This window comes from Dermacentor andersoni, chromosome 9 (genome assembly GCF_023375885.2).
Source record: "Dermacentor andersoni chromosome 9, qqDerAnde1_hic_scaffold, whole genome shotgun sequence".
Lineage (NCBI taxonomy): Eukaryota > Metazoa > Arthropoda > Arachnida > Ixodida > Ixodidae > Dermacentor > Dermacentor andersoni.
This window is the reverse complement of record NC_092822.1, coordinates 61,874,963-62,019,141: the sequence shown is the minus strand read 5'-3', so window position 1 is coordinate 62,019,141 and position 144,179 is coordinate 61,874,963. Positions and strand designations below refer to the sequence as shown.

The 144,179-nt window shown below is 43.0% G+C and overlaps 4 protein-coding genes, 2 long non-coding RNA genes and 1 pseudogene across 9 annotated transcripts; 3 read left to right on the top strand and 4 right to left on the bottom strand.

Moving 5' to 3' along the window:
• Positions 1-13,831: 13,831 nt before the first annotated feature.
• Positions 13,832-21,459, bottom strand: LOC126528564 (uncharacterized). The gene is made up of 2 exons (XM_055069388.2): positions 18,623-21,459; positions 13,832-14,694 (listed from the first exon to the last, which is right to left on the bottom strand). Exons 1-2 carry the CDS (start codon positions 18,832-18,834, stop codon positions 14,409-14,411), a joined length of 498 nt encoding a protein of 165 aa, XP_054925363.2. The 5' UTR covers positions 18,835-21,459; the 3' UTR covers positions 13,832-14,408.
• Positions 21,460-22,695: 1,236 nt separating this feature from the next.
• Positions 22,696-30,877, bottom strand: LOC140213094 (uncharacterized). The gene is made up of 2 exons (XR_011890007.1): positions 30,294-30,877; positions 22,696-26,907 (listed from the first exon to the last, which is right to left on the bottom strand). It is a non-coding gene; the product is annotated as an uncharacterized lncRNA (long non-coding RNA).
• Positions 30,878-32,504: 1,627 nt separating this feature from the next.
• LOC129384048 (uncharacterized) lies at positions 32,505-63,706 on the bottom strand. 4 transcript variants are annotated; one of them, XR_008611806.2, is made up of 4 exons: positions 45,816-62,343; positions 36,043-36,095; positions 35,291-35,451; positions 32,505-33,384 (listed from the first exon to the last, which is right to left on the bottom strand). XR_008611806.2 is itself a non-coding variant. In XM_055069134.2 (3 exons), the coding sequence occupies exons 1-3, from the start codon at positions 45,999-46,001 to the stop codon at positions 33,213-33,215; spliced, it is 411 nt and encodes a 136-aa protein (XP_054925109.2). In that variant the 5' UTR covers positions 46,002-62,318; the 3' UTR covers positions 32,505-33,212. The 4 variants fall into 4 exon arrangements, 1 of the variants encoding a protein (XP_054925109.2); XR_011889996.1 differs by lacking the exon at positions 35,291-35,451 and having other exon boundaries at positions 35,966-36,095; positions 45,816-62,342; XM_055069134.2 differs by lacking the exon at positions 35,291-35,451 and having other exon boundaries at positions 45,816-62,318.
• A 937-nt stretch (positions 63,707-64,643) lies between these two features.
• On the bottom strand, positions 64,644-69,777 carry LOC129384050 (uncharacterized). The gene is made up of 2 exons (XR_008611813.1): positions 69,476-69,777; positions 64,644-65,461 (listed from the first exon to the last, which is right to left on the bottom strand). It is a non-coding gene; the product is annotated as an uncharacterized lncRNA (long non-coding RNA).
• Positions 69,778-72,978: 3,201 nt separating this feature from the next.
• On the top strand, positions 72,979-102,798 carry LOC126528109 (uncharacterized; the record flags this gene model as incomplete). The annotated part of the gene is made up of 4 exons (XM_055069387.2): positions 72,979-73,066; positions 87,211-87,423; positions 90,735-91,143; positions 102,680-102,798. Coding segments are annotated over 4 exons (738 nt in total), but the record flags the coding sequence as incomplete, so codon positions are not given.
• Positions 102,799-108,725: 5,927 nt separating this feature from the next.
• On the top strand, positions 108,726-143,932 carry LOC129384176 (uncharacterized). The gene is made up of 5 exons (XM_072284541.1): positions 108,726-112,262; positions 121,890-122,298; positions 130,795-130,918; positions 134,594-134,603; positions 134,684-143,932. The coding sequence occupies exons 1-5, from the start codon at positions 112,241-112,243 to the stop codon at positions 135,112-135,114; spliced, it is 996 nt and encodes a 331-aa protein (XP_072140642.1). The 5' UTR covers positions 108,726-112,240; the 3' UTR covers positions 135,115-143,932.
• LOC140213091 (uncharacterized) lies at positions 124,803-134,677 on the top strand (annotated as a pseudogene).
• Positions 143,933-144,179: the final 247 nt, after the last annotated feature.

Sequence of the window (144,179 nt, the reverse complement as noted above, 5' to 3'; positions counted from 1 at the left end):
ACTTTGTAGCAATTTGGAGCAGAAAAAAATCCATTTTGAACCAGTTTGGAGGAGGCTCATCTTAATTTTTGGATTATCGAATATCGCAGCGCACTTCAAAAGCATGACGAAACACAGAATAAACCAACACGAAGCATGTAGTAGAAACGCGCTTTGTAGCTATGTCGTACTAGAATGTGGAAGCGTGAGTCCAGCGGCGGCATGGCTCAGGCTTTCCTGTAAAGCCCAAAACATCGGTGGCACTACGCTCGAACGATATATTCCTGCGCCAATGCTCATGATGACAGCGGAAAATGTTATCAAATTATGCGGTCCAATCGACGCGGTAACATAATTTGTGGGTCACGATATGTCGCTACAGACCCAGAGAGCCGCAGTCAACCCTGGGCTGCTATAACGTAAAACTAATCCAATCTGTTTTTATTGCGATAGTGAATATATGGACACTCCAGGCGCATTTTTGTCGTCGGCGTCGCCGTGATGTCCGTGTAAAGCCCAGGTTGATAACATCGTCGCCGTATGATATATGTCCGAGTGAAAGTGTGTGAGGGTGAGCCGACGATGGCGGCTCAATGTCGCGCGTGCAAGGGAGGAAGCGCGCCGTCTTCCGTCGCGTGCTGGGCACAGGGGGGAGAGGGGGGAGGGGACGGCGTTCTACTCCGGCGGCTGCTGTGTATGGCGAGTGCGCCCTATCTTGAAAGCGATCTGCGATGGGGACAGAGTGCGAGCACTGGTAGCTTCCTGTGCGCTGTGTTTTCGCCGCTTAGTTCGCGTTGGAGCGAGAGGCAGCACGAAGGTCAATTCGCTCGCCGCTGCTTCTGCGCTTCCTCACTCGCTCCAGCGTTTTGACAGCGAATTTCCGCAGTCATCAAGCGAGATGTGTTCATGTTTGCTTGTGCGCATGTGGCACCACGCTTGTTAATTTAGTAAGCGAATGTTTACAAGCCGGCCGATAAAACTAGCTACTGTACTATCCTTAGTTCGTATAGCTGTCTACCAAGTTGTTATCGCATTCGATGCTTCGGGCGAAACTGCGACTTATTCCAGATCCGCCATCCATGATAGGTCGAAATGGCTAAGGCCTCGCCCATACGGGCATAAAAACAGATTGGAATAGTTTTACGTTATACCGGCCCTGGGGACACAGACGCCCGCCCGCTGAACCCGCTGATGCGCGCGCCTCCGTAATTCGCTCGCAGCGCCCTCAGCCTACTTTTCGTTGCTTTGCGCCTCCGCCGCTCGGGCCACCTATAAATGCAGCTGCCCTACCCGTTCCGACAGCAGCGACAACAGCCGGGAGCGCGCGTGCTGGAAGCGCCGGAAGGTTTAGTAGCTCGAAAATTACGAGAAACTGTGCGGAAGGTGTCGTCGCGCGGAGTCATGAACGGCTCCAATCTCTTTTTCGGAGAACGAATCCGCTCCGTTCGCGGCCACTAGCGGAGCACGCACGCCGAAGCCGTCCTGGCGCAGCGCGGCGCAATTCGGGTCAATTTTCTGCGCTTGGCGCAGTTTGGCGCAGGAGTCCTACCCCTGCACTATAAAGGGGAAAAAAATAAGTTGAGGTGTATTAGTATACGAGTAATTCACCCTTCTACAATACTCAAAATAAAACAGCCCACCTTAAACTGCGAGAGGACGCTTGGTAAACGAGAAGACTCAAAAACCGCCGTGGTGGCGTAGTGGCTTTGGCGTTGCGCTGCAAAACTCGAGGGCGCGGGATCATATCTCGGCTGCGGCGGCCGCATTTCGATAGGGGTGAAATGCGAAAACGCCCACGTACCGTGCATTGGGTGCATGTTAATGAACCTTATGTGGTCAAAATTGATCCTGAGTCCCCCCCCCCCCTCCCCTCTAAGGCGTGCCTCATTATATAGTCGCTTCTGGCGCGTAAAACCCCAAAAATTTTTTTTAAACGAAAGACAGGTGGTGTCGTTGGTTCGCGTAACAGCTCGCTATGACGTCGTAGATTTTGACGGCACCTACTCCAGCCCAGTTAAATGTTTTTTTGCCGGTAAAGGTAGACAGTGTGTTCTAAAGGAGTCAAATACTAAACTTATCAAGTCCCAGGACTCTTGCTGAGTCACGACAGCCCAAACACGAAGAAAAAAAAATTTTTGAAATCTGTGATGTGTCGATGCTGGAGTTTTGGCGCGAAATAATAATAAATATTGCTCATTATTTTCTGTAGTAATAGCCCTATTACCGCGAAATTAATGAATATAGTGTTTTGAAAGAATGTTTTAATAATCTAAACTGATATAATTTTTCTCCTTATTGTTACTTTAAATGCAACTGCCATAGCAACTTCCTTAAAGCTGGCTTCTCCATTATATGCTACATCGTTGGGTGAAGCCCACTTTTGCCACTGCCTTTGAGAATCCTTGTACCTTCCAAAATAGCTGCGATGTGGTGCACTGTCGTTTCGAGGGCATGTATAGCTGTCGGAGGCTAACGTCTGTGAGAATATTCCAGCGCACCATGCACAACCTTTCCAACTCCATGTGTTGCAGAATACAAATAATTGATCGGGAGTTTGACCGCAAGAAGGGGTAGAGAGGAGAGGGCGTTCTGGATAAGTGGCATGCTACTGACCAGAAATCCCAAGTCAACAAAAATCCCCTGCCCCCTCCCTGGTATTTCTAATTCGTCATTGGCCCTTTGTGATAAGTCAGAATGGCTCTGGCCGGCCCGCATGTAAGGCTAGGCTTGAGCCACTCGTGAGCTATCGCAGAGGGCTAATGTTAAATTTAGAATAAAGCCAGATTGGAAGTTTTACATTATTCCAGCCATGTATTCAAAATTTTATCCAGAGTATATGCTGCATGTTCTCAGCTATTCTTGAACGAGCCATACCACTAATCTGTCTTTGTTTTCAAAATGCTATCTGTTTGACCAAATTCATCCTGCCACACTGCTTTTGCCAGTCACGCCTTAGAAGTTCTGGCCCTTCTTTTTATCTTCTTTTGTGTACGGTGAGTAACAATGGCAGGGCAATGTTATGTTTCCCCGAAGGGTAAAAACAATTTTTACTCATGTTTAGTGCACAACCACTGTAAATCTTTTAATTATGCACTAAAATATCACCCTTCACATGCTTCTTTCTAAATTAAAAGCCAAATAGTGATATTTATTCAAATGTAAAAAAAAAGGTTTCTATGACATTATCCAGTATACAGGAGGCTAAAAATATCGTACTGACGTTAACCCAGACTTTGAAGCATTGTAACATAAACTTTATTTAGAATGTACAGGCACTTGCCTTCTTTTGGCCACATACCAAAGGATGCATAGATATCCAGCACCTAGGTCCTTTATCAGCTGCTACCTGGATGCTTGGATGCTACTAATCAAATGCAGTGCATTAGTACACATTCACACTTGTAGTTTGATAGCAAGGGCACACCAACTAGTAATCTACAACTACAGATTCAGCAAAATGCATTAATTGACTGTACAATGGATGGTATAAAAACATAACTGGAAAAGCTTATTTCTAGTGCCACTACAAAGCTGTACAATAGAGGCTGGAATGAAGACTATGATGCTTGCTGCAAACACAGTAAAAGAAGTGCAGCTCTTACCTAACAATAAAGAACAAAACAGTCTGTAAAATAATGCACAGGAAAGTATCTTCTCAAAGAGTAAAATAAAGACAGTGAATCTAGGTACACCATGCAGGACCATAGTAATGACAAATAACGAGTACCAGTGATGCACAAAATGGAAACAAATTCAGTTCAAAGAATCAAGTCCTCAATTTACGTGATATGAAATGAGAAAAGGTGCTAGACATGCTCAGATAGCACACAACCTTTCCTTACATCCAAAAATGCTCAATCTCTGTGCAGACTGCATCACTTCCTCTAATACCACAATATTCAAGAAAACAAATGCAAAAGCACGCATTGTTAATATGCCAGCACAATCATGTAACCCTAACCATAATGATACGGACACTGAGGAGTAGCATACAAGGCTAGACTATCACATTCCTCTATGACAATTCTCTCTGTTCTGAAAAAAAAAAAAGAAAACAGTGGCTCTTTAGTGCACAAACAACCCCAAATATGTTTAGTTCTAGGTGATGGCAGCGGTAACAAAAACTGACTATTATGATCCCACCCAAAGAGAATGTAAAACAGTACTATGCATAGCACTTGATCCCATACTAAGCCCATGGCCACTGGATGAAAACAAGCAGTGGATGTGCCAAGATACTCTTGGTAAAAATCGTAGATTTAATCTTCCAGAATTACAGCCCAGCAATACGGCTTAAATCGGTACTTTCTTTTAGTGTCCCTGTAAGCACACCAAAATTTACTGTTGGTGTCAAAAGCTTGAAAAGGCCCCGCAACTCTTTTTGAATCCAAGATGCGCACTCGCTTAGTTGATAAACAATGCTGTCATTGATATCCAAGCTGCTTGATGCAGGTTGGCTCCAACATTCACTTAAAGGGCTGCTTCCCTTTTGTTAACTTTTCAAAGACCACGGTACTTTATTTTACAGCAAAGTTGTGAAGAGGAGTTCTGCAATGATTTTAGTACGACAGTGGTTGCAGCATCAAATATCAATCGTATAACCGGCAACAACACAACCTGCATCAGAGCCATGATTTTGCATTGAAATCCAATTAACAAGAGCTACAGAATAAAATTCACCTTGCGCATACCTCACTCGAACAGACAATTTCTCTGGGAATTTTATCTTAACCAGTAATTTGCAATTTTCATTGCACCGTACCCACATTGCAGGTCGGCTAGGAAGGGTACCAACCGGCAAACATTTTGCAGGTATTGTGTCTGTCGCCTTTTGGCTAAGGTCAATTTGAATAAACTTTTCTAATCAGCATCTGTTACCTATAATTACCATACTGTTTCTTTTATAGCGAAGCTGTGGAGGGGACTCCACAACAGATCTTGTGAGGCGGTGGTTAGAGCTGACGGCAGCGTGCAGTGTTGTGGTCATTGTCAAACGTCAAACAAAGAACAGCCAGCAGCACAGACCTACCAGTCCCCCAAAACACATAGCCCAATGCTAGAATTGCTACAGCCAGCATGGCATACAGGAACATGTGTTGCATATAACGGAGAATACAGAAGTACTAAGCTCAGATAAGCATTTGCAAAGTCCTGGGTGGATTTTGGGCAGTGGCGAAAGAGGCCTCTGTAGCTTGCAAATGATGCGAAAACTTTCTTATGCAGCTTCGCTGTCTGATGTACATGTACAAGTTGCTTGGATTGGCACATGTCTGCAAAGAATTCTTTTATACTTACTCTTAGTAAAGCATGATGAGTGATTTCTCTAGACATAACAACCCATCAGTGCCTTCAGTAAAAGCAAAAAAAGAAAAAGCACACACACACACGCACACACACACATATATATACAGAAGGTTGCCATTCTGACTTCCAGGTTTTGTGCCAAAGTTGCAGAAACACCAAATTCTTTGCAGATTATATAATCTATATATAAAATAGTGAAAAAATATACTATAATAATGATGATGACTTATTGGCACCTCATTGAAACAGGGCGGTGACAAATAGTCCCTAGCCTGCTTGAGTTAATTGGGCCTGCTATACATGCGTTTCATTCTAGTATTCTTCCATGCAGCTCCTTAACTTTTGTATCTTCTTCAAAACTTCTGCATCTACCTTGTACCGCTATCTATGCCTGTAATCAATCCGGTCGTAACAATCTCTTGCCTGCTTTTTTCCGCCAAAAAACTGGCAGATGGTGTCATCTGGTGCCAGAGAATGATACCAATGGCCTAATAGTATTGCCTCCAAAGTGGGCGGAAGCCGCAAAGGGCCGCACTACACAATCTGGTGGTTGTGCTGATGCGAAAACCTTGTGTTGTAATGAGCAGAGCATGGCAGGTGTTGTTTTGTATGGCCGCAGCTTTAGAAATAAAAGGAATATTGAAATGGAAGGGTAGGGCCCAGAGGGCATGGCAGCTGCACCATATCACTGCAAAATAACTTCAATAATGCAAGGCGAATCCAAAAAGATTTTGTTGGATATGATGGCTGAAAAAATTCGCTTTAACACTAGGCACATTCCAGAGCTTTCACAAAAGGTGTTGATGGGCCCCCACAAGTGGCTTGTGGTCTGCAAAGAATTTGGTGTTTCTGCAACTTTGGCACAAAACCTGAAGTCAGAATTGCAAACTCCTGTAGTGTGTAAAATGTGTAATCCGTAAATTTTAATATGTGCCCTAAAGTAATTAGGTTAAAAGTTAACTAGTGAAACTTTGTTAGTTAGTCACATATATACTTTGATTTCTTGTGCTAGTAATGTCTGCCTCTTTGAGTAATCCAACTGAAGTACATTGGTATGTTACAGGTGATTTCTAAAAGGTGTTTTCAAAAAACCCTAAAATAATATACCTGGTATAGCATTGCACTGCTTGACTGGCTTCAGGCACAAGCTGCACGGCAATCCTGCATTTAGTGGAACCCTGCAACTATTTTATGATGGTAGTAAATAGTGATATCATGTTCGCTATCAACCACCCTGATGTCTGCTGTCCTTATCAATATTGAATATCCACTGCTTTAGCTAATGCCATGCACACACTGGTGCTAGTCAATGAAAATAAATTTTAAGATCATGACTATTAATAGTGTATATTTAAACACTCACATTTCAGCATTTTTCATACATATGCTACTTTAGGTCGGTTGGTACTCGGTTGAGTAGTGACATGATTGGCTAAACATTCCCACTTGTTCCACTACCAATGTATAAGATCAGCAAGATGGTCAAAGTGTAGGTAAGTAAGCATGTGTAAATCACTGGCTATTTTTAGCTTGACAGTCACACACATAAAAAAGAACTATTATGTTCCAAGACAAAGTTATGAAATTTTCTCCTGTCGACAACTATGGCAAAAGATCTTACAACACGAGAAAAAAGAAATCATTCATCAGAAGGTCACAGTGTCGAACAGCCAACCATGTGGCTGCGAGGAAAGCTATACAAGTCTGGTTTGCATGCCTGCATGAGGCCTGAAGGCACGGCAGTATAGAAGGCGCAACTTGTGTCTATGTTCACACTGCAAGCACGGCTAAACCCATTATGCATGGGCAAAACATTTGCACTACACCCATAATTCATTCTATAGCCCAATAGGGCGGTATTAGTGTTAAAACTTGCACCAGTCCAACATTCATTCTACTTACCAGGAAAAAGGGGTTTATATAATACACATCATGCAGACTTTAGTAGCTTGATATTAAATTTAACCAGTGATTACACGCATACCAGTCATGTGACACATTGGTCTTTGTACAAGTGAGACAGATGGCTTGTGGCAAGACAAAGCACCGTGCACAAGACAAGAACAAAAGAAGAGAAAAGGAAATGCAGAAACAGTATCATGTCCCTGTCCTGTGCACTATGCTTACTGCCGCTGCGAATGGAACACTCGTCCGAATTCCCACACTTACTGTATTTACTCGAATCTGGGCCAATGCAGTTCTTTGGAAATGCCCCAACACAAAGCTGGTGGGGTGACCTTGATTTAAGAATGCAACTCAGAGAGTGAGCTGGAAGGGTTTGATATGGCTAATGGGAGAGTTAGTCGCAAGTGCTGTATGTCATAAATTAACAATCCACTTAAAGGGCCCCTCACCAGGTCAGGACATTTTGAGCTGACAAGCACAGTGCATACAACGCGCATCAACGCTTGTGTCTGCCAAGTATTACATCACTATGCACCGCAGAAAGAGCTGAAATTTGAAACCAATTGGCTTTCGCCCTTCTCGCGGGCGGCGCGCTCCTAGCCGGAGGGGTGACATATATGCGCAGGTGCTCCTACGTACATGTATGTGCTGCAACGTCGCTCACAGTGACATGTGACTTCGAGAAATATTCAAGGCAACATCTGTTATTTGTGTAATCTGTTGCTTCAGTAGACAAATTATAACTTAGAGAAACAATAGACACAAACCGAATGTCTGCATGTTTTTGTTTTACTTCATACCATGGCAAGAGAGATGTACTTCTGTTTCGTCTCCTTGTTCCCACATTGTTCACTGGCAAGGGCAGACAATGAAACTGTCAGTTTCTACCGTGTTCCAGCGTGCGATCATGCTCTGTGATCTGTTTGCGTCTGCCTCAGTGTTTGTGTGGCACTGACTTACATCGCTAGTCAAGTGTTCTCATGCACAGTGTGCATAATCGTGCGCTACGTAACGAGACAAACACAGCAGCTTGCGTGCGACCCCATCAGTGGAAGTCTGCCACACAGGAAGGGAGGGGTAAAAAAAAAAGAGGAGGCAGAGCCTGTGACATATGCGTCACGGGATCCTTGAGCTCCCACATGGGAGAATGCAGGAAAGGAATTTCACTTGAGGAGATTAGACAGGGCAAGTGGAGAGACTGTTTTGTTGGCGGTGACGCTCTCCTCTGAAATCATGGGTTACCGGCTCTGAAATATTTTTATCTCGGCTATTAATGAACCAATTTAAAAAATTCTTGTGGTAGAAGAATGCTCTCTAGAGGACACGTAATAACTTCCAGCATATAATCGAAATTTTCCATGTGGCTTCGTGAGGGGCCCTTTAGGGAAGGCCAACAGAGATGCTATGCCGAGCGGACACCCAAGGAGGATAATTGCCTAACAAGTGGTTGCATCAGATGCATGCATTTAAGACAGGCGGCAAACTAGATATCCACATGGAAGCAACATCCTCAAAACATTGTGTGACCATCTGGAAGCTTAGAATCAAAATGCAGATGCGCAGAAATAACAATACAAAAACATTGTCAGTGCAGCCATCCATTATAGATGACTGGCAACTTTAATGCTATTAGCGATCTATCTTATGATTGGTATGTAATTGTTGATATGTTTTATACAATGATAATTATTATCCACAACAGGTAATATCACTGAATCACCGCCACCCTTCCCTTTGCTGACCTTTGAATTTTTGGTTTCAGTTTATAACTAAGCAGCCCAACCTAGATTCGAGTAAATACTCGAATCTAGGTTGTGAACAGATTTTTTTGCTTCTCCCTTGTCCGTCCAAGCCACAGAAAAAGGCCTGCTAATGTGTTTACACAGTGGCAACATGGCAAACAAAGCAATCTTAGTTTGTTCATGGCAATTTCACGTACATGTGACCAGACACATTCGGTTTCACCACTCGACGTTGGCACACTTTGCTGGCAACATGGATATATACAACACTTCACCCAGTGTTCCGGCTGGCACAGTTCAGCATGGTCAATATGCCCAGACATGAGCATAGGCTTGTTCAGATGTTAAACATTTTGACATTACAAGCTTTCACACACTGAAAGACAGAAGTGTACATCTGACATGGCTACAAAATAATGCACAATCAAAATGACAAAATTTAAGAACAGAACACAAAATTTCTGCATATTGACGAAAGTGTATTCAAGGCATTTATGCCATGCAGTATGTCCACATTACTACAGCTACTTAGCAGTGAATTTTGTTGTGTCTGTTTTTCTCTCGACCTCGGGTAGTATTGAAGACAGGGCATGTCTTAAATGGAACGTCACACAGCCGTTTATGCAAGTGCATGACAGGTGGAATGCATGTCCATAGATGAATGCCGCAAGCAATAATAATTTTGACAAAGTGTCAACCACAGTTATAGAGAATGGGGACATTAAAAGGCCAAGATTAAATGGGGGCTCAGTGTTCCTAATTTCTTGCAGCATGCTGTGCCAGTTCTGCGTGTACACTTGAACCCACTTGAAAAAGCTGCTGCCCCGTCAACTTCTGTATGTGTTCCATGGTGAAATAATCCACTTAGTACAATGTCCCATTATCGGTTATAACAATGAAGTCTGGCTGCTGGGTGTCCAAGCCGAAAGGTAGTGAAATGCGAAATCCTTGAAAAGAAAAAAAGAAAACAAGAAACTCGACCGGCTGCAAGATGGCCCACTGCTTCAACAGCCGCCGCGCTCTCATTTTCCAGCCTTCTCCATGCGCCTCTCTCCTGTCCCCCTTTTACTGCCTGCTCCGAACACGAATGGGCTGTGCCCATAGTTCTATGCCATGCCACCCTCCGAAACACGAATGGACCGCACCAAATGCGCTGCTCCCAAATTGCTCGCATGTTGCTCACTAGCTCCTCATTCAGTGCAGTCCTGCAAACAGCTTAATCGCTTGCGTTCGTCTTTGTTGGCTGCGTCGAAATCATTCCTGGCCACGTGGTTTCTCAGCCTCGTTTGACTCGCCACCGAAACAGAAGATAGCTGATCCACCTGCTCATCACTGGCAATGCATGACGTTGCCAGTGAAAAGAAAGTACGCAGCTATCAATTTGGAAACTAAGTGCTTCTAACCGACGAGGCCATCATTGCGAATGTGCTTGCACAGAATAGCGACGGTACACCACAGTAGCTATGATGCAGTAGGGCAGGCTGCCTCAACATTGTCCTCACAGGAGGCCCTGCAGATGATTCAGTCACCCCGGGGCTTCGTTTTCGTGAGGAACCTTCCGCTGCACTACGTGGAGCACCTGGATGCCTTGAAGAAAGATGTTGGCGAGCTTCGCGTAAAGCATGCAAGGCTAACCGACATCGAGTTTTCTTGTGCAAGCCAGTGAGAAGTACGTGGCGAGATGCTTGTGGAAACTCGCCTGTGGATCTCGCCTCAGCATTTCTTCTGGATTTCTCAAGCTGACAGGCTGCCGCGGCAACCTTCTCGGATTTTTAGAAGGCACCTTTTCGGCACACCAAAGCGATGCCTTGGTGGTGCTCGCATATCGCTTGCCACCCTTGACCCCTCTTTGCAGTTGTTATAGCAGTGCCATTCTTTAATGCTGACAGCCACAGCTTGTTACACACGATCGGAGCACCCAGGAAGCAATTAAACGAGTGAACACAATCAGCAGCTGGATGGAGAAAGGTGGTCGGGATGGGCACTGGCCTCCCACCATTATAGTTTTCCCACATCAGCTCTGCTATCACCCTATTTTGATTTTTTCATGCAACCCGGGTATAACAATTATCGGTTATAACAAAAGAATTTTCGTGGCACTTGAATATTGTTATAAGTGGGGTCGACTGTAATGTGAAATTTGTAACAACAACACAACCCATAATTTGAATTTACAATGAATTTTACGCATTAATCCCAAGTGACCCCACCAATATCAACAAGCAACAAGGTAAACTACATCCTCTCAGATTGCGCACCTTTCATTCATCTCATCACCTGCTCAGTCATTACCCAGCCAAAGTGATGCTACGAGGTGTTTTACAACCAGTACCTAAATGACAAGTCTCTCACAGGGCCTTATTGCAGGACTCCTGTAGTGCAGCTGCTACTATAAGGCATTGTTTCATTCAGCAGAGAGTTGTGTATCAGTTGTGAAAGTAGATGTCTTGTAATGCAAATGGTTGTGACCATGCCAGAGTGCATAAGGCACCTGCTTGAAGCATAAGCTTGCTGACTTCTCCCATATAAATACAGCTCTTATACATACAGTAATACAGCAAGGCCAAATGAATGTCAGAATGTGCTGTAGTGAAGTTACAAATACAGTGCAACAAGTGACCTGTGGACGCTATCTTCAATAATCGTAAGCAGCAGCAATTCTCTCCTTTTCCCCAAAGCACACATACATGGAAGACTTGTATAAAAGGTGTCATTTTTCTCTACATCATCTACCATCTCGACATGTTAACACACTAACACAACAAAGACCATCACACAACTACAAAAACTAGAGGTAGATTTCAACATGAGATAACTTAAGCGGAGATGCTACTCGGGAAAAAAAATATATGTACATATTATTATTATTATTATTATTTGTAATAGAGATCTGAAAATACTGCCATTCATAGATATCTTTATGTAGATTTCAAATGTCATTAGCTTTTCTGTAGCTGCTGTATTTCTTTAGTTATGTACTACACAAGTGCAAAATATAGTGATCTTTGGAGCCACTTACTTGCATAATACTTTATCACAAGAAGCATCATGCTGTACGTAGCTTATTTAGCTCTTTGTAGACTGCAAAGTGCCTATATCTATGCAAAGTGTAACCATGCAAAAGAACATTAGTACACTTCAACTCATTGTTTTCACAAACCCATCAGAATAACCTTGTGCACTTATAATTGTCCCATACTAAAGAAATTTGACATAAATTCTCCTTAACATATGTAGAATGCTGATATCTACTTGAAATTTCAATATCTCTCCACAGTAGTTACAAAAGTACAAGGTTATATTTCATGGGATTGTGAAAAAAATTTTTTAGGTATCCTAAATTTATTTTTTTGCATAGTTTCAGTAATTGTACATGCTGTTTGCGGTTTACAATGAGCTAAGTAAGCTACAGCGTAATACATTTCTGAAAATTTTATGCACAAGAAAGTGCCTCCAAAGATTAATATTTTGCAGTTGTGTAGGACATAACTAAAGAAATATAGCAGCTAAACAAAAACTAATAAAAAATTTGAAATCTACATACAAAAGCTGTATGAATGATAGTATTTTCTAATCTCTTCTACAAATACAATTTGACAGTCACATTAGCATACACCAAAGAGGATGAAGGTGAAAGCCTGCGCGCTCTAGTGACATTCATTAAATTGCATGTCATTCTAATTTAGATGCATTGTTACTTCTTATTACACACTTGTTTTTTCCCACCAAAGGTTGTGGGTTCGAGTGCCTTAACTGATGATGCCTTAATTAACTTCACCCCAATTGACGCCAAAGGCCGTGGGTTCAAGTGCGTGAATTAACTCTATCTTAATGAACTTTGCCTTTCTTTGGCATAGTAAGTGGCATCACAGTCAGCTGCAGAAGAAGACGACGATGAACGTGAGAGCAGTAGCACAAGCACGCGTCTGCACGAGACAAGCTCACATGAATTTTGTACTGCATGCCGCGTTTTCCAGACCATCGAGGCTATGAGCCACTTAAGGATTTTGCCTTAAGCCATGAGAGCCCTAGTAATCGCCGCGGTGTCGAACACTGTGATCGTGATGAGCGACTCGCAGACAGTGATCCGCGGCTTCGCGCGTGGCTGCGTTTCGCGGCAAGCAGCCCGCATACTCCAAGTTTATGATGATGGCGACTCGACATCACCCTCGTAACCCCAAAATTCTACGGTCTTCCTCCTCTGGACCCCGGCACATGCCGATGTACCGCTCGCAGGCAATGAGGCGGCCCATGCCGCGGCTCGAGGTCTTGCACATCGCACTGCTGCAGATTATGTAGCCACCGCCTCCACCCCCGAGAGCGGGGCATCGAATCTACCAGATCGGGACACTACGACAAAAATGCAGCAACAAGGATCACAATGGGCGTGGGGCGATCACCTGACCACGTTCAGAGACCTAATCCAATACTACAGACTCGAAAGATGTACATTCCCGCCACTGCATGATAAATTAAACAGGAACGAGGCCGTGACCTTACACTTGCTCCAAACACACACCTACCCTGGCCCTGCTGTCTCACATCACAGCTACCCGGGTTTATACCCAACTGATGCATGTAAGGCTTGCGGACAGAGAACAATGCTGCAACACATGCTCTAGGAATGTGCCGGCAACAACGGTACTGAAACATCACCTCCGTTCGCGACGCGTCCATAACCGCGACCGTTACCAGAGTACAGTACCTCCAGCTCGCTTCTTCCTGACGCCGCCCCAGCTGCGGGGGCCGCCGGGTACCTTCTTCAGCGGCGTCGCCGTCGCTGGGAGGCGGTTCTCAAAAGTTCGGAGTTGGAAGACCAGCTCTGGGCCGTCCGGCAAGCCGAAGATGCCGCCCTAGTCCAAGGACTTCGAGCCGTCACCTGATGCCACCACAACAAAAACTGGCGGACCATTCTTTAATAAAGATTTTTCTTCTCCAAGTAGCATCTCCCCTTAAACATCTAAATAGTACAATGAGGGTGCTGAATTCCAAGCGATTTCCACGGCAAATATGTAGTGACTTAACAAAGCATTAAACTAGTTCACTTTCCACATTTTCTTCCTACAGTGTCTTTCGCGCCTATTTCCTCAAAGCAGACTAACACATCCTAAGAAGAAACGTCTTGCAAACAGCATCTTGTCACTCTTGACATGACAGCCTGCACCATATGCTAAGGCAGCACCATAAACACCGTAAAGTTAAAGAATGCCATTTGTCAGCTATTTGGCATAAAACAATATATAAGCACAATTCGAATAACTTTCTTTCTGTGTCTCAGCTCTGTTCCATTTGGGCACTCGGAGCTAATGCTTTGCACAGGCCAACTCACCGGAATGGTAGCGTGAAAAAGGAAAAAAGTGAAAAAAGCAACAGAAATGCTAATTGTCTGTGTATACTACATCACCGAAAACAATGCAGGGGTAATGCGCCCTGCCTAGGCCTGCTGATATAAGCACTCCATAATGGACAATGCAGCTGCTACAATGTTGGCAACAGCGAAAGGAGGGACTGTGGTGGCGACTCTGGCTCTAACTGTGGAGAGTCCTGGTCCGCAGATTGTGGTGAGCACGCCTGCGGTAGCAGGTCATCAGGAAGGGCTTGCCCTGCTAGCTGTTGCAGCTGTGGCTTTGGCTGTGGCCCTGGCTGTCGACTTCGCTGAAGCTGTGCATGCAGTTGTGGAGCCCTGGTGGGCACACCCTTGCACTCTTTGAAGTGGCTGGCACGTTGGGATTGGGTTCGGAACAGTCGAAAGCACCGGCTACACCTGCATGAAGAGTTAAGTCGACAGCATTGGACTAATACCAAAACGTTGACGTCAAGCACTGACGTCTACACAAAGCACTAACAACTTTCCTTCTCAAAGATGACGTGACATTTTCTTTTTGCTTTTGTGAAAACTAAATTTCTTTAATTGACCTGAACCTCCATATAATGAATACTGATATAACAAATATATTTAAAATGTTTCTCGCTGATAAGAGCATGTAAAGAATATATGCTGATAGTGAATATTGGATGTAATGAAAGTATTCTCAGGTCAGAGGCTACCTTGTGATAACCATTCACTTCTAAAAACACGCACGAACATTCATTATGCGTGTTCAAATGTTAGGTTATCAATACTGATTTATGCAATCAATGTATGGTATGCAGATGTCAGCCCAAGCTCACAAAACTTAAATGCTTTCTATGATTGGCCATTACCGATGTAATCATCTAGTTGCCATGCCAATTCCTATCATAATACCCCCTTGTTTCATGTATTGCACAAAGGGTATCACCTGAACAAGGGTAGTACCATGATACTGCCCTCGTTTTTGTACATGCTGCTTACATGAGTGTTACCTGCATCCATTCTGAATCAGCCATGTGCTTTTAGTCCATCCCATTTAGCAAACTCTTCCAATGCAGAAGGGAAGTAAATGCAATTAAGTCAAAGTGAGGTAAAAATACATCTATGAAGGCAACAACACGGCAGCTGCTTCTGCAAATATAAACAGTAAACCCTATCATTAAAACAAAGCAATCTTATTCAAATTATCCCATGCCCAAACGCATGCATTTTAGACTGGAATACCTGAACCTGGTGAGCAGTGGGTTTTGCTTACTACGAAGAGAGAACTGGCAAAAGTTAAAATTTCGAGGTGCCTGAGCGGCAGCCTGGTCTTGCATTTTTCTTCTGCCTAGCCAAAGACGCAGAGAGATTGAGCGGTGGGTGCCAGCCAGTCGGAGCCTTCCTTGCGCCTTTCCTTCAAACGTGACACGGAGGAAAAAAGAACTGGTGTTCGGATGGCGCTAGAGCTTTGGCTCAAGGCTTTGTCTAAAGGCATGAGGTGCCTGCACACACTCGGATAACTAAAGAAACATGTTTCTTGTTCATCTAGATAACATAAAATACTCGCACAACTTGAGAACTGTATGTAGGCTTCCTAGCCACCTACGTAAGTCGTAGCCTCTGAGATTGCCAGATTGTGCGCACCCCAAACCACGTAGGTCATGGAGAAGCAAGATGGGAGCACTGCATTAGGCTCCTGCCCTGCTGTCACAGTAGCGCTGCGCTGGTTATTGTGCCAGTGCGGGTGCGTGGTGCACAACCTTGAGACTTTACCTTTAGGCCTGTTCAGTTTTGGCAGTTTTGGCAGTTTTGGCAAGTATGTCACTTTCATTGTTGCTCTGTGGGCCTGTGCCATGGTAGTCATTGCACAAGTGTGGGTAATTTTACGGTGCGGGTTTATGATGTACGATATTGCTACAGGCGTGTGGTATTTGCTTGTTTGAACGAGGCGCATGGGCACCATCACTCGAGAAAAGAGGAGGAACAAATTGGGCTCACGCTGTGAATCTAACCGGTCAGCACTGCAACCGCTGTTGTACATATAACCTGTAAATAGTTGCTCGTTTTACTGACTTGTCCTTCGCGTAACAATATTGAAACCTTAGACTTTACGCCTGTTCAGTTTCAGCAGCTTTGGCGAGTGTCTGCCGTGCAATGTGTGCAAGCTGTTTGGGAGGGCCCCAAAAATGACTTTGGCTCATTTGCGATCGCTGACACAGCTGTTCCCGTGGACACCGATATTCTAGATGCAGTGTTGGGTCATGCTGATGAATAAACAGCAACACATCGAGAACCTCGGTAGATCGACAATGGTTCAGACGTGCGAGTGCCTATGTCTGCTTCGCAACAGAATTAAACGCAGCGGCGGTGACTGTGAACCTGCACAATGCTTGAATAAGTTGGAAGTGGTGTGTCGCTTGTGCTCTGCAGAAACTTGCATCAGACTAAGCCTGACCTCCTTTTTCTTGGCAAAATAAAGAACCAAAGATGATGGTCACTGAGGTGGAATTGCTTGGGCACCGTTTTGTTTAACTGGCAGCAGTGGTGCCAAACAGCTACAACACTACTGTCACACCTTCTATGGCACATCCTCTTTTATCAAATTACAGTTTATAACGAAGTATTTTCCCATGCCACTCACTTTATTATAACAAGGTCTTACTTTACTTCAGATTGCCGAGGACCTGTTAAAGTCTTTCTTTTACATTTTCTTTATTTCTTTTCTTTTTGTTCTGATCATGAAAGTGAAGTGTGAGTGATATTAGGGTAAATCTGGTATATATTACACAGCTAACAGCTAGCGCTAGCCAATGCCTAATTTCAGCTGAATACTGCTTGTACTTGCATGAAATGGGTTTACATGATTTTAATGAATTTCTTGATGATGTAAATGATGTAAAAAAAATATGATTTGCAAAACTATGATACAGGCTGACACAGTGCTGCGTGACTCTCGCATCACTGTGGGGATGCACAGTGCAGCCTAAACAGCTGTGGCATGTTGCCTTATGGAAACCTCACTGATTCTCGTGTTGAGAACCTTTGAGAAACTTGACTCGTCCTCAATCCATATGCACCTCATGACACCAGTACACTGACAAACCTCAGGTCGTGTTCACCACTCTGCATTTCCAAGTATCTTTGCAGCTGATTTTGACCAGAGACAACACCCTTACACCATCTTAAGTGAGAGAGAGAGAGAAAGCTCTTTAATAAAACACAGAGAATTTTACGTCTCAAGTCAGAAGATGGCCCTTAGCAGCTTAAACATTGTGCACACAGGACACCACTGATCCCAATGCTCACTTGCATGTATTGTTGCCTTGGTGCGCAAGCGTCGACCAGTGCTTTGGTTTCACTAAAGCCCTATCAAAACTGCGGTACTCAAACTTTTTGCCACAGAATGAAATCTGCTCAATTCTTTAAGAATGAAACATGAAAATACTTCAAGGTAGTGTTTATTTTTCAGTGAAATGTGCAAAACACTCTGATAATAAGGTTCTCAATGAAAATAACAAATATTTTGAAGACTCATTTTCAGAAATAGGTTGGTTGCCTGTGGGTAATACCAGAGGGAGCATTCTGTAAACGTCCACTAAGCGGACTGTCCATTTCAGCTCAGGGTAAATGAATGAAGATTGAGAGCTGGCACTGACTACTGGCACGTGCCCTGCAAGCTTCAAGTCCTACTTAATCAGTGTGCACTGAAATGAACAGTCTACTTAGCGGACATTATAGAATACCCCACCTCCCCCGTGCCCCTGGTAGAACAATATAAGTGCGCTTTGCCCCAAGTCACGTATTGCTTTGTGTGGAACTTACACAGACAGTTCTTGTCCGACATCCAACAGAGGTGTACATTGCATTTCTTCTACATTACCTGTGTGATACCACAGCAGCCATAGATTTTGCATTGGTCTTTCTCCTCTGACCATGCCTTCAAAATAAAGCGAGTCACGCACTAAAGTTCTTCCTCATCCTCTGTGTCTGCTATAACCCAACAAATGATGTTTGCTACTTGTCATTCAGTGTTGGCCAAATACATTTAGCCGGAAACTGTGCTTGAAAACGAAACTTGACAAAAAAGAATATTTTTCTGGCAACACTCATCCAAAAGAGTTAAATGATGCACCAGCATGTGGAGAGACCACTGTGCTCAACTGGCAGCACGTGATTGCGACTGCAGTATGCCAGAGCTGTGGCTCCTGAAATACCGCCTCAGGGAATACAAAAAGACACTTTTGCTGAGAGAGCCACAATGCACTGCTGCAGTTTGTAAACCCACCTACCACCATCAAAAAATTTATTGATCGAACCACCTACCAAAAAAAAAAAGAAAAAAAGGTGTGCCCCTTACCTGTATGGCTTCTCTCCTGTGTGCAGGCGCATGTGACTGAAGAGGTCCGACTTCTGCGAAAAGGATGCATCGCAGTGCACGCAGGGGAAGGGGCGCTCGCCTGTGTGGGTACGCACATGCCGCTTGAGGTTGGCGCTCTGGGCAAATGCGCTCGGGCACAGGTGGCACCGAAAGGGGCGCTCGCCCGTGTGGGTACGCAGGTGCGTGGTCATACTCGAGCTGGCAGTGGTCACATAGGCACACAGCCGGCAGGATCGCACACGGCCACGCACAGACACAAGCGACCGGGACAACTGCTGAGACCATGATGGAAAGGAGCCTGCGAAGTCACGGAAAGCACAAAAAGGGCAATGCAAACGAGATATTGCACAATAGATGGAACAAGAATGCTGCACCTGGCAATCAAGCTGAATTGCTACATATCTAGGTTTGCTTGGTGAAGCCCACTCTCTTGCAATGTTGCCGGCTGCCAGTTCAAACTTTATGAACAACTCAACTTTCAGAACGGAATGTATTTGCTATTTTTCCAAGCCATCGTTGAAGAAACAACTGAAGAATTACATGACGGCAACATGCACCAGGTTGACAGAGTGAATTAGAAGGCAAACTGAACTTATTGCACCAATCACTGAGCCTTTAAAGTTTCATAACTATGAGACACTAATCATTCCTTCTGTAGTCTAATTTTGGTGCATGTTGCATGCAGCCTTTTACATAATGTTATTTTATTAGTTCTTTTTTCTTAAGTAAAATAATCATCAATTTGGCACAAATGAAATGTGGACATGTAACTGTTTGGCCAGCAATGTACTAATGTGAAATGCACATGTTATGGGTTATGGTATGAGAATGTTCCTAAAGGTAACAGCAACTACAATGCATTAATAGACATTTCAAGTACATATGCAATCGCCTCTATGTTCACTTCTCATGCCAGAGCAACAGCTTGCACATTTCATTGTAGAAATTTATAGTACACAATGTTCTTTCCGACTCTGCAATTTAACTAAATCTTTTTTGCTCTCTCCGAGTTTAATGAATCTAAAACACACTAGTCCACTATTCTTTTTGTAATGCAGGAACCTCCACACTATATGCTGTCCTGTGAACTTCACAAGGTTTTCTACCTTTATGACAACAAATATCTGGTGACTGCCTGGAGCCCTTTATGAAAAAAAAAAAAAAATGTTCATAAGAAGATCTAAAAGATATACTGGCTCCCACATGCATACCTTGCTCACAAACACAATTTTATAAATATACACCCATTCATTGATGTTTCTGAGTAGTGTATGCATCTCACATTGACACATTGTAAATCTGCAGATTTGACAAAGTCTTGTATCATTCTCATCAGCCTATTAGGTCCAAATCAGGTTGAGAGCCTCTCCCAGCAATCTCCAGTTTCACCATCAATCCAGGTTCACCCTACATCATCTCATGCTTGCAGTTTCAAATTTAATCACTCCATATAATGCTTTATTGCTCCTGAAATAGCTTGGGTACATTGAAGAAAGTGAAGCAGCACTGTATACAGTGAAGCATTTCCTAAAGTTTGTGTAGATTTTGGGTGGTTCTTTAGGGTGCACAAAATGTCAAGTTTAATGCGAAAGCTTAGGCTAGTTGGTTATTCATATTCAGGCGGAACCAGCGCTAAGGACATGGACAAAGTTAAATGCACATTTACTTATTTTTTTTTCGTTTTTCCATGTGCCTTCTATTTGTTTGTATCCTTAGCACTGTTTCCATTTGAATCAAATTAAACAGAGTAAGCCTAGAACGGAGCAGAGCCTGCGCAACATGCAAGAGCACGTGTCGGATGTGTAAGGGAAAGTATAGAAGCATTAAGCTGAGATATAGCAATGCCTATGAAAATACCTCTGCTGTTCTTGTATCAGACATAGTGGGGCGCCTGCAAAAACTTAAGTAGATTTTGGGTTGTTAGTTCCAAAGACAGGGTGCGAGAACTATTCTATAGTCTTTGACGTACGAGTTGCTTGGATTTGCACACATCTCTACGGCTTTTTTTGTCACTGCCATAAAACCACTTTATTTTTTTTCTTTCATTTTCGTAATTTCCTTAGAAGAACAGGGCAGCAATTTGCAATTTCACTTGTTGCAAACTACCCAAGCAAAGTAAGCACACTTGCCAGTAACTACCCAAGCCAGTAAGCACACTTGCGTCGCCATTAGAATGATACAACACTAAAAAATGAGACTGCTGTGTCGAGTAACGAAACAAACAAGTTGATGCCTTCTAAGAAGCTGGTGAGCTGCATTCCTGGCAATGCCCTGAAGTACACAACTTCTTGTATGTTTTCTAGAAGTGATGGACACATCTGTAACAGCACAGAGATCACTGTCAAAAGCTGGCATGAACACTAACCACACATTCACACAAACCCTTCCCCCTTTATGTCAATAAAGATACACAGGTTATGAACATTGTGCTACACTTAACAGTCTATCAGAATCTTAAATATTCATTACAAACAGTTGTTCATTAATTCATGTAAAACCTACTTTGTAAGAGTGGAATACACTAAAATAGACTGCAGCGTCTAATTGGTTTGTGATCAGTGTCATAAGATGTTGTCACCAGTACTGCTGCTCATGACTGTATAAAAGGATTAAGGACTAAACTACTACATTACTTCAACAGACACAATTGCACACAAACTATTGAAGAAAGATGAAATCATTCTGAGAGATACAGCATTTGCACTTACATCCATGTTTTTATCTGGTAAAGCAGTTTTGTACTTCACACAAGTGCCTTGACAACATACAAGGTCCTGAATATTTAGCTGCGCGTGTTTAAAAAAAGTTTTTGCACTCACCGCTGCACTGTTCTTGCTCAAATTTCGCAGAACAATTGCATTTTGATGTCGACCTTGTTTGGTATAACACTTGGCACAGTTATTAATTGCCTGGTTTTTAAGGAAAAAGTGCAAATTTGCCTGCACTTATGGGGATACGAACTAAGGCCACGACAGTGCAAGCAAAAACTTGTCTCGCCGCCTTTCGTCAAATGCAGAAAGCAGCGTTTCAGAGAGGGCTGCCCCGTGGTCCAAGAGTGGGCAACACCAGGCAGCCATCCCTGAAATGCTGCTTTCTGCTGATGACGGCAGGTGGTGAGACAAATTTATGCTTGGGATTGTTGTGGCAGCAGCTCGCATCCCCATAAGCGCAGGTAAATTTGCACGTTTTCCTTAAAAATCAGGCAATTAACTGTGCCAAGTGTTATACTAAACGAAGTCGACGCCAAAATGTGATTGTTCTGCAAAATTTGAGCAAGAACAGTGCAGCGGTGAGCGCAAAACCTTTTTCAAACACGCGCAGCAAAATATTCAGGACCCTGTACATATGACAAAATTAAATAGCTCTGTTTTGATTTGTATGTTTCATGAAACATCAGTTGGAATTCAGCACTTCATCGTATGTGTCTCTTTCATGATGTGTCCAATGGAATAGTGGTGGGTGAATTATTATTATCAATGCTTGCAGTCACCCAAATGTGCCAGAGACCATTTGCAGAGCTGTATGTAAAAACAAGAACCCAATACCAACCTCAGAACAGATCACCATCACGGAGAAAATATCAGTAAACACCATGAGGGCAAATGTGTCATCTTTGGTGGTGGGTTCATGTTCACTTTACATTCATGGCTACCAGAAATATATACATATATTATATATACACATAAGCTACTTAACTTTCAAATTGTGCTGGCCAACTTGGACAACATTTTCTTAGTGCTCACACAAAAGAGGACAAAGTACACATTGAGCATAAATTGCATTGCATGCCCTTGTAACTCTCACTCAAATCATCATAAATTTAACTTGGTGTCAAATACATTAAAAAAAAACGCATACAAAGGTGTAAAACTGAAACAAGCAATTCTTGGCAATTATGATTAGCAATGCGTAACACATGATGCAAGAAGTAGAAAAAAAAAGCCATCAATTTCAACAAAATTTAGTGTTTACAAAACGGTTTGTGCTGAGTGAGTGAAAGTGAAATGTGCTGAAAGCCCATGCAACTTTTGACATTACAAAACATTAAACGATTCCAAAAGACTCATTTTTTATTGCATAAGAGCATCAACAAACATAATTTATTTCACATTTAAATGCCCTGACTGAGCTAATAGGGAGAGGGAGCAATAAAAAAAACGAATGCAGACAATTTATATTTCATTACATGTAGAAATGTAGTGCAATAAACACACAAGGACATTCACACCAATTTCTCGTGCCCCCTCCCCCCCCTTTTTTTGTTGCATTGAAAGGTGCCTAATAATTGAGTAATAGTTAGACTGATTAATGTGTGTAGTGGTAAAGCATAAAAGATTGCTCATTTTGATAGCATGTTCTTTCCACCTTCTTGTACCTTTTCTGTACATTTTTGTGCATTTTTTTACAACTTGCTGAAAAAATTGGGTTCACAAACAGCAATAATATGACCTCACACACATCTGAAAGCACATTCACGCACATGCTGGCAGGCGTAAACCTACAGATTGATGCCGAACAACAAGGAGATATTGGCATTAAAATTTTAAATTCAATTTAACTTGGCTTTACTAGTGATAACATGACAGAACTTCATGTCAACAGCTCACAGCTTTCAAAACTGAGGTGCCTATCAATCAAACAAAAATTATTTCCAGCACTAGCAAAGAGCTCTATACCGTAAGTCAAGGTCCACCCAACAACACAGAAAAGCGAAGATAAAAAGTGAGAAAACAAGGCACCATCAAGGCACCATCAGGGCAAGGCACCATCAAGGCACCACCATGGCACCAAAACTAACACAGAAAGTGCTAATCACAAATGATTCTACGCCAATCTATCTATAACTGCTGGGAGAAGGCAATGTTAATTACTCTCCGAGTTTTGTGCCAGTGATCAAACATTTTAAGTCAGTTATTCAAAAAATAAGAAAACAATATGCTCGCCACAAATACTTATTTTAACAGACACAACTTTTATTCAATAGGAATGTCAATGTAATGTACACGTGACTCACACCCCTGAGTGCATGGCAGATGCACCAGAATGCAAAGATTGCTAAGAAATCACAATCAATTACAGTCAGCATGACAGACACTGGTACTGTAATAAGAGGTGTCTTGGGATGACCTATCTGCCTGTATGTCTATGTCACATAATTATCTAATGAAAGATGCCACATTGGATAGCTCAATGTTAATTACAATGCTTGAGATTCTTTACAAAGCAGAAGAATTTCAGCCCTTATGAAATTGGACTATTGTCATCAGGAGCCTGTAGTGTGACCTAGCACTGAGCCAAAGAATATAATAGCTTCTAAGCCAAGCCATTTGCCTACAAGACATCAGTAGCACTTGAGTTCAACAAAACACAACAATGAAAAAAAATAGTGCAAGAAATTTTGAACTGCAATCAACTTCAATGGCAGCTTTTTTCCTTCTACCTGCATCCCACTACACCACATGGAACACCAAAAGCAAGATGTAGGCATATTTTTTTTACTAATGATGCCTGACAGATACACTTATTGCGATCAGCAAAACATTAAAGAATTGAAGAATGGATCTACTAAAAACTGGAATAACTAGCCTCTGTTATAGTATTGTGTGTTCTAAAACAATTCTTCCATTTAATAACACACATCAGCACAAATACACCTGCGGAGACCGAATATCTCAGAGAAAAATGACAAAAATCTAGCATGCAACTACTGGCAAGAAAACAACATACACTGAATCTTAATTTATTTACACTTCATGCTGTGATCTGTGCTAATGATGCAAGAACATTATGAGAAGCAGGAAGAAGGAGAAAAGGACACTGGACTTAACAATCTGTCTGATCCTGTACCCTCTGGCATCAGTTATAGTGTCTGAAAGCTGGAGTACGGAACCACTAGTCCAACACTCTTCTCTAGCATTAGTCGAGTTCAGTAGTGTCCAGTAAGGCACAGACCCTCTGGATGTTTGGGTAAAAAAGTAAGACAAGCAAAAGTGAGAACTGGCCTATGGACAGTGCAAGGTCATTGTCATTCAAAAGAAAGCTTTGGTCAGTATCCACTTTAGGCTAAAGTGTCTAATGTCAGAGCACGTATCAAATAACCTGTATTTCACCAGACATACCTGAGGCCAGGTTTGAAAGATGGAAATCCTTCAAGAATAAGGTGTTGACTGACCAACGCATTTTGTATCATGTACATTTCAAAACTGACATAAAAAATATAATATACTATATATGCTGCCAGCATTCGTAATGTACTTCTACAAAATTTTCTGTGCACAAGTGTGAAGTGTAATTTGCAATATAGCATCTTCATGAGGGCTGTTTGGTTAGTCTTCCATATAAGCTAAAATAACAGAACTGAAACAGTGCTGCAAAAAGCAATAAAACAAATACATGTACCACAGGATAGCGCTCATCCCATGATATGTGTTTTTCTTTGTGCCCTAGATTGAATTGCACTGTTTCAGCTTATACTGCAGTTTGCACCCTATCCAATTTTCACGTGAAGCACAAAGCTGAAAACAGATAACAAGGCAGTTGTCTATGACTAGAAAATCACACCGAAGGGGTAAATTTTACCCGCAGATCTATTGAACGTGTCGCGAACATGTCCGAAGTAATAAGAAGCGCAAGTTTTTCACATTATAAGGTGAATACATTCGAAGCATTGACATGAGGGCCACCATAATAATAGTAGATTATTCACAACTGAAGGTTATGGTTTGTGCCAATAAAAGTTCACTTGTGAGCCAGCACCACCATATTTATTGTGTTCTATGCAAATGAGGGTAGACGACCTTACAGGGCTACAACACACAGGGCTAAATCTCACATCAGCCTCAGATCAGATTTGATGATTTCACTCAACTTCAATTTCATCCTATAAGGGTGAGATGCTTTCAGGAGACTTCACTTCTCCTTTTTTTTAGGCCATCGGTAACCTCACCTTCATATCACCTCAACCTCATTATTGAAGGTGAGGTCAGGTTCTTTGACCTTATTCTCATTTTGTGAGTATAACGTCGAGTTTTCATTTAAATGCATTTGTATTCCCATGCGTAAAACCATGCAGACATGTATTGATGCCTCTGATACATGTGGCTCAGAGCCAAGACAAAGCAAATATAAAAATTCATGAATACACTTGCTCAATAAGAGGTTTTGGTTGCAAAGCATGCTATGACAAGGTATCTTATGGCTTACGTAAGGTATACATAAATTTGGGCATATTTTGATAAATGTCATAGTTCACATAAGAAAAGCATTGACTGAGTACTGCCAACTCATCAATTTTGGACGGGCAAATGCATACCCAAGTGACTGCAGAAAATTTTGATCGCACAATTCAGCCACATTGGACATTCAATTTCACACGTCCTCAAATGTAGGCTTAAAGTTGAGGTCAAAATTGTGGTCCCCCCACAAACAAATTTAAGATGCCAGCCTCACCTCAACCTCACAATATGCCGCAACCTCATCCAAGTCTGTGAAGTTGAGACTTCATTTTGATCGAGGTTGAGCGGCTACAAAAGACTTCCTCTTTGAAGCTAGTCACGCAGTGCTAATCTTTACAGCAGAAAATATTCACCAGACTGCCCGACACATGTCACATACAAGTAGCACACTGACTCTGTCAATAACCAAGCCTGGTGCCGTCAGCAGTGCATCTAACATGCTTCCATCTCAGTGAGCATGGTTCACATTGTACATAAGAGGTTGCTCAGTTTGAAGGGCACACACCAAAGCTGCATGTGTTCCAAGCCAGGGAGCTCTGGACACAGACTGGTGTATCAGAAAAGGTTGTGAAGAGATCAAGACGGTCATAGTTGCAAAAGAAAGTGAAGTCCTTGCACACACAAAAACACCTGACACATAAAGGTCCCGACGAACCTTTATGTTGTCAGCCCCCCACAGTGCATTCTCTTTAAAATAACCTTTCAATTTTTTTCGCTCCCGGCTGTGAAAGACTGTCTAGTTGTGTATGCATGTATGTTGCAGCAGTTCATTCTGTGTTTTAAACATAGAGCTACAAGTGAGGCATTTGAACAACTCTTGGTACCGATGAGTGAATACGTGGCTGCGAAGGTTGCTTGGGTGTGCAAAGGCACGTGGGCAGTGTGGACACTGGTATGGTTTCTCGCCTGTGTGCGTCCGCAGGTGTGCCACCATGTTGTAGGAGCTCTTGGTGGCATAGCTGCACATCTTGCACAAGCGCACCTTGTCCACGATGGTAAACAACGATGAGGCACCAGTTTTGCTTGTCCCTGGGAGAACAGTGCGCAGGGTGTAAGCAGTACAGAATGTTTCCCACAGCTTGGTGCACTGTGACATTTGATATGCAGTGAAAGGTGCAAGTTTGCATCTAACTTTGGATACAAATACTCTAATTCTCAACCCTAACGAATCCTCAATTGTAACATCCACCCCGCTCGCAATATTTTAGTAAATGAAAAATGTGACACCCTTAGTTGTTCCCTATGATATTTTCATTGTAAGTGAGGAAAGTAAAAATTTTTTATCACTGGAAGAAAGAAAAGATAAAACTACGAGGTTGCTGTAGGGCACTATTTGGACACCGTTTAGGTGGTGTCCAACGATGAGGAATTCCTGCCACTTCAGAGAGCTTCTGCTAACTGCACTACAGCAAAGCAGCACAAGCTTCGAGATATGAAGTTCAAATTTGTGATTGGGGAGGGAGAGGTGAATTTGAACATCACTTATTGCAGTTTTAGTTCTCTATGCAATTCTAATGGAAATGTCATGCATAAATAAATTTTAAGGGGAAAAGGAAGTCGCACTAGAATTGTATAAGTACAGCACCTCTGTGACCTCTGTATTCTGTCTATGCACAGAGATGACATGAGTGATGTAGAGTCAACATCAAATGTTAACAGGAGCATAGGTTCACGAAAATTATCAACTTGTGCTCTGTTAAAGCATGTTGCTTCTAGCTGAATACATCACTGTGTAGGTCACACACATTACTGTGAACTGCTACTCTGAATACGAGGCAATGTGCTCAAGCTTTGCAAGAATCCAGCAAATGCCTTGTTTCCACAAAATTTTGATGCCAACAGCACAAGCCAGTAAAGGCACACTTTCACACATGCACAGGTCCCTGTTTCTCCATTTAGCCATATACTGACTAACTTGCCATCTCTTGGCTCAATGAACAGAAAATGAACAATGCTTCATCCACAGTGGTAGCATATCTGGCAAGGAACAACATGCCAGCAGAGGTGCATAGATGCTATCTGAGAAAGTTAATAAATGAAAACACTTGCATAGTGCAGTCAAAATTGAATTTATGAATGTTGAATAACAAATGGCTTCACAATGCAGAAAATCAATGAAATAAAAGCAGCAATGACAAAGATGGAACAAAAAAGCAAGCCAATTTGCTACACGAAGCAGAAACTGAGCAACAGTGAAGGTAACAGATTAATATGAATATAATGCCCAAAAATGCAAGGAGAACAGGAAATATATCACCAAGTGCTCATTATCCAGTCAATGATATAGTATCAATATGTCTGTTTCAGAGATGCCAAAAAAAGGTACATAGTATATGGTGCTGCACACAACACATGAAGCTGATTATGGCTCACTTAAATTATGTGGCAAGCCCATACATGCCAATATACACTATAGCGCCATTACCCCCTGAAGCACCTGCCAAGGATTTCGCCAAGTTTCGTTGCGCAAAAGCATAGCCTAATGTGCACAATGCCCCGAATCATGTTGTATGAAAAAGGAGTCCTATACTTAAAAGAGCATGCTATACAACTATTTTGTTCACATACTCTCAGAGCACTATAGTTATCCAAATAAGACACCCACATATGATATTCTAGCAGCAGTCAGCAAGTAATGCTGGTAATATTAGGTTAAAAAAATGTTGACAGAGCATAAGCCACCAAGCACTTTTTCCATCAGCCCAGTGCTGCACTCAAAAGATAATGTCACAAGAACCTTGTGGTAACGCATTGGCATAAAAAAAAGTTATGGAAGAAGCCATAAAATGGTTTCAAGTCAGTGTTGACAAGATATCTTAGTGCTTTGTGGTTCTTGAAATGCCATCGTAGGGGCATCTTAGACATCTATACCAGACTCTCCTTTAGTAAGTTTCATAATTAGTAACTATTACAAAAAATATGCTCAATAGTCCATCAGCGTAAGGGCAGGTTTGTGAGAAAGAAACAATACCTACTACAGAAGATGCTGGTGGAAGTACACAAAACAAGAATACTACAATGCAGGTCGAAAGAAACGTAGGAGTGAACACCAGCATCAGTACCTATCTAACTAAAGAGAGCACCAGGAACGTAAACTATAGATTAAAAGATTCTGCAGAATTTCTTATGCCATTTTTCAGAATAGTCTCAGCATAAAGTACTTGTTGACAATTGCAGATTCTTTGGATGAAGCTCACACTGCTTCCAATTCACTCAATGCTGCAGCTACTTCACATTATGTCTGTTGTTCAAACTCTTCAGCTTATGCCAAACGCTTTACCATTGCCCCCTTAGTGTAGCTTTCTTTTAGTGAGTGGTAGGTGGCAAGCTACTCAACTCCAGCCTCCTATGTCAAAGCGCTAGAATGTCTTTAATGATAACCATTCCTGGCACCTTAGCTACCACCGTTTTTATTACCTGGCACTCCAGAACAAATTTTCATAACAATGTAGGTTGGGTGTCACTGAAGCCAATGGGGAAGTATGAAAAAGAAAGTAAATGAAACAGAACTGTCACATTATTTCGGCTCACATGCTTTCCTGATGCCCCCCCCCCCCCCCTTGCCATCTAATAAAATGATGGGCTGACGTTACTGCCCACTATTTTAGAAATGCTAGCAATTTGATTTGCGCCTCTCAATGCAGCACACGTTTTCACAGTCAATACACAGACATGGCACTCCGTACTTCAAGAACAGTCTCAAAACTTGACACCACATGTGTAAGGTCAACAGCACACAACAAAAGCCACCTGTGAAACAAAGGAACAGGTAATTAATTATATGTCATGGTAGGCATAGACTTTTAGATGGAAAGTGAACAGTAAGAAGGTATTGGCATCAAAATTTTGTGCTGTGATAACTTTAACTCAGCATCACTACAGGAGACCACAATAGGATTTCATATGAAACCTTGGCACTTTCAAAATGGATGTAGGTATTCATCATACTAAAATATTTCATAGCACTACTTAAACAGAGTTCAACAATGCAATTCCATGCCCGCTCAACCAACAAAGGAAACACAACAAAGTAAAATGGCAAAGTGCCACGTAAGAGAGCCAAAACAGGAAAGGCTCATTACATGTGTTTGCATCAATCTATTTATAGCCACTGGCAGGAGGTATGTGGTAATTATTAATTAAGATGTCTTAAGATAATAATGAAAAAAAATATGAAAAGAATAGAAAAGACCACTTTTACCCAACAGGAACATTGATGAACAGAATGGAAGAACACAAGCGTATGCAATGCTGTGCATATGTCAGTGCACAACTGATGCACTGAAATGTGGATTATCAAGACATCACAATCACATTCAGCATAAAAGACAGTTTTACTGCATTATGAGGTGTTGTTGAATGACCTGTTTGGCCTTTGAGAGTATTAGGCCATTGAAAGATGCTGCATTGGTTACCTCCATCCATACTACTGCTTGAGGTTCTTCACCAGTCACCAAAATTTCCACACATGGTTGTTTTTCCATCTCCGCCCCAATGAAATGAGACCTTCATCACCGGGGACTTGTACTGTGACCTGGGACTATGCCAAAGAATGGTCTAAGCCAAGACAAGTGGCCACAAGACATTAGTAATGCATCAGTTCAACAAGAACAATGCAAACACTGTCAAACTGCAGTAAACTTCAATGGCAGCTGGTTTTCTTGCACCTCTGTTAGCCTGCGATTGCAGCACAGAATGCCAAATGCCACATGTTGGCATGGTTCTCCTGATAATTCTGAATTTTAACATCACTTTGTTATTTAATACATTATTAGCATTAATTTTTCTAATTTGAGAGGCAAACTTACAAATCATTTCATGTAGTATGCTTAACATAATGATGCAGAATCATTAGTAAGAGCAGGACGCTACAGGAAAGACGCAACAGAATTGGCCTGATCCTGTGTCTTTATAGCGTCAGCTACAAGGTATCAAAACTAGAGTAAAAACCAATTATACTCTATACAGCAGGCAATGCTATTAAAGGTAGAGAGGCTCCTCTCACAGCCCACATTCACAACAATAAAACAGTGTGTCACATATGAGGGAAAGATATGGGTATGCATCATAGCCACTTCAATGTAATGTCGGGTTTCATACTTTTGTGTGGCAAAACATGTGTACGTTACATGGAATATGTTGCAAATCTGAACCTATTTACCACTCATCTAGTGGAGTGATACGTTTGTGCAGTCGGCGGCCACAGCGCACTGCCGGTGCTAACTGCCAAGCATAGTGTGTGGCACACTGGAAGCAAGAATGTGTACAATACAGGGTCAGGCGCAACTTTAAGTCTACATCTTGTAATATCGAAGCAGTTAAACTGTAAAAAGCATTGCAGATTGTAAACTACCTGTACTGCAAAGCATGTGGAGCCAGACTTCTACGACTGCACTACTTGAGTAGCTTCCACAGCATTGTCCACTAAGAATGGGTGCGCAAATAGTTGAAATTTTGAATATGGATCAATTAGTTTTTGTTATTTGATTCATATTCAATTAGACAATTCGCTATTCAAAGTTGTTGAATATCCATGAAATTTATTTCGAATATATATGGCAAACACTTATAGCAGTCTCAAAGGAGACAGAACGAGGAGTGTGAGGGCTCTTCCAAATGATTCTGCTGCAGGAGCACTGCTGATGTTAGACAGAGCTCAAGTTCATGAGCACACAGTGAGCAGATAACTCCTGGCAAATAATTTCCAGTCATTCAATAACAAAAACTGCCTAAAAGCGAGCCAATATACAAATTTGTTCCGAGTTCTTATTTGGCCAGTCTCACAATGTTTGCATCCCTTTAAAACAATGTGCAGTTGTGTAGTATCACAACTCTCTAATTCAATGAATAGAACACTGTACATGTAGTAAAAAGTTGTTCCCGTTATTCATTACGGTTGTTGCTATTGTGCCCCAGATAACTGAAGCAATTGTTTGACATTTACAAGCTCTTCAGTTCATTGGATCTCTAATTATAAATGGATTACATGCCTGCATCAATGTATACAGGCTTGACCTTTTTTCCTAACTAGCTACATACAAGCTTTGTATTTCATTTTAACTTAGATATGAGAAAATATTATATATATTCGACTGAATATTCGGTGGCCACTTTTCTTGAATACATGTATTCAATTCGAACACCCCTACTGCCATGTGTAAAATGGTGCATGGTGCGAATTCATTCTCTAGCATTAGTCGGCTTGAGGGGTTTCCAGTCATGCATAGACCCTCTGGCTATTCGGGTAAAACAATAATATAACCAAAGTGCGAATTGGCCCATGCTCAGTGCTAGGTCATGGTCAATTTACCAAAAGCTTTGTTTAAAGTTCACGTACACCTTACGAGGCTAAAGTAAAAAGGCACACAACATGACCAAGTATCTTGTTTTTCACTAAAGACATAGGGGTCAGGTTACAAACATATAGACACTCAAAGCCTAGGGAATCGGTTGACCTATTTTATACTATGTACATTACAAAACACATGTCGAATCTACTGTCAGACTTCACATTATTTCACTTGTACAAGTGAAAACCTGCTAACTATTTATGTGAAGTGAAGTTTACAATTAGACTGTTTGCACGTAGACCACAAAGTTCAAGATTAGTAATGACAAGTAGACTGTTTGTAACTAGAAAATCCCACCGGAGGGATAAATTTTATTCAGAGATCCTTTGAATATACTACAAACATAACCAACAGCTGAATCTTCATGGCACTGACATGAAGAGTGCAATATTTTTTGAGCACCGTAACAAGTTGAGTAGCTTCATGAATGTTCAACAGATTTTCTCTTTACAGCTAGTCACGCAATGCTTAGTTTACAGCAGCAAGGTGTGTCTGCCATGTATATCACATCCATGCAGCACACCGACTCTTCTTTTCATTAATAATCAACTTGGTGCTACCAGCAGTGCAGGTCAAATGCTCGCATCTCGCTGAAAGTGGTTCACACAGAAAACAGAAGGCTGCCCAGTATGAGAGGTGCACATCACAGCTTCTTGTACTCATGACAGAGTGCTAAGTGTCACATCCTGTATATCAGAAAAGGTCCTAAAGAGACAGGATCCAGCTGCTGCAGGAAAGGAATGGTGATCCTTCACTTGCAAGCACCTCACACTCTTTGTTACCAATAAATGTTTTTCGTGTAGCTGAGTGCACTCTCTCTTTCAATCACTTCTTTGTTCTCAGCTCTGGAAGACTGTCTACTTGTGTTTGCGCATATGGTACAGTAGTTCGTACTGTGTTTTACAGCTACAGTGGCAAGTGAGGCAGTTGAACGTCCCTTGGTTCCGATGGGTGAATGAGTGGCAATAAAAGTTCCTTGAGTGTTCAAAGGCTCGTGGACAGTGGGGACACTGGTATGGTTTCTTGCTTGCGTGATTCTGCAGGTGCAACACCATGCTGGGGTAGCTGATCGTAGCATATCTGCACAGCTTGCACAGGTGCATCTTTCCCAGGGTAGTGAACAGTGATGTGGCCTTGACACCAGTCTTCCTTGGCCCTGAAAAAGCAACACACAGGGCATTAAAAAAAGAAGAAAGACTGCGCATGGCTTGATGCACCATGAGAGACAGCACAAGATGAAATGACGTGCAGTGTAAGGCGCAGCTGTGCGCGTCACTATAGCTACACATGCCTTTATGAGCTTTGTTTACACACTAAGGTGAGATGACTGATTTAGCCAGCATTAACGCTTATGGGGGCACAGGCTAACGAAAATTGTGAACTCTTGCTCTGGTGAAGCATGCTGCTTCAAACTGAATCGACAACTATGTAGGTCACACTGACTGCTGCAGAAAGAAAACTCTGAATACGAGGTCATGTGGCCAGGCTTTGTGGGAATCCAGCTTTTCCGCAAATCCTGCATCTCATAAAACTTTTGATGCTGACTGTACAAGACAGTGGAGGCACATCTTCACATATGCACAGGTAGCTTTATGGTCCCTGCACTCCATTTAACCATATACTGACTAACTCACCATTCCTTGGCACAACATAGAAAAGATAATGTACTGAGTAAAGCTGCATCCACAAGTATAGCATACCTGGAAAAGAGCAACACACCAGCAGATGTGCATAGATGCTATCAGAAAAAACAAGCAATGGGAAGTGTTTAGATTGTGCAGTCACTGGTGGATGCATGAATGTTGCATAAGAAATGGCTTCACAATGCAAATAAGCAATAGAAGAAAAGCAGCTAGGCGACACAGCGACTCAGCAACAACATAAACAAAACAATAGGCAAGACAATTGCAGCATGAAGCAAAAACTGAGCAATGGTGAAGGTGACCAGTTAATATGAATGTAACGCCGAACAATGCAAAGGAGGACAGGAAATCTGTCACCAAGTGAACATTCCGTTTCCCAGATGCTCAAAAAAGGCCCATATAGTGAACCTGTGACATTGTTTCTGGTTCACACACATTATGTAGTAAGTGTGTACATACAAATGCTCCAAAGCACCATCACACCTTGTGGCCTCTGCCAACACACAAATCAGGCACAGGTGAGCACCTGGAGTCTCAAAACATGACACCATGTGCAACACCCATACCAAGCTTTAAAGCATATTGTTCTGCACTCACATACATGCAATGCATCTGAAGTCACATATACAAAACGAAAAAGCGACAGTGCAATATTGTATAATGCAGCAAAAGTATGACAAAACCATGTTTGAATATGAATGCCGTATGTACCCGCATAAGGGGCGTGCTTTCTTTTCTTTCTTTCTTTCTTTCTGTTTTGTATTTTGACAAGGGCGGCCTTTACATAGCGGCACTTTATCGTAGTCCAAGTTTTTCGCCATGCGTGATCCCCTTGATCACGATGTAACAAAAGAGGAAATGCTATTGTTTTCACAATTTCTTTGTTTCTATGAGGTTCACTTTCTGTATGGACCACAGACACATATACATATTTTTTTGAACAATGAAACTGTGGCCAACTCCATGCTTGCTATGCTGCTTTGTGTACACCACAAGCTTTAGCTTGAATGGTGTACCGTACGCTGTGAGACACTTTCTGCTAGCAGCTTCGTGCAACAATATGACTGGTCAGACAAGCTCTAACCACGGCGCCGCTTATCTTTTGAAATTTCTTCTGCTCTGTTTTTTTTCGTGAAATTTTGGCTGGAAAGTGAGGGTGCAGCTCTTACACAAGTGTGGCTTTTACTTGAGTATATACGGTAACTGATCATTGACTTTTACACATCAGGAAAGTTCATTATAAAATTAAAAAATAAAATGTGTTATTAAAAAAATAGAGCTACCCTCTAAGGTATAATTTTCTGCATTGTCATTTTCTCAAAAACATTTCACTTTACGTCAGCTTCACTAGAGTGACTGATGCACTGAATATGTGTAAAGAACAGAACTTGGGGATTAGCGTTGGATAACTGCTCCAACCTCGATAGCTGCTACAGCACTGCACCAGACAGGAACATTTTCTTGTATTTAATTTTTTTTTTTTCAAAAGTGACTTGATCCAGAATGACTGTCTAAGCTTGAGGGCTGGTAGTGGCTCAAATTCACCCCAGGTTCATTGTAGCAAGTCCTGGCATTTCAAGCTGAAAAAAACAAACACACACAAATCTTTGAGATTTAACTAACTGTTCCCCTAACAGAAAACTTAGCTATAGATTCAAAGACAGCAAGTAGTTCAGGTTGGCACATATCTACAAATAGCTTTTGCTTCAATGCGATGGAAGTGGAGGTTAATCCATCAGAATTTGCAAGCCAGTCAAGAGACCTCTGTCAGGCCACGGCAACCCCCTGCTATTCCCGATGTTTACAGCCAGGCCTCTTTCTGGCTTGATGGAATCCTCGTGTTTGCCTAGGAGCAACTAAGACTTACTTACAACAATTCAAAGTATCACTGGGGACCACTGCTTCTAGCACCTCTATAATAATCACACATCAAACCCCAGTAGTGCCTGCTTGTGCTTCACTGTGCTGTTGGCTTGTTAAGAGAATGTATCGTTTGCTTGCTGCAAAAGAATTTATCATTTCAAGTGCTCATGCATTGCCAATCATCAGTAAAGGCCCTCCCTTGAAGAAACCTTGTTACAACATCCAACTCGCCATTAAGGTAGTATGCATGCCTGTATGCACAAGCTCCTCATTGAAATCTAGGTTTCAATGCAGGCATCAGCTCTCACCGATTGCCTTGCAGTAGACCAGCAGCAGCGAGCATGGCACCACAGGCCTGGTGCTGGAACATGAAACACACACATAAAGAAACACTTCCTAAACTTTAATAGAAAAATTTAATTGTGGGACTTAGTGTGCCGAACCTATACAGTGAGTTAAAAGGAGGCTTGTCATAGTGGAGGCCTCTAGGTTAGCAGAAACATTTCAGTGAAAGAGCTAAAGTTCAGAGGGCAAGGAGAGATACACGTTTCATCAGTAAAGGTAACAAATGTGTTATTCAGAGTGAAATTCCCAGCCAGTGGCCGGGAGCTACACATAGTCACTGACAAGAGTAGGAGGACTTAACATCATTTTGACATAGGTGGCAGCCTCTGGCGCCAGGCATTAAGCATAAAAGCATCCATTAAGCATAGAAGAAACAGAGGCATGGCTGTAACATCAGTCATATGAGGCAGCTCAAGCTGGAGGAGGTCAGTTAGAGACTCAGTGATGGCAGGTCAACTATCTGTTACCATGCACCCAAAGCACAGTACACAAGCATTTCTGCATTCTGACTTTATCAGAACGCAGCCTTTGCAGCCAGAATTTAACCCATGATTTTATGCTTGCAATAGAACATAGTCACTGATCCAAAGCAACAGGCAAACCTTAATAAAGAAAAACAGTTATAACACTGGCACCATAGTGCTTAAGCAAATACTGCTGACCACAGCGAGAAGTATACACCGAAGTTTTTGTAACTGGAAACCACTGAATATGTTCCAAGCTTCGTGATACTCCTTGCACATGAGGTTTAAAGCAATAGCCAGTAAGCAATGAGGCATATGATCACGCCATATGCACGACTTACCTAGCTGAAACTTGCATGTTAATGCTGTTTTATTTACTTAATCCTCACAGCTCCATCTAAGGTGCAACCTAATAGGGGGATATGAAAGCCAAATTACATTTTCTGAGCTCAAGTGAATTAAAAGTTTCAGGAAGGAGAAAGAATGCTCAAATGTCTATATTACTTCATTTTGCACGTACCAGGCAACGCTACGAAGGCTATGGAGAATTATCTCGCTGCTCACATGTGCAACCAAAAAATAGTGTGACACATATGAAAGAAAGATATAGGCACACATCGTGGGATTCAATGTAAAATTAAGTTTCATACTTTTACTTAGCAAAATATTATGTATTTATTGCAGGGAAGGCGTCGAAGATCTGAACTTATTTAGCACCAAATGAACAAAGTTACAGGTTTCCTAGACGAGCAGCCACAGTGCATCATATGCTCTAGCAACTATAACATAGGCCATATACTGGAAGCACGAATGACGCAAGTAATATGTAATCTGACTTAACCTTATGACCACCATAAGCTGTAGTAATGTACAAAGTATTTATTTTGTAAAAAGGCATCGCAGGTCAAGGATATCCACGCTGTGAAACTCTTGCAATTTGATGTCTACGACTGCACTACTTGCCTAGCTTCAGCAGTGTTGCCTGCTATGCATTAAATGAACTATACAAACTTTCATGTCCCTTGCAAGTAACATACAAGAAGCTTAGATATTAGCAGAGTTAGTAAGCTTAAGACAAAGCTTTAGGAATATCTTATGCAGCCTATTCAAATATGTGTAAAGGACAGAAATGCTGTTGTAAGATAACCCCTTGGCCGATTTTTATGAAATTTGTTGCAGTTGAGAGAGAAAGTTAAATTCTAGTGACTGTTGAAGTAGAATTTCAATTTAGGGCTTAAACTTTTCTACAAATATCGCCAAAAATTGGTGTTTGAAAAAGATAGAATTACTAGGTTTACAAAACCACAAACTCTGCACCAAGAAATGATGTCACAGTTCTGTAAACTGCATCTGTAAGAACATCCAAAGCTGACAAATTTGATGGATTAATGTATATCTTGCATGAATTTGTTACAACGTTTAGAAGGGTTTTGCAAAAGTCGTACTCATATAGGAGCAGTATTTAATGCCCATGTAGTATGATACATCAGTTTTGTCCGCTTTGGATGCACTATTAGATGCAATTGACAGATTTGTGATATCACTTCTTGCCAACAGAGCGATAATGGTGATGAAATATTTATCGGTGTTATTGGCGAGCATAATTGAATGCACCCATCACATCACAAGAAAGTTTATCTGGCCAGCACAGAAGTGCCGACAACAAAAATTTCTCAGTTACAATGATTTAAATTTATGATGTAAATATAGTCACTGGTCAAAACTCTCTTAGAGAACTGTGCACAGATTTTAGAGTTTTAAAAAATTCAGTCAGTATTTAAAAATTATTGCCCCTATTTCTGCCATATGAGTAATTACCATAAACGTTGTGCGTTAGAAGTTAATTAGGTTTTTATTATTAAATATGCATTTTGTGTGGGTTTCTTTCTGGCCTTTAATGCAGCCCTGGTAATAAAATGTATGTCAAAACATCACCTGCACTGCTGTCACATTGCAATTTTTAAAAGCCTGTTAACTATAAAAATAAAATCACCTTGTATAGTGGAATATACAGAGAACAGACACCAAAAGGCAAAAAGGCCAGGAAGAACAAGAAAAGATCACCACAAAACCAAAATGTCTTGCACAGTAGTACAGGTCACCTATTGCACAATCAGTGCCATAAGCCCAAGGTCGTCTGTTTTGTGTGTGTTCCGGTACATCTGCATGCAGAACTGAATACATTTAGTTTAAAGTAAGCGCCCCATGTATATTGAAACTACGACCACAGAATTTCTTCATTAGTGGGCACGGCGAAACGGCTCCAACCATGCCACTGACCCACTGTGTTGTACCAATCTTGTTCCAAGCTGTTTGTTATTTCAGTACAAACTGCATGCAACTGCCACAGTTAATTCTTAAACAAGCTAGCAGCCTCCAAACTTTATTGTGTTAACTGTGCTTTCCAACTCAACATAGGTGGAAAAGCATTAACTCGAGAGTCATGGGCGCAGCCGAAGATTACTCTACAAGGAACCCCTTTCACTGCAGGAAATTTGAGTAACAGTAGGGGGAATGAGAAGAGAGAGATCAACTTTGTTTACTAATGGCTCTTTGTTCAAGCTGTCGGTGATGGTACCCACTTTTCATAACTGTACTGATGCTGAATTCATCATTTTCTCTGCAATAGTAGTTGTACTTTGGCATAAAACAAATGATGTGAGGTCTCTAGCAGGTTACTACCATTTTAGATTGATTCAATGGCTCTTGTAGTAATTCTTCAAGAATGCCTGATAATACCCTTGTAATAAATGTAAAAGTTGCACAGAGGTCAAGACTGCTTGGCTGGAAAGCAACTTTCCAGGGTTGCTAATTATAGAATTTTGAAAACTAGATACATTTCATATGGTTTTAAGGTCCCTCATCAGCTTACATGACACGGCTGGATATTATATACAACTGCCAACCTTCACTGAGAAGAACACAGACTTACAGTCTTTTTGCTTATCAGTACCTAACAAACCACCTCATTGTCTTTCAACTTCAAAATCTCTTATTTTGCACAGCTTTCTCTTTTCAAAATGTTATACATGGATTGCAGTGTACTCTAATAAAGATTTCTGCTGTACAAATCACAGCACAGAACTAAATTTCTTGCAACTACCAGTGCTATTAACAGACATTTCACAGCAAAAGGAGTCTCCCAAACTTGGAACACAGTCATGAAAAACAAGGCACCTTTTCAGCACATCTACTCATACAAGTTGGGACCATTTCATGCAATCAACGGCTTTATCACCGAAATAGTCATGTAGAGGTTGTGTCACTGAAGTGATATAGCAGCTGATTGTGTGAAAGCTGGCTAATGATGAGGCTAAGATATCTTTCAGCTTACTAAATATTTTTTTTTGAGCATTCATGTCTCAGAGTATACAACTCCGCAAGGCAGCTTCCACAGCAACGAAGATGACACTTTTTAATTGCCACAGGCATACTGGAACTTGTGGATGTTATACAACTTTCCAAAAATATAGTACCTCAGAGTTGCCTAGTTGGGGCAAATGCGCGCACCTCTCACAACACCAGAGTTCCACTTCTTGCCCTTCCCAGATACTTTGTGATTGCAAAAGCCCAATGTATTGGTGTTATCTATACAGAAGTTGGTAAAACTAAAATTCCATGGAACAGTTTATTCATGTGCAACAAGAGCCGTGAAAATGTTTACAAGTCAGTGTTGCGCGAGTGGCACACATCCTCACTTCCGACATGGTGGACTGGTACAAGAAGACTATATGATTTTTGAGTGAAGCTGAAATTCAAAAACTTCTTATGAAACATTGCTTTGGAGAATTCAATCATAAAATAACCCACACCCACTTTTTTTGGTAAGATACCAATTACCACAGCTAACACAATTAGCATAATCAATTCGGATACTGGGTCAAAAAAGGTTATTTCAACGTTCAGCAAAGTACAGTTACGCCTGAATATAACGAACTTCAATATAATGAAATTCTTGATGTAACAAAGTGTAACTTTTCATAACCTCTTGTCCATATAGAACACCATGTGATTAGAACCTCAATATAACGAAGTGAGTTTGTATGCGATTTCAATATAACGAAACTTCGCTTCTGCAGCAAAGGAATGCCGAGACAATAAATGTAAACTTCCGCGGACGCAGATGGTCAAATGTTTCAATTACAAGTGGCTGCTTGCAAACACCTCTCAAATCGCGCGCGGCGCGACAAGAGCGACCGCCGAAGTGAAGCCGCATCACATTCCATATAAAGTCCAAGTGCGATAAGATCCTATCGCGCTCCGCGCACTTCGTGCTCCAGGCGAGAGCGAAAACGTGTGAGAGTGAGACAAGATGGTGTCTCGAATGTCGCCTTGCCGCGCGAGCAAAGGGAAAGAGGGGGAGGGGAGCGAGCTCGCGGTAACGCGATCAAGCGCGCGCAAGGGGCGGAGGAAGTTGACGCCCGTCGCAATTCCTGACGCGCATCTCGGCCGTGGCTGCGCATGCGCACAAGCGCGGCTGAGCGCATACGAAGCCGCGCACCATGCTTTAGAGGTGTGCAAAGAGTGGGCGTGCCGAGACAGCGTGGCATCATGTAACCTGTCTTCCCGTGCGTTTAGTGTTGAAGGTTGCGTAACCTCGAGTTTCGGTGACCCGTTGGAGCGAGGGGCAGACGAAACATTCGCTCCCCGCTGCTGGCGCTTTTCATGATAGCGTCGTCCGAGTGCGGACGGCGCTATCAGCCGCGGGGGCGGAATGCACGCGAGAGCGTGGCTTAATTCGTACCGCCTATACGAAGATATCGTCGACGTGGCATGAACCCGTATCATTCATCGCCGACTCCTAAATTCATCAAAATGAATTGTTTTCTCATTCAAATTTGCTTTTTTCGATTGCCCAATAATTTGGAAAATTCTGCGGCCCCTTTCCGTGTAAGAAAAATCGATCGGTGACAGCACTTGTTTGCACAAAAGGTCGAATTTCAATATAAAATTTCTGCATACTGAAGCGAATTGCCAATTTTACCTATTTCGTTATATCGAGGTTTAACTACTGCCATTAAATACAACTTGAATTTAAAATCTGCAAACATGTTACTACAGCAGAAACCGAATTTAGCTTGCTTTGGAAAATGCAGCGGGCATAAACGCCCCAAACACACAGCCCTTAAAGCTTTAAAAAATCTCAGCAGCACCAGTTTACAAAAGCATGGCCATCAAAATTTTCTGATTAAGATGTAAAATCTATAGTTGGGTTCTTTTCATTGTGGATGCTGGTTTTTGCATTTAAAATTTTTGTTCTGATAATTTTTTTTCGTGCTATTACGCAAGTACTCAATTTTCGCATGCCACTGTCAAACATGTTTTTTCCTTCACACTTGCATTATGTTACACCTAAACATGTGAGTAATGTTACTATCCATCTTGGAGCATCCGAAAGGTAAACAGTGCAAGAAAATCTTTTGAGAACAGGTGTCCGAGGGGCAGCCTAAATTTTAGTATCACACATAAAAGCTTTGCAATATTGCCACATACAGTTGCGAGCAAAAGTCTGAAAACCATAGTTACAACTTATTACATAAAAAGTTTTTGTTCGTAGTTTAGACATGAAGGCTGAAATGAAGTGTTACAGCCTGCCTGTGCCTGTTGAACTAATGCAATCCACTGATACAATTCCAAGTTGCACAACTCTGATAAAATAAATTTTCAATTTTCACTGATGCCATGGTCCTGGACTTTTGCTTGCGATTATACATTGCCAAATACATACACTGACCAATGACTATAACACTTGCTATTGGGTCCCAGGCACCATCATCTACTCTCTTATAGATTTTCATTCAAGGTACATTACCCTTCCCCAAGACAAAAATTCTAAGCGTAGCATCACTGGTTATGATTCAGAGTCAAGATAGGAAATATTAGCCAATTTTATATGTATGAACTTGAGCCTTTTGTTTAGGCTTTCCATATTGAACATTTAGCAAACCTACAGCCGCAACCATCAAAGTTTAATTTAGGAGGAGAAAACTGTAAACTGCCATTGAATTGCTCAGCATGCAGACCATCACAAAAGCAAATGTTCCAAAGTAAACATGCTGACAATACCTGCTTTTATTTGTTTCGTATGCTTTTATTCATGCATGTGTCACACGATCGTTATACGACTTGAAAATTGCTTCAAAGAACATACAAAATGTCACTAGTACATGCAAGCAAATGATTTAGACAATGATGCAGCTCAGCAGTAAATACAGCCAATCTTATAAACTGTACATACTGACTTTTCAGATCAACATATGGAGAAAATGTGTGTCAGAAATCAAACTTCTTGTACACAACAACTTCAAAATATCACAGTGGCGATTGTTCAGTAGCCGCTTTTCTACACCACACACACATGCCAGTCCACCTCTTATTTAGCTATCACAAAAAAAAACGATGAACCTGAGCATATTTTGGTTTTGTACCTGAACCTGCCCAGTACAATGACCTGTGTTGTGCAAATCAAGTGGAAAGATTTTCTAACTATATCAACATATTTATTTGTTTATCAGTACTGCAGCAGCACCAAGAGATATCAAACAGTCTGTTCGATAATAAATCATTTGTATCACAGCACCACTGTGTAAATAGTATGTTCAATGACTTATGCACCTACAACAATTGGAAAGCTTTTACCAAAAATACCAACACATTTATGTGTGTATCAACAGTATCAAAGCAGCTCAAGTAGACATAACAGTAAATTCTAAAGTATCGAGCAGCACTAGATATAAGAACAAATGTTCAACTGCTTATGTGCTCACAACAACCAGAATGCACTCTCCCAAATACCAACATGTTTTTGTGTGTATCAGTACCACCATACACAAACATCAGTATCACAACAACACAACTAGATATTAAACAGTGTATTATCTCCGCAATGGAAATAATTAGCAGGTTTTTCACAGAGCCCCAAGTGCAAAAATAGCTGCAGTAAATAACTTCAAGTGACAGACAGCAAAAAGGTAAGGGCATTGACAGCAGAAGATCAGTAGCCTAGAGACAAACCCCATCCATTTACAACAGAATGTCTGAATGTTGCATGCAAAAGAAGAAAAAAAAAATGTTGTAAATTTCAAACATTTGCAGCACAAATAATGGCACAGCACAATCCCAAAGGAAAGCCCAAACTCCAAAGAAAGCTTAAACTCAAAGGTTGTGGCACAATTTCTTGTTCTTGAAAAACACTAAAAGCTGATCGACCTGCGTAAATTTCCAAACTATGGACCTTAGCAAAAATGACCTTAGCAAAATACAATAGATAAGCAAATATTGGGTAACCCAGAGTCGTCATAGGAATACTAGTTTTTAGCGCCCACTGTGGATGTTGTAGATAGTTGGCCCACAAGTAAGCTTTGGAGTTCTGCACATACATGACAAAATATCACCTTATTTCCCGATTCATCACCCAACGTTCCTCTATTGAAGCAGTCAACAGAGCTTATTTTCTATATTTGTTTAAGGGAGAACTAGTCAATGAAAAAGCTTAAAGTTATCTCAATATAGTCGACTACCGTTAATTCAACCCTTGAGGGACAGCAAGGTCTGGTCGAATTATCCGAAAGGCCAAACTAGCAAACAGTTGCAAAGCAAATGAAGTCAAAATCATTTTTTTTTCTTGAAGTAGTATGCAATGTCCTTCTTTTTTCCCTGCTCTTGAATCACAACTTAACCCGCATGCGGTGAAGAGAACCTGCAGCATTGAGCCCAACATGAGCCGTAGTAGTGACACAACACTAAACAGAAGGGAACAAATGGCTTCAGGGGTGGAAAGAGCGTTGGCCACTGAAAGATAAAAACAGCTTCAGGCTTAGGAAAGCAGTAGAGCCATCTGCTGAATTTCTCGTATTTTCAGGCTTTCAGTAACTGCTGTGCGCCTGAGGGGCACCGGTGGGGTCAAATTAGCCAAACAGCATGCTTTCATGTTTGAACTAAACATGTTTTCCTTATATAGCTATGTATACTTTTTTTGCCAAGACTTTCTAGTTCGTTTGAATTAAGCAAAAAGTTTAACAAGAGTTGACTGCATACACGTGGATGGATTATTACATGCCTTATGTTGTATTACCGATCTGTGCCAGAAATCGAACTTCTTGTACACAACAACTTCAATATATCACAGTGGCGATTGTTCAGTAGCCATTTCTCTACACCACACACACATGGCAGTCCACCTCTTATTTAGCTATCACAAAAAAACTATGAACCTGAGCATATTTTGGGTTTGTTTGGAGTAATTATTTCAGTAATTTCAGTAATTAATTATTTCAGTAATTTCAGTAATTATTTCAGTAATTATTTGGCCTTAATTCTGAACCGGTCTTTATCCTGACTAGACTTCCCTTGGTACTTTACAGCAGCACCAGAACATAGCACCCGCATTCGTAGAACAACCCTCAAGTGGTTGTGACAAAAGTGTGGAAACCACCAGTGGCTTGCTGATCATCCCAACATGCCCACAACCTGAAGGAGCCGAAACACAACCAAAGGAAGCCTCATGCAAACCAACAGCATCATACAAAATGATTATGTGCATGCTACAGAAGCAGCAACTGCCGAGACTGCTGAACACAAGGCAAGCAAAGGCTCATAAATTCATCTGCACCATAAACAGAAAATGAACCATGCAAAAAGACAAAACGAAGATATGACATGCCAAGTCTCCAGAAACTGCAAGATTTGATATAAACACAACCAGAGGTGCTTAACACATGCCAGCTTGTACGAACGCAGGACAGTGTGCCAAAAATTTCATGTAAATAGCTTGGCAACTACACATTGAAGGTCAACCCTGTTCCAGCTCATCTTGAACAGAAGCAAGTGCAATAGATATGGCCATGGGTAAAGGCACACAACATTTGTGAAACATTTAATGATCCTTCAAGTTCACCTTGCTTCAAGCAGGTGAAAAGTGAAATTGTCACTCAATGGCCAAGATATTTTAAAGAATTTGGTACAAGCTGCAAAGCTCTAAAGCCTGGTAGTATCTATATTTGAGTCCAGCTGGTACCAGGCTGCTGGTACCCAAGTATGGCACCAGCAACACGAGGGCATCGCATGTTTCAGGGAACCGGCAGAGTTCTCTCGTGGCTTGTTGCTCTCTGTGGCCGGCAGGAGACCCTGCTAATGTTGAGAGCCGTGGGATGGCGAGATCGGATGTGAGACCTAAGGTTTCCACTCTGGGCACAGGCATAAGGACACAGGTGACACTTGTACGGCTTCTCGCCCGTGTGCGTACGCACGTGAGTAAGCATGTTGACGGCTACCTTCGAGATGTAGCCGCAGACCAGGCACTGCCAATGTTGTCCAAACTGGGCATAGAGGCTGGACGGCCCAGCGTTATGTGCGTGCATGTGAGCACATAGGTTGTCAGTGACCTTCGTGACGAAGTCACACAGGACGCACTTGTATCTGGGGCCAACCTTGGTGTAGAGGCATGGCGACAGGTCCATGACTGGAGGTCCCTGCACTGCGGTGTTAAAAAAGAATGGAAAAGAAATGAAAAACTATGAACGTCCAAGAGGCATTGCCTCTCTTGTTTGAGACTTGCAAGAAATCTATCTCCAATACACTAAGCAGTTCCTGCACATTCAGTCATGTTTGCATGAGATTGGCAGATTAGAAAGAAGATGAGTAAGCACAAAGAAAGATATGCTCCCAGCAATGAGCATTCACCGCTGCCACACGAAAAGCAATGCCACAAATCATTAGAGATAATTTACAAAAAATGCTACAAAACAGAGCAGACTCCCACAGCTTATTGAATACAAAATGCAGTCAACAAGCAAGCACCAAGCAACAAAAGGCATCTTATTACACAACAGGCACACATGCAAAGTGGACTCCAAACTGTTTGCGAGCAAATCCAACAGGTCGTTGCCACAGCGTTGCACATAAATATGAACATAGCCTTCCTGAGATCTACAAGGAACAAAGCCATCAAGTAGGTGCTGCTTATGACATTAAGGGCTATATTACACAAGGAATCTTTCGTGATCCATTCTTTCCACATTTTCTCATTTGACTCCAACGCTGCGCACTACATGTTGAATGGCTGATCTCAGCACTGACGACGTCCAAGCCTATGAGGAAATGTGAAAACATGGGATTGCAAGAGGAATTCTTACATCATGCAGTTCAGTCCCATGAGATGCTTTGGAAACATCCATCCTGTACCATGACACGGGATTAGATGGAGAATTGCTCAATCAAGCTTTTCTATGAAGTTACAAATCTAGCAGCCACAAGAGAACTTTGGTGCCTGAAAGTGGATGATGTAAACTGCAAGCTAATGCACATCCATCTTGTTGGCACTTCGCTCAAGAGTGTTCAGATTTGGTATACTATAGCTACCCTTATATTCTGACAGTTCTTGAAGAGCTGGCCTTTCAAAAATTTAGTGCTTCTAGATTACAATAAAAAAGTGTAACAAAGTGGCACATCGGATGGATGGAAAAACTTTATTGAGGTTCATCGAAACGTGCACTAGCACGTAGCGGGCCACTTCCATGGTTTAAAATTATATTCATAGCTTCTCAATACAAAGACAAAACCAGCAAGTGGGACATCTTCAATGTATGGTGGCAGGAGTGACTGAGCAGTCTTGCCCTCCCCAAGAGGAATCGTTTCTGCATGCAGAAAGGAGCTCTCAAACAAAATTAAGTGCTATTGGCATGCGACAATTGACCAGATAAACAGACCCAAAAGCAGAAATATTACGTCCCCTCACTCTAAGGCTCCATGCTAACTTGAAAAGCAAGAACACAAAATAAATGACAGAACAAAATAATAAGAAAGACACAGCAAGCAAAAGTACATCATAAAAATACACTTGTGACAGTTCATTGCCACAGAACACCAAGCATGTTGAAAACCCCAATGTGAGACAAACATTGCGGTGATTGTCCCTCCCTCAAGGAGAGAAAATAAGGCAGTTCCAGGCCTAAAATATGGCACAGAAATTCTGAGAATTATCTACTAATGCATAAGCATTCTTTGGGTAAGCTGTTACTCCGCTTTTGCTTACTTGCTTTTCCTAGGTCATGCAAGTCTACCCATCACTTTTCTAGTGCCAAAGAAATGAAATCCGTGTACTGAACGGTGCAGAGACGAGCTGCCAGGAAGCTGAAGGGCCCCTTCAATGTGTTCGTATCAATTGAGCTGGAATGCTGTTGCAGCCAGTTTCACCACAACTGTTTTTTACCCTGTTTTATTTCATTTCATTTTCCTTTTATTATTACTAACTTATTATTGTTATTAAACTATAATCACATGTACCAATCAATAATTAGTTTTATACTTTGAAGCCCCCCAGAAGCCTTCTCTGCACACAGACCTGTAATGCGGAAAAGTCAGGTTTCAAGGCAGTTTGACGAGAAGGGTTTTCACTCTCCGATCAATATTATATTTATTTGAATAGTTCCTTCTCGCTTATAAAGGTACCAATAATCTACATTTACACTATTATAACAATTAAATGCCTTAACTTCACAAGTTACACATCCTTGTGCAGGCACAAGGCATTACAGTTTTCGCATGACAGACCAATTTTGCTGGGGTACTCGCCAAAAAATGCTTACGCATTAAGTCACTTTCACTACCACCACTGAAACTGCAGCACCAGAAAACACAGCCCGCACAGTGCAGTTCGCTCTACAGACTGCAGCAGACAAAAAGCAAGAGCGTTAGGCATAAAAAAAAAAAAATAAAGCAAGCACATCTCAGAAAGCATAGGCTTGAAATATTGTAAGCCAAAAATGAGTGGATGAAAATGAAACGAATGCAGGTAGCCATCTTCCTTTGCTGAAGCCCAGTTGTCAGATACATAGGCTGAAAAGGAATTATTTCATTTTATCAAATGTTACCAAATACTGCCTTGGACCGCTACAAGCACGTTATAAAACTAATATGCTACTTACGTGGGTGCAGTACAGTTGCAGGTATGCTGCTAGTGCAGTAGTTAAGCCTCCTTTGTGAACTGCAACTGTGCAGCACAATCCTATGGAAACTTTACCTCAATCACTTTATCTTGGGTAAAACACTGTGGAAGCCTTTATCCTAATCCATTATATACTCACATTTTACAATCCTCTTTGGCACATTAGCAGTTCAGTTGCTAGTATGATAGTTAAGCCTCTATTATTGTCTACAGGTGCACCGCAGAACCCCATGAATACATAATTACAATCTTACTTTATCTCGGATAATTCATTGCTGAAGCCTTTGTCCCAAACCATACATTCGCAATCCCATTTGATACATTTGCCAGCTGTGCAACAGTTTTCTGAAGGCTCACAAAAGTGTTATAAAGGCTCTACCATTTTCGGTTAGGAGGACAACCCATCCACACTTATGTATGCAGCTATCACAGTTCTTCACATGCCTCGAAGCTTTGCCACCACACACATGCCATGAGTGTTGCTTAGTTTGCTCCGAAAATGCCTGTGGTGCCATACTCGCTGCTGCTGGTCTACAGCAAGGCAATCGGTGAGAGCTGATGCCTGCTTTGCAGCCTAGATTTCAATGAGGAACTTGTCCATACAGGTGTGCATACTACCTTAATGGCGAGTTGGATGTTGTAACAAGGTTTCTTCAAGGGAGTGCCTCTACTGATGATTGGCAATGCATGAGCACCTGAAATGATAAATTCTTTTGCAGCAAACAAACAATACATTCTTTTAGCAAACCAACAGCACAGTGAAGCACTAGCAGGCACTACTGGGGTTTGATGTGTGATTGTGGAGGTGCCAGAAGTGGTGGTCCCCAGTGATGCTTGGAACTGTTATAAGTAAATCTTAGTTGACCCTAGGCAAACACGAGGATTTCATCAAGCCAGGACGAGGCCTGGCTGTAATGTCGGGAATAGCAGGGGGTTGCCGTGGCCTGACAGAGGTCTCTTGACTGGCCCGCTAATTGAATTTGACCAAGAAGTCCAGTAGTTCTCAAGCTTTACGTGAAATCGCCCGTCATTTTCGTGAGAACGACCTTGCTCTGGTCCAGGTTGACAAGGAAGGTGGCTTCACCATGCTTCCACAGAACTTTTTTCACAGAAAAAGCCAAGAATGCTGTGAGTAAGAATTTCAAGGCCGTATCTCTAAAGCCGTCCAAGGTGAAGAGCAGGGCACTTGCTCTTTTAGAAGATCTCAACCTGCAGAAGCTGGCAAAACAGGTCACGGAGTGCGATTTGAATGTTCTGAGCATTTTCTTCACCGCTAATACTCAAAGATTCATGCCCGTTCAGGGCCATTGTAACGGAAAGGGGAAGCTGGCAGGTACAAGTTGGCAAGTTCCTTAAAACACATCTGAGCGAACTCAAACCCAAAGATTCTTTCAAAATTAGTGGGTCTGACTACCTGGTTGACATCCTGTGTTGTCATCTCCCTCCAACCCGTGTCTGTAGTGGTTTTATTCACAATGTCTCACCAACTGGCCTACAACTTCACCCTGCTAAATCGCAAACTTCACTTACTAAATAAGCATGGTGTCATGTGTGCAGAAGCAAACGTGAACACATCTCGCTCGATGACCGCGCACATTTGCTGTCAAAATGCTGAAGTGAGAAAGCGTGGCAGCAGCAGCGAGTGAATTGACCTTCGTGCTGCCTTTTGCTTCAACACGAACTAAGCAGCCAGAACATAGCGCCCATGAAGCTATCAGCACTCGGCGCACATGGTTGGCACATGATGACCAACTAATAATGTAGCCATTCAACACACCAAACAAGGTCACCTCACACATATCATGTCTGTGGGTAGTCTCCGACACGCCTACTGCATTCGGGCGTTTCACCCGACACAAACTTGCCCCTTCCTTTTCCTACATGTTGGCCTAGCATCTACAACCAACACCGTGGCACTTCCCAATATGACACACATTCACCACGTACAGGATCCAATGCCCGACCCTTTTGACAGGAGGTTCCACATAACCTCTTGTATCAATAAATTGTCTCTCTTTCCCAAACCATTACGTCACTCGCGCACAAACTTCTCTCGTCAAGATAACTATTTTTGATACGATTAGCATGTTCATATGGCATAAAATGTCTGAAAGCTTCACTTTCCTCCTCGTGACATGACTATATTGTCATCTCACAGTAAGCATTCGCACGAACTGCTGTTTGCATTTCGACATAGCTTGTGAACACCGTTAGTGCACACACATTCACATGACATTATTTGCACAAGATGATGATGAGCATCGCATTTAGTTTTACAGCATTTAATCGACCACTTTATGAAAGCTTTCTTTGTGCCAGTGAAAAGACTCCCAGTTTGAATTTGTAGCATTTTCATTGTATTCTGAGATTCCGAGGTGAATCAATGTGGCGGGCCCTTGGTTAAATGACTACATTCACTTTCAAAGACGTGCCTCAACAGTAAACATCTAACTGCAGTGGTATAGCCAGTGGTAACGCGGGGGGCACCTGGGCACATGCCTCCCCCCTCTCCCCTGTTTTTTTTTCTTTTTTTTTTTTTACGTGGTCTACCCAGCCTCCCCAGCCTCCCCATCCCCCCTTCCCCTGAGCATTCCTAATCAAGTCTGGATTAATTTGGGCCACCTGGGATTCTTTAATGTGCACCCAATATGCATGGTACATGGGCATTCTTACATTTCACCCCCACTGAAATGCGGCCACTGCAGCCGAGATTCAATCCAGCACCCTCAGGCCTAGTAGCACAACGCTACTTGCTGCAATGTCACAATGCAGTATCCTCCTGGGAAACGAAACCAAAATTGACATTAGAAAAGCTATCATATAAATTATTTACAGTGCTTCAAGGCATGTCACTATTTTTTCTAGAGCTTACAGAGGTCTAGTACCTTCATTTACCGCAAGAAAAAAAAGTTGTCGGAAATATTATGTCGGTACCCCCTTTTTTTAGAAGTGCTTCTGCACACAAAACACATATTTAGAAGGGTGCATGTTGTAGACACATAAAACTAATTTAATGTAATTTGATTTACAGCACACACTGATGCACATGCGCCCGCACCACATATTTCCGGTAACATTTAGATCAGTGAAACTCAACATATTGCCTTTTCTTTTTTCAGGCATAGAAACACACATTTCCAATTTGTCAAGGGAGCAGATGCTCGAAAGCTGTGCCACCTATGCTCTATGCTTGTATGCACGTGCGAGTTGCGAGAGAGAAAACGGGTAACTGTGCCTAGGCACTACAAAGGAGAACGCGATTTGCTTATTTTGTTCCTATCCAATGGCAATGCGCACCATAAGAGGACCAGCGCTTAACTTTTGTCCAAATCGGATCGCCCAAGTCCGTAATGGCGAAGCATACAACAATTTCACTGTAACAATGTGTCATTACTCATTGGTCTACAGTCTGCCTAAGCCCAACACCTCCACACTTTGCACCAAAGAGAGAGGGGGGGAGGCTTACATAGATGCCACTTTAGCGGCTGTAGACCAATGATTTATGACACGCTGTTACTGGCGTATTTTCATTTTGTTTTAGTTGACCTTTACATATGCTTCACTACCAGGCCTGACACAGATGTTTCCTGCTACGGGAACGTAATTTGAAGAATAGTGATGAATGGTTTCACAAGGTGATGGTTTGTTTGCATAATCTTTGAAACGTGGTAGCGGTGAATAGTAACCTAGCCTGCTTGAACTAATTATATATTATATACATACATAGCTGTCTAGCATACTGCCTATATCTCCTTCACCTTGTCTCTCTTCATTAAAATCTCTATCTCTATATTGTACAGTTACCTATGCCTGTGAGGGAATAGGTAAAGAAAACTTTGGCTTAAGGTAGACGAGTAGTACTACTACGGCCCTAGTGTCGCACAAAGGCAATACTAGCCGGTACTGGCCTAGTGGGAAGTAGCATTTGTTAGTGGGCCTGTGCCAACTCGGCAAGACAGCCAGCGCCCAAAAAGTAAAGGAAATAGTGAAAGAAAGCACCACTTTAAGATATTAATTTTGTAAAACTCACATAAAACATTGCAGGTTGCAAGTGGATCTCCTGTACTAAAGAGCACAGTTTGTGCAAGCTGACCTTCAAAATTTTGTAGAACAATTGCAAAACTGTCAGTTGTATTATTTATGCAAATAACCAAGTGCACTACAGAATGGGCAGTGCATTTTGTTCAGAGAACACACCTATATACAGCAGTGACCAAAATTGTACCATTGTAAGGTGTTCTATAAGGTGCTTGATACGTAACAGGCAATGCTAAAAAGGCTAGACTTCCCTCACTGCTGACATCCGCAACCAAAAAATAGTGCACCACGCATGAAAGATAATTATGCAGGAAAGCATTATGTAATTCAATGTAAAATTAAGAGTCATACATTTATGTAGCGAAATATGGAGTATTTATTACAAGAACGAGATCAGAGATCTGAATCTATTTACCACAAAACGAGCAGAGCGACACGTTTCTGCAACCAGTGACTACAGCATGTCTTCAGCAATCGCAACACACATATAGTACGCTATCTGTATACTGGTAATACAGAAGCAAACAAGTAATATGTGATTTGAAATAAAATTGCATCCACACATAGTCATAGTATATGAAGCAGACCTTCCAAGGAAAACATCGCAGATTAAAAAACTGCCTTACAAAAGGCATGCAGTGAGACCTCTAGGACCACACTACTTGCACAGCACCTTTTGCATTGCCTGCTACCCATAAAACGGAGCATTGTAGCATGAGCTGATACAAATACACATGCACACTGCTAACTTCCAACAATGTACACATAGTGCAAACTTCAAACAACATTGCATTACTGGAAGTTAGCACTGTGTATACGTGTCTTGTGTCAATGTTACTGCTTGTGCTACTAGAACATGTTACGGTACAGTACCAACGAGCCCACATTGCAACTTTTATCAAAAAAGGAAGGGCAGCTTTCCTGGGAAAATCTATTACCTGCGTTTTAAAAACAATCGGCTGCTCTCTCCATTGTTGTCCTATGGGATGTGCACAAGATGCCAGGAGGATGGTGACGGACAAAATTTTGTTTCTTGCCATTTCCATAGCAACAATATCCACTTCGTTCATTTTATGGTGCAAAATGTTATCAACATTTTCCAAGTTTTGTGTTCTGCACATGTTTGCATGTTTCTTGTTTTCTCTCTCTCGCTCTTTCCTCCCTCACTGCCCATTCCACCTGAAGTATCATGCCATCCTCTCCACTTATCATTAAAATTTTTCTACTACATGTTTTGTGACGCACTGGCCTATGGGCACAGTTTCCTTATTATGCAGGCTTTTTAAACACTGGGTATGTAATGCAGTGTAAATTATGTGGCAATGAGTATTCAAGAAGTTATTGTCCAAGGCTAGTGATCTGTATACACCAGTCATTAGAGACACTTTTTATTGCAATTGGGCTCGATTGTGGCTGTCTCCTTCATGCAGCTTGTGCAAAGCAGCCAATTGCGATTCAAAAATTCAATCATGATTGAGCTCAATTGCAAGTGGAAGTGCCACTGTGACACTGGTATAAGATGGTACAGTGCCAGCTTTACAAGCTGTTTGGCTGAGAATTCCAAAAATGTTGAATGTTCATTTTTGTACGCCCCTCTATGCCACTAGAAGTGCCCTTTAATAGCATGACGCCTGGTGCCAGCTTCGAAATGGCATGTCAACTCAATACCACACTGCCATTTAAGTAAGGCTGCTATGTTCCAACTGCATATTGGAAACCTGGTGGCCCAGAATCCTCCCAAGTCCAGTGCCCATAGAATACAAGCAAGCACTGCCCTATGTTAAAGCCCATGAACTATACAGTTTATTTATTGCGGACATTCTATTCTTATTTTCCATCAAACACTGCAAGATCTGCAAGAAATAAATTTGTGTGAAAGCACAGGTACAGCAATAAGACTGCTCACAGTGCAGTAGGGTGGGTGACAAGAAATTCACATTCAGCTTCTGGTCTGGGAGTAAAAAATAATTTTTATTATAAAATGATTAACAATGGCTGCCCTGAAATAACATGCACAAGTGTGCTCCTCAAATGACAAAACAACATGCAAGAAGATGCACTAAAGTGCTACTGTTTCAAGTTACATGGCATTCGCATCAAAGATTTTTGTTTGCCACAGCAGCTAGCAGCCAACATGCACGGAATGCATTTTGAAGCTTACCTAAAACAAATTCTTACACAAGTAACTACAGAGAAAGTGTTTTTTAATGGTTTCAAATGCTCAATAGTAATGAAGTACAGTATGGTGCACTTTTAAAGGGAACACATAGCTGTATGCCAGTGGTTACAATTCACACAGTTGTACAACATGAAGGCTTGCAGATTATATTTCTATGCATACAAGTATGCCAAATAAGCCACATGAGCCCCTTGGCCCTAATTTTAATAAATAGAAAAATGCTCAAGTTTATATGGGCATTAATCCATCTAGCTATGCACTTTTTTTAACACCGGTCTACACTGTACCACTCTCCAGGCAAAAATTAACAGCAGTAAGCACAAAGTAGAGACACCACAGCTAGTTTGCACAAGACAAAGTAATAACGATTGAATTATCTCAATAAAAACAAAAACAGCCAAACTTCTGACAACAGTTTGTCTGCTGTAATATTCCTTGTTCTGAAAGATGCCAGAAAGATAGGCGAAAATTATGGGTATCTGCCACACATCTAACAATGCCATAATATATATCCTAACTCAATCTATAAATAGTGCTACCATATCTGCCTTTCACAGGATGAACAACAAATGAGAAAAGTTTTGGCAGCACAAAAATAAAGAAACGAGGTAACAGGGCAGCAGCTTCAGGTCATGGCACACAAATGACTTGTAGGTACATGCAAAGAGCATGCGCAATATGGCAAGTAACTCCAACTGAGCTAGCATGAAGCATACATATACATAAATGAGTTGAACCGCTAATGCCATACTTTTGAAATACCCTGTGGATTTGTTCTTGCTTTAACACAGAAAAGGTATTTTCAAGAAGACTGGCTTGAAAACATCACTGGCTTCACATTTTGTGATGATCAGTTAACAAACTACTGGTAATTATCTGTTGAAATATATACTTTATAGCCCATGTTGCCAGAGAGTAATTAGGGCTTGGTATTAGTGAAGTCATGTCATTTTAGCAGAAATGTTCAGGCAACCAACAGATTCAAGACATTGAACCACAATGTGTTACAAAATATATTGGCATTCAAGGTAGTTTTCTCTAAAAGCCTCTGTCACACACATTGAGACACAACTAAGCAGAACATCACTGTATTTCACAGCACACAGTGACAATGATGCTAGTGGTGCTACTGGTGTTAGTGCAAGGATTTCTGCTACACAGACGTGACTTCATTAGTGTACAGCATTACTTTTCATAGTGGCCACATGAAAATAAGGTATGAACCATAAATTTCTGATTTACACAACAAACAAAAATAAATTATGGGGTTTTACATGCCAACACCACTTTCTGATTATGAGGCATGCCGTAGTGGAGGACTCCGGAAATTTTGACCACCTGGGGTTCTTTAACGTGCACCTAAATCTAAGTACACGGGTGTCTTCGCATTTCGCCCCCATCGAAATGCGGCCACCGTGGCCGGGATTCAATCCCGCGACCTTGTGCTCAGCAGCCTAACACCATAGCCGCTGAGCAACCACGGCGGGTTTACACAACAAATAACTACATAAACTTTTGTAGCAACTAGTTCAGAACATGCTTCAAGCGCAGTGTGGCTTCGGACACGATGCAATAAGTAAGTATACCACAGTTAGAGTGCACTAGAACATTTTTAATGCGATTAGCATTCTTTGGAAACTTTGCACACTTTTAGGGGCCTACCTATGCATGTCTCTAACTGTTTTCCTGTCAACTTGGGTCACCGTTTATATATATATAGTCAATGGTCTAAAGGTTACAGCATCAGGCTGCGATGCTGAGGGAACAGGGTTCGAAAAAAACTATCGAACCAACTTTTGTCTATGCGTATGTGCTGCTCTTCAATGAACCTCTTAGATGCCAACTTGGGTCCACCAGCAGCAAGTTGTCTTTTTGCCCACTTTCATTTCCCTTTTCCCTATTATTTTCATATTTAAATAAATAAATAAAAAGTATGTTAATTTTGCCTGTGTTTTCTGTGGCTTCATGTGGACGTAACCAACGAAAATTTAGCCCCTCAGTAACCGCCATCCTGCTCAACTTATGCCATAGTTCGGCATACTCACTCATGAGTACACTGGGTCGTACTCGACTCACCCTTATTTTGCAGGCATGAGAGGGAGCACTAGTGAGCGATGAAGGCCGTGACTGGACATATGAACGGAAGTGAGTGCCCATAAACGAAAGTGCAAAGCGACAGTGATTCTGAATGGATGCGAGCATGAACATATTTTACTATCACCAAGTGTAGTGAACACGATTACGTTTGCAAGCGAGTGCCAATCAGCGAGAGTCGGTGCTGGTATGTGTGAATAGAAATGACTATGAAAGCGAATGAGTGTTGATGAGCATGAGTGGGCATGAGTAGGAATGTGAGCAAGTGCTGAAAAGTGTGAGCGCATGCAAGTGTGAGCGAGAACATAGCCTGCGAGAATACTAGTGAGCGAGTATGAGCGAAATCTGTTTATTCTGTCAAACTATGCACTTTTCTAATATGTAGGCTTATCCTTTGCTAAACACAAAAAGTGCACAATGAAGCAGGAAGTAAGCCAACGCGGGCTCAGTTTTTGGCAATCCTTTGACAGTATGGCCTATGTTTATTGCAAAGGGCTGACTGGCACACGCGTCAAAGGTTCGCAACACTAATTAACTGCCATCATTGCCAGCTGTCACAATGACTGAAGTTGAACTGCGCTTGACATACATTTTGAACTGGCTGCATTAAAATATTATGCAATTCTTTATTCCTTGCATGTTTGAGAAAGTGAGGCTTCGAAAAACTAGAGCTGCCTAATAAAGGAGGAAAATAAAAATGACACAGAATTTGTGCCAATACTGCTCTAAAGAAGTTGCAAGTGAGGGCCAAGTTTCAGCAGCATATCACATGCTTGCAATGCCTGAAGCTTTAGTGACAAGCAATCCATTTACTGACTGCAGAATGAAAATGTAAATAAAGAATTGCACTTTTGGACATTACCAGGAGGCTCCACAAAAGTCAGAGAACCACTTGGTCAGTTAGTGAATAATGTGATGAATGGCACACGTTTTATAAGGGTCGCAATCATAAAAAGTATTCAGCCCCCTTCAGAGCAGCTGAACACGAGCCACACACTCCAGTACACACTTGTCCCGCAGAAGTGATAGCTAATGCGGCTCAACATTATGAAACTGGACAGTGAGCATCGAGGAAGGCCATCGTGGGTTGACATGAATTATGACCAGCATAAGTACTTTAATATGTGCACCTGAATCTAAGTACAGAAGCATTTCTGAATTTTCCCACCATCATAATACAGTGCCAGTGGACTAAATATTTGCTACAAAAATAAACTTTAGCACTTTACTGTCACACTGTTTGTAAAAATAGACTAGTGCACATGTTTTCCAAAACAGTTGGCTCTGCTGATGCCAGCATCACAACTTCAACTCCAGGCAATATGCCTACTCAAGGTACCAACAGTCCGCAGAGTTCAGGTACCAACAGGCCACAGGTAGAAAACCTAAGAGTTGTGTGAAATCCACAAAATGGCAGTCAACCAGACTACAACAAGCAGTGTGAGTGATGAGCCTGCAGTCCACCTCAGCTACAAGTACAACAGCATGTTGTAAATGTGTTCATCGCATCATCGTATCTGGTGTCAAGATGATTCTATCTCGCTGCCATCACTGTTCAAATAGAGTACCTCCTAAAAATTCCCTCTTACAGTGGCTTCAAGCAGCAAATGGAGCAGAACCACAAGCTCTCATAGTAATATGACTACTCTAATTATAGCCTGAAATAGTGACTAGTTTCTGTCAATGTGGGCATCAAAGAGAAGGCCAAACATTAGGCTAAGCTGAAGAAACAGATTTATATTCCAAGGTGTTCGAACATCATACCAAAAACAGCTTTCGTAAATTCAAAAATGACAAATGTTGGATGGAACAGGTACAGCTGCCATGAAAATACAGAGCCAGCTTCACTGATGAAAAACATCACATTTATAACTGGCAAATAGCAGCCAACTTCTAGCAACAGAAAAGTTATTTACATTGCACTTTAGCATGGAATAGAATGCAGTTTGGCGACACTTAGTGGGTTTTCCTAGAAGACTCGCAAGAGTTACGTCTTTACACCACTCTGTCAATGCTTTATGCAGCAGTATGGTGAACTCTCCATGCATGCCAATGACTCAATACAGGCAGTGGTACCTTGGCAAAGCATGACCTCCATGATCTCTAGAACAGCTACAATATTAATAAGCCCTTTTGGTGCAGGTAACCTCAATTGTGGAAAAGTGTCCAGCCTCCTCCAGTCAAGATTTTCTCGGCAACTGTCACCTCTTCACGTAAAACCACATTTTGCCGATTCCAGAAGGGTAACCCAACAGTATGGATGGATGAACTCTTTGCCTGAAGTGTTCCTTTAAATAGGAACACCCATAGCGTAGCTGACAATGTAAACACTGCTGCATTACATGCTTTGTGATCACATGTTCTGGCATTTCCTGTTTTCTTCCTGCTTAACACCACACCTATCAGTTTCAACAAGCTATAGATGTACATAAGTATTGTAAAATAGACATACAATATATACATGCATAAATGGAGACCGGGGATGAGGAAAGAAAGTGCAGGACCTTTTTTTTTTTTTATGTGGCCTTGGTTTCTGCATGCCACCTCAATATGGCAAAGAGTGCAGACAACGGCACAGGTGCACTGGCACTCACTGTTGTTCACTTGTCCTGTGGTCCCCTCTGTTAGTCATGTTAAACGCAAACTGACTAGCCTATCCCCCTGTGCAATTCATACTGACTGTTTTTCACTCGTTAATCATTAATGCATGCTTCTTATAGCCAACTAGATAGTGTTCGAATTGTGCTCTTGTTCTGTCATCTCACCGTTTCAGAACTGGTTCACCACGAAAGTTCATATTTTTCATACATCACCTCTCCTATCGTTAAACAGAAGGCCTTGCCATTCCTACGTGCCCCTCCTATATAACCTATCCATTGGCTAGTCTAAAAGAGGCCCTGCTGCAGCACTTCCGCACTCACGAGTGTGTTCCTTTAGTAGAGCAGCATTGGCAAACATTTTCAAACACTTATGGCACTGGCCCTTAAAGCCTGTGCTACCAGTCAGAAGACAGCGATGCGAGAGCAGTGTTACCCTCTGTGCAAACGACTTGCCACAACTGCCACAGTTAAAGGGCTTGTGCAGCTGGTGGGTACGAAAGTGGCGGCTGCGGTCACTGCTCTTGGCGAACGCGGCAGGGCACAGGTGGCAGCGATAGGGCCGCTCTCCAGTGTGCTTGCGCATGTGGATGATCAGCGATGACCTTGCTGTGGCCACATAGTCGCACATGGGGCAGTCACGGGCGTCGGGACACGACGCGACGGCAACAGCAGCTGCACGAGCCATCTGCACTTGGCTCATGACTTCTGCGGGAGAAAGAGAACCGCCAGATGGTTGGCAACTTAATCCACCGCAACTTGCTTCTTGCCAAGGGCTGCCTAAAGTTAGGGGCGTTTACCCAAACTCGACAGGGATGGGTTGAGCTGCTTCATTGTGCCAGAAACCAGCTGTAACGTTTATGCATTAACACTAGCAGGTTGGACTGCATGAGTGCTTGAGGCAGGTCAAGTCAATCTGCAGTCAATCGATCTGCAGCCAGAAGAGAGAAACTAATTTTTAATTTCACAGTGTGGCCTTCAAGTTTGCAGAAACATATTACAAATTTCAAGACTAGCCTGTCATCCACATGGTCCATTTGCATGCAAGCCTGTACTGCTGTCTCAGTAACGCCAGCTTCACGTAAACTTGGACAGGGGTCAAGCAGGGCGACCTTGAAGGACCTTGACAGCTTTCTCAACCCACACCTGTCAGTTTCACGTAAACAGGAAGGCTATAGCAAATAACAATAATTTAACATGCTACAGACTTTCTAAAAAACTGCTGTTTGCTGTAACTACATAACAAAGAGCATCACCAGAAAAAATACATGAATGTGAAAGAAGAGAACCTTACAGAATACAACATTTTGTTATTGCTACATCACAATTCAAACAACATTCCCAACGTTACATAAGATGCTGCTCAAAAGCAATGTCCGTTTGTACATCAATGCACATTGGTAAGTTGCCAACATGGCACACAACAGCAACAACACAGCGGGGTTAGTGATTAGCAAGAAGAAAATCCATAGATACCACTACACCCTGAGCATCGCAATTTGGAAGCACTAAAATTATAGCTTTAGTGGTCAAGTGATACCGAAATTGCCCCAACCAGCTTGAAGATTTCAGACACAAAGATAGTTCACATAACACAGCAAGGCAGTGCACTTACCAAATGAAATAAGCAATATGTGACTCTTATTTGGAAAGGCTCCAGCCACATGTAAAACACACTACACACATTACACTAATTTTTGTTCACATGTAAACATCCTTTGGCTATTCTTATGCATGAAAACCATACGATACTATAAAGGCTGAAGTGACAACAAATGTTTCAACCCTTAGCTTCACATAAAATTTTCACATCACATCAACAAGTAATCTTGTAAATTGGAAAGGCAGGACACCAAATAAAGCAAGCAGAAATTGAATGTTTAACATGCAGGCTGGTTAGTACAACAACCACCTTATATTTGTATAAATTAAGAAATGTACACAACAAGCTTAATGCAAAGTAGTGCAGACTCTCTGCTAGTTCTGCCTGTGTGCCACTATTAAAAGACTGAAGAGAAAAATAACTTGAGCTGTATTATGGTAAATTACCCTCCTACAATAGCTAAAACCTAGTCTTATCATGAGAAGTGACACACTACAAAAGACACGAAGAGGAAAAACGGGTGGTGCCGCCACCTAGAAGTTCCCACACTAGCTATTTATTATGAAGTCACATATTGTTTTATCTGTAAAGATGGACTACATTGCATTTTAGAAAAGTCAAGGGCCGAACTAAGCAAATTTCAAAAGCTTTTACTGACCTACAATTGCACAAATATGAAAAATACGCTTTGAAAGCTGTGGCGACCCACTAGCCTAGGAGCACTTCGGTTCTGGTGCAAAATTTTTGAAATGGTGCATTAACCTAAGCTTAATTTTTTCTTTTAGGAACCAACCTATTAACAAGAAATTAACAAATATAGAATTTCAGACCAATACTTTAAAGGGTTCAAGATAGTTAAAGATAGTTCAAGTGGCTGAGGAGTTTGACAGAGATTTATACAGTACCAGTGGCACCCACGACAATAATGGAAGAGAGAATAGTCTAGAGGAATTTGAATTCCCACAAGTAACGCCGGAAGAAGTAAAGAAAGCCTTGGCAGCTATGCAAAGGGGGAAGGCAGCTGAGGAGGATCAGGTAACAGCAGATTTGTTGAAGGATGGTGGGCAGATTCCTCTAGAGAAACTGACCACCCTGTATACGCAATGCCTCATGATCTCAAGCATACCGGAATATTGGGAGAATGTTAACATAATCCTAATCCATAAGAAAGGGGACGCCAAAGACTTGAAAAATTATAGACCCATCAGCTTACTGTCTGTTGCCTACAAAGTATTTACTAAGGTAATCGCAAATAGAATCAGGAACACTCTAGACTTCTGTCAAGCAAAGGACCAGGCAGGATTTCGTAAAGGCTACTCAACAATAGACCATATTCACACTATCAATCAGGTGATAGAGAAATGTGCGGAATATAACCAACCCTTATATATAGCTTTCATTGATTACGAGAAAGCTTTTGATACAGTCGAAACCTCAGCAGTCATGGATGCATTACGGAATCTGGTTGTAGACGAGCCGTATGTAAAAATACTGAAAGGTATCTATAGTGGCTCCACAGCCACCATAGTCCTCCATAAAGAAAGCAACAAAATCCCAATAAAGAAAGGTGTCAGGCAGGGAGATACTATCTCTCCAATGCTATTAACAGCGTGTTTACAGGAGGTATTCAGAGACTTGGATTGGGAAGAATTGGGGTAAGAGTTAATGGAGAATACCTTAGTAACTTGCGATTCGCTGATGATATTGCCTTGCTTAGTAACTCAGGGGACCAATTGCAATGCATGCTCACTGACCTGGAGAGGCAAAGCAGAAGGGTGGGTCTAAAATTAATCTGCAGAAAACTAAAATACTGTTTAACAGTCTCGGAAGAGAACAGCAGTTTACAATAAGTAGCAAGGCACTGGAAGTGGTAAGGAAATACATCTATTAGGGCAGGTAGTGACTATGAATCCAGATCACGAAACTGAAATAATCAGAAGAATAAGGATGGGCTGGGGTGCATTTGGCAGGCCTTCTCAGAACATGAACAGCAGGTTGCCATTATCCCTCAAAACAAAAGTGTATAACAGCTGTTTCTTACCAGTACTCGCGTACGGGGCAGAAACCTGGAGGCTTATGAAAAGGGTTCTACTTAAATTGAGGAAGACGCAACAAGCTATGGAAAGAAGAATGATGGCTGTAACATTAAGGGATAAGAACAGAGCAGATTGGGTGAGGGAACAAACACGAGTTAATGACATCTTAGTTGAAATCAAGAAAAATAAATGGGCATGGGCAGGACATGTAATCAGGAGGGAAGATAACCGATGGTCATTAAGGGTTACGGACTGGATTCCTAGAGAAGGGAAACGTAGCAGGGGGCGGCAGACAGTTAGGTGGACGGATGAGACTAAATTTGCAGGGACAACGTGGCCACAATTAGTACATGACTGGGGTAGTTGGAGAAGTATGGGAGAGGCCTTTGCCCTGCAGTGGGCGTAACCAGGCTGCTGCTGCTGCTGCTGATGATGATGATGATGATGATGACCTTAAAGGGACACTAAAGGCAAGTAATAAGTCAACGTGGACTCAGTATCATTTCAGAAACTTCGAAACGCTTGTTTCGTGCCAAGAAAGGACTAAGTTTACGAGAAAATAGCATCTGAAGGGTGCAAATACCTTTTTCGAAATTAAAATCTCCCGCCACCCAACCGGGGGAATGGCGACACCAGTGGCGTAGCTAGGTCATCTGGCACCCGGGGCCCTTAGCTCTTCTGTCACCCCCCCCTTCTCCCCCCCCCAGGTGTAGTCGAGGAAGGCGAGGATATCGACAATTTTCTGGAGTCTTCAGACGTATATGACACCCCCCACCCCCCCACTGGCCCCGTGCACCCGGGGCCCACGGCCCCCCAGCCCCCCCCCCCCCCGTTGCTACGCCACTGGGTGGCACTGCATACGCCATCGCCACCCTTTGCTGCCTTCGGTGAGTAAAATGGGGCCCGACAGATGGCAGCACCGAGCCAAGACAGAGCAGTAGATTTGCCGCCACAGCTGCTTTTTGGTCAAGTGGCGTAGACCGTTCATGCATCCCGCAACATAACATGGAAGTTGAATTCTCTACCACTTGGAGTTTGTGCAAGTTTCGCGAGCCAGCAAAACCAGCACAGCACTATGTGATAACGAACCTGCTGAAACGCGAAAGCATGGGCTGCGCAGAGTCGAGCGCAAACGAAACCTTCCGACCGCCTACGTCATTCTCCAGGGTAACTTCAACGAGTTCTTTTTTTTCTAAAAATGAAATAGAACTGGATAGGCAGCATTTTATTTCGTCTTACAATACAATAATGTTTTTTTGCAACGAGTGGTTCAGTGCTAGTGACAGAATTTAACTGAGGAGTGCTTTCATCATCGGGCAAGTGCTTGAATGTCCCGGGGAAACTCTAATCATGTCCTACATTTACCTCAGTTTCTCTATTACTAAGGCCCTGTTCGCAATAATATTGACGCCTTAGAGATTCTCAAGCACTAATCTATCACTTTAGCTTGACTTCATATTTGCCTTTAGTGTGCCTTGAACAGCCTAAACTGATGTAGTGTTTCTCCCTAGCGTCCCTTACAAGATTTTTGTTCTGTGTCAGCTCGCATGTGCACAAGGTGACAGATGATGCACTGAAACAACCACATGAAATGCAGACATACGAACACTAAGAATGCAAAGAGCTTCTTTAATTTCTAATCAAGGACACTATACCATATCCCAGTGCCTCAAGAATGGTCACATAGTTTTGGTATTCTAAGGTTGCGTTTGGCAATAACTGTTTTACTTCAATTAGATTCACTTTGTTAGACTCCAGTGCACCGAGTGTCTCGTTCTATAAATAATAGCATCGGACAAATCAAATACAAATGGCAAAAGCAATAAAGAAAGCATTGCAACAAAATGAGGCTCTCAATTCATCTTCTTTAGTGTAGGTTTAATTTTACCACAAAATATGATTATGCACAAATGTTGGTAAAAAACATGCTTTCGGATTTTTCAATCTTGTCTGCATGCTTGATCAATGTATTACATTGTTATCTTCCCACATGGTATTGCTAGACACCTAAAGAATGGTAAATACATCCTGAAACTTTCACATTTGCTAAGAGCCAGAAGCCACATCCAAATTCTACACAATGGCCATTTTATCGAGATTGCTTGATGACAACTGTTACCATAAAAATAGGCTGTGCACAAGCGCTGCATTAACTATTGTGAATGCACACTTCTGGGTGCAAGAGTCACTGGTCACAGAACACAAATACACGATACCAGGATCATAGATGTAGTGCAAATGTAAAAACACAACGCTTAGCTGTTGCACAAACAGCATCTTCTTTTTCTTGTCAGTATTGGTCTGCCATGCATACACAAGCCTTCATAGCAAATCAGCAACTACAGCAGTCACAAGGGATAATGGTGACCAGTCTTTCTACTGAGTGTTCAATGGTTCTTCTGATGTAGGCAACACTTGATACCACCACTGTAACAAGAGAGAAAAAAACTTTACTGACAGCGGTCAAGTTAATAAAATGAGTAGCTTTTCAGGAGCTTGTTCAAAATGAGCCTCATTTCTGTCTTCAAAACATGTAATTGTAGACAACAGAAAAAAGTGCAGGATGCACAACAAAGTTGTTTGACACTGTCAAGATAGAGGGTTTGCCTTCATTAATGACGCATTTTGCCTGCACATTAAGCTCTCTTGGTTTCACAACTTCTACATCAGTGTTTTACAAGAGTTTGTAGGCATTTTCCATATGCGGGTTGAGCATCCTGCATACCCGCAATTCTTTAAAGAATGCCACATGTCTATTTGACAAAAGTTCACAATTCCTGTTGCTCGTTAAGGCTAGACACACTCTCTCTCTGAGGTTACTGACATGATTAAAATCCCTAATAATCTCCCTCAATATTAATCAGCATTTCCTCAAGCACAAAACATAGCACAGCAGCTGGCCCTCCCTCAGCATCATCATCATCCTGTCACATGGGAAACCCTCGAGTTTGTCTCACTGATGCTGGGTGTTTGCACACTACAGGAAATGTGCCCAATGTGGAAGCACCACGACGCATGACGACCGAAGTGGCTCCTCCAAGGAGAAGAGCACGACGACTTTCAACTGTTGCTGCAGCACACCTCGGTGTCATACTTTGTACGATTGTCACTGCATGTTTTATGCACCACTACATGTTTTATGTTTGCTGTGCCCAAACCTAGTGAGGGGGGCCACATTAAGAGAATGTGACACCAACAAGGAAGGAGCACAAGAAAGAAGGTCTTGGAACTTGATGCGAGATGACAATGACAAAGAGTCATACGCGTGGCCCCTCAAGCTGCTTCCTTACAAGTTACAAAGAACGCACAGACTGAAAAGGCTCAGAAAATGGGCAGAAACAACCACTTGTTTGTCCTACAATGCATTTACTACATATAGATGATGAGCCACACCTCTCTTTCCACTGTGTTCTCTCCCTCTGCACAGTTCTCTTCGTTTTTCCCTTTGTCGCATGTTATCATACTATTTCCATTTTCTCTAGCTGCTGGTGCTAATTGTGTGCACCATCGTGCAAAGATAAGCGTGCAAGAAGGAACAGTGCTATCAAGAACGCAGATCATGCCAACGTCACAATATGTGGCTGCCTTGATGTGGTCTTATCTAAATGTGCCCTTTGCTTGCCATCTGCAGCTGGAAAAGGGTGCAATGGGTCACTGCTGCATTTAAAGGAAAATATTGACCTGTATTAGTAAATTACCATTCCAGAATACCAAGAAAGCCACCCTTACCATGAGTAAGGGTTTGGGGAGCTAGAGAAGATGCAATAACGAAAGATAGGTGGCAACGCCACCTACGCAGCCTTAAGGTTACCACACTAGCCAGCCATGATGACTTTGATGGCATCTGCTTAGGCCTAGTCAAATTTTTTTAATCATAAAGATGAACTACACTGAAGTAGTCATAAATTGAACCAAACAAGTTTCTGGACATGACACGGGGGCTGCAAGTACCAGATGTATGAAAATGCATTGAAATCTGCAACATCACACTGACGTATTAGCAGTGAGGCTTGGGTGAGAAATTTAGAAAATGAAAGTTTGGCACCTTCATATTCTCTTCTAGTAATTATCCTCTCACCGGGAAATTAATGAAGACAAAGTCTTGAAAGGATATCTTATTCGTCTAAACTGATTTAAACTTTCTCTTTAGTGTCCCCTTAGGAGTATGCAGTGCTTGTGACTTGCAGTGCCTGTATGTTAGTACATCACAGACTTCAAACAAAATATTCTTTCTTGTTTGGGCCTTTTGAGTTCAATAAATGTTCTAAAACCTGCAAACTTGAGAGTTTCATTCCTCTAGAAAGATATGTAGTCTTTGTTTATTGATAAAGTGTCAACCAGGCAGGTGTTGTCCAAACCACGTGCCATCACACAGTAGCACAAGAACTTCAATCCCGCCGTTTGACTTTGCCTCTTTTCTGACACACCGAAACTTTGCTTGCAATATGACTAAAATGAAGATTGTAGGGTTTAACACCCTAAAGCTGCACAGTGGATTACGGGGGTTGCTGTAGTGGGCGAGCTCCAGAATAATTTTGACCACATGGGGTTCTTTAACGTACACATAAATCTAAGTACACGAGTGATTTCGCATTACACACCTTCTCTAAATGTGGCCACTGCAGATGCCGGGAATCAAACCCAAGACCTTGTTCTCGGCAGCAGAACACCGCAGCCAGTAAGCCACTGTGGCAGGTCATGGTAAGACTGACACTCTGAAATTCCATTACTGTAATTTACCCATCCTGCTAAACCTGGTACTCTTGTTTAAGAGCCCCTTCAGGCACATAGTCTCTAGGTGCAAAACACTATGTAATGAGCTAAGAATAATAAAGAAATGAATGAATTTACTTCTGAGAGAGCTAGGAGTTAACTCCCACAGACATGAGAAAAGAAAGAAAATCACTAGTCAGCAAAACCATTGACACCACCACGCACAATGCGTTTTAATTTTTCCTATCATCGCCATAGATGCGAACGACAGAATATGGCATAATCAGGACTGGTATAATACAGCGATTCTATTCCAATTCATATCGCTCTTGCACTTCGTCAGTGGTGTGAGCTGCACTCCGCTCGCATAGTCACGACGAATGGCCAAAGTCATAGAATCTGGCAAGAGGAATCGCTATATTGTACTAGTCCAGAGAAGTATACCTATTTCCATCAGCTGTGACCTCACAAGTGTGAAACAAAGTTACAATACAGCACGCACAGTCTCCCATAAATGAAGATTGTCACTTCCATTGATACTGAAATTTCGTCATCCAGTACCTTGCACTGGGCTAGAGAAAACATTCGGATGGAGGTGTTATAACCAGTTACGAATACCTGCAATGGCAGAAGTTTTAAACGATCAGACTTCCCTTAATAAATACTGTCTGTTTATGGTAAGCATTATTCTACATTGTTTTGTATTTTTGCAACAAAGCAGTTGAAAGAGGCAAGGAGCATGCAGCAGCTTCCGAAGGCAGATGACAGTGGCATCTAGATGTGAGCACATGGCTTCGTTGTACTGAAAGCAAATGACAGAACATGGCATTTCTTGCTGTGCGTTCCAACTTTGCAAACCTGTTCCAAAGGAAATCCCGATTCCGTCTCAAATTATGGGACCTCCTACTGTTATTTCTACTTACATGTTGAAACGATACAAAAACTGATTCTGTTCGGTTGGCAACGCACGTTTTTGTCTGGTGCTGACAAGCAGAGCAGAAAGCGCAAGCCAGTTTGACAAAACTGACCGGTGCATTAGCTGCGGGTCTCTCGTTGTGCCGAGTAAGGCTGCCACGTGCATAGTAACTCTCTCTGCAAAGCGACAGCTCGCTCTTCGGGTAATGTCTGCGTTTCCGTGTCACTCACGAAACGCTCCGAGATAGCGGCGGTGAACGTCGCACAACAGATAAAACAAGAAACGGTGCGCTGTTCAAACCTGTGCAAGTGCAAGTACAGTGCTACGTTTATTCGGATGGATCGAAGCGTCTTTCAAACTCTGTGCACCGGGCTGCTGCGATCTAAGTCCACAATTAAGCGTAGAACAGCCCTGACATTGGCGCCTACCGCGAATGCTACTCAAGTGAACTTGCTCCGGCGACCAAATCGCCGACGCCAAAGGCCACGGCGGCTCTTCTTATCAGGCCCTCGTCGCAAACGCAAGCACATATCGCGATAAGCAACAGGGTAACAGCGACGCGAACCAACGAGGATCGTGGTTCCACGCCACTCGATTTTAAATTGATTAATTCTACATTCTTTTCATCGCGGTCCTTCCCTTTTACTGCCGCGTTCTGAAAATACATAACGGTGGGGAGCTCTCCTTGGAGGGTGCCGGTCGAACTGATCGTCGAAAGCAAGGCGTTAGCTTCTGGACCCATCGCCAGGCGCTCTTCAGAAGTCTGGCCGCAGCTATTTGCAAAGTAGTATGAAATGTACATGCATACTTACCGAAGGCGGCCCCAAAGCAATTGTAGAGAACGCCTAGCGCGCCAAACAAGCCAAACACTCAAGCACAAACACCACCACCACACACGCAACGGCGGCAAAACAAGTAGGTGTGAACGATTCTCCCTTGACGACGTTCTTCTAGGCTTGCACGTTAAGCAACACAAACCACTGGGAATAATAAAGACACCACCGCGAGCAGAATCACTAGGTCCAGAAGCGCACAAGGTGGAAAAACTGCTCACGCACAACCACACTGTACGCACAACTTCGAAAGGACGATAAGCGCACACGGCTGGTGGCCATGCTGGCGTGCGTCACGTGATACGCATACGCAACTAAAGTCATGGACAAAATCCGCGCCCTTCGCGCCGTGTAGCTCTTCGTTTAGAGGCGTAGTGGCGTTAATTGACTAACCAGAACACCTTGTTCGCTCCATGCTGAAAACTATGTACCAGGCGCGGTGATTTCGAATATAATTCCGAAACAGCGTCCGTAAAGCCAATTCGTTTAGAAAAATGAACTGAGCGTAAATGTTGCGTGAGCACCTCTAATAACCCAGCCACACGAGCACCTTTGATCGTGACCGAGCCCAGCCGGTATCAAATTTCTTATTCGCGATCGGCTTTCTTGTACAGGCTCTGGAAGGGATTGAGTCAATAACAATCGCGAAATTCGATCCCAATCGGGCTTATTACGAGTGAAAGTGTCCCATGTATACCGGAGTATAGTATGTCCTGATTGAGCCTTGTAGATCCCCGAAAAAGAATGAAAACACGAAACTTTTTTTTGTGTGTGTAGTACGATAACATGCGTAGTACGATAACTTTGTTAGAACGTGAAGCATGTGCGCCTTACGGACGTCTTACGTTCAAACAAGCCTCCTTGGCACGGGAGCAGCGGCAACTTGAGCTCCGAGCCGCGCGGTCGCGCAGCACGTCGTACGCCTTGTCGCGCAGCACGTCGTACGCCTTCACCAGGTCACAGGCATCTCCACACTCGAAGAAACGTTTACACCCTTTGAGTCGTATCACTGCCACACAACAATAAACATCTGTCTTGCCCCCATTTCCTTTCTCTAACGCGGCGAGCCCGGTACTTCCCAGTAACGAAAGGCATGCGCGTTATCAGCATGACATAGCATTCCCGACAGGAAAGTAACGGGCGCGGCGTTTTCAAGAAAGGAAACGCAAGCAAGGCAGATGACGATTATCGTTGTGTGGCAGATATACACCTCAAAGGGCGTAAACCTTTTTAGAGTGTTGTTCACTCTTAAAACGGTTGCACCCTTTGGGGTGTATATTTGTCCCACAACAATAATCGTCATCTGGCTTGCTTGCGTTTCCTTTCCTGAAAACTCGGCGCTCGCTACTTTCCTGTCGAGAAGGATGCGTCACGCTGATAACGCGCATGCCGTTCGTGACTGGGAAGTACCGGGCTCGCAGCGTTAAAGGAAGGAAACGCGAGCAAGACACATGACGATTATTGTTGTGGGACAAGATAAACCCCAAAGGTTGTAAATTTTTCTAAGAGTGTTGTGGGACAAGATATATAAGCCCCAAAGGGTGTAAATTTTTCGAAGAATGTAGGCAAAGTTACACCCTTTGGGGTGTGTCTCTGCCACACAACGGTAACCGTCATCTATACACTCTTAGGCAAAGTTACACCCTTTGGCTTGCCCCTTCTGCCACACAACAATCGTCATTTGCCTTGATGCGTTTCCTTTCTTTAACGCTGCGAGCCGGGAACTTTCCAGTAACGAACGGCACGCGCGTTATCAGCATAGAACAGTTTACACCCTTTGGAGTGCCCCTTCTGATAACGCGCGTGCCGTTCGTTAATGGAAAGTTCCGGGCTCGCAGCGTTAAAGAAAGGAAACGCATCAAGGCAGATAACGATTATTGTTGTGTGGCAGAAGGGGCAAGCCAAAGGGTGTAACTTTGCCTAAGAGTGTACACTCTAAGAACAGTTTACACCCATTGGCGTGCCCCTTCTGCCACACAACACTCTTAGGCAAAGTTACACCCTTTGGATTTCCCCTTCTGCCGCACAACAATAATCGTTATATGCCTTCATGCGTTTCCTTTCTTTAACGCTGCGAGCCCACACTCTTAAAACGGTTGCACCCTTTGGGGTGTATATTTGTCCCACAACAATAATCGTCATCTGCCTTGCTTGCGTTTCCTTTCTTGAAACTCGGCGCTCGCTACTTTCCTGTTGAGAATGCTGCGTCACACTGATAACGCGCATGCCGTTCGTGACTGGGAAGTACCGGGCTTGCAGCGTTAAAGAAAGGAAACGCGGGCAAGACAGATGACGATTATTGTTGTGGGACAAGATACGCCCCAAAGGGTGTAAAATTTTCTAAGAGTGCAGTACTTTCCAGTAACGAACGGCACGCGCGTTATCAGCATAGAACAGTTTACACCCTTTGGAGTGCCCCTTCTGATAACGCGCGTGCCGTTCGTTACTGGAAAGTACCGGGCTCGAAGCGTTAAAGAAAGGAAACGCATCAAGGCAGATGACGATTACCGTTGTGTGGCAGAAGGGGCACTTCAAAGGGTGTAAACTCTTCTTAGAGTGTAGCTTCGCTCTATACACTCTAAGAACAGTTTACACCCTTTGGAGTGCCACTTCTGCCACACAATAATGGTCATCCGCCTTGATGCGTTTCCTTTCTTGAAAACGCCGCGCCCGCTACTTTCCTGTGGGGAATGCTATGTCATGCTGATAACGCGCATGCCTTTCGTTACTGGAAAGTACCGGGCTCGCCGCGTTAGAGAAAAGAAATGCGGACAAGACAGATGATTATTATTGTGTGGCGCAAAAGGATGTAATTTTGCTTAAGAGTGTGTATGTACAGTACATGACGCGACAGCTTCCTTGCGAAGCTTCCTCGACAACTGTCTGGGCGTTGCCTAGAAAGCCAAACTTGGTTCTTTATTCTATGAGAAAGCTCCATCGTCGTTAGCATCAGCAAGCACGAAATTTATGATATTTATCATCGGCTGATTGTTGACATTTCGCGCGTGTTTCCCTTTTGACGTGCTGTGTGACCGGGTCCTAAGTTCTTGTGAGCGAAAATTTGTGTTTGTGTTGTCGGTTCGCACTGAAGACGACTGAGTGCATGTTTGCTGATCATCGCCAAACGTTTGACGACTAATTAATTGCGAAGCTTGGAGCTCCCGATTGGCCACAAAGCTTTGCAACGTTTGGACACAACGCAGTATGGATAAACTCCGCTTGACCAAGCTCGTTGACCCTGCATTCAAGGCTTTCCGTCTTCGTACTAGACCGGCGTGAAAGCTAGTGTGTGACCTGATGAAGTATATTGCTGGAATACGGCGCCATGCGGAAACCGAAACAAGGCTGAGAAACGCGAACGCTTCGCGAACTGTGTCATACACGTAAGCGGTGCGCAGTGTTTCCGTAAATTAATAGCTGCTATGATGATGTGTTAAAGAAGCGCACAATTGTGCTCGAAGCGATCGAGTGCGATATGATGCGGGAAACCGCGCACTCCATGCACTGCCACAGCGTGGGTGAATGGTCCTACGCCGTCGTTCAAAAAAGTGGATTCGCCCCATACGAATGGTACGGAACGACACTTTATTTGGATGAAATGACGCACAAAAAAGCAAATAACCTCTTGCTATTGAAGATGAAGAGAGACGCTGGTATTGCACCCGTATTGCACAACAGTGCCAAAGGCCCGCACTGGCTGTGAGGACGAGAGTGGCCATTGCGTCTTGGCAAAACCGTTATTCCGTTTTCACTGTCAATGCCGTGGTAGGACAGGCGTGTGTCTTGGCCAGTCCGCTAACCATGCGTGCTCCTTCGGTTTTGGTGACCCGGAGCTGTCACCAGTGGCTTGATTTCTCGCTTGTCAGACGTGGTCGCAAGTTGTCGTTTTCGAAGGAAGGTACTTTTAATGCGCTGTCATTGTACAGGACAGTCAAAGACCTTATTTCAAAGTTTCTACGCAACGCACTCAGTTGGCCAACCACGGAGGCGGTGTAATTAAAGACGTAGGTGCCGATACCGAAATTATATATATATATCATATCTTTGCTGAGATGTGATACGATATGCGGCCTTAAAAGGGTTACAATGCGAAAAAGATAGCAAGAATGATAAGTATGTTGGCATCAAACTGCAGTAAAAATTCAAATTGCGGGGTTTAATGTCCCGAAGCTGCACAGCGGGCAGGGGGAGGCACCATAGTGAAGGTCTCTGGAAGACTTGGGCGTTCTATAACGTGCATCCAAAGCATTGTAAATGAGCGGTTTTACATTCTGCCCCCAGCGGAATGTCGCCAGTAACGCATGAGCTTGTGTTCAGCAAACAGCCACTGAAGCGGGTGCGGAACTGCAGTTGTAATGGTGTTATTACTACTTGCAGTGATGCGTAATAATCACTGTGGTAGATATATATATATATATATATTGCGCATCTTAAATAGCAGGCAGTGCTACGAAGGCTGGACAGACGTCTCTCACATGTTCACATTCGTTACCAAGAAATAGTGCGTCAAATACGAAAGATCTACGTATGCATAATCTAATTGAATGTAAACCTAATTCTCCTTATTTTATGTTGCAAACAATCACATATTTATTACATAGAAGGCGTTGGAGATCTTGACTTATTTACCACCAAACGAGCAGAGTGACATGTTTCTGTGCCCAGCAGCCACAGCATACCACTTGCGCTTGCGACCAAATCGTAGCATTCCATATGGTGGCCGCACAAGGGTGCACAAATAAGATGTCATTTGACGTAAACTTGTGTCCACAAGTTGTCTATTTAACAGAGATAGGCGGGCTAGTTGGTGGTCGATATTGGAATGCATCATGTAACCGTGCAAACAACAAGGAACAAAGAAGCGCCTGTCCTGTGTGTTTCCTTCTTTGTCCCTTGTTGTTTGAGCGGTTACATGATGCATTCCAAAGTCGTAGTCGTCATATATGAAGCAGTCATTCTATATAAAGCACTGAGGGCAAAAAACAACTGCGATGCAAAATGTGCAGAGCGAAACTTCTATGACTGCCCTCCTTGCATAGCTTTCGCAGTGTTGCTTGCTTATGCCTGCTATGTGGCTTTTGGTCACATGATTGGAATGACCTTCCCTCTGACGTTGCACTCCTCTCCAGTAGCACCAACTTGAGACAGCGATTGAAGAATTATATAACATTTAACCCATCTTCAAATAGCCCACCACTCATGTAAAACCCCTTCACTAGGGCCTTTGAGGTATTGTAAATAAATTTATTGCCAGGGGTTGGCAGTACCCATGCTACTGGGCTGGAACTTTATTGCCCGTGAAAACATCATTGGACCTTGCAAATGGCAGCTTTCAAGTTACTTGCACTGGTGATTTGTGTCAGTTTACTCCGGCTTCTCTTTCTGTGCGTAGCACTCAAGACATGGCCACGTACCTCTTTAACTCTGCTTTGCCACCTAAGATACTGGAAACTGTCGAGAAATGCACTTTTGAAGATGCACAAAAATTACATCTTGTGTGCACGCTGGAGCCATTCGCAGCCATGTTCGCTGGAAAGCCTGACTGCACTCCTGTACTGCTTCACCACATCGATACAGGAAACACACAACCTTGGAGCTGCAACCTAAGGCTACTGAGCGTGCACAAGCATGCGCTCCTGGACGTTGCCTTGCAGGAGATGATTGACACCAGTGTGGTGAGAACGTCCCAGATCCTTTGGGCTTCTCCTATTGTCCTGGCACCTAAAAAAGATAGCACAGCTCTCTTATGTGTAGACTATTGTCACTTAAATGATGCCAGTGTTCAGGATGCTTATCGCTTTCCCTAAATTGAGTCAATTCTATCAAGTCTGGGTAGCATAGAGGTGCTCACTACACTCGATTGCTCTCGGGGATTTCTGCAAATTAGAATAGAACTTGCTGACATCCCCAAAACAGCATTCACTTGCTATAAAGGACTCTTCGAATTTGTCCGCAGGCCATTTGGTTTGAAGAACTCGCCTAATTTTTTCCAACACTAATGGATATTGTTCTCAATGAAGTGCGGTACAAATTTGCAATGGCACATATGGATGATGTCATCTCTTCACGCAATTTCAAGGAACACCTAAAACACCTTGCCACTGTTCTTCAGAAAATGCAGAGAGCGGGACTTACTGTCAACCCAAAAAATTATCCAGTTAACGTGCTCAAGAGTAGACATTCTCGGTTTTATTGTGGACAATGCTTAGCTTCATCCTAATGATGCGAAGCTTTGTGCTATTGCAGAATACCCTTGCCCGCAAGACGTCAAGAGCTCACAGAATTTTCTGGGGATGATTGCATTCTATGATTCTTTCATACCACGCTGCGCAGAGCACTGTAACTTGCACTGTAACTGAGTGAAAAGGTCTTACCATTGTCTTCACACTAAAAAAATTTGACATGTACTTGGACGGTGCCTCTTTTATTGCCCAAACAGACCATATGGCGCTTACTTGACTGCAGCATTTACAGAATCCAGCAGGTCGCCTTGCTCGCTAGATATTAACGTTGCAAAGATATCATTTTGCCATTGAATGTCGTACTGCTGCACAAAACAAAGTTGCTGATGCACTCCCACGTGCGCCTTTGCCAGAGCCTTTTCCCTCCCAGGAGCCACCTTCTCTCATTGCTGCTGTTGACTGAGACCCCCAATAGGATACCTTGGTCAGCACCAAGTGCTTCCTCGAAGCGCAATGCAAAGACAGCCTCTGCTGGCATGTCGTCAAACAGCTAGGTGGCTCTAGTGCACGTCTACCATCGGTGAGTTCTATGCTAATGTACTCGCTCATGATGGCCTTCTGCTTTGCTACATTCCACAAGCTGATGACGATGACAGTCACTCTCCCTTTCACACAGTGATCCCGAGAAGTCTCGGAACAGCTTTTATTAGTTACTTCCACGACTCTGCTTTGGTCACAGTTATGCCAGCAAGACTTATGATAATATGTCAGGCTTTTACTTGGCCTGCATGCAGCAGAACATTTTACGATATACACCAAGCTGTTCAATTTGTCAACGAGCAAAACCATGTGGTTGTCTGCCACCAGCTTGATGCAGCCAGTTCTTAGTCGAAGCCCCCGGCAAATCGTTGTGCGTGACGTAATGAGCCCTTTCCCCCGTACCCCTTTGGGAAACTGCTACTTATTGGTGGTTACTGACCACTTATGAAGTAGGTTGACTTATACCCATTGCATGCACTAACTTCGAGGAAAATTTCACTCTGTCTCCTCGGTTTCTTCTTGTGTTTTGGTTTCCCACCACAACTGGTAACCAGCAACGCCACTTACTTCACGAGTCGTACATTTGCGAAGGCGTGTTAAGGCAACACCATACCATCCACAGGCTAACATAACTGAATGCATCAACAGAAACCTTAGGTCAATGCTTATGGTACATACCACCGATCATATGGAATGGGATGCTAAGCTCTCGGAAATGACATTTGCGATGCATACCACGGTCAACAGATCCACTGGTTTTACACCTGCATATTTGAACTTTGGCAGGGAAATTTCATTTCCACTAACCCATACTTTGGTACCATCACATTCGGCCTATTCCAATAACCGCCATTTCGTGCATGCACGACGTAAGAGGCTTACAAACTCTATCACTGCTGCTCGTGAGCAGTTGCATAATGCTTGGCTCGAGAAAACTTGCCAAAATAACTCACACCGCCGTGACATTCAGGTGACTTAGTATTACACTAATGCATCATTTGAGCAACTCGGCTAAAGGTTTTTCAGTGTCCTTAGCACCTCAGTGGGATGGTCCACTTGCTATTTCATGCAAGCTTGGTAATTTATCTTACTGCTTGAAAGACACCTCAACCAGCACCTTAGTTGGACCAGTGCATGTCTCAGAGCTCAAACGCTATAATGTTTCACTCCCCTCTTAAGCCTCATGGTATTCTCGTGACCCCCTTTGCTGGCTCATTCAGCACTGAAGCTGCAAGATTTCAAGCTGGACTTGAATAGTTTCTTAACAGCTTTGCCGTGCCAGCAATTTTGTGCAGTGCGCTGCGCATATTCCGGATCTCCCACTCTCAACGCCAGTACCGCCAGTGTCCACAGATCCACCACCGGTGTGCCCCCTACTACCCCCATGCTACTCGCCATTCACTGCCAGGTGACCGCCGCACCATCACAAACTGGATGGCTCTTCATCACACAAACAGCTCTGTTTATTGGTTGAGTGGGTCTCGTGGCTGCCTTGGTAGCTGCAGTCACGGACGCTCATCGGGGACTCGCTAGAGCTGGTTCCTGAGCCGCTCAGGGGCCTTCACCTTACAGAAAGATATCGCTCCAAGCAGCTTCCAATCTACACGCCAGAGGAAGCCTGCATACTCTGCGCCTTATGCCGCGTTATGGAAGCATCCTGGCGCACTCATCAAGCAGGTCTCTCCACCGGGCCAGGCTCGCCACCACTGTGCTTTGCAATCCTGGCCTTCAGCTGCCAATTCCAGGCATGCGGAAGTTGCTGTTACTTTCCTCCAGTCCTTGCGATCACACCTTCTTCAAGAGGAGGCCTTTGCTGCTCACCAGAAGCATCCGCCAGGTGTGGAGGCACTTGCTCCACCTGAGCCACAAGTGCTCACGGAGGACCTCCTCGACCTCGACATGAATCTGCGATCTGCAGGGGAGGGGGTAGTATGGTGACGCCGGCTTCATGGATGCACTGCTGTGCTGCCATCACCACCATCTGGGCCTGGCTCATGTGCCCATGCCACGCGCAGCCAGCCTGGGGCCAGAGTGCGAGGAGTGGCGACCGGGAAGCTGTTCAGTTGGCCTGAGGCTTCGGGAAGTAAAGGTGGTCTCTTGAATGGCTCTTGCACCCCGTGTCATCTCTGAGAGCCTCAACTGGCCACTGGCTCTGAAGCCACGGCCGTGAGCACACGGTATGAAGCGAAGTAGTGGATATGGTCTCTCTACCACGGTAGTCATCATGCATTACTTTGAGTGGTCCACTGGTGACACAACAGTATGAGTACAGTTCAACACCTGGCACTGTAGCCCAATAGCTGCAATCCTCTTCTGATGAAGTCGGGCATACAGATAATGCATCATAAGTAGGGTGAATCTGGATCATCAGGTAATGAGTAGGTAGGCAACATTAGTAAGTCGAGGTCGCAGGAGAGAAAGATACAAGCTTTAATAATATGTTGGAGATGAAAGTCACGAGGAGTTGGGAGGCAGCATCAGTAAATAAAATAATAAATTTATAATAGTTTACGAATGACCATGGGAAGAGAAGGAAGGAAGCATGTGGATATTGGACAGATAACCATTGAACGGTGAGATGCCATAATGCTATTACATTGCAGTCGCTCAGGCGTAGCATGAAAACTTGGGAATTTTCTGCTTTGCATCAAGGTCACATTGTTACCCTGTTGTTGATGGAGTGGTAGATATGAGAGGCATCAATCCAGGTGCCTGAACTCGCATAACCTCTCTGGTGATTTTTCTTTCGGTGCAATGCAGCCATGAAAATAAAATGTTAATTCATTTTGAGCCGCTCGTTCCAATTGACAGCTCAGCACCTTTGTCATCTGCCTGATCAAGTTCTGTATGTTGCATTCGTTGCATAGTAATTGACTTGTATTGTAAGTAAAGTTGCAGCTACATGGACCATGTGTCCACAAAAAAAAAAGCTGAATTTTTTTTTCAGATCCTGTTCGCTTAACACTAGAGCTGATTGTTTTGTTGTTGCCTTCTCTCATCCACGTTCAGACTACATTTCTCAGTTTTGCACTTGCACATAGGCTGCAAAGAATTTCCTAATAACACAGTGCAGTACAGTAACGACCAACACAGGGACCAGTGGAGTAGCACGACAAGAGATAAGAGCAGTGACTATCAACTCAAACTCTGTTGCCTGACTATCAACTGTGTTGTTTCATATTTCATTGGTCTGGTTACTGCACTGTTTTTCTCGAAATGTTTCTCAGCCAACTATCCCAACGTCACACTCTCGTAAACAAATTTCATTCTTTCAAGGAAACATGGCGAGTGTACTTTCACTTTCAGATGTGGGTGTGTTGTCATGCAGGGACCAAACCCAAACACACGACACTTGCCTATGTTTGTGAGACCGGTGTGATTCGTTTAGAAATACTTTGGTGTGGAACCAGAATGCATATAGCACTTTGTGACGTCAGCATCATAAGTTACAGTTTCAAGTAATTAACCTTTGAAGTGCCATGCTCATGTACTTGACAGGCTGCCGATGCATATCCCTAGTCATGTCTGGGGTAATTTGTGGATGTGAAACACATGTAGACTGATGGTGAAGTCAAGGTAAAAAACACAGAGACCTTTTGGGGCCCGTAAGGATTCCTTAATACCAGTAAGGCTGCTTAGTGGAATCAAGGAACCTGTACGGGCTTTGAAATGTCTGTGTTTTTCATGCTGATTTGGTCAATGAGTGCGGCCTCATCATTGTGCTACCTGACCAAACTTTTGTCAAACCCTTGATTACTTACATAGACTGCTTGCACCACCTACTCGAAACTTGGTTATGCTACTAACGCTTTACGGTAGGTTTAGTTTTTATATGACAGATGGCGTGACAAAACTTATCTTAAGGTTCCTAAATAAGTAGTAAGGTAGCACCACTCTTTCATCCAGCTGCCTTCCTTCCTGTGCTCTCCCACCGTTATTCGTGAGTGATTGTCTGAGCATGGTCATCCGGCATGGAAAATGTTCCAAATATTTTTCACATAGCATGGCCTTTGCCAATATACACATGACTAAGGTTTACTAGACGGAATACAGTTTCAAAATGAGTATCGATAATAAACGTAGTATGACAGAAACTAAAAGCTACAGTGGACTATGAATAAAAGAAAATCGCATGAACAAAGATGCCAGATAAATGGAATGATAGTATCAACATTGGTTGGCCACTCATTGGTGACCAGCCAAAGTTGATACCATTGTTCTGATACCATTGAGTACCAACTGGCCACGGGCTCATTGGCTGTCAGCGCTAATGCACAAAAACCACTTTGGTTTTAAAGAACTCCAGTTCTTAGGTGATGTTGTGAGCTTTCAAGGTGTCCGCCTTGGCCCCGACAAAATTGCTGCTGTCACAGTGTTTCTAGCGCCATTGGATAAGAAGGTAGTGAGGTGTTTCCCAGGTCTCTGTGCATATTACCGTAGATTTATTGCCTTTCTTTCATGCATTGTCTCGGCGTCAGTGAACTAAAAAAGAACATTGCCTTCATATGGGATGAAGAAAAACAAGCAGCATTCAGTGATTTCCTACAGTGCCTGCAAGAACCTACTATGCTGACTCACTTTGATGAGGGCACTCCGACCATAATCCATATGAATGCTAGCGATGCAGGTCTAGGCATTGTGTTTGTTCAGGGGTAAGACTCGGCAGAGAGAGTCATTGCATATGCAAGCAGGACACTCTAACATGCCGAGCCCAATTACTCACCGCAGAAAAGGGATGCCTCTTGTTGGTATGGACAGTCAGGTCAGGTCAGATCAGTTTATTTCCTTAAAGGCCCCTTTATCAGGGGTGTTACATAAGGGTGGAGTACATCATGCAACGACAATTCAATGTGATAATAAACGGGACATTTGAAAAGTGGTAGATACCCTGTATAAACAAATACATACTCACGACAAATTGTGAATTAAAAGGAAAAAAAGTAATTCTTTTGACAGAAGAGAAAAAACATCTGCAATGGACAATTCACTTCAATAACTAGTGGAACATTTGAAAAAAGATAGATACATTCTATATAATCAAAAGTGCACGTTAGATGATGAATCTGTACAAGAAAGGGCAATTAATTTGGCAAAATTGAAGCAACATCAGCAATGTGTTACATGGTGATTATTTGTAGATGCAACATGGTGGGGAAGTGCATTCGAATAAGTTGCTGTCCGAGAAAAGAAAATGAAGCAGAGAAGGTAGTTGTGTGTGAGCGTGGTTTTAAAGCTTGGAGCGAATGACGAGTGCATTGTGATATTCTTGCTTGTATGGCATACGATTAAGTGAACTGTAGAAAAACTTATGGGAAAGACCAACGCTGGCTATATTACGGCGATGCGAGAGCGACTGTAACTAAGATTTCTTTCTTAAGGATGATGTGCTTACCTCATATGAGTGGGATGAATGAATGTATCTTGCTGCATGACTTTGGAAGGACTCAAGTGCATTAATGAGATATATCTGATATGGCTTCCAGATTGGTGACGCATATTCAACTTTAGGCCTGATAAGTGATTTGTGCACCACAAATCTGACATCCTGAGGGGCATGATGCAAGTGGTGCCTCATAAAGCCGAGTTTTGTTTGCCGATGATACTATGCTGTTAATATGCGTGCCCCAGTTAAGGTCACAGGAAAAAGATGCCTAAGTACTTGAATTATTTTACTGTTTCAATGGGATTGTTGGCTATTGTGTAAGAAGGCAAGAAGGGTTTACAATTACGGGTAAATGACATATGTTTACATTTTTTTGGATTAAGTGTCATTAGCCAACGGGCACACCAAGACTGCGCATGGTTGAGATTTTGTTGCAAAGTATCTCCATAAGTGTCATTGTTAATGGTATGATGAATCACGCAGTCATCAGCGAACATCCGAATTTTACAAGGTACTTGAAGGGATAAGTCATTGATGCATATTAAGATGAGAAGTGAACCAAGAACAGACTCCTGAGGGACACGTGAAAATACCGGAAGGAGGACGGAGGACTGGTCGTTGATAGTAACGAATTGCTCGCAGTTAGTGAAGAATGTTTCTAGCCATTTTAATACACCCATGTTTAAATTCAAGAAACAAAGTTTATGTAGTAAGTGATGGTGAGAGACTTTGTCAAAAGCTTTTTCATAGTCGAGGAAAATAGCATCAGTATGTTGATTACAATCAAAATTCACATGAAGGTCATGAATGAAAAGAGCTAGTTGGGTCTTGCAAGAAAGGCCCTTATGAAATCCATGCTGTGCAGAATGATAAAAATGGTTGGCATACTATCAATAGTCAGTATGTGTGCTTCATGCATTGGTTGACTTGTGCTTGTATGAGTCCTTACTCGTGACTGATGCGTAGCCAATAGAGGGCTTTAGTATAGTGGAGACATCTTTGCTCAGGTGTATAGTGGTGGAACATGAAGGTATATCAGAGGCCAGCAATGGCGGTAGTGATATCCTGTGATGCTGGGATTAATAATACGTTGCAAGGAATGTTTGTTGTTGCGTGGCAATTTTCTTTGAAAGATAAAAGACATCAAAATATATTTCTTGTGGTTGTGCCACGGCCAACAACTTAACGCTAGAGAAAAGAGCAACTCAGTCACTCACCTCAATAAATGTTTTATTGTGAAAATTCCAATTGTGAATGAGAGCTGCAGGATCTCATGCCTAATTTGGACCTAATTTGTTGTCTTGGAATGCTGACATGAACTGTCGTCGCACCGAAAGTCTGTCACGGCTTTGTTGACCTTTTTACGTGGCAGTGGCCTATGAGAAAAACTATAATGATCCCGTCCCCCTCCCCCCCTTTTTTTTCACACCTTTCTTTTTGTCCCTGCTCTTCTTTCTGTGTTTCATTCGCCTTTCCCTACCCTATTGGAGGGTAGCCAACTGGAGGCTTGAACTCTGGTTAACTTCCCTGCTTTTCTCTCCTTGGCATCTCTCTCTCTCTCTCTCTCTCTCTCTCTCTCTATATATATATATATATATATATATATATATATATATATATATATATATATATATATATATATATATATCCCCTTTGTCGCCAGAAGCATTCATTGCTCACTGCGGCCCGTGATGTAGGTTCCTCATTCCAGCTTCTACAGTGCTGTTCATAGTTATAGCGAGCGAACATGCCAATGCATGTAATGAGTGAACTTCTTCCTGTGGGCAGTCCAGGTGTTTTCAGCTGTATTGCAGAAAATGCACAGCATGTATTGCACTGACTTTTGGGATGCACTGAATCGCACACTCATGACATGCAAGTCCCATGTTCGCATGTTCAGTAACACTAGACTGCACTGTACATTTTTTCTGATATTTGCAGGATGGACTTCGGTCTACAGTTATCATGTGGAATGCATCTGCAGGGATTGGTTCCACACATCAAATGTGTCTGGCACTTGCTGCAGCATGCAGTGAATGCTGGAGAAGCAGATACACCCCTTGTGAAAACTACGCAGGCCACAATGCATGCGACTAGGGATCATTCCAGGCCATGCAATGCTGCTTCTGTTGAGCACACAGTGCTTCAACAGTTTTCTTGTGCAATGCATCCAAAAGGCTGCTGACAGTTTGGATAAATACAAAATAAAACATAAATCTTTTGGGGGGGGTGGGCATTAGCGAGCTAGTGACGCTAGACTGTAGCTTTAAGCTTTAAAAAAGATCCAGACAGGTTCCCTCAATTAGCATAAATATTTTTTTTTTCAAGAGCTTTCCTATCAAAAACATTATACAAGTTTTTCTTGCAGCTCCGGTAGTGTTGCTGTCTGATGAGTTTCAACTTACCCTTTCAGTTGAGAGAGTGAGAAATTGATTGTACTTCAGTGCCATTGAGGGCCAAGGGTATACCAGCAGAACCTCGCCCCCTGGCCCAGCAACAGCTTCAACTGGAGCAGCATGCTGCTTGTTGATGCACTGCACACACAAGAGAACAAACATTTATTCTAAGGAAAGTGAAGAGCAGTACGCAGACATACGTAGCGCTATCTATGTCCGCATCCTGTCCTTCACCTGCGTTAGTGTAACACTAAGCGCAATATAATCATGAATGTCCGCCGACTAGCCCACTTCATTGATTTACTAAATTTATTCTAACATATTACAAAACAGTACCTTTTTCCTCTGACACCAGAGTGTCGTAAAAAAGACCCAACTTGCCTTAAAGTTCTAGCAGCAGCAACAGCTCTTGGCAAAACCAAGTAGCTTTAGTAGCTTTAGTGTTGCAATTCACCAATCCGAGACCACATTCACAAAGATATTTTTGCATAAGATGGCTTCTTTATTGACTAACAGTCATGCACCCACTGCACAAGACAGCAGTTGGAATGGTAACAAGATGGGTATCTTGGCACTGACCACTTGTGAATTGCACTTATGTAAGAAGTAATGTGAATATACACCCTGTTCTGTACACTTAAAGAGCCCAATAATTATGTGGTTATTCAATGCATGACATTGACTGTAAGAAATTACTTGTGACAGTGATTACACTTCCACAAGGTCCACTTCTCTGCACTTCGATTTGCAGGCGTCCAGGCTGATGAACAAGCACAAGAATACAAGCTGTCAGTACAAGATTGTGTTAATGGAACTGATGCTAACCATTTATCCACAAGTGTCTGCATGCAAGCAAGTCTATTGAGTTTGCTTCCAGCATCACCATAGGATGCATAGGATCCACCACTACAACCATTTGAGTTGGTGCTGCCTACTTGTGCATCTGTAGCTCATGTCGTTTTGTCACATTCCCAGTGAATTTGTTGTGCTAGTAGGGATTGCAATATGTTTGGTCTTTTGTAAAGTGACTCCTGAAAACAGTGCTCATTGTCAGCACACTAAGCGCAGCTTGGCAGCCATTTCTGTTTTGTGTCTGTTGTAATGTTTTGCGGCTAGGTCTGTCTGTTGCTTGTCATAAGTATTGATCTGTGAAAATGTAGACGAAGATGACTTCGAGTGTAGTTCTTGTCTGCATTGTATATGAGTTCACAGTTGAGAATTTGATTCTTTAACGTGCTATTCTTTTGCACTTTGAACGTTAGCCGTCATTATATTCCATTTATTACTTAGCAAGGAGCTCCGCAAAAATTATGCGAGTAGCGCACTCATAGAAGTTTCACATGTCTTGCAGTGCAGTTTTTGCCTAATCCGAGGCATTTACTATGCAATAACTACTTTGCTTACTATTACAACTACAACTAGTGGACACAAGGTTCCGTCAAAGCATGCAATAATTGTGCACCTTTGTACTCCGAATATCTGACATCCCATATATTGGTCGCGAACCCAAGCACTGCACTGTGGCCGCTAACCACAGAAACATGCAACTCTGCTCATTCAGTGGCAAATAAATTTGTGTATCCAATGCATTCCACCTAGTAATTTTGTCATCTTTGATGACGTAAAAGTATGAAGCATACTGTAACGTCAAATTACATGATGCATACCTATATCTTTCTTTGATATCTGACGCAATGTTTTTTGATAATGAGGTCTCTCTAGTCTTCATAGCAATGCCTTCCAGGTATGAAGAGTATAGGAGTGCAGTGAACAGCATTGCGCCTTCTGCTGTCACATTGTGTGATGTGTTCATGATCATGTTCTTCTGTCTCTTCATAACCAATAACAACTTCTACAACCAAAGCAAAAGCAGTTACCATTACTGATATCTTCCTTTGCTTCAGCCATCTTGTTGTTTGTGTTATTTTTGTTTCCATTTTCATGATCATATAGTTAGGTTATTCTTTCCTGTTGATGTTCAGTAAGTTTAGTTTATCAAAATTTTTATCTTTTAATTCATAATGACAGTTTTCAGGGAACTGACACTGCAGACAAATGTGTAAACAGTCATTTAATGTCAGTGAATGCCATTGAAGTATGGAACATTATTTTCGTTATGTGAACATTTTATTTATATGCGTCTTTTTAAGCTTCAGTTTCAAGAACTGCACAAGCTGAAAATTTGTGTCGTATGTAAAGCCTTTTAAATTTTTTGAAGTTATGGATGTAGTACAGTTGAACCTCTATCTAACAAAACCCGATTTTACGAAGTTCCCGAATTAACGAAGGAATTTCCATTCCCTGGCAGGTACCCTTAGGGTTCAATGTTGTCATCAACCCGAATTAAGGAAACTAACTTGGTCACCAAACCCAATTTAATGAAGTTTTTTCTGAAATAAATGAGTAAAAAAGCAGTGATTTCTTTCTAATTTTTACACACACTGGTTTTTCTTTGAGTGTGCGCTCTAACGTCATTGCGTTAGAACATCTCGGCGCCATAGTCACAGCCCTATACCTTTATTTTGACGAGGGTGCATGCCGTGCCCATGTACGGAACAACGGACACAGCAGTCTGTAGTGCTCTTACGTGCCAGATGGTGCTATGGGCGGCGATGGTTGCTTTCATTTTTTTCATGCTTTAAGCTACAGCTGACATTGATTGTCTCCTCGCAACTTTCTTTCTCGGCCTGCTCGCACAATCACTGCATTCCTTCTCCACATCTTTGCATATCGGCAGCTTGTCATAGCTTTACGTTACTTTTCCCATGCGCAGGCATGGGTTAGCGGTAATTACAATGCTGTAGTAGCTCTTGGGTGTCGCTAAGTTACAGTATTATTTTCAAGGACCGAACAATACCTTTCTCCATTTTACGAACTTCCCGATTTAACTAAATAATTTGAGCATGTTCATCACTTAGTTAAATAGAGATTCAACTGTATTCTACTGTATTTGCCTCTGCATTGTTTATATATTTGTAGAAACATGCAACGTGAAGGCTTCGAAGCAAATCTTTCACGATGTGCAAATTCATATCATGAAGGTCTAACATGAAGGTCATTATTATAAAGAGACATACTCTCAACCACTTATGCATTACTTCTTGCCTGTGCTTCTGCGTTCTATAACCCTGTATTTGCGAGATATACATGTCTTATGATCAGCCTTCCTACAGACTGCAGTTCATGCGACCAGTCGCATCCTCTATCTTGCAGGCTCCACTACACTACTACAGCACACCTCTCTTCATCTCGGTGATGGCTCGTCTACCAGACAAGTAGACCTGCAGTCCTCCCTTTTACTAAATAATCGAAATAATCTAGACTACTCCGAAAGTGCAAACATCAATGAGCGTTACACTTGTGGCTACTGCAGCAAGGTCTTCACGAAGAGGGGAACCCTGACCATTCACCTCCGCATCCACACCGGTGAGAAGCCGTTCCAGTGTCACCTGTGCCCCAGGGCCTTCACGCAGAAGGTGACTCTCGTGCATCACGTGCGAACACACACTGGAGAGAGGCCGTACCAGTGCCACTATTGCCCCGTGGCTTTTTCACGAAAGCTGCGACGGAGGAACCACGAGCGCAGCAAGCATTCGAAGTAGTTGACTACTTTCTAAAGGGCCTTGCCATATTCTGTCAACATTTTATGCGATGGTTTTAGTCGCTGTGATGTTGCCTTTGCCAAATGCTTGTATAATTTTCAAGACAGACTGGAATGTTTCCCTCAGTCGTGAAGGGTTCCAGAGCACACAGAGCACATTATCTGAGGGGAAAAGTAAAATATTGTCTCGGCCAGTGAGTTTGTGTATATGTGAGAAGGTGCAGTGAGTACTTCCCCGTAAGAGGGCTCACATTCGTCATTGAAATTTTCATCTGAGTGGCTACGTTACAACAAAATGTTACTGTTTTGCAGCTCCAGTGCTTTGAGGCACTACGTTTTGTGTGCCACAGGCTTGGTATATGAAATATCCTTCACATGCAGAAAGAATTACATCGCGTCACGGGGTGCTGTGTTAGCAACCATGCTAGGTAACATGTGCTTACCATTATGCATAAAGACAGTGCGCAATGTAAATGTCAACCACAGATATGTGAGCTGAAACTTTTGAGAAGCAGGAACACTGTCTCACGTGAGATACTATAAGTATTTTCATAAAGCAAAAGGGAGAAAAATATGTGAGTGACACATCTATGTCTCAGCATGTGTCTGTATGCTGTATCCTGGTAATGTCCCGAACATTATGTGACATGTGTCTTGAGAATTGGCATACGTAGTGGACTTGCACTCACGTCAGAGGGGTATATGCCTTGCACCGCCTTCAGAAAATAAAGTTTGTTAGTAGCACCCGTACCACCTTCTGCTACTACGTATCATCTTGATTAGTGCCGTTTCAATGAAGATTAACCTGTACCAACTATGCGAACTATAAGACCTACTGTGGTCGTAAGTTTCCGAGTGCTTATCAACTGCGCTGCGTACACAATTGAAGTTCCGAAGGTTGTTTGCAGGTTGGCGGAGGCACTCTGGAAGATCTTTTTTCTCACCAATGTACAGACGCCTGCTGTCACAGCGGGGGGATGATGTAAGCAATTGCCTCTGCCTTGTGAATGGGTAGACAGTCTTTTGGGTACAAAAGAAAGCTGCCAAGCGTGAAAAAAGGTATGTGGGAGACGTTGGCCCCCTCCTTTTCCACAGAATGCGTGTCGGCATTTCGCTCACGCTATTCACGTAGTGCATAGCACTTCTGACTTCATCCCTGGAGAAAGCACTGGTCTTTCTCTTAAATACCGGGAAATTTTAAATAACAATCTTATGATGGTATCAGTCAGCCCGATATCAATAGCAAGCCTGTTTCACTTAACTTCCTGAAGTTACCACTGTCATTCCCACTGCCTTCCCATTTTCACTCAATGTGCGAGCCTCAAACATAGGAAATCTGCTGGTGTTTGCTAGGCATTGCAGAAACACAGTGGAACCTCGATAAACGGAAATCCTTTAAACAGAAGTGCCACTGAAACGGAACACCATGTCGTTATGACTGGTTGGTTCATATTCATAACACCCTTCAGCTTTGTTTCTCAGTAAGTTGAACTCCTGTTAAATGGAAAAAATTTCCCTGGTTCCCTGAGGTTCCGTTTAAAGGGGGTCAACTGTAGTCTTGGTACACTGTTACCAACATGGTGTTTGTCAGCTACCAGAAATGCCAGCATTTATTTACCCTTCAAATGCACAGTGGTTGTACATCCCCGGTGTGTTCTTGCCAAGTGCCATGTGGTCTTATAACAAACATGAGGCATGATACTGTTTGAGTGGAATCGTACAGACAACAATTAGTTGCACCGACACAGATGGCAGTAGTGGTAAACAAGTGCACAAAAAATGTTGGGTGTAGTGCTGTGCTTGTTACGTTTTGGAATGTTTCTCGCTCAGTGTTTTTCTTTTATTGGTATGCTAAAAGGTGTATCATGATAACGGATCCGAGTTGCATGATGAACATGCACAGTCTTTGTCAAAAGTTTATAGGCTACTCGGCACCTTCACTGTATATGTCTTTTGGCTCCGTCTTGTGGTTCCTGTGGTGCTTCTGACACTCCACGCCTTTTAAATGGTAAGCATGAGAGTTCTCTTAATTTTCCCTGGGGCTGCATATTATGGACCACAGAAACTCCCTTAAACAGCCTGTGGTCAGCCTGGTGGTTTGGCAACATATGTAGCCTGTAGACTTTCGACAAAGACTGTAGACAGTTTGAGCAATGCTGGTACAAGTTGTTAACAAAGCAACAAGAACATTCATTAGCAAGCAAAGCATTGCAGCCACAGTAGCTCCTTGCAGAACCTCGCTATTACCCATTTCTTTGTGTACTATCTTTACAATCCAAAAGATGGTAAAGTGGCCTCCTTTTGTTTTACACAAAGGTTCGCAGGTCAAAGGTTCAGAGAAAGCACTAAAGCTGTGGTAAGCCGTGGTTCAACGAAGGCTGTCTCAAGCTGGACTACTGCTGCTTTTGCTGCTGCTGCCGCAATCACCAATATTTTGACAAAGAGGCTTGTCTTTATCAGGGCACTGATGAATACAACTCTCCTTGATGAACTGTTGAAAGACATCCCTTGTCTGACCATTTTTGATCACTCCTTTTCTTCTGTAACATAACGCAGAGTCAGGAGTGGGCATGATTTTCTCTCTTTAGGTTGGCATGAGGGTGCTACAGGAGAGTAGGGATTGCACAAAAACAGAAGTACTGCTTCAGGGCGGCACAGCTTTTCTCTTTTTTTTCTTTTTCTTTTTTTGCTGTCATGTCATGGAGCTGCAGTATTACCATGATAGGAATGTGGAAGTTCGTCCATCTTGCTAGCTTAACACAAGCATGCTGCGTATACAGGAAACTAAGTGATGCACTCCAACTCGCTGAACTGTATTATATGTATGTATTGTAGTATTGTATGTATGTATGTAGTATTGGTATGTAAAATGTGCTTAAGTTTTGCAGTACCTGGACGTTCTCTGTTCTACAACGGTTTCTATGTGCAGTCAAGGAGCCTATGGCAGCTTTTGCCTAGAATACCTCCGACATGTCGTCAGAAAGTAAAGATTCAGGTTTCGATGTAGCTTGTTGCAATGTGACCGTTGTTGGTAATTGGCAGCTTCACGAGGGCAAGCAACAGTGCTTGCTGGCATGGGACACCGACAGATGCCGTGTCTTGCTCAAAACTTCTCTTTTTTTTTCTTTCTGTGCAGGATTCATTGATGTACCTCTCCGGCTGGAGCCATCCCCTCAACAAGTCTTGAATGAGAGAAGGAATCTGCAGCATCATCCTGTGTGCAGTGACACAACAACTTCCCTCACAAGCAAGAGAAAGGGCAAGCGACTACACAAGTGCATCTACTGCAGCAAGGTGTTCAAACGGAAGAGCATCCTGGACAAGCACCTACCTATCCACACTGGCGAGAAACCATTCTACTGCCACCTCTGTCCCATGAAATTCACGCGGAAAGACGGCCTTGTGCGCCATGTACGGGTACACACAGGCGAGAAGCCATTTCACTGTCGCTTCTGCCCAAAGGCTTGCGCAGACGAGTCCAATCTGAAGAGGCACGAGGCAACACACACACGGCGGGCTCCTCGCGATGTGTCCCCGAGTGCACTGTAGGTACTGTTAATGTGGTGAACAGTAGATAAGGATGTGTATGGGGCGTGAGCAGCGCTTATCTCTAAACAATAAAAACACCTTATTTCAGTCAAAAATAAACGTCGCAGACATCAGAATTTGTATGGTTATTGCCAAAAACATAATCAACTTCTGTTGCTAGTTTCTTAACATGTGATAAACAAAAATGGTGTTCAGCCTAAGCTGTAATCAAACTACAGAAACCTTGAAACAATGCGGGGTAGATCTGATTAACTTTGACTACCTGTGGTCTGCTCACAAGCACCACACACAAGCATTTTTTACATTCAGTCACCATTAGAATACCCATCGTAGTAGCTGGAAGTTGGGCCTGCAACCTTTAGCTCAGCAGTCGAATGCCACGTCTTCACATCGTGAAGATATGTCTAGGAGTGGACACGAATGTGAAGAGGTTGTTGGTCATCTTTTTGGGATTTGTGGCTCGTGTCCTTTATTACACAGATTGTGCGCAGAGGTAAAGAAAATTTTGCAAATCTGACGCACAGTTTGGAATGTTTGTTATGTGAAGCTTTTGTGAAGCAGTTCATTAAAATCTATAAGATTGTTCATCTTTGGCAACATGTTTTGCAGCATTATGATTACGTGCCTGCCCAGAAAATCAGCAGCATGCAGAAAGCTCCACCACGTAACCCATCCATAGATTGCGCTGTCTGTGGGATTACCTCAGTTTACTGTTGCACTAGCTATCTACAGTCCGGCCCACATTACTCAGCAAGAAGTTGACCAAGCAGTCGAACACATCAAACCCTAGAAAAGACTGCATCGAAAGCTTTGCATTCATAATAGTGTCGTGCAGTTGAAGCCCCATATGTTTTTGTTGCCCTGATTATATTATAGGTACCATTTGTTGCTTCATTGCATAATTCCATAGAGAATAGAGCCAGCCAGACAGCCACTGGCACATCTGAAGAGGTAGTACAGATGCTGGTTTGTTATACGAGTGCTGCCCTGTGTGGGCTGTTGAACAAGACAGCAGCAGCAGCGCTCAGCAGCTCTTTTTTGCGAAAGCCCATCCCCGAACAGTGGGAGGCTTTTCTGTCCAGCTCAAACCTGTGCAACCAACACCAGCTGCTCTGTTGATTGGGTGGACAACAGCAGCTGTAGTACTCCTGGATTGCATTAGAGGTCCCCCTTCCCACTGGCGTGACATGAAAGCAAGAAGCAGGAGCCTTCATCACTCAGGTGTTTTCATTTGTGTTGCAAAAATCTTTATTCTCATCCTGTTGCTGGCCTGTGGGCACGTATGGCTTATTTTTCTATTGGCAAACCTGGCCGGTTCTTGCAGCCAAGGTTTCAAATGTATTTATTATTGATGCAAAAGCATCAAATGGCCCATTGAGCGAAAAAGCCGGCATCTGTCATCTGTAGCAGCAAAACGGCACCTAAACTCGCATTGCCATTGGCTGCGGTGCCATGTCACGAGGCGCACGTTGACAGAGCACAGCAGGCAAAAAGGAACACCTGCTGCCACATTAACTTGCCAGGTGTGGTGTGAGGGCAGAGGGCACCGCCGTGACAACACATCACCCTCGCTCTCGGCACGAGTGGTCCTCCTCAATGGAGCAGAGCAGGTGTTTGCAGAGCGGGTGAAATGCTACGCCTACACCTGCTGCGCTAGCACGCCAGGTGTTGTGTTAGGGGAGAGGGCAACACTGCAACGCCTCGCCCAATGGGCATCGCCGCATAGGCGGCAAGTGGCGTCGGCACTGCACGCTGCTGCTGCTTGCTGGCTCGGACAGCATGTGTCGCTGTGGCACATTACTCACAGCACAAAACTTGAAGGAGCGCTCAGTGCCATTGAGTTGGACAGTGCTTTTGCATTCACAACTCGTAAGAAGTGCTTAGGTGTCGTTGGAAATTTTTTATTATTATTTGGTTTTAAAATGTATGTGCTCTTGAAAGAGGAAAGGGAAAGCAATGAGCAGGCAAAGTACATATTGAATTTTCTGTATGCATGTGCCCCCACAAGCATATGAATATTTTTTATGTACCCATCTCATACGACCTCTGCATAATTAGTGTGAATTACCTCTGGAACGTCATCACCCTGAAGCGAATATGAGCACGGGTAGCCCTCATATGCCTGCTGTCACCTGCAAGTAGAAGTGAAGGGGTTCATCAACAGCGACGCCACCTGTCCCAACTGTATAACCCGTAACACAATTAAGACACCAAAGTGCACCACCTGTTATGGACTTGCCCAGGCAGTGCACATGACACATCCGGGAGTCTTTGCTCAAGCAATCTGGCCTCTGCATAACCGCAACGCTGACTTTGGCAAGTGGAATCAAGATTCTTGTCATTAGAGAACCTTACTGGACTTCTTGCATGATGCAGGGTATATACAATGATGTTTTTTTTTATTATTTTGCTGTAAGGTAACCATCCTCGGAAAAAAAAAGAAGACAATATAATATTCTTGAACTCTTAATAGACATTTCAGAAAAAATGTGCTGTGTATAGAGAGTTCAGTTCTTCTCATTTGTTATCATCCTAATGGTAGACCAAGTTGGTATCGTCATTTGTTGGGCAAAATTGTCAATTTAGCCCAAATATGAAGCATTGAAACCTTCGGAAGGGTTTAGTTTTTTGCTTAAGGCGTTTCAGAATGCTGGCGTGATGAGTGTTGCAGGCGTCGCATCTTGATGGCATACAAGATGACGTCAAAGGGAAACCGTCAGCATTTCATTGTCAATATCCAAAGAAAGGATAACACAAATTTAACTTGGTGTTTATGTACGTTCCACTCAGACCGGTATATAAAGCACAGTGGGGTATGCACACATGCAACTGCTCAGAGGGAACGCTAATGTGTATGTGGTGAAAGACCTTTCACCATGTTCCGTCCTGACCAGACGGCCTTCCGGCAAACCTTAAACTCGATGTCTGTGTGCACAGTGCTCATACCGACAGTGGAAGCCAGAATGCTACCCTGGCAGCCGGAGAGCCGATTAAACAGAGTGTGACAGCGCCCACTTTAGTTTGTCGCTTAATTTTGCAGCCAAACACAATGCGCCGCTGTTGAGGCATTCTAACCTTTCACGCATGTGCTGTGTAACTGTAACTGAATGTCACTCTGCTCATTCAGGGGAAGATAAATTTGTGTATGCAACGCATTCCATGTAGTAATTTTGTCATCTTTCAAGACGTAAAAGTATGAAGCATATTGTTACATCAAACTACATAACGCATACCTATACCATTCTTTGACATCTGACGCGATGTTTTTTGATAACGAGGTCTCTCTAATCTTCATATCAATGCCTTCCATGTATGAAAAAGAGTGTAGCAGCTTAGTGAAAAGCGTAAGGTCTTCTACTGTCACATTGTATGATGTGTTCGTGATCACGTTCTACGGTTTCTTCATAACCAGTGACAACTTCAACAACCAAAGCAAAAGAAGTTACAATTACTGATATCTTTCCTTGCTTCAGCCACCTTGCGGTTTGTGTTATTCTTGTTTCCTATTTCATGATCGTATACTTTAGTTATTCTTTCCAGTTGATGTTCAGTAAGTTTTGTCTATCAAAATTTTTATCTTTTAATTCATAATGGCAATTTTCAGGGAACTAACACTGTAGACAAATGTGTAAACAGTCATTTGCTGTCAGTGAATGCCATTGAAGTGTGGAACATTATTTTTGTCATGTGAACATTTTATTTATATGCCTCTTCTTAAGCTTCAGTTTCAAGAACTGCACAAGCTGAATATTTGTGTCGTATGTGAAGCTTTCTTTTTTTTGAGCTTATGGATGTAGTACAGTTAAAACTCTATCTAACGAAACCCGACTTTACCAAGTTCCCGAATTAACGAAGGAATTTCCATTCCCGGGCAGATACCCATGGAGTTCAATGTTGTCATCAACCGGAATTAATGAAACCAACTTGGCCACCAAACCTAATTTAACGAACCATGAGTGCAGCCAGCATTCGAAGCAGTTGACTACTTTCTAAAGGGCCTTGGCGCATTCTGTCAACATTTTATGTGATGGTGGACAGTGAATCAGATGTGTCTGCTCGTTTAGTTGCTGTGATGTTGCCTTTGCCAAATGCTTGCATAAGATTCAAGACAGACTGGAATGTTCCCCTCAGTCATGAAGGTTTTCAGAGCACACAGAGCGCATTATCTGAGAAAAAGCAAGATATTGTTTCGGCCAGTGAGTCTGTATATGTGAGAAGGTGCAGTGAGTACTTGCCCGTAAGAAGGCTCACATTCGTCACTGAAATTTTCATCTGAGTGGCTACGTTACAGCAAAATGTTATTGTTTTGCAGCTCCAGTGCTTTGAAGCACTACGTTTCGTGTTCCACAGGCTTGGTATATGAAATATCCTTCAGATGCAGCAGGAGTTATATCGCAGTCATGGGGTGCTATGTTAACAACCATGCTAGGTAACACGTGCTTAACATTATGCATAAAGACAGTGCGCAATGTAAATGTCAACCACAGATATGTGAGCGGAAACTTTTGAAACACCGCCTTCAGAAAATAAAGTTGTTTGTAGCACCCGTACCACCTTCTACTACTATGTATCATATTGATTAGTGCCATTTTTAAAAGATGAACCTTTACCAACTAGGCGCACTATAAGACCTACTGTGGTCGTAAGTTTCCGAGTGCTCATCAACTGCGCTGCGTACACAATTGAAGTTCCAAAGGTTGTTCGCAGGTTGGCGGAGGCACTCTGGAAGATCTTTTTTCTCACCAATGTACAGACGCCTGCTGTCACAGCAGGGGGATGATGTAAGCAATTGCCTCTGCCTTGTGAATGGGTAGACAGTCTTTTGGGTACGAAAGAAAGCTGCCAAGCGTGAAAAAAAGGTATGTGGGAGACGTTGGCCCCCTCCTTTTCCACAGAATGCGTGTCAGCATTTCGCTCACGCTATTCACGTAGTGCATAGCTCTTCTGACTTCATCCCTGGAGAAAGCACCGGTCTGTTTGTTAAACACCGGGAAATTTTAAATAACAATCTTATGATGGTGTCAGTCAGCCCGATATCAATAGCAAGCCTGTTTCAGTTAACTTCCTGAAGTTACCACTGTCATTCCCACTGCCTTCCCATTTTCACTCAATGTGCGAACCCCAAACATAGGAAATCTGCTGGTGTTTGCTAGGCGTTGAAGAAACACAGTGGAACCTCGATAAACGGAAATCTTTTAAACAGAAGTGCCACTGAAACGGAACACCATGTCCTCATGGTTGGTTGGTTCATATTCATAACACCCTTCAGCTTTGTTTCTCAGTAAGTTGAACTCCTGTTAAATGGAAAAAATTTCCCTGGTTCCCTGAGGTTCCGTTTAAAGGGGGTCAACTGTAGTCTTGGTACACTGTTACCAACATGGTGTTTCTCAGCTACCAGAAATACCAGCATTTATTTACCCTGCAAATGCACAGTGGTCGTACATCCCCGGTGTGTTCTTGCCAAGTGCCATGTGGTCTTGTAACAAACATGAGGCATGAGACTGTCTGAGTGGAATCTCGCCGACAAGAATTGGTTGCACTGGCACAGATGGCAGTAGTGGTAAACAAGTGCACAAGAAATGTTGGGTGTAGTGCTGTGCCTTTTAGGTTTTGGAATGTTTCTCGCTCAGTGTTTTTCTTTTATTGGTGTGCTAAAAGGTGTATCATGATCACGGATCCCAGTTGCATGATGAACATGCACAGTCTTTGTCAAAAGTTTATAGGCTACTCAGCACCTTCACGGTATATGTCTTTTGGCTCCGTCTTGTGGTTCCTGTGGTGCTTCTGACACTCCACGCCTTTTAAATGGTAAGCATGAGAGTTCTCTTAATTTTCCCTGGGGCTGCAAATTATGTTATGCCACAGAAACTCCCTTAAAGAGCCTGTGGTCAGCCTGGTGGTCTGACAATGTATATAGCCTTCAGACTTTTGACAAAGACTGTAGACAGCGTGAGCAGTGGTGGTACAAGTTGTTAACAAAACAACAAGAACATTCATTATCAAGCAAAGCATTGCAGCCACAGTAGCTCCTTGCAGTACCTCACTATTACCCATTTCTTTGTGTACTATCTTTAAACTGGCATGCAATCCAAAAGATGTTAAACTGGCCTCCTTTTGTTTTACACAAAGGTTCACAGGTCAGAGGTTCAGAGGAAGCACTAAAGCTGTGGTCAACTGTGGTTCAAGAAAGGCTGTCTCAAGCTGGGCTACTGCTGCTTTTGCTGGTGCTGCCACGACCACCAATATTTTGACAAAGAGGCTTGTCTTTGTCAGGGCACTGATGAATACAACTCTCCTTGATGAACTGTTGAAAGACGTTCCTTGTCTGACCATTTTTTATCACTCTTTTTGTGCTGTAACATAATGCAGTGTCAAGGGTGGGCATGATATTCTCTCTTTTTGTTGGCATGAGGGTGCTGCAGGAGAGTAGGGATCGCACAAAAACCGAAGTACTACTTCAGGGCGGCACAGCTTTTCTTTCTCTTTTTTTGCTGTCATGTCGTGGGGCTGCAATGTTAACATGAAGGGAATCTGGAAGTTCAACCATCTTGTTAGCTTAACACAAGCATGCTGCGTATACAGGAAACTAAGTGACACATTGCAACTCACGAATTTGTATCTTATCAGCAAATATTGCTTTAAAGAGAGCCTGCTGTATGATTTTAATGATTTTCAGGTAGCACAGTGATGTTCTGAGCAACAATCTGAACATTAACTTCTTGTGCATAAACCACAAAGAAATTAATGAAGTCAGGACATTGACGAATACAGGACTGGTGTAGCAAGTATGAAGAAAGTGCATTAATTGGAGGTCACTTGGAGATGTTTTTGTTTGTGTTTGAAAAGCTGACATTTGTTTCTCCTTGAGTGGACTTACTGGATGACAATTGTGGCAATGATTTTGTGATTGCTGTGCACAGAGTCGTGATATGTTCTAGCATTGTGCATATTTTATGACATATCAGAAAAGTGAATTTGGTAAAAGTTCATTTTGGTTTGTCCACTTAGAACAACATTTGTGCTTATCAGACGTCATTTGCTTTTGATGTGTTCTACCTGGTTGTAATTTCTGTCAACCGCTTTCAATTTTCTAGGTGCTTAATATATTGGTGTAAATTTTATGCCTCACTTCAGAGACAAGATGTTTTCTTCCAAAATATGACATTCTTTCCCATAATCAAAACTTCACTTTTTGAAGCTTAGTGCATCTAATACTCTTGGTGGGCCACCAGGCTTTAAGGGAATAACAGTGTTTGAAGCAGACAATTGTCGGTGTAGCCAGTGTTTCAACAGGATTTTGGGGTGCTGCTACCGTGAGGGCAATGGCTACTTTCCTTGACATGGTTTAAATAGACGGACTCTTTGGCTGCAACAGCGAGCTGGTAAAAGAGTGCAGGAGGTGCCCACTGTAGCACGCCAATAGCTGTGGCGTTGTACTGCTGAGCTAGAGGTTGCAGATTCGATCCCAGCCATGGCAGCTGCATTTCAGTGGAGGCAAAATGCAAGAGCGCTTGTGTACTAAGATTTAGGGTCACATTAAGAACCCCCATATGGCCAAGTTATTAAGGAGTGCCCCCCGCTATGACATGCTTCTTAATCAGATCGTCCTTTTGACATGTGAAACCCCAGAATTTTAAAATAAACTGTGCGAGGCGTTCTACTCTGCTACTTTCTCTTACTGTTTTAATCTGTCATAACAAGTCGTCGTGGCAGTTTTACCTGGAATACGCTCACAAGTCTTCTGTGTGAAGCTTGGTTAATGTAAAGACCATTCGGTTTGGTTTAATGTAAGGGGTGAAACGATAAAACAACAGAAAAGCTTAAATCGACGCCATGTCAGTGCAAAAAAGGTTATTCACTGTATATTGTGAAAATGTAATATGAGCAGACTATGCTGTTGATGTGGCAGGAATGTTTTCTATACTCCCTGCACAGGTACGGGTGGGTGCAGGAGACATTTGCACAATTGAACTGTTGGGAGAATCCAAGCAAATAGCTGGTGCAGTGATATCTGTTAACAGAGTAGTACAGTATGCAGGCACGTACGCAGGATATTTCTTCAGGGGGGGGGGGGGGGGGGGCAACCCAAGGTAGCTTTTCTATGCAAATGAGGGGGAGGGTACTTTTACTAGTACAAATGTGAATAATTTGCCATAAATAATACCAGTAACCCGCAAACCATTCGCCATAAATACCAGCAAACCCGCAAAAAAGAATTGAAATAACGTGTATCTCACTGGTACGCCTGTGAGATACACCTCTTCTTTACTTGGCAAACAGTGAACCACATCAAATCAACTCGCGCATGAAAGATGGGCAGCAAGAACCTTGCCAAGAACAAGTTAACAAGCGAAAGTGCAAAATAAAGATTTCTAGTAGCATTTTTTTAATTAGCTTTGGAAGAATTACAGAGAAATGAATATTTTTGCAACAATCACAGTTCTTTTGGATCCCTCGTTTACTGCTCTACCAAGTCCCAAAACCAACTCTTGTTGTTATTTGGGAAGTTACGTAACAATGAGTGGCCAGGAGTCCCGTAAAACCGAGTAACGAGCAGGACGCTGTGGTTCTAGACGTACTGCGCCCACCACGGAAGGTTAGAAAATCACTCCCATTAGCACAACAGGGAAGTGGTTACGTCAGGCGGCTCGATTGATAACTGTGGAAGCGTCATTCAAAACACGGAATTATTCTCCATATCCGGCGGTGTTTTCTCTACTTCCTTTTTAAATAAAAAGATGTTGATTAATGAATATTTTTACAAACAGTTTTCGCTTTTCCTCCCTGTTTGGCTGTCACCTTGGCTTTCTCCCTTACTAGATTGCTTAATTTCTCATCTCCTTGCGACTCTTGTTTCCAGTTGCCAATTTTGCTCGAACAGCGCTGTACAATTAGGGAAAAACCAGACAAGGTAACGGGTGACAGTCATATTGCTTATGGTTTGAACGGTTATTTCAATGTCTGAAGCTGGACGCTGTTTCGCAATATTTTATTTTCCACCTTATCTAACGCATATCGCGGATATATGGTTCCGAGGATCTGCCAGCACCGCGGCAAGCCGTCACTCAAGGGAATAATTAAGCAAAAGGAAAATTTAAACGCAGTTGTCGTTTTCTCCAGCCACAACTCGTTCCACAAGCATACAGACCAGCTGACTATGAACCGAATCGCTCTCCTGGCTCCTGGATCAGTCTAAACAAAGAAGGTTGAACTAACGAAGCAACAGCGTTGTGCGTGATCTTTGAATAGATGGTGAAATAAAAATTGTGTTGGGGATTATAAGTAAACTACTATAATTAAAACAATAAACTACGCCCTGCCTGCTGCAATAGATGGTGACAACTGAATTGATTCTGAGTTAATCGCGCGGGCACCGAATCAATGAGAAAACTGGCCTCCATACCCCAGAAGATGCCGATAACTACCACCATCCAGGAGTGAAAAAAAAATTGGCTGGGGCTTAGCTTAGGTTAAGCCTGGATATCTCGAAGCGAATAGGTTCGGTGATGCTTATGGTTTAGCTTATGGTTATGCTTTATTATTTAGCCTATGGTTATGCTTACGGTTTAGCTTATGGTTATGTTTTATGATATAGCCTTTGGTTATGCTTGCGGTTTCACTTATGGATATGCTTTGGTTAGCTTATGGTTATGCTATACGTGTGCCTTGTGTAGTTATGCAAATTGCTTATCAATGATATATACCATAAGTTATGCAGGATTATTAAACTTCCTTATTCATCATTGTTGGGCACATTGCCTTGCGATTTCTGTACAGCCATAAACACAGCTCTCAGTATCGGTAGTATCACTCTCTTCTCCTTTCATGTTGAATGCGCACACCTATTCTTTGGCAAGCGGTTATATAGTCGGCCTCCGCGATAAACATGCGCTTGCGGCGAACGTCAAACGTTCTCGCATAGCGCGCGGCAATGGCCACCTACGCCAACTCCGAACACTCTTACGGAGCCAATTCCGACATATGCCGGCTCGTGCGAAGCGCAGTGTTGCATGACTAGCGTAGTGAAGCTTTTCGCTTCAATATTGACAACTATTCTACTCTGTTAAACACTCTTACGGAGCCAATTCCGACATATGCCGGCTCGTGCGAAGCGCAGTGTTGCATGACTAGCGTAGTGAAGCTTTTCGCTTCAATATTGACAACTATTCTACTCTGTGAAGATGGAATGGCAGCGAAAGCTGACAGTCAAAGCTCTCAAACGAGAAGAAAATTTAAAGCGTTTCACATCCGCTGCGGGTCGGCCTGAAGATAGTGCAATATCGGGCCGACCCGTAGCAAAGCTGAAGCAGCATTAAGCACTCCCCATACGTGGGCTGCTCCCGAAGATAGTGATACACCGGCATAGTAGGCATTAGCAGGCATTAAGAACTGGATCCCCATACGTAGGCCGATCACAAAGATATTGCAATACCGGACCCACCCGCACCAGAGGTGAAGCATGCGTTAAGCGCTCGCCATACATGGGTCCATCCCGAAGATTCCGAAGGGCGCGTTATAGGTTCCCGAGTCCACAAGGATATGTTCCATTGATCTTGGACACTTTTTGCACTATCACCAGGATCGGCCCACATGATGATTTTTTCTGTTAACGGACGCTGAAAAAAGACTACGGAAGTTAGTCATACACTGCTTTCACTGTAAAAGGCAGCAAAATGTTGACCGCCGAGTAGATTGATTTGTCGGCGCCTTAGGAATGTGTGTGAGGGTGGTGGCGTGGGCATATAGGGGGCGGGGCGGGGGTATGCTGCTTAATTTCGCCCCCCCCCCCCCCCCCCCCCCACTGGGTACGTGCCTGATAGTATGTCATGTTCAAATCAAGGGAGCTGCACAGCTTCAAAAATGGAGGGACCTTTCCCACAAAGCCACTGCCATAAGCTAGCTGTCATCTACATTACCTGTACTTGATTGCCATGTGACTACCACATGGTAAACATGTCTCGAAGACACTATAGAAATCACTGTCTCTGCCTGGAGACAAATGGCAGAGCATTTCATAAAGTAAAATAGTCAAGAGCAGAGCATTTCTTACAGTAAGATAGTCAAGATTGTGCTTCCTGATTTTTTTTTTAATTTAACAGTGCATATCCTTTGAAAATTGCCTTATTCTGTGCGCAAGTCACATACATTGGTCACCTAACTTACATAAATGCATAATTCTTTAAGGTAAAGACATGTATATATACCATAATTATAGTGTCACCTATTGTTTAATAGAATATTCTATATGTTATTGGTATGTAAAATGTGCTTAAGTTCTGCAGTACCTGGACATTCTCAGTTCTACAATGGTTTCTATGTGCAGTCAAGGAGCCTGTGACAGCTTTTTGCCTAGAATACCTCCAACATGTCGTTGGAAAATAAAGATTCAGGTTTTGATGTAGCTTGTTGTACTGTGACCGTCATTCGTAATTGGCAGCTCCACGAGGGCAAGCAACAGTGCTTGCTGGCATGGGACACCGACAGGTGCCCTGTCTTGCTCAAAACTTCTCCTTTTTTTTTCTTTCTGTGCAGGCTTCATTCTTGTACCTCTGCAGCTTGAGCCGTCCCCTCAACAAGTCTCGAATGAGGGAAGGAATCTGCTGCAGCGACCTGTGTGCAGTGACACAACAACTTCCCTCACAAGCACGAGAAAGGGCAAGCGACTACACAAGTGCATCTACTGCAGCAAGGTGTTCAAACAGAAGAGCGGCCTGGGCAAACACCTACGTATCCACACGGGCGAGAAACCATTCTGCTGCCACTTCTGTCCCATGAAATTCACGCAGAAAGAGGGCCTTGTGCGCCATGTACGAGTACACACAGGCGAGAAGCCATTTCACTGTCGCTTCTGCCCAAAGGCTTGCGCAGATGAGTCCAATCTGAGGAAGCACGAGGCAACACACATACGGCGGGCTCCTCGTGATGTGTCCCCGAGCGCACTGTAGGTACTGTCAATGTGGTGAGCAGTAGATAAGGAGGTGCATATGGTGTGAGCAGCGCTTATCTTCAAATGTTAAAAACATCTTATTTCAATCAAAAATAAATGTTGCAGACATCAGAATTTGTATGGTTATTGCCAAAAACATAATCAACTTCTGTTCCTAGTTTTTTAAATAATTACTTTAGTGCACATGGTTCCATTTGCGGAAGTGCATGATGGCAGTTGAGGCTCAATACATTACCACTAAGTACAAATGGCATTAATTCAGCAGTGCTTCTGTACGCACCGGCATTGATCATCCATAGCTGTTGGTCAAAAGACAGTGATCACAAGGTTTGTTTAGATCCTTACAAGATGGTGTAGAATTAAGTCGGTTTTGCACAAGATTTCACATAACTCGACAGGATTCCACAAGGTTTAGGGGTGGAATACCACTCTGAGTCTGGTAAATCTAACACTCGGAAATATGATTTTCTTTTACAGTGAAGCTGTATACCTCTACCTTCCAAGGAAATTTTCGTGTCGTAAGCAAAGAACTGCCCATACGTGGGCCAATCCCGGAAATGGTGCAATGCCAGGCCGACCTACCGCGGAGTTGAAGCAGGCGTTAAGCACTCCCTATATGTAGGCCGATCCCAAAAATAGTGCGATACCGGCACGATCCGCTGCGGAGGTGAAGCAGGCATTAAGCACTCCCCATAGTTGGGCCGATCCCGAAGATAGTGCAATGCCAGGCAGACCCGCCGCGAAGGTGAAGCAGGCATTAAGCACTCCGCATACGTGCCCGAAGATAGTGTAATGCCAGGCAGACCCGCTGCGGAGGTGAAGCAGGCGTTAAGCACTCCCCATAGGTGGGCCGATCCCGAAGATAGTATAATGCCAGGCAGACCCGCGGCGGAGGTGAAGCAGGCGTTAAGCACTCTCCATAGGTGGGCCGATCCCGAAGATAGTGTAATGCCAGGCAGACCCTCTGCGGAGGTGAAGCAGGTGTTAAGCACTCCCCATAGGTGGGCCGATCCCGAAGATAGTATAATGCCAGGCAGACCCGCTGCAGAGGTGAAGCAGGCGTTAAGCACTCCACATACGTGTGGGCCAATCCCGAAGATAGTGTAATGCCAGGCAGACCCGCTGCGGAGGTGAAGCAGGCGTTAAGCACTCCCCATAGGTGGGCCGATCCCGAAGATAGTATAATGCCAGGCAGACCCACGGTGGAGGTGAAGCAGGCGTTAAGCACTCCCCATACGTGGCCGGATCCCGAAGATAGTGCAATGCCAGGCAGACCCGCGGCGGAGGTGAAGCAGGCATTAAGCACTCCCCATACGTGTTGATTGTAACAGTCCTATGTCCTGAGAAGTAATCTGCATTACCTTTTGTGCATAAGCCACAAAAGAAGGGATGAAATCACGAAATTGACAAATAAAGGGCTGGAGTGACACATACAAAGAATGTGCATTAATTAGAGGCCAATTGGAGATGTTTTTGCTTGTGTTTGTGAAGCTGACATTTGTTTGTCCTGCAGTAGACTTACTGAATGATGATGGTGACAGTGATTGTGTGACTGGTGTGCACAGAGTGCCTGTGATATGTTCTAGTATTGTGCATGTTTCATGATATGTTGCAAAAGTGAACTTGGCAAAACTTTATTTTTGTTTGTCTTCTTAAACAATGTTCAGCAAGAGACCATCTTCTCATGGGGTATTCCACCTTGTTATAATTTCTTTCACTTGCCTCAGCGCTTAATATTTCTGTGTAAATTTTACACCACACTTCAGACGTAAGATACTTTCTTCCATATTATGATGATATTTTCCACAAATAAAAGCCTCTTCACTCTATTGTAACTTGGCCTGTTAATATTTTGAGTGACCCACCATGATTTAGGTGATTAATAGTGTTTAAACAAGAAATGTTGCTCTAGCCATAGTTTTGAGGTTGCTACTACCCCCTCGAGGGCAACCGACTGCTTTCCTTCTTTATTGTTAAAATCTGCCTCCACCACCCCAAATGTGTCGTGGCATTAAGTGTCGTAGCCAAATGTGTCGTGGCATTAATGTTCTAACAAAAAGAGGGTGTCTTTTGGTGCGACAGTGAACTGGTAGAAAAATGCATGAGGAGCTCACTGTGGTAGCCCAGCGGCTATGGCTACGCTGCAGAACTTAAGGTTGTGTGTTCGGCCCCAGCCGCAGCAGCTGCATTCTGATGGAAGGGGTGAATGGAGGGGGGGGGGGGGGGCAAATGCAAGCACGTTCACGCACCTAGATATAGGTGCAGGTTGAAGAAACCCAGGTGGTCAAAATTAAGCTGGAGTTCCCCCACTACGGCATGCTTCATAAGCAGATCCTGGTTTTGGCACATGAAACCCCAGGACTTCAAAATAAAGTGTGTGAGGTATTCTACTTTGCTACTTTCCGCTGTTATTTCAGTCTGGCGTGACAAGTCATGATGGCAGTTTTACTTGGAAAGGCTCACAACAAGTTTTCTATGTAAAGCTAGGCACGGTTTATGTGAAGACCACTCGGTTTGGTATTATGTGAAGGGTGAATAATTAAATAACAAAAAAATAGCTTAAACTTATGCCAAGTTAATGGAAAGAAGTTGTTTACTGTATATTATGAAAATCTAATATGAACAGACTGTTGTTGATTTGGCAGAAAATGTCATTCCATAATGGCTGCACAGGTACGAATGGGTGCAGGAGACATTTGCACAGGTGAACGGTTGGGATACTCCAGACAAAAGGCTATTGCACTGTTATCTGTTGGCTAGGTTGTACTGTGTATTGTGTTCAAATCAAAGGAGCCTCAAAGTCCCGAAAATGGAGGGACCTTTCTAACCAGGCAATTTCCATAACCTATCTTTCAACCGCGTAACCTGTACTTCACCTTTTGTACTAGCACACGGTAAAAATGTCTTGTAAATACTATCTACATCAATATTGCTTCCTGGATACAAATGTTTTTGTAAGGAAATATTAGTCTATGTTTTTTTTGTTGCTGCTGTTGCATCTTTTTTTCCCAATTTTTATCCCCAAGTCCTGACACTGAGATCTGCATGCATGCATTGTCGCCTTTCGTGAAATGTTGCAGTACGATTATTACATTGAATACTTTAAATGTTGTTACATTAAATACTTAACCAATATTCTTATATTCATGATGACAGTGCATTTCATTTGAAATTTGTTATATACTGCATGCAAGTCATACAAATTTGGTCATTTACCTTGCAGAAATGCATAATTCTTTAAGTCAGAGATGTGTACATGTACCTTAACTATAGTACATGTTACCTACTGCTGAATACTGTCTGCAACAGTTTCTATGAGCACTCAAGGAGCCTGTGACAGCTTTTTCCTCGAAGACTTCCAATGTTTCGTTGGGGAATAAAGGTCCTGGTTCCTATGTAACTTGTTGCAATGTAACCTTTTATTGACAGCTGATAGCAAGCAAACAATTGCTGTGTGTTGCTCAAAACATGTAAATTGTTTTTGTTTGTACAGACTTCATCACCATACCGCTGAAGTTGGAGCTTCCCCCTCAAGAAGACCTGAGCTCAACAAGGGATCAACTGCAGGCTTCCGACTGCAGCGGCAGTGCAACTTCCCACACGAACAAGAGAAAGCGCAAGAAACCGCGTAAATACCCGTCCAAGTGCAGCTACTGCAACAAAGTGTTTGATCACAAAAGCAGTATGGACAAACACCTACGTACCCACACTGGCGAGAGACCATTCTCCTGCCAGCTCTGTCCCATGAAATTTACGCAGAAACATAGCGCTGTGCGCCATATGCGAACACACACAGGCGAGAGGCCATTTCAGTGTTGTTTCTGTCCAATGGCTTTCAACAGCAAGTGGGATCAGAAGAAACATGAGGGGATACACACACGGCGAGCTCCTCAGATTGTGTCCCTGTGTGTACCATAGAACTGGTCATGCGGTGAGTGATAGAAAATAGGGTGTACTGGACGCGTGAGTGGCACCCATCTCAATATGTTAAAAAACATCTGAATTGAGACAAAAATAATAAAAGTTGCAGACGTCAGAATTTGTATGGTATAATTGCCAACAAGATCATCAACTTCTGTACTTAGTTTCTTATATATGATTACTTTAGCACACATGTTCCAGTTGTGCAAGTACATATAAGATGACATTCAGGCCTAAAGACATATTCGGTAAGTACGAATATAATTAATTCAGCAGTGTTCCTGCAAGCATTTGTATTGACCAGTACTGCTGTTGATCAAAAGCGAGTTGGAGCAAGGTGGTTAACCAAGGGGCCTGATTTTTATTAGTCATATCATTAAGAAGCCAACAAACACTGAACCAAGGACAACATAGGGGAAATTACTTGTGCTTAATAAATGAAATAAATGATAAATTAATGGAAATGAAAGTGGATGAAAAAGCAAAGTAACCTTTCTTGGATCCTTGCTGAGGCGACACCTTGTAAGATTTGGTTTCGGAGGGACTCATCATGCCAAGCACTGAACTCGCAAGCAGGCACTGAGCTTTATAGCACGGTAATGAAGTCTTGGAAAGCTTTTTCTGGCTGCTGTCTTCTGTCCCGGAAAATAATATGGTACCTATACCAGAAGCTTTGTACTCTCTTCGTAGTGACGCTTGAAAATACAAAGAATATCTTTGAATGTTGCAGTTGTTGGATCCGTTTGTGACGCCAGGTCATATTAGAAACGCTGCCCCTCGAAGCCCAAATTACTGAGCGAAATGGCCTTCTTTCTCTCGTCTGCTAGTGCCTTGCATCCAGTTGCCTGGAGAAACGTGTGAAAGGAACGCTTCCATGTCAACCATGGTACAGCAGGAGTATCGGGCAATTCAAGGAAAGGTGGCAGCGGAGGTGCGAATGCCCTGCTAGGCACTAAGAACAAAAAAAGTTGCCATTAGTAAAGCAGAAGTAAAAGTAGTGGTAGCATCTTGCATTAGGGGTAGACAGTTCACACGACGAACTGGTCACCAAGCTCTTGTTACATTACTGTCTTCGAAGGGTTCTGGACAGCATCCATTAAGGATTTCAAGTTGGAATGCAAGATTACTGTATTACAATTTCACCATTGAGTACTGCAAGCATGACCAAAATGTCATAGTGAATACATTAATTGTCACGCCTACCTGTTCCTCCTGAATCTGAACCATCACTAGGTGAGGAAATAGTGCCTTTGGTTTCATCATGCATTACAAAGGAAGAGTTTGCTACTCGAGCTGATCTGGTTTGCCAAGCATCAAAAGAGAAAATAGTCAAAGGGTGGAGAAATGCTACAGATCTTCCGCCAGAATCACAGGCATATGCTTCCGTATAGTCTGAATTATTCTTTGTGGATAATCTGCTTTTCCGAGGAGAACATAGTGTTCCTCCTGCATCCTTGCATCAGAAACTCCTGTCTATTGCTCATGAGGGTCATTTAGGCTAAAGTTCCACGTTGGTCTTGTTGGTATATCATGATGGAAGCAAAAGGCGTAGCGTATCAGAAAGAGGACAAAATAAGAACACAGACACACATGTTCGGCGCTAAACGTGTGTGTCTGTGTTCTTCTTTTGTCCTGTTTCTAGTGCGCTACGCCTTTTGCTGTCATTTTGGCATCACTAAAAGAAAGCTCAGACTGAGAGGCATCTACTGGTGGCCTCAGGTGGATAGGCAAGTTGAGTAACCTTTAAGAAACTGCTATGTTTGTCAACAAGCAGATAAATCTGCCAAACCATCTTTTGCTCCACTACAACTTGTCGAATGGCTGTTAAGACCATGGGAGAAATTAGTCATAGATATAATAGGTCCTCTTGATCGTGCTCCACAGTGTGCGCATTTTGCTTTAGCCATTGCTGACTATCATTCAAAGTGGCTTGAAGTTGCTTTTATGCCTTCAGTCGCATCCGAAGCCATCATGCGCAGTCTTATTTCCATATTCAGTAAAGAAGGATTTCCTGATGCCATAGTGTCCGACAATGGGCCCCAGTTTGTTTCTGCAGAATTTCAGAACTTCCTGAAGGAAAGAGGCATTAAGCATTTCTTGTCTTCTCTTTACTACCCACAGGCAAATGGCCAGGTAGAAAGATTCAACCATGCCCTCAAAGAATTATACAGATTGCTATTTAGAAGATCTTGTCCGAGTACGTGTCTCGCAAAAGTGTGGTCCTAAATTCTGTCCATTCAAGATTTATCGTAGGGTAGGTCAAAATACTTTCCAGCTTGAAAATGGCAAGCGTCGGAATGCTTCCAAACTGATGAAATACCCTGTATCACAGGATTCTCTTGAAAGCTTAGTCGAAAGGAGTCATATCAATGACTACTCATCCCTTGATGATAATTTCCCACCCTTTCTTCCAGTTCCAACTGGTGCAGGTTTTCCTGCAGTACCCACTTCATTACAACTTCCTGTTTCACCCCCCACGACCGGGTTCATCTCATGCAGAAGAATCTCTTGAGCTTGCGTCCGACACTCTGTTGCAGCAGATGGCTCCTGAAGGAACTCGGGACACCAACACACATTCTAGCTCATCTACTAGTAATAATTCCTCTAGTCATTCTCCACCACAACCATCTCCCCGCAGGACTACACGTAGTAGACAACCCTCAACATGGTTTAGATAAGTCTAAAAATAGCTACGGTTTTGGTTTTCTTGGAAACATTTGCTCCATGCTTTTCCATTTAGCAGTACTACTTACAAATTTATGCTTACTGGTAAGATTGTTCAGGTTGCTATGATTAGCTGTTACCGTAACATTGCTGCTTTTGGCATTTCAGGAACTTGAACTGGACAGGTTCCCATTCCCATGTTCTACAGAGGTTTCAACCCTCCCATGCGAATTCGGCTCTTATGCCAAAAATGTCTTTCCTCACATGTTTGTTAGGTAAATATCATCCAAGTAGTATCCTCACAGGGGCCATTCCTTGCATTCTTGCAGTGTGAACATGCACTATGCACATACTGAAATCAATGACGGCCACAGAGCTGTCTCGACTTGGGCTCAGAGCGAGTGAGCCACACATCCGTTTTGTCCAAGGGTTCGCATGTTTGCATTGTCCATTTTTATCTTGTATTGAGTGAATTCTATTATCATGTATGGCGTGTATTTGCAAGTATGCATCCATTTGTTGCCTCCCCAAGACGGGTACTTTTGTGAACTTCTGTGCTATGTGATATGCAATATATAGGTTGTGTTCATTTTCTATGTCCTTACATTTCATGCTTTTTCCTTGATGAAAAAGAAAAATGGGGAAACAGATGTGTGCTTTCAAAAAAAAAGAAAAAAATAAGTCGGTGATAGGACTTGAATTTTTTACTGCATGAAGATGCCATCCCCCAAACACTTCAGTGTTACGGTGCTAACATGTGATATATAATCGCAACTCATTTCATTGCAAGTTAACTACACATGGCATGTAGTGGGTCGCATTTCCACTGCATTTATTTTCCATTTGTAAAACGGCAACAAAAGGTGTAAATGACACTAGTCCATAACTTGTAGAAGTTGGAAAATGTATCTATTGTATAACGGCTTACAATTCTGTTTCTTTAATTGTTTTTGCTTTTCTTGAGCGAGGAGAGCGAGTGGCGCATTTCTTTTACGGGAGAGATGATGTGATAGCCCGTTTCTACTTCGTAATGATTGTGACCGCTAGCGCCACTCCGCGCCCAATGCTGTAATTGGTAGTGACGGTTAAGAAGGCAGCAAAACTGTGATTAACGAAACGAGCGTTTTATTGGGCGAACTTGTGCCCTCAAAAACAGGCTACACTCAAAGAACAACGGTAGCGGCGAACACACTCGGCGATCGTCGAAAATGTGATCAGCGAGTCAAGCGCGTCGGCTTTTATACAGCAGCCGTCGAATGTTCCAGACTGACTAATCGTTGGGACCCGCGTGCCTTCCACAAAGTTCTACACAATTCGCGTCAGGCGATGAAATCAGATAACACAAGGTTCGGCGACAACAGACAGCGGATAGAAGCATGGATAACTTTCCAGAAACTTCGGATACATGCAGGCGCGTCCCGCGCTGTTTCCTTTTCCTCTTTGCTGGAATAAAATCGGCCCATATCAGTATTTGGTCAGGCAGTTCGTTCTTTATTTTATGGTCAGGCCCCGCCTTCTTTATTCTATGATTTGGTCATAGCACAAGTTGGTTCTTTATTCTATGATAGCACACTCAGCCGTGCGCCGCGTTCGCGCCGGCTGAGTGTGCTCACAGCCGACAAAACCGTGGCATGTGTGTGATAAACGTTTCAGCCTCACTCGTAAAAAGTAGGGATTGGAGCCGAAGACGATTTAAGGCACCGGCGAGTTCGCGCCTACGACGCGTACACGGCCTGCCCTTTCGATAAAATTCTAATGTGCAACCGCAACTTCCTCACTGAGGACTTTTCTATTTTTTTGCCCACTTCCTTTTTGCAAGTGTTGCTGTGTGATGTATTGGTAAGCTTCGCTAACACGGCTGCCCATTCGAAAGTGTTTGGCACCTCTTGTCTGCCAGCACGCCCAGAAAAGCTCCATCGCTGTTAGCATCAAACAACGCAAGCGTGGAGTACGCGTTTGTTTACTTTCCTCGGTGAACTCAAGTTTCACCAGCGAGTTTGACTGTGGTGTTTTGTGTTTTGCCTATTTAAACCTTCTGCAACTTTTCGCATCTTTGTCGTCGTGCTTGTGAGTTCCAAGATGTGAGCGAAATCTTGTGTGCTTGAGGTGCCGGCTGAAAGACATTGCTTCCCGTCGTGTGGCTAGTGAAAGTTTCATCCACTCCACTTTTGCGCACTCGGCCAAACGGCGGCGACCAGAGCGCAGCGATGACAGCGAACGCAAAGCTTCTCAAGTTTTGCAACGTTGAGTTCCACGACGGATGCGTATCTTGTCTCTCAGCTTCTGAATCTGCTGGATTGAGAGCCCGCTTTGTCGGCCTTCCCAGAGAGGTTGGCCACATTTCAAGTGCCCCTAATTTTCTTCTTTAGGTCTGTTTCTTGACTTTTCAGGTACCGCGAATGCCGGTCTCCGGTCCCGTCCAGGGTCGGCTAGCCGCCTGACTCGGTGCCCCGGGATTGTTTCCTCCGGAATGGAGCTAGCAACTTCCCCATGGTGTAAAAGCTCCCGAAAGGGAGGCGCTCGGCCATACAGATGGAACCATTCGTCTGAGCCAGTTCGAAATGTCGCAGGAAGAACTGCGTGGTATGTAGATGCGCCCTTGCTTGTAAGACGGAATCCATATTGCTATCGACGATATCGTGAGATGCACAGTGCATATAACACAGTGCATAGAGATAGCGACAGCCAGGCAGAAACCGCTATGGATAGCTTTTTTAGACATTAGATGAGCCTATGATAATGTAAACCGAGAAAAGTTATGGAGCCAGTTGAGGGAATATGGTCTAGAAAGAAAGATGATTGAGTTCCTACAACAAGTTTATACAGATAATGAGGTAGAGATAACATGGGAGGGGGAAACTACAAAGCCAGCTAAAGTAAGAAGAGGTCTCAGGCAGGGCTGTCCATTGTCGCCTCTGCTTTTTATGATTTACATGAGCCAAATGGAAAAGACTAGAACAGAGCACAATAGGAACGGACATAAGCTATATGCTGGAAGGGCAGAAGGTAGCTCAAGTACTAGCCGGACTGATGTATGCAGATGATATTGTACTGCTTGCTGACACCCGAGTAGGGCTACAGGAACTAATGAGCATATGAGGAGAGGAGGGAGAAAAATTGGGACTGCAATTCAGTAGAGAGAAGTCTGGGATAATAGTATACAATGAAGAAAGGGGGGAACCATTGGAAATACAAAGCACTAAGATTGATCATGTTGGAAAATACAAGTATTTGGGCGTATGGATAAACGAGGGCAAAAAGTACTTGGAAGAACAGGAAAAAATTATGATTGAAAAAGTGAAAAGGAACTCAGCTGTAATGAAACACAAGGCACTTTGGAACTATAATAGGTACGAGGTGGTTAGGGGCGTATGGAAAGGGGTTATGGTACCTGGCCTCACATTCGGAAATTCAGTACTGTGCATGAAATCGGAAGTTCAGGCATGCATGGAAACGAGACAGAGAAGGGTAGGCAGGTTGGCCTTAGGTGCACACGGGAACACCCCTAATGAGGGAGTGCAGGGGGACATGGGATGGACGTCATTCGGAGGTAGAGAGGCAATAAGTAAACTAAAATTTGAACAGAGACTCCCAGCACTGGAGGAAAAAAGGTGGGCAGGAAAAGTGTACAAATATCTGTACATGAAAAGTTTGAACACAAAGTGGACACTCAGAACGAGGAAGCTGAGGAATAGATACCTACAGCCAAGGGAGGGGGTCCAACGTGGTTCTAGTGTGGGAAAGGAGGTGAAGGAGACGGAAAGAAAAATGTGGGAAGAAAGAATGCTCGGAAAGCCAGCGCTATCAATGTATAGGTCACAAAAACAGGAGATTAAGAGAGAGCTCTTATTTGATAACTCGCGGGGCAGCTCACTATTATTCGAAGCTAGGACGGGGGTTTTGAGAACGAAAACATAAAGGGCTAAATTTGAAGACGTGGACCTTCGGTGCACAGCTTGTGGAGCCGAAATGGAGACCACTGAGCATATAGTGCCGAGATGCACAGACCTTCGCCCGACCCTGACAGAGGGAGCAGTGGCAAATATGGAAGGGGCATTAGGTTTTCCCGGGGAACGAGGGCAAACAGACGAGAAAAGAGTGGCAGTAACGAAGGGGAGGCTAGAGGATTGGTGGAGGAAGTCAAGGGATAGATAATACCATAAATCGGGGAGATAATGTTTCCTCTACTGTTTTAGGGGGAGGAAACATTTTGGGGGGAGGAGGGGAGTGAAAACTAGTTTTAGGAAAAGAGGATATAGAGAAAGGAAAAAAAAGAATAATAATAAAATAGGAGGGGGAGCAAAAGGCTAGGTGGCGCCAGCCGCCGCCCGTTACAAAGGGTATAGCCGCCATCCATCCATCCAAATTTGAATGGTAACTGAGTATCCTTTCAACATGTTTGCTGACGGGGTGCTAGCAACCAGATTTAACAGCCTCTTTCGATGGTACTCTGCTGCCACCCACTTTGTGAGCATATTTGTTTTGCTTACAATGGCACGAGTGCATGTTATAAGATGTAAATTTGAAAGCTTCAGATGGGTGGCACGATGAGCAAAACGAGAACAAGGTAAGAGCGGGAGCCAACGTTTTGACTAGTGGACTTCGACACAGTATGTAGGTAGGGTTCTGAAGGGGAGTGGCGGTAAGGCGGGTGGGTGAGGCAACGACCGAGGTTATGTTGAGGGTGTAGAATAGAAAGAAAAAAAAAAAAAGGTGTGCTATTCAACGTCGGTGGAGGAATGTGAGGTAGCGCCGTGTGTCAGCCGGTTGACGTGTCACGGCCGCATGTTTTTTGGTGGAAGGGGCCTGGACGACGACGGGGGGCCGGAGGAGGGGAGGAGATTATCAGCTTGGCGGGAGGTCAGTGAGCTCTTGTCTCTCTGAAAGAGAGAATAAAAGAAGCAGCAGAAAATGGTGCTCGTGAAAAAAAGAATACTAAAATGGAATAAGTGTATCGATAAAAGAAAGGAAGGAGAGAAAAGAAAAAAACACTAAGCAACCTAATGAAAAATAACTAAGTGCTGTAGCCTATATGGGCTGCACATCACTTGCAAGGAACACCGCAGCATTGCACAAGGTGTATTTGAGTCTAAGGACATTCAGTTTGAGTAATTTGAAAGAATGTTTCCAATCTTGTTGAATACTATTATCTTGCCTGATGCTCAACGTACTAGCACCAAAGGGTACCATAAAGGGTATGAAATAACGCGTCCCTTTGCTATAAAGTTAAACTGCAATCTGCAAGTTACCAAAAAGTACACTCCCAAGTCTAAAAACCTATGAAATTGTCTATGGGGACTTCATGTGTCAACGATGAAGAGGACAACACTGCAGTGGAGGAGGTTACGGTTTTTTGAAACCAGCGAGTCAAAATTTTACATGATTTTTTGCGACTGTACAGAGAAAACTTGGGGCAACTTCTGGAACCTGGAACAAGTGGGAACTTGTGGTGACAGTTCTCCCGGATCATCGACCGCATGACGGAATTCCTATGGCAGCACGCTCTATCAAGCCTGAGACAGGGATTACAGAATAAGCCTTCAGCATCAACGAGCCAGGTACTCATCGTTGGTGATGTGGCGCTGCCAGACAAGGTACAGCAAGTACTTAAATGTGGGCCCAAGTTCGCGACTCAGCCAAAGAAGTCTGCTCCCGATCTGTTGGCAATGGTATGACAGCTGTCAAAGCGAGTACCTGAAGCTGAGTTGGAAATGTGTGTATCAGAGGGAGTGGATGTGCTAACGCGGTCCTGTCCCCTTAACGAAAGGTTCTCCTTGAACAAGACTGTTAAGTTCATGAAATACAATGCGCTCACACTTATCCCTGCGGATAAGGAGGGCGGTTTCATGGTGATGAACAGGACGATGTATAATTCAAAGGCTTGTGAAACCATTTCGTCAACTTTCAGGGTCCACAACGACATAATACTTAAGAAAGTACAAAATGAAGCAAAGAAGCTATGCAAAAGCTTCAAACTAGATGGTTTATCCCAGTCTATCGAAGAAAGCACAAGGGGGGACCTTGAATTGTTTTTCTCACCCAAAACGCACACGCCGGAATGCCCCCTCCGAGTGATAGTGTCAGAGAATGCAACCTGGCAGAAACTTGTAGCCATGTTTTTACAAAAGCACTTAAAGCTCTTGCCAATCGACTACCCATTTTTGCTAACTAAGTCTGAACAAGTGGTGGAATTCTTTGAAGACTGGCAAGACAGGAACCTTGTCGCTTTTTCTATAGACATAAAGGACCTGTACTATTCCCTCCCGCAGATTAACATTATGAAATGTGTAACTGATTGCATTGACAAGCTTGGAGCTGTTTGGTTTCAAAACGCTTCTGGTTTGACTTGCGACAGATTTTTAGAACTTCTTCATTTTTATGTTAACTCGACATACACGACTTGGGAGGGAGATGTTGTCAAACAAAAAAGATGTCATATGCATTGGGTCATGTATGGCTCCCTGCTTAAGTGATTTATATCTAGCTAACCGTGACCAGGTTCTTGATGAACACCTGAAAAATAACACCGATGTCGTGAAAGTGTTCAAATTTGTTGACGATTATCAAATCATATTGAATAACGAATCAGAAAATTTTGACTCACTGGTTTCAAAACCGTAACCTCGTCCACTGAAGTGTTGTCCCCTTTATCATTGACACATGAAGTCCCCATAGACAATTTCATAAGGTTTTTAGACTTGGGATTGTACTTCTCCCCACAAAGGCCTGCTGGAGCTATCAGCCGAGAGGCAATAAGCCAGTCCTACCATTTCATTCCGCTCATTAAAAACTCGTAAAACGCGCAGTAGTAACATCGTGCTTCAATAATTCTTTGACGAAGTCATGCGACCACAAAGTGGAAGCCAGTTTCAGAAATCAGGCCAAGCGCCTGGCAGATTCTGGTTACCCAATGCGTATGCTCACCTCTGTCATAAAGGGCTTAAGCAGAAAGCGTAAAAACGCATAGAATGGAAGCAGTGCCACTGCTGGAGCTAAGAAAATTGCTGTGGTACCATACATTCATTGCATTTCACATAATCTGAGAAGAATAGCAGCAAAATCGGGGGTGGACATGGTTTCCTCTGCCACTGAGCGTCTACAGAAGCTATGCAAACAGGTTAATACAGAGAATAACAAAAGGCATGCATGTTCTACTCAACATCACAAACAATTTGTAACCTGCACTCATAACGTTGTCTATGCCATTCCACTTTCGTGCGGAAGAACATATGTTGGTCAAATAGGCAGATGCATCAATGAGAGATTGAAAGAGCATCAATATAACGTCACTAGGGTAATCTTGGGTCATTTGGGTATTCATTGCCGAGATTGTTCCTGCAAACCCATGTTTGAAAGTACTACCATTCTAGTCTTTAGTGTGATCACCATTCCTTTAGTGTGATCAAGGAACCCGTACGGGTCCCGAAACGTCTGTGTTATTTTCACCTTGACTTGGTCAGTGACAGCAATTTTTTCATCATTACTATCATTCTGTATAGGGTTCGAAGCAAGATGACAAGGGAGATTGGGGAAGCCTACGAAATTGCAAAATTACGGGAAAGGTGTGTGAGCAAGCCTTCAGTGTCGCTATCTGAAACGGAGATATGGTTCCTCGGTTTATCTTTGTAACGATTGCAGTATGTGTTTTCACCATGCCTTGCACACGTGTACGGTTCATCGATATGCACCACTGAATGTCCTTTTTTTCTGTCACACTTGTTTCCGCTTGCACAATATATATACATCGATGCGGGCGAAAATAAAATCTATAGTTGAAAGTGAGGTGCTGTCTCTGTGTATCTGTTTCTTTCTACGTCCTTGTTCAGTTGCGCTTATACACTCTGTCAAGAAGGGGCTGTTGGGTTGGGCAGGCATGGAGTTTCACACAAAAGTAAATAGAGAGACACATGGTGCTAGCAGTGCACAGGAGATGCAGGTATGGTATGGTGCAGCTCATGACAATACAACATGATGTTTGGCCACCAGAAATGTCAACATTTTGCCATATGAACTCCCTGATGAATTCTTGCCTCGTGAGATTTGACCTTGTAAGAAATGTGAAGTAGGAGACTTCCTGTGATAGCTCTCGTAGATGCCAGTTTCATTGCTACACTCATGCAGAAGGCAGTAGGGACGGAGCAGTGCATAACACCTGGGTGACAGGGGTGAAGGTATTACTGGTCACAACCACAGCGGTTGGGCCTGTTGGTATACCATGGTAAAATATTTTTACTAGCGCAAGTACGTGGGAAGAAAAAGAAATGAAAAACGGAGCGAAAATATTTTTTACAGTGATGCTGATGTCTTCTTTTAGCTAGCAATATTTGTCATACAGTGCTTTTCATCAGTTGTGTGCTAAAGTGTGTGTTGAGATAATGAAAGTTGGCTGCATGGTTTAGGACGTGCATCGCTGGCAGAATTTGTTGACAAAGCAACAGAAATATTGCATCATCTTTGCCATATCTATGTCTGTTGACAAAAGCCTCCTGTATCAATCTCCAGTTATCCCTGTCTTGCACTATGTTAGCCCATATTATGCCTGCAAGTTTCCTAATTTCATCCCACCACGTAGTTCCCTGCTGTCCCTGACTGCTCCCCTTCTCTTGGTGCCCATCCTATACTTGTAATAGACCAGTTATCTGGCCTATGTTTTATGTGTCCTGCTTCTTCCTCATGATGGCAACTAGATTATCGGCTACCCCTGTTTGCTCTCTAATCCATGCCACTGTCTTCCTGTCTCCTAATGTTGTGTACCATTTTTCAATCTGCCGCTTGCTGCACATTTTCTTCTCAAGCTTCTTTGCTAACCTCCAAGTTTCTGCCACATATGTTACTACTGGTAGGATGCAATGATTGTACACATTTCTTTTCAAGGATTGTGGTAAGCAGCCGGCAATGATTTAATGATGCCTGCTGTGTGTGCTCCAACCAATGTTGACTATTCTGTAAGCTTCCTTCTCATAATCAGGGTTCCTTGTGAGTAATTGGGGGCAATTGGAGATCGTTGAGAGGCCTTTGCCCTGGCATAGACTTAAGCAGGCCTATGATGGCTGAGCAGCTACAGTGCTCCTGTTAGTGCCAGGCCATGTGCTTGAGTTTTTGAAAACATGGAAGTTATTTCAAGATTGGCGTGTTCCGTACGTCTTCTGTGGTTGGATAAACTCAATGCTATCTTGCTGCAAACTTGCAGATTGATACTTAGTCCATTTGCACTTGCCTTGTGAGAAGGCAACCAAATAATAAAACTGAAAAAAATTGCTCTGCCTGATGCCAATTGAGGTTCTGGCATAAGTGGGATGTGAATGGACAACAGTTGCATTGTAGCACTTATGGAGAGGGCAGATGTAGCAAAAATGTGCATAAAACATGGTGACATTGTTTTGGTTTGCAATAGTTGTCGGGCAATACTTTTTCTCTTTATTGTGATAAAATGTGTGTTGACGTAATGCACGCTGGTTGCGTAATGTCAAATACATGCACTGCTTGCAAAAGTTGTTGACCAAGCAACAAGAACAGCTGTAAGCAAACAAAGCTACGAAGCCACAGTTGCAGCTTGTGAGTCTTTCTGTGTGCTTCATCTTTACATGGACATATGACGTTAGCAGATGGTAAACTAACCTTTCTTTTGTGTTGCAGGACTTTTGTGCGGCGAGTTCACCACAAAGTGTCTTCTGCACCAGAAAAAAAGTGCTGCTCAAAGATGAGACATCATTGACTCTTTCAGATCATGGAACTATGGTAGTAACACGAAGGGATTCTGATGATCTGTTCATCTTAGAAAAGTCCATCGTAAGAAACAAAATGTGATAATGACATCAAGAACTTGACGGGGAAGGCAGGCGGCCTTTTGACTAAGATTGTAGGCTCTCTGCCCCATGCACAGGATTGATTTTTGGCTCAGGTGTTTGTGAGAGCATTCTCTGATTTGGAATGTTTATTCATCATATTGAAAAAGTGCTTAGTGCCTGTTTATGGGCACCTTTTTATTTTATTACTTTTTATTTGTTATCTCTGCACCCATCGCCATCTCCATCTTACTTCTGCCACTGCTGTTGATTTAGCTAGACATGCATCGGTGCATGTTTATCATTGAGCCTATACAACAAATTAGGATCGAGGTCTTAGTTGAAGAACATGATTGTAACTTGATATGCCCTTGCATCGCACATTTCCATCATATACTATTGTGAAAGTGCATTTTTTAACCTTTGTTTTTATTTCGGTTTGTCTGCTTGAATATTTGTTAGATTTTGTTAGAACTTTGAGTGTTCTCCCAGGTTATAATTACTGTCGGCTTTGCTCAATTCTAACTCTGGAAAACTAGATATATTGGCTGAAGTTTGTGCCCCCATTTTGTAAACAAGATACTATGTTTCAGAACAATGCAGTCTTTCCCATAAATAAAATTTTGTTGACATTACTGAACAGACCTTTATTGTGCTTATATCCTCAACTACTGATGAAGTTTTGAGGCATTTTAAATAGATATATGCAACGCACAGAAATTTGCGCTATGATTGTACTTGCTATTTTTGACTGTCTTAAAACATTCCAATTCAAGTCATTTATTTGTCACAAGGGATATAGCTAGGCTTAGGCTAATATACAGCACGGAGCCCCAAACACTGCCTTATAGGGACATTCTGTAAATAGAAAGAAAGACTACTAAAAGAAAAAGTTGGAGGGAAGAGAAAAAAGCCCTTGCTGGAAGCTTTAATTGGAAACACCTAAAAAAGTAAATTCGGCCAATGAGCAATGAACCTATCGTATACTCTCGTGTAAGGGTGACAACTTATTTCTAGCTATCATGACAAATTGCAGTTCCATTTTGATCCAAATTACCCAGCCATAGTGCTCGCTCCTATGTGCTAAAGGAGTGAACTGCATTATTTTCATAAACCGTCATTTGTCTACTCGTGCACTTCGCTTTGTCTAAGTTCCCATCACTGTCACTAGCTTGTAGGTACTGATGTCCTCCGTGCCATCCATGGTGTTAGACCTCCATGTGCATCAATGCTTTTCGCAATGTTGTGTCATGATGCCGCACGCCTTGGCCTAGAAATGAAGGAGCAGACATGCTGCAGCAATGCTCCCTTTATTCAACATCTTTTTCTTTTTAAACAAAATTATGGCTGCTTAGTTGTGGGTACTGCTGTTACACGAGTGCAGCCCTTGAGAGTATATGGTGCGTTGTATGGAACAGTATAATGACGTTGACATAGTGTAGTTCTTTCATGCCCTGGTGGAGTTAAACATTGCCTTGAATAATTTCTCAGGTGCAGAACAAGTTTCTGGTGCTGCTTTTAAAATATGGTTGAACGTTTCGCACGTCAATAGCAGTGACATTGCACTAAAACAAGATTCTTTAAGGAAGGTTTGCTTTGCACTTGTGAATAACAAGGAGTTGGTACAGTAGGCAGCTACCTTAAAAGGAGGAATATGAGGGCAATATAATATGCATGCACTAAATTTCTGCTTTTGGCACGTTGACAGGGTAGACCTACAGTGTAGAGGACGGGGACGAAAAGATCAGACGTGAAGCCACACGCATGACGTGCCACCACAGACAGCATAGTAAACAGGACTGGTTGCTTGGTATGGCATGCCATGAGTCATGCAGCTAGTGTTGCTCCATTATTTTATAGTAGATTAGTTCTCGGAAAAATTGAATAGTATGTCCTCAAAGAGCAGCAGGTTGTAGTAGTTTCTTGTCATTGGTCACAGAATGCACACATCACTCTCGATTGTTGTCAACTGATAGAGTACCTGCAGCTTTAAACTCGCTGAACTCTCCAAGCTATTTGTTATTCACCGAACCTAACAAAAGACATGTAAGAAATGATGAGGGTTCGTAATGCACCATGCCATTTTTTAATTTCCGGGGCCAATGGCAAGAAAAATATGTAACTGTAAATGGCTGCTGCAGTCCTGCTTACAATTTAAATGCTTGTCAGGTAGCCTTGAGACACATAGAAAGAGTACCTTTTACAATAAAATGTCGCAAACGTATACAACCGTACCTTTGCCATGCGTGTGCATGTATAAATGTGTACAACAGCACCTTTTGCATTAACATGTGGCAAGCGTAATATGTGGCAATATGCCTCGACAGTTGACCGCTTTACGACAGCGGACTACAGTGCTTGTTTCCATGGGAAACCGACAGGTGCCCCGTGTTTCTAAGAACTAGTGATCTTTTGTTTGATGCAGACTTCATTGCCTTACCACTCCAGCTGGAGCCATGCCCTCAACAAGGTTTGAGTGAGGGAAGGCATCTGCTGCAGCATCCCATGAACAGTGACACTCCAGCTTCCCACACGACTGAAAGAAGAAACAAGCATCCACACAAGTGCAGCTACTGTGGCAAGGCATTCAAGCAGAAGTCTGGCCTGCACAAGCACCTGCGTGTCCATACTGGCGAGAGACCATTCTGCTGCCACCTCTGTCCCATGACTTTCACACAGAGAGAGGCCGTTGTGCGCCATGTGCGAACACACACAGGCGAGAGGCCATTTCACTGTCCCTTCTGCCTAAAGTCATACAGAGACTCTACGAATCTGAGAAGGCACAAGGCAACACATGCATGGCAGTTCACTTCTAATGTTTCATTCAGCGCGGGGTCTTCTTAACACAGCTCGTGCAGTGAGCAATAGAGAAGTTCGTGCAGTGTCTTTCATTAATTTGACCTTCGTGGGACTGACGAAACCAAGCAATTATCTGGAGGATTGAAATAAAGAAGAGGCAGTAAAAAACTACCAGACACAGTGCTGCTTCACTCGGCAGTATTACCCGATTCTAGCATGCCCTCGAATATAACATGCACTTTGGGCATATAACAGATACATAGTATGTGCAAATTAGTGTCCACCGCCATAGCTCTCAGATAGCGCCTTATCGCTATCCATGGGCCACAGCATTTAGTCCCTTGTATGATCCATCACATGTTTGATATTCCACCTTATCCAACTACAGTACAACCTCGTTAATATGTTCTTGAAGAAAAAGAAACTGAGAAAAACATACTTACCGGGAAAGTGTACGATCCAAAGTCACTGAAAAATTTATCAGGCTCAACTGTAGTTTACAGTTATGTAAAGTGCAGCATTGCGCAAATCATTGCAGAATGAGACATTGACTTGCGTCAGTCTGTTGGGGACCAAGCGGCCCGATATGAGCATTGTTGTTTTCCTATTGTGCAATGTTTTGGAACAGCGTCTGAAAACCAAAAACAGTCAAACTGGTGGGCAGCGCCGGAAAACGATGCCATCAGAGGAAAACATGGTGCTAACTTCGCACTGCCTACAGCAGGGAATGGTGGTGTGTTTGGGCTCTCGCCTTTGAAAAGCGTGCAGTATTATTTCGATGGCGTCGTATCACACGCACATGTACAGTGAACATGCTTATCACAATAGGGTTGGCAGCGATAGCTGTAAATGGTGACGTGCCACGACCCATGAAATATGCTGGTACTGGAAGAAGAAAGCATGCGTGCCAACATTCTCATGTGGCAATGGCAAGAGAGTAGTGTGGGGAAGCTGCTGTGGCAGGTACTTACAGCTTTTGATTGCATTTGCCTCGTGCTTTTCCTTGTTTACATCTAGCAGCCAGAAAACGTATCTTACAATTGCAATTTGACAATGTACTGAACATTGGTGCAAAAATATTGTGTTTTCCTGGGACGTAACAACCGATAAAAAATGAGCGTAACTTTATTGGGCCATTTCTGATGTTCTCGATCGCTAACGTTGGTACTGGGAGATCGTACACAATGTGATCGTATCAATGAGCTTCTACTGTACTCCGCAATCATCACAAATGGGATGTTTGCGTACACTCAGACTAAGTCCCAACCTAGTTTATCCTGTGGTGCGTGCAGTTCTCAGGAATGCTGAAAACAGCTGCCATGACTTCGTCACCGCTAGCCTAGCATAAAATAACTTTATCTCTTGAATGAGATTTTGTATTTAAACACCATTACCAGTGCATTGTTGTTGCCATCATATGCAAGAACTGGTTCTCTCGACATCTGATAATAACAGTAGTGATGATGTTGGTTCTCACAGTAGGCTATAGTCACATCTGAAGACATGCTGTTGGTGTATTTTCATATGTGTTTGCACTGTTAAGGTGATTTTTTTACATATATTCTTGGGGAAAGAGAGTGTGTTGTGAATGGGCAAATATGGTAATTGTTCAGTGTAAGCTTCAGTTTTTGCCTGAGAGTGTTCCTCAGGCAAGCCAAAGACATGTTTTCCGTGGGAGGAAACATGTTTCCTGCGCATTCATGTTTCTCGAGCACTGCAAAGGCAGATGCAGCAGCGGTTGTGGTCATCATTTGGGTCTTGTGTGCCCATAATGACCAGTAAAGTTCGAACTTTCTGGTCAGGGCCCATTTAAACATGTAGAGAAAATTCTTGGCCATAGAAATATATGGGCACTGGTGGGGCATTAGGCTGGAATAGAAGTAATCAAAAAGTTGAATTAGCCAGAGTCGTATTAATAAAGCTCTACGGCTGATGGAGTATTCAAACAGCACTTGTGTTCAACTGTAAAGAATTGGGACAAATCAATAAAAGTGGAAGACATCAAAATTTGTCAATTTTACAGCAGGGTTATTACCTTGGTTACCTAGCTTTTTGAATAATTGCATTTGAACCCTGGTGTAACAAACATGGCTGTGATAGATTATTCCACTCCTGTAACAACACCAAAATCGTGAGCACCACCTTATCTTGGACGTCACAGGGAGTAGCTATGCATTCTAGATTGTGCATCACTTTCATTAAGCAATAATGGCAGCATTCTTTTCCCAGGGTTCATGCGGGTCCTTGAAACCCTTGAAAACCCTTGAATTTGAAAAGATCGTTTTCAAGGCCTTGAAAGTCCTGGAATTTTTGCAGATCCTTGAATTTCTCAAATTTTTATTTTTAATAAACTTCCAGTGATTGTATTTGAGAAAATTTCAACCCTCCTGAATTTCCACTGCAATTTTGTTAAAAATATGGTGCAAGTTACGTACAAAGTCAAGTAAACACGTGCCTAGCGGACGCTTGTGAACGTCTGGCCACAATGACACTGGTTTGTCCACCATTTCCTCTCACCCATTTCCTGTGCTACTTTAAAGTTGAGTAGAGAAATAGCGGCCGCTGTGTGTGCAGTTTGCGCGGTCAGTGCCTCCTTTGGCGTGGTCAAATGGGGACATTTTATGCGTGTTTAGCGCTTGTGTGTGTAGTTGTATCGTCACGTTTTGTGATTGTGTAACACTTATGCATGCGTGTGCGGTTCCATCGTGCCATTTTGTGTGCGTGTAGCACTCATCTGTGTATGTGCGAGATCGCGAGATTTAGTGCACATGTAGCGCTTGGGTGTGTGTGTACAGCGGTATCATGAAATTTTGCGCACCTGCAGCGTAGTGTGCACCAGTAAACATGCGTGCCAACAATGCCCGGAAAATGCAAATTTCAGCGGTCGTGGCTGAACGACAACTACCGAGAGTGGCTTGCATCGTACATGTCAAATTCGCACAAGGTAAAATGCGAAGTTTGCTGTGAATGTTTTGACATCACTGCCATGGGTGGGAGTCGGCACTAAAAAGCCACCTAAGAAGTGCAAAGCATAGAGAGCACATGCAAGCCACCGGGAGTAGCTGCATGATAAGGAGCTTCCTGACGATCTCTGAATGTCAAGTGAATGAACCACACCGAGGGCCATCGCAGTCATTAAACTTTATGGATCCATGCAAGAAGCATGAACTTGTGATTGACGCAGAAATTTTTGTGGATATTGAAGGTTATAACGTCGCACTATTCATATCACTCGTTGTCACAGGTGAATGAATTGTTTCAGAAGATGTTTCCAGACAGTGAGGTGGCACAATCTTTCACATACGGAGAGCAGAAGTGCTCGTATATCGCCTGCCATGGTTTGAGGCCATTCTTTCTTTCCTCTCTGTGGCGGGAGATAGAGAAAAGCGACTACTATGTTGTCTTGTTCGGTGTATCTCTGAATGAGAATTGCCAGAAAAAGCAAATGGATGTTCATCTAAGGTACTGGGATGCATCACAATCGGTCACCATACGCACTTCACATCTGTGTTTATGGGCCATGCCAGGGCTGAAGATCTGCAAGAAAAACTACTTCGTGCCTTAGAACAACTTCCGTTACATAAAATAGTGCAAGTGTCAATGGACTGACCCAATGTGAATCCCAAGGCATCCAAACGCCTGCAGGAGCACCTACAGAAGAACAATCAGGTGAGGTGCTTAGACTTGGGCAGCTGTAGCTTGCACACTGTGCATAATGCCTACAAGGCAGGTCTTGCAGCAAGCAAATGGAGCTTGGACATTTTGCTGTCAAGTATGAGCAGGCTGTTTTTTCATGCACCTGCCCGGAGAGAAGACTTTGTAGCTGTCACTGCACCAACTCTGTTTCCTCTCAAGTTCTGTGCACATCGGGGGATTGAGAATGCCCCAGTGATAGAGCGGGTTCTGCTTCTCTGGCCTGACGTCAAAGAGTATGTAGAAGTGGCAAGAAGCAAGGAAGTGAACCTTCCCAAGTGTACTTCTTTTCAGAATGTTTGTGACTTTCACTGTGACCCACTAGTGGTAGCAAACCTCAAGTTGCACTTCCTATTGCGATGACCTTCCAGCCATTTTTGACACACTTTCATACAGATAAGCCAGTTATGTTCTTTTTGGCAAAGGACCTTGAGAATATTGTCAGAAAACTGCTAACAAAGTTTCTTGAGTCTTCTGTTCTCTGTTCATCAGTGGAAATCACTGGCCTCCTGAAGATTGACTTTGAAGATTTAAACAACCATGTGCCACTTGAGAAGATAGATGTTGGTCACACAGCCAAGCAGCTTCTTAAAAGCCACACAGTAAGTGTGAAAGCCGCATTTGCACTTCGCATGTAGTGCAAGGAGTTTCTTCTAAGCGTCACAATAAAGATCCTGGAGAAGAGCCCCCTGCGATATCCCATTGTGAGAGGCCTCTCTTTACTAGACCGCAGGCAGATGTCATCGAAGCCGGATGAGTGTCTGGAAGGCTTAAAGAAAGTTCTGGAAGCACTCATTTCAGCAGAGAAAATCCATGAGCAGTGCTTGCACAGGAAATTGAGCTGCTACAGGAGTGCAAACATGAGTTGCAGCTATTTGAAAGGAGCTTGCATACACTTGACAAATTTTTCTATGAACTTTTAAAGGTTGGCTCAGCATATGCCAAACTTTGGAGGGTTGGAAAACTGCTGCTTACACTTAGTCATGGCCAAGCAAGTGTAGAGAGAGGATTCAGCGTGAATCGCCAGGTTTCAGTAGAGAACATGAAAGAAGTGTCTCACATTTCACAGCACATTATCTGTGATGCTGTACGCGTAGCAGGTGGCATTTTCAATGTGCCCATCGCCGAGGAATTGAGGGCATCTGTGGCTTCTGCGAGGAACCAATACCGTGCCTTTTTGGAAACACAGAACAAGCAAGAGCGTGAAGGTGTGAAACAGAGAAAGAAATGCTGCATTGATGAAGAGGTTGAAACTCTCAGAAGAAAGACAAAGAAACTAGAAGCTGCTGTTGCAGAATTGACAGCTTCAGCAGACTCATATGCAGAAAAAGCGGAGGCAACCAGTGACTCAACTTACATAATGAAGTTAAACAGCCTAAGGAAGACTACCAAGAGCAAGCAGCAGGAGATCTTGGACATTGACGTAAAAATTCAGAAGCAAAATGAGGCCACCTAAGGACTGAGGGAGTGTTTGTTGCTTGGTTGATCTGCTTTAGCAAATAAATGTTTGCATCTTCTAACACACTGAAAGTGGCCATGCATGTAACTCTGACAAGCATTGATGAATCATGGTAAAAAAAATGAAAGTATCGCTGGAGCCATAGTTTTGTCTGAAGACAAGTTTCTTTGTTAAAACATTGGCTGCAGCGACAATCCCCTTTTTCCAACGTTACCAGACTAGCTTCAATTGTAAAACTCTCCGCCCAGCGCTTACAGCCAGTGTTGCCACTTCTGTGGCGGCCGCCAGATGGCAGCGCCGTTCCATCGAGCTCTACTGCAGACGCCTCGTCGCAGCCTTGAGCTCGTGCGGACAGGCAGTTTGCGCGTGTTTCACGCTCACTGGCGTTCTCCCTTGTCCGAATTAATGATACCATGAGAAAGCGGTATCCACCTACAGCACTAAGATTTATCGGGCCAGTTGGTTCATGCTGAAACAAAGGTAAACTGCATGAAAGGAAGAAACGCGTACAGCGAAGCGCAGAAGCTGCGTTTCTTCCTGTCGTCGTAACGTTTCGCGCAGTTTATGCTCAGAAGCCGGAAGATCTGGCCAAAGTGTTTGATTCTAGGATGATCTTCATCCCCACCGAAGCTTCTCACCACGCCAAAGAAGCGCTACAAAAAGAAAGATGAGGTCAGTCTTTGAACACACAAGCCACAAAAAAAAAAAAAAAATATCATAGGGTCTTCCACTTCGTGAAGATGGTTAACCTGCGAAGCTGAAACGTGCGGCCTGTGTTTATCACTGGGTTAATCTCGAGGGTTCATTAAAGTATTTCTCAATTATGAGGTAACACACACAATCGGCTGCGACGGAGAGAACGACGTCACTGACGGTATGCCCGCAGTTCGCCGTTGTCGCAGTTCGCCATTGCTCAGCGGCGTGGTTAGCTGCCTTCACCCGCTATTTGCGATTATTCGAAATTAAATTTCTTCAAAAATTAAATCTGTCCGTTACGTAAGACAATGAGTGGCTCGTACTGCCTTAAGCAATGGCCTCTCCCCCCATAAACGCGGCCTCCCCATTACGATGACAGAAGTGAAATTCTACGCTGGAATGATGAACGACAACGCAGCCAGCTGTGGAAGACGACGACGAATGTGGGAGCAGTGGCACGAGCGCGTGTGCCGGTTGGCACAAGGAATCGCTCTGTTCCACGCCGAGCGAAGCGTCGCATTGCTGGGAGCACAGAAAAAGTGGCGCACCGAACTGTCGACATCGTTCCGATAGCCGCCTATGCAGCCAGGTGCGCAGCACGTCGGCATCGTCTGCTGATATTCTCAACAAACTTGGCAAAAGCTACAGTTTCGCGGATTACATGCTTGCTGAAATTCGCCTTCAACAACGAACCACACAATACACCAACGCTGCACCGCGCTTTGTCCGGCCCGCCCGCATAGCCGGCAAGTGAGGTAGTGAAGCTGGGTGAGACTGCAGCACCGCGAAGGCGCGAGCGGGGTGGCGGTTCCGCGCAACAGCACGAGTTTTAAAACTGAAGCTAGTCTAGTAACGTTGCCCTTTTCAGCGAATTCTCATCATTTCGAGCCTCTGTCTACCCCTGAACATCTGTCTATTTAGATTTCTAACAGAGAATGTGGTCCTTGAAAATCCACACACAGGGCCTGGAAAGTTCTTGAAAACCCTTGAATTTTTGTCATATACACGAGCATGAACCCTGTTTCCTTCCCGGCTTTGGCATCAAAAACAGCAATTTTTGCAAGCATTTTATCATGCTTCCAATCCTATTTCAATCAAAATATCTTGGATAAGGACTCCTTTATACCTCCATTACCTTAAACTAGAACTTCCCCTCAGCCCAAATTTGGTTGGAGTTGACCTTAAGGTTTTGCATGTGACCACATAAAGGCACAAGATTACGCAAAATTGAGGAATACGCTGTTGATCGTGTATGACTCTTTGGGCACTTGTTTTGCTGTGTGGTCTAATGAAGTGATTTGTAGTAGCTGAAAAATCTTCCGATAGAACGATAGAAATAAGGCCCAGTAATTATAAACACAGGCTTCGATGGATGCTTCAAAGTCTTGCCATCTGTAAGCAGTGTTCATGTACTTCGAGTTGTTGACTGACTCAGCCTCACCCTGCAATTTTCTAGCCTACCACTAGTAGAGGGATGACCTCACAGATGTGTTAGGCCCATGTTGAATCTCTGGACCAGGACGAGTAACTTATGTGGATGACAATTTTTTTCTTTTATATATTTATTTATTTTTCAAAGAACTCACAGGCTCCTTTATATGGGATCATTGAGTGAGTGGGACAATATATGGAAATTGCAAAAGCGTAAGAGCAAAAACGTTATTACAGATTATACTTAAAAGATTAAAGATTACACCCTTAAAATCAAGGAAAGCAGTTGTACAAATTTTAGGTTTTAGAAATGTGGCTACATAAAAGCCGAACACAACTTAGCTCAGATTTAAACAAGAGCACAGTTTCGTACATGTAATACAGTATTAAAAAACATATTGTTTTGGTAACAGCACATAAAAACAAAGATATTAGGTGAGTATGGCGGTTATCCTGCCTCTATATGCGTCTCTATCCTGCCTATATATCCTGCCTTTATATCTCTGGTGTTTGTAACGTAATCAGGAAAGCCATTTCAATGGCTTATGGCATACGAAACAGCAGACATGTTAAGTGCTTTAATAAAGTATGACCAAAAATGCGCCGACAGTTACTGCGATTATGAAGACTATGTGGCATACGGCATGGCTGAGACAAGGGCAGCGTGTTAAACTTTCTGTACATTGCAGTTTTCTACAGGGTCAATTTTTCCATAAACAGTGCTCGTGTTCCTGTAAATGAACGGATACTATGAGCACATCTTGAAGGGATGCTTAGAAAGAAACAGTAAACCAGTTCAAATTGGTAATGTTTTCTTCTAAACTTTCTTTTTATTCTCTTGGCTGAAAAATGTTTAATTGATTAAAGTTTAACCTCGTTATATTGAAGTCACATCTGACCCGGAAATACTATCGCTTTATCCAATATTTGCTAGAAGCATATTATTCATTACGCACTGATGTAAGGCAGAAAATTTCTTAGTTGCTTCGTTATTTTTGAAAATTTTTTTCTTATCTCTGCATCAGTTGCAACGAGATTTGACTGTGCTACATGGTAAAGTATTGACAAGCTTCCATTTAATGAATTTTGCTCTTCGCTGCATCATCATTGCATTGGAGTGTTGTAGTGGATTCTGCCGTATTTCTCTGTATTTGCGTGGCTTTAGCACAGAAAGAATTCCCAAACATTGCCAAGTTGAGCCTATGACTCGTTTGGAATGCATTGTAATCGTCCATTTTCAATAAACATTCAGCCAGATTGGTCTCGACCACTCGTCAGTATTGATGATGTCAAGAGGGGGCCTGTTGGCAGGCAGGCAGTTTACTGCACGAGTCACTAGAGGGATGCCTGGTGCTAGTGGTCCACAGGAGCTGCAAGTATGGCAGTTCAGCCAACGTGAAAATGAATGTATTCTCCTAAACTTCGTCCTTACGGCTTCAAACAACATTGTGGCTTTGAAAAATTAATCTTTTTCACCAAAATATAACATTACAAATGCAATGATTCGCTGTAGTTATTATGTGCTGACGCATGTTGCCCTTGCGCATTTAGAAAACACGATTGCTTAGAAATATAGAAAGATGATTTGTAATAAATCATGCAAAAATGTCTGTGTTCCACCTATCATTACCATGTCAGGTGAATGATAACAGCGCCACTATTTCCTCTTTTAAGTTCTGTGGGATACTGTACGGTTCCAGAAACATCACAGGGGCATTGCCATTCGTCTTTTGTCTTCGCGTCCCTCCTGGCTTATGCCACCTTTTGTCACAGTTAGACCTTCTTGCTTTTACAGAAGCATTAATTTTACTACAACATACCTTTAGACAGCCCTGAAACAGGCTGCTTCTTCCGTCGATGCTGCCTCTTTGCTTCCCTTTTTGCAATGGCACCACTTCTCCATTCCTTACTCTCGTCATGATGCGTGAATGAGGAATTTTTATTTTTTATTTTTCCGCCATTGCACGATCATGCACATGTCTTCGCTTTCGTCACCGTCATCATCATTTGTTTATGGTGGCAGCACGTGCACCTCATGACAATGCAAAACAATGTTGTTTGGTCATCAGAAATGTCAACATTTTGCGATACAATATCTCTGGTGAGTTCGTGCCTCGTGGTATTTGACCTCAAAAGAAATGTGAAGCAGGAGGCTTCCTGTGATGTATCTCATGGGTGCCAGTTTTATTGTCGCACTCATGCAAAAGACAGTAGTGATAGCAGTGCGTAACAAATGTCTGACAGTGCTGGACGTAGTGCTGGTGTCTTCTTTTAGTTGGCAATAGTTGTCACACAGTGCTTTTCATCAGTTGTGTGCTAAAGTGTGTGTTGAGATACTGGAAGTTGGCTGCATGGCATACGACAGCCATTGCTGGCCGAAATTGTTGACAAAGCAACAGAAATGTTTTGTCATCACCAGCCAATTTATGTCCGATAATGAAGGCCTCTCCGATCGATCTCCAGTTGCCCCTATCTTGCACTGTCTTACCCCATGTTATGCCCACAAGTTTCCTAATTTCATCTTCCCACCTAGTTCCCTGCTGTCCCTGACTATGCTCCGCTTTTCTTGGTGACAATCCTGTAACTGTAATAGACCATTTATCTGGCCTACGTATTATGTGTCCGGCCACACTCCCATTTCTTCCTCTTAATGTGAGCTAGAGTACCGGCTGCCCCGTTTGCTTTCTAACCAACATCGCTGTCCTCCTGTCTCGTAACTTTGCACCTATAATTTAATTTCTCATCCTGCCGCTTGCTGCACAGCTTCTTATCAAGCTTCTTTGTTACCCTCCAAGTTCCTGCGACATATGTTAATAAGAGCAGAAAGCAGTGATCGTACACATTTCTTTTCAAGGATAGTTGTAAGCTGCCAGCAATGATTTGGTAATGCCTGCTGTGTGTGCTCCAACCCATTTTGACTCTTCTGTAAATTGTCATAATCAAGGTCCATTGTTAATAATTGGGGGTAATTGGAGATTGTTGAGAGGCTCTTGCACTGCATGGACTTAGATAGGCTGATGACGACAGAGCAGCTGTAGCCTAAATTTTTTTAAACATGTTGTTATCTCAAGGCTGGCATGTTTCATACATATTTCATGGTTTAGTATACGCAATGCTATAATGCCGCATGCTTGCAGATGAAAACTTATTCTATTTGCAATTTGAGAAGTCAGCTAAATAAGAAAACTAAGAAAAACTGCTCTGTTTAATGCCGCTCGACCTCTTGGTATAATTGGTATATGAATGAACAACACTTTCTTTGTAGCACTCGTGCAGAAGGCAGATGTAGCAAATAAGTGCATAACAAATGGCGACGCTGTTTTTTTGGTTTGCAATATATTTGTCACGCAGTGCTCTTCCTGACTGATGTGCTAGAATGTGTGTTTAGATCATTGAAATCTGTTGCATAGTGCAAAATGTGTGCATTGCTGGCAGAGGTTGACCACGCAACAAGAAGAGTTATAATGAATCAAACTTTGAAGCCACATTCGCACTTTGCAGCTCATTCTATTTTTGCATTTCTGTGTGCTTTATATTTAGATGGGCATAGAACATCAGGTGATGTCAAATTTACCCCTTCTTTTTGTGTGTGTTGCAACATTTTTGTGAGGATGGTTCAACAAAAATGCTTGCTATACTAAAGAAAAAGTGCTGCTCCAACCTGGCATAGCATTTCATTTTTATTTTTTCTTCCAGATAGTGGAACTACAATAAGGGTTCTGGAGACCTGTTCATCTGATGCAAGTTAATCTTGAAAAACAAGAGACAGTGACTTCAAGAAGTTGAATGGAAGGGCGGGTGGTCTTTTAAGCCAGATTGTGGGCTCCTTGCCACATGTACAGGATTGATATTTTGCCCAGGTGTTTGTGAGCCCATTCTCTGATTTATCATGTTTACAGTATAGACTTGTGTAAAAGCCGCACTATTTTTTTCACAATTTTGACAAGGTGTGGCCCTGACACGGGACCAAACCATTTGGTTTGGTCCCTTCTAATGGATGCTACTGGATAGCTCCAGATACTATATACCACTACTAGTGGCATGCGGAAGTACGCAGCAGACGAAAATTTGCCGATGTGTGCGCGTGGCATCCAGACAGTGAACGCAATTGCTTCTCCACTAGAAATTTTCTTTCCCAAATTTTGGTCTGCCAAGTTGGAGGTGTGGCCCTTAAACAGGCAAAGCCGTTACACGATTCTATAGGGTATTCACCATAATGGGCATCTTTCAGTCTTACTTTTTATTATTTGTTATCTTTGTACTCATTGCCTTCTACATCTCAATTTTGCCAGGTTTTTGAAAGGCACTATAGCTTTATGCTTGTATAGCAAGAAATTTGTACGCCAGGCGTCAACCTTGAGAAAGAAAAAAAGAATACAAGTACAATATGACATACAAGTAGTAAATATCTCCTTTTGGCACGTCTCTGTTGACATGCTGAACTTTTGGCATAAAGGGCGGGGATGAAAAGTACAGACATGATGTGATAGACATGACATGAAACCACAACCTGTGTGTTCTAGTGAACTGGCCGCTTGGTATTCTGTGCTATAAGTCATGCAGTTAGTACAGTTTTATTATCTTCCAGTGGAGATTCGTTTTCATATAAATAGAATGGTACAGTAGTTGTACAAGGGGCAGCAGATTGTAGTAAGGTCTTATCAGTGGTTGCAGAATGCACACATCACAAAAAGCTCTTGATGGTTATTAACTGACAGAGCAGCTGCAATTCTCAACTTATTTCTTACAGAATGTCACGAAGCACATACAAAAAACACGAACGACTAGGGTTCCTCTTGTACCGTGCCATTTTTTAATATCCCTTGGACCAATGGCAAGATAACACAATGACTGTAAATGGCTCTTGCAGTCATATTTACGCCTCGAAAGCTTGTGTCGGCAAGCCTTGAGCCGCATGCAAGCTTGTTACATTAACATGGCGCCACCGTGTACATTAGTACCTTTCCTACATGTGTACATGTGTACAACACCTATTGCATAACATGTGGTGTGTGAAATATGCGGCAGTGTGCTTCATTGACAATTGACAGATTCAGGATGGTGAGCCACCGTGCCTGTTGGCATGGGAAGCCGACAAGTGCTATGTATTCTCTGAACATGTCTCTCCCTTTTTTGTGCAGACCTCATCGCCAAACCTGTCCAGCTAGAGCTGTTCACTCAACCAGGCTTGAACGAGGGAAGGCATCTACTGCAGCGTATTGTGTACGATGACGTCGCAACTTCCCACATCAGCAAACGGCCGTGCAAGTGCAGCTACTGCGGCAAGGCGTTCAAGCGGAAGTTTGATCTGGAAAAACACATGCGTGTACACACCGGCGAGAAACCGTTCTGCTGCCATCTCTGCCCCATGACATTCACCCAGAAACAGAGTGTTTCGCGTCATATGCGAACACACACAGGCGAGAAGCCATATCATTGTCGCTTTTGCCCGAAGGCTTGCGCTGCCGAGTCCAATCTGAGGACGCACGAGGCAACGCATACACGACAGGTCACTCCCAATGTGTCACTGAATGCGGGGTCTTCTTGGCGCAACTCATGCAGTGAGCAATAGAGAATTTAGTACAGTGATTTCAATTAATTTGACCTTGACGGGACTCCCAATATCAATCAAATATCGGGGGGTTGAAATAAAGAAGAGGCAGAAGAAACTACCAGACACAGTGCTGCTTCATTTCGCACTATTACCCGATTCTAGCACGGCCCCAAATGTAAAACAAGCACTTTGGACATATAACAGACACTATGTACAAATTAGTGCCCACTGTGATAACTCTTGAACAGCGCGTTATTGCTATCTGTGGGCCACAGAATTTAGTCCTTTGTATGATCCATGACATGCTTGATATTCCACATTTATCGAACTACAGTAGAAGGTCGTTAATGTGTTTATAAAAAAAAAAAAAATTCTGAAAAACATATTTACCGGGAAAACATATGATTCAAGGTTATTGAAAATTTATATCAGGCTCAACTGTAGTTTACATTTGCGTAAGCCGAAGTATTGCGCAATGCTTGCAGAATGAGACATAGACGTGCATCGAGCCGGTGGGGACCAAGCGGCCTGAGATGAGCATTGTCGTTTTCCTATTGTGTATTGTTTTGAGATGCCTACTGAAAACCAAAAAAGAAAAACGTCGGCAGTTCACACTAGTGGTGCAACCCTGGGTCTTAGTGGAGCTAGTTCTGGCTTTTGCTTAGTGTTGCTAGGTTTTGCTAAGTCTTGCGAGGTTGTGCATGGCTTTGCTAGGCTCACACTAAGTGTTGCTAGGTCTTGCTAAGTTTTGCAATGTTATGCATGGCATGGCTAGGCTCACACTAAGTGTTGCTAGGTTTTGCTGTCTTATGAGGTCATACATGTATTAACTCTGCCCTTACTGAGTGTTCCCAAGATTTGCGAAGTTTTGCCAAGTTCTTGCGAGGTCTTACACAGCCAGGCTGGTAAGCCACACAAGCCCCAGCAAGTCACGTGCATAGAAGTGACAGTACAAGCAACACAATTTATTATTTACAGTGCTTCAGTACCAGTCGTCATCATCTTCGATCCAGTCCTTGTCCTCTACGTCTGACCATCATCGTGGTCACTGGCGTCAGGGAAGGCTTTGCGAAGCACTTCCAAGGCAGAGCTCTTCTGTTCAAAGTTCTTCACCGAGCTTACTGTGAAGAGATACACATCGAACCAGAGCTGGTCACAGATGTGGCAGCTCTGCCCAAACTCTATGCCAAGGAATTCGCGCTGGAAGCGGCCGTTCGCACCTCCCATGGATTTGCGGGCTTGGCATTGGAAGCATTGGAAGTGATGCACAGGCCCGGAACCGATTCCCAAAGGTGCCGAGCATTCAATCGGCAGCGTTCGTTGTCTCTGCCCAAATCTCGGGATACTCGGCTTGGTGACGGCGTTTATGGGCAGCGGCCTCGGCCTGTGGGCACGATTGGCTCTCCTTCATCGATTGTAGTCCCTCTGAGCCATGCGCTGAGCTTCCTTGTTGGTCGCAGATGCGGCAGCTGTGCCCAAACTCTATGCCTAGAAATTTGCACTGGAAATGACGCACCCCCATTTCTCACTGGGCTTGAATCGGTAAGTTTTCGAGTAGTGGCAGGCTGGGATTGCTTTCTTGGCAACATCGAGCATTCAGGTGCCAACTCTCGCATTCCTTGGACTGAAACTCTGGATCCTTGACTTGGCGTCGCCTCTTCTCAGCTGCAGCTTCGGCACGGTGTTTCGGATCAGCACGATAGCGACACATAGCTTCTCGCTTGGCAGAACGGCACTCTTCCTGGTAAGCCGCTTCTATGGGCGTCCAGACTTTCTTCGGTCTTCCCATGGCAGCAGCACATACTCACCGAGTAGAGGAGGCGAGAGGTGTGTCGCTGCACCGGCTGTTCCGAGCTTTTACTCTCCTGTGACATCACGACTCCGCCTTACGCACGTGGGGTGTGAGGAGGTTACATGGCTTGGTGCTCTCGCAGAAGGTTGCTAGGCAGCGTGAGGCGGCACACAGCTGGGCTAAGTTTTCTTGTAACGGTCCACAGCAGAACTAAAAGCCTAAACAACTCCTCTGTTAAAAGAATTGAGCTGGTGGACAACGCCGGAATATGATGCCACCAGAGCAAAACATGGTGCTCACTTCACGCTGCCTATTGCAGGGAACGATGGCACATTTGGGTTATTGCCTTTGAAAAGCGTGCAGTATGCTTTCAATGACACTGTATCGCATGCACGTGCACAGTGAAACAGATAGGTGAACATCTTTATCGCAATAGGATTGATGGCGATAGCTATGAATGGTGACGTGCCACGACCAATGAAATATGCTGGTACAAGAAGTGGAATGCATGCGTGCCAACATTCTCATATGTTAATGGCAATAGAGTAGTGCGGGGAAGCTGCTCTGGCAAGTACCTATAGCTTTTGAGTGCATTTGCCTTGCGCCTGTTCTGGTTTACATCTAGCAGCCAGAAAACGAGTCGTACGATCACAATTTGGCAAGGTACTGAACATTGGTGCAAAATATTGTGTTTTCCTGGGACATATCAACCGATGAAAAACAAGCGTAACTGTATTGGGCCATTTTTTTTGTTCTCGATCGCTATCGTTGGCACCAGGAGATGGTATAAAACGTGATTGTGTCCACGAGCTTCTACTGTACAGCACAATCATCGCAAATGGGATGTTAACGTACGCCCATACTAAACACATTGCTAGTTCATGCTGTGATGCATGCAATTCTCAGGAATGCTGAAAACAGCTGCTGTGACTTCGTTACCGCTAGCTTAGCACAAGTGATCTTTCGAATGAGATTTTGTTAATAAAAACTGTTAGCAGCACATTGTCGTTGCCATTATGTGCAAAACTGGTTCTGTTCACATCTGATAACAGTAGCGATGACCCTGGCTCTCGGAGTAGGCTGTTGCCATGTCAGCAAATATGCTGTTGGTGTATTTTCTTATTTTATTGCACTGTGAAGATGAATTTCTGATGGATTTTTTTTTGGGGGAAAAATGTGTTGGAAATGGGTAAATATGGTAATTGTTCAGTGTAAGCTGCAGTTTTTGCCTGAGAATGATTTGCCTGAAAACGTGTATTCGATTGGAGGTAACAAGTTTTTGACACATTCATGTTCCTTTAGCACACCAAAGGCAGATGCAGTGTCCGTTGTGATCACCATTTGGGTCGTGTGTGTCTGAGCTGACCAGTAAAGTTCGAACTTTCTGGTGAAGACCAATTTGAGGATGTAGAGAAAATTCTGGGCCATAGAAATATATGGGCACTGGCCGGGTCATTTGGCTGGCATGGAAGTAACTAAATGATTGAATTAGAGTCGAATTAATGAAAGTCTGCAGCATATGAAGTATTCAAGCAGCCCTTGTGTTCAATTCTAAAATGAAAACAGATCAGTAAAAGTGGCAGACATTAGAATCTGTGTGTTTATTTCCAATAGGGTCTTTACCTTGGTTGCCTAACTTCTCTAAATAATTGCAGCTGAACCCTAGTGTAATGAACATTGATGTAATAGATTATCAGATATGATGAAGACATTTATTATAATGAGTACTCTACTGCTGTAACAGAACCGAAAAATAAAACATCTAGGACATCGGTTATAACAAAGTTATTAGGTGTTCACTGTTCGCTTGCAGCTTAAAATGTGTATTTTAGTTGCAAAAATTTAAAATACTAGTAAATAACAAGGTTCGAGTGTACCTTAGAACACATGTTCCAGTTGTGGAAATAGGGCTCAAGGTGCGTCCACTAAGTACAAATCTAATTGATTCAGCTACATTCTTACTTATGTTTGCATTGACCATTTACTTCTGTTTAGTCAAAAGCTCATCTGGTAATTGGAGCAAGCTGTCTTGAAAGACAACTTCACCGAAATTTCACTTTGGCTATATGTTGGTGATGAATGAATAGTATACACCACTGAAGCAATCTTGGCAGAGCCATGGGCTGGTAATTGCATAACTATCTTATTAGCAGCCCATAAACAGCACCAAGGACACAATGCTTGCATCTGGTGGTTAGTGGTTAATGGTAGGTTAGGCCTAGCTTGTCGCTTCCAAGATTTTCCAGTGTGTCGCAGGCGGCTCTGACCAACGTCTAATCTCGTACGTCATGCTGAGAAGCTACGCATTCTAAATCGTGCATCACTTTCGTTGAGCAGTAATGGCAGCATCTTTTTTTCTTCCCGGTTTTGGTATCAAAAACAGCTGTTTTTGTGAGCTTTCTGTCATGCTTCCAATCATATTGTCATCAAAATATTTTGCACAAAAGCGCCCCTATATCTACACTACCTTAAACTAGAATTTCTCCTCAGTCCAAAATTTTGTTGGAGTTGGCCTTTAAGGTTTTGCACATGACCACATAAAGGCACAAGATTATGCAAGATTGAGGAATAAGACAGCTGTTGATTGCGTATGACTCTTTGGGCACTTTTTGCTGTATGGTCTAAGGAAGCGATCTGTAGCAGCTGAAAAATCTTTTGATAGAGCAATAGAAGTAAGGCTGAGTAATTATGAACACAGGCTTTGATGGACACTTCAGTATCTCATCATCCATAAGCAGTGTTCCTGTACTTTAAGTTGTCAACTGATTTGGCCTCCTTACACGATTTTCTAGCCTTCCATTTAGCTTGGGTAGTAGAGCGATGACCTCGCAGATGTGTTAGACCTGTGTTGAATCTCTGGACCGGGATGAGTTCCTCACTTGTGAAGCTTTCTGATAAACTTATGTGGAGGACAATTTTTTTTTTCCTTTCCTTAAACTTTCTTCACATTGCAGTTTTCTGCAGAGTCAATTTTGCCATAAACAGTGCTGATGTTCCGGTAAATGAACGAATCCTATGAGCATGTCTTGAAGGGATGCTTAGAAACACTAAACCAATTCAAATTGGTAATGATTCCTTCTAAACTTTCTTTTCGTTCTCTTGGCTGGAAAATTTTTCATTGATTAAAGTTTAACCTCGTTATAATGAAGTCGCATCTGACCCGAAAATGCTATCGTTTTATACAATATTTGTTAGAAGCATATTACTCGTTACACACTGATGTAAGGCAGAAAAATTCTTAATTGCTTCGTTATATCTGATAATTTGTTATCTCTGCATCAGTTGCAACGAGGTTTGACTGTGCTACATGGTAAAGTATTGACAAGCTTCCATTTAATGAATTTTGCTCTTCGCTGCATCATCATTGCATTGGAGTGTTGTCGTGGATTCTGCCGTATTTCCCCATATTCGGGCAGCTTTAGCGCAGAAAGAATTCTCAAATGTGGCCAAGTTGAGCCTCTGGCTCGTTTGGAATGCATTGTAATCGTCCATTTTCAATAAACATTCAGCCAGATTCGTCTCGACCACTCGTCAGTATTGATGATGTCAAGAGGGCAGGCAGGCAGTTTACTACATGAGTCACTAGAGGGATGCCTGGTGCTAGTGGTCCACAGGAGCTGCAAGTATGGCAGTTCAGCCAACGTGGAAATGAATGTATTCTCCTAAAGTTCGTCCTTACGGCTTCAAACAACATTGTGGCTTTGGAAATTATTCTTTTTCAACAAAATATATTGTTACAAATGCCATGATTCGCTGGAATTACCGTATTTACTCGCCTAATGATTGCACTTTTCTTCCCCAAAGATATGCGCAACATTGGGGGTGCGTTTATTATGTGAGGTAAAATTATGAGAGAATTTGTTTTCACAGCCACTTCTATAAAAGTCAGTTTCGCTCGAAATGTGAACCATTGATTGCGATAGCAAATGCTTAGACAGGTACACGAAGTAAGGATAATAGTTTTATCGGCTGTATAAACTTTCAAACATTCGCTTCAACACAAACTGAGTTGCGAGAACGCAGCACGCGCGAAGGTATCAGCCGCCATCGACTCGCCCCCAGACGCAGATTGCTTTGAAGGTAATTGAGGCACGCTGTAGCTGCACACGCAGTTGCTGCCGAAGTAAAACGCTGCCCCCCAGCTCAGCACCATGCGAGCGATGGAAGACTGCGTGCTTCCTTCCCGCTTTCCTCCATTATACGAGGGAGATTAAGCTGCGATCATCGGCGCACCTCGGGCGTGGTTGTGCAATACGAAATTACTGCCAGAATACAACGCCGCCGCACCTTCCTCCCCCGGAGCTTTTTACTCTACGAAACACGTGAGCCACGATCGTTGGCTTCCCTTGCAAGCTTTCACTCACACCTATACCATGCGGCGCGCGGCAATGACGACGGCAAAAATGCGCCTCGAGCATCAATATAATTGATATCGGCATAAAAGTAGGAGAGACGGTACAATTCGCCGCTTGACGCAAGTTTCTTGATGACGCCATTTTTCAGCACGTTGACACCACTTTGCTGAGCGATGACAGTACTTTTTTGGGCGGCACCATGTTGTTTACGATACATCAGGCTTATGGGTGAATTCAACCTCACACCCCCGGGGGACGTCATAGTCGTCATACGGTACCTAAAGCACATTGCATCTTATTTGTCGTCACAACTGTGATGACATCACTTCCCCATTCCTCGCATGTGCCACAGTGCTCTCCGACAGTTCTTTTTTGTTCACTTTTTTTTTTCTCTGCCATTGCACAATCACGTGTGTCTTCATCATCATCTCTGTTGTCATCTTTTACTTGTGATGGCAGCACATGCATAACATGACAATGCGACACAATGTTGTTTGATCATCAGAAATGTCAACATTTTGTCATACAAACTCTCTGGTGACTTCGCACCTGATGGGATTTGACCATGTAAGGAATGTGAAGCATGAGACTTTCTTTGATGCTTCCCATTGATGCCAGTTTTATTGTCGCACTCATGCAGAAGACAGTTGTGACAGAGCAGTGCATAACATGTGGTTGACAGTGCTGGAGCCAGTGCTGGTGTCTTCTTTTAATTGTCAATATATTTATCACACAGTGCTTTTCATCAATTGTGTGCTAAAGTGTGTGTTGAGATAATGGAAGATGGCTGCATGGTATATGACATGCGTTACTGGCAGAAATTGTTGACAAAGCAGCTGAAACATTTCGTCATTATCACCAGCATACTTATGTCTGAGGGCAAAGGCCTCCCCCATCAATCTCCAGTTATTCCTGTCTTATGCTATCTTGCCCCATATTATGCCTGAAAATTTTCTAATTTCACCACATTGCCTAGTTCCCTGCTGTCCCTGACTATGCTCCGCTTCTCTTGGTGCCCATCCTGTAACTGTAATAGACCAATTATCTGGCCTTTGTATTATAGCCTTGTCACATGGCACATGTAATGTCATTCATAGTAAATAACATTCATACCGAATTTCATTGCAACCTTGCATTCCCTGTATAAACGGGTGTACAAAATGGCAGTCGCAATTGATGGCGATGTTTGTCGGCATGCTGGCAGTCGGCAATCAACATGCATCATTTCAGGTTGCGCTTCGCTCTGCGCAAATCGGTGAGGTGGTCTTCCCACACTTTCAGCAGCGCATGCGTCTTGTCTTCGGTCCAGTGCACCTTTTTGTTCTAATTCTCCGCTGAAAAATCTGCAGAGTTGGCTTTCGTGGTTGGTAGATAGGCTTTAGTGCTGCACCACGTTGGAAATGGTATGCAGAAATGGAAAATAAGCAGACAAGCGTTTGTAAACATGGCCAACAAGAGGTACTAGCAACCAGTCGGAGACTGGGAACAATAATATAGCTGCACAAACTACAGCTATCGTGCCTTACAGCAAAAAGTTATAAAATTATTAAAAAGTTCATAACAGCAATTATGACAAACTTTACTCTGATTACATTTCATTTTAACTTATTAATTTCATAATTTCTTGCCAAACCACTGTTGTTGAGATTACACTTGAGTCCCACTTGCATGAGTTCAGGAAACTTGAGTTCAATGGGTGAATGCCATTAGCTGTGAATGTCATTCACTATGGCCATGTAGAAGCAACAAAAATGGCATCAAGACATAACCTCATTTGCTGCAAATGACATTACATGTGCCGTGTGACAGGGGTATTATGTGTCCTGTCATGCTTTCATTTCTTCCTCTTAATGTCAACTAGAATATCGGCCGCGTTCGTTTGCTCTATAATCCACACCACTGTGTTCCTATCTTGTAAGGTTGCGACTATGATTTTTCTTTCCACCGCTTGCTGCACAGTCCTTAATTGCTTCTCAATCTTTTTGTTAACCTCCAAGTCTCTACCACATATGTTAGTACCTGTAGAATCCAGTGATTGCACACATATCTTTTCAAGAATAGTGGTAAGCTGCCAGCAATGATTTGGTAATGCCTGCTGTGTGTACTCCAACCCAATTTTACTCTTCTGTAAATTGTCATGATCAAGGTCCCTTGTAAGTAATTGGGGGAAATTGGAGATAATAGAGAAGTCTTTGCACTGGCAGGGACTTAAATAGGCTGATGACGACTGAGCAGCTGTGGCCTAAGTTTTTCTAAACATGTTGTTATTTCAAGGCTGGCATGTTACATACATCTTCTGTGGTTTAGTATATGCAGTGCTATAACTCCACGTGCTTGCAGACCAAAACTTACTCTATTTGCAGTTTGAGAAAACAGCCAAATAATAAAACTAAGAAAGCCCTGCCTAATGCCACTCAACCTGTTCATATAGTTGAGACGTGAATGGAGAACACTTTCTTTGTAGCACTCATGCAGAAGGCAAATGTAGCAAATAAGTGCATAACAAATGGTGACGCTGTTGTTTTGGCTTGCGATATCTTTGTCACACAGTGGTTTTCCTTACTGATGTGCTAGAATGTGTGTTTAGATCATTGAAATTAGTTGTATAGTGCAAAATGTGTGCATTGCTGGCAGAGGTTGTTGACCATGCAAGAATAACAGCTATAATGAAATAAAATTTAAAGCCACATTCGCAGCTTGCAGCTCATTCTGTTTGTGCATTTCTATGCGCTTTATCTTTACATGGGCATAGAAATCAGGTGATGTCAAATTTACCCTTTTTTGTGTGCGTGTGTGTTGCAACATGTTTGTGAGGATGGTTCAACAATAATGCTTGCTGTACTAAAGGAAAAGTGCAGCTCCAAGCTGACAAAGCATTTTATTTATTTATTTTTTCTTCCATATAGTGGAACTACAATAGGGGTTCTGGAGATATG

Excerpts from the sequence above, each read along its gene's own strand:
- LOC126528564 (XM_055069388.2), bottom strand. The coding sequence starts at position 18,834 with ATGACCACGCACCTGCGTACCCACACGGGCGAGCGCCCCTTTCGGTGC. Across the intron at positions 14,695-18,622 it reads ACAGGAGAGAAGCCATACAG|GTGTAGCCGGTGCTTTCGAC; the intron begins GTAAGGGGCACA and ends CTCTTCATGCAG.
- LOC129384048 (XM_055069134.2), bottom strand. The coding sequence starts at position 46,001 with ATGGACCTGTCGCCATGCCTCTACACCAAGGTTGGCCCCAGATACAAG. Across the intron at positions 36,096-45,815 it reads TCTGCGGCTACATCTCGAAG|CACCAGGCCTGTGGTGCCAT; the intron begins GTAGCCGTCAAC and ends TTCATGTTCCAG. Across the intron at positions 33,385-36,042 it reads GGTCTACTGCAAGGCAATCG|GGCCAAGGAAGACTGGTGTC; the intron begins GTGAGAGCTGAT and ends TTGCTTTTTCAG.
- LOC129384176 (XM_072284541.1), top strand. The coding sequence starts at position 112,241 with ATGTCGCAGGAAGAACTGCGTG. Across the intron at positions 112,263-121,889 it reads GTCGCAGGAAGAACTGCGTG|ACTTCATTGCCTTACCACTC; the intron begins GTATGTAGATGC and ends TGTTTGATGCAG. Across the intron at positions 122,299-130,794 it reads AATGTTTCATTCAGCGCGGG|CCAGATTGGTCTCGACCACT; the intron begins GTCTTCTTAACA and ends ATAAACATTCAG.